Below are 144179 nucleotides of genomic sequence, written 5' to 3' on the forward strand. Positions count from 1 at the left end.
TTAGTACACCAAACAATTGTAATTTCAACGAAGGAAGATGAAAAGAGAGATTAACTTATGAGCATTAATCTTATATATAATATAAAGTTAAGCATAGATAAGGTGATGTGACACCTCTCTATGGCAATCATTCTTATTTATCAATTTTTCTCATTTTTTTGGCCTCTTAAATTCATTTTTCTGATAAAAAACTACATATATTTATGTAGTTAAACAAAATTTCAATACAAGCATAAATATTACTTATTGCAATTAAATGATCAACATGTTAAATAGAAAAACACATTAAGCAGAATATAAACAATCATAAAAAATATTACTTATTGCAGTTAAATGTTCAACATCACACGTTAATGCAAGAAAACATTTCAATAATATCTTTTGGATCTTTCATTCTCCTCATTTATGGTGGAAAAATGAAGGGCAACTTACACAAATGATTACAGTTTGGGGTTTTTTTTGACATAATTATACTTCTGCTAATTACATTTCGTAGCTACAGTAGCGTGTATTCAAATTTGGTTGTATTCTAATTCGGCCGTATTTCGCTGTATTCAATTTGATTATATTTATTCGCAATAACTTTTATATTGTATTCAACTTATTGTATCTAAATTCGATTGTATTCAAACAACATAAATGCAAAAAAACTACAGGAATATTCGATTTTGTATTCAAAATTCACTGTATTCATTTGTATACAAAAAAAAAAAAAAAAAAATCTCCTTCAAAACACAAGCGAAAAATACAGTAAGAAACACTCTATTTGACACTAAAAAAAATAACGAATGCACTGAAATACACTCAGATCTGAGATACAAGAAAAAATACACTTAGATTTGAGATGCAAGAAAAAAAATACACTAAAATTTGAGATACAAGAAATAAAATATACTCATATCTTAAAATACACCGCCGGAGATTTTTCCATCGTCAGCAACTACACCGCCATCCGGTAAGGATCCAACCAGAAACTATTTCTTTCTATATTTTCAACATAAAAACAAATACATCTCAAGCAACAACAATGACAAATACTCAGATCTGAGAAATACATCCAGATATGAGCAAATACACTCAAATCCGACAACGGCGCCGTCGTCCGGGTAGTCCGACCGTCAGCGTCGAAATCAGCCGCTGCGATCGATCCTGAGTCTTAATAGACATCTTCACAGACACCTTTTGCAATGTATATCATCCTTCAAGAAAAGGAGCATACAGGTCTATCTGTTAATTCCATGTCTTCCATGAGTAATGTTCTAGAAGAGCCCATTGGTCTCCACTACTAATTTTTGGACCAAAAACTCGAGTAAAGTGTATCTTTTTTCTGCAGAGGTTCAACGAAGGCAAAAGAAGATGAGCGGTGGCGAAAGCGGCTAGCTCCATTGGAGAAGACGACCAGCTGCGGTTGACCAACGGAGAAGAGAGAGTTAAGGGAGAAGATAGAGAGAGAGGGGGTTGAGGGAAAAGATTGATACAATGGAATAAGAGGAAATGGGTTTTGAGTTAGTTACCTTGTGTAATTGAAATACAATATTTAGCTGCTAGATGTAATTAAACTAAAGTGTAGTTACTAAATATAAATATCTCTTATATGTTCTCTACACTATGTAAAATTCCCAAAAATGAATGTATGGAGCCTCCATTTTGAGGCAATACTAAACCACGTGATGAGGCCTTTTCCTCCATTTCTCTATATATTAGTGTAGTTTGGGTTGTGCTAAGCCCGGGCCCAGACAGACGTTAAAATTCAATTTGTAGATATTTTTAATTTTTTTTATGCTCTTGCTTCTTTGTATTTGTAACATCAGTTTGACACTTTCAAATGACTTCTAAAATATTAAAGCACAAAAACATATTTGAAAGTCAAAAAAAATATTTTTCTTTATTTATATATATTTTTTTTTTAAGAAATCAACTATTGAAAGCTCTTCTAATTTCTATTTACTAAAATTAAGGTTAAAGCCTCTAATGATCCAAATCAAACTTCTATATATTAAATTAATCCCATTTGTTTCTTCGAATTGAATCATGTTGGCTAACTTATTTTTTACCAAAAGATACTACATTATCCAATTAATATCAAAATTATTTAATGCGAAAATATTATTTTATGATGATATAAATAAAATTAACTTACAAATAAATATAAATAGTTAAATACCTTGATATTGGAAGATACTTTTGTAGACGTTCCTTTCAAATTAAACCACACAAAAAATACTGAAAACTCTATAAAATTAAATTGTTTTTACTTTAGGCTTATATTTTTACTTCCAAAAGATGCCTGTTAAAAAATAACATCTTTCTCTTTATCTTAATTTAATGAACTATTTGTGAAATTTACATTGCAATAACTTACTTTTATATTAAAAAAAAAAAGAAGAACATTTTCATAATATATATAAATATAATTTTTTATAATTTCTCTTTTAATATAGTAATTTATTAGATAAATTTTATGTCAAAAGTATGCACATGTAAAATTAACTACTGTACTTCGAAATTCATATTTCGATTGAGACGGAAGGGCTATACTTTGCATTTTTGATACATTTTTAAAGTATTTAATTATGATACAAGTTATTTGTATTTATTCTTTTAATTTAAAACTTAATCCTACGTTAAGTGAAAACTTTGTTAATTTCTTATGTTTGTCAGCATGTAAGACACAAAATTACAGGAGAAAATGAAAAAAAAAACTTACATTTAACCGGACGAATAAAATTTGCAAATGATAAATAACATCAATAAATAATAAATAATCTTATAAAAATAATATTTTATTTCAATAACTAAGCCTATATTAAGATATAATTTGAATGACAGGATAATTCTTTACATGCATAATAAATTTTTAAGAAAAATATTGTTTAAAACAAATTAATATATTTTCACATAAAAGACTCAAATATGTATGAGTAAGCTTTTTGGGGCCACTATAACTTTATCCATGACATCATCATTTTAGTGGCATGAAAAAAGCCCTTAATGTTCTCAAAATTTATAAAAATGTGTGAAAATTTACAAAGTCATAAAAACTTCAATTAGGGGTAAAAAGAGAAAGAAAAAAATCATGTGAGGATTACAAAAAATGAAAATTCTCCCTTATATATAGTAGTAATATACACTAAAGGCTGGGCATAAAAAAAGTGACATGACACTCTAGTGTGCTAGGATTCCTATTTATATATTCTCACATTTTTTGAATTTTTTTCCTTAGTTTTCCCCTAAAGAATTGAAGAAAAATAAAGATAACCTCTTTATATCCTCCTTATACACGTGTCTTATTAATTTCGTACCTCATTATTTTGGCCATACCAACAGAATGTAACGTATGAGTTACACAATGTTGATTTAATTCAAAAACACTATTATTACTCTATTATAGTATCTCCATGAAATGATGTGTGCCAATTAGCCATTAATACTTGGCCCTTCAGTCTTCTCTTTGCTTTTGTGTTCTCTCTTGCTGTCTTTGTTTGAGTCTGCAATTTAAATGACACAAAAAGTGGCTGAAGGGACCAAAATAACCCAATAATTTTTTTGTTATCAAAATATCTTAGTGCCCAATGAGACTAAATTACAAATTTTGAGTTTAAGTCCTATTGCGCACTAAATTAGTGCGCAACAGGGGTTGTATTTTTTTTTTTTTAATATAATTTTAAAATTTTGAAATTTCACGTTTTTTTATACTTTGACCAAAGATTAGTCATGTTTCAAAATGTCGGACTATGAATATTTTATATAAAACCTGATATCTTTTTATGCGAACAATAATGTAGGCTCAATACATCAAGTATACGTAAACGTTTGGATTGTCGTCTTAGGGGTTGTAAAGTGCTCGAAGTAAGTTTTGTTTGTTTGGAAACTTGTTATCTTTAGGTTTAAGTGTTTTATTTTATAGCGCAGTTTTGATTGAAGCGTTATTAAAAAAAAAAAATTGTTTGAATAAGCAGTAAATTAATGTGTTATGCAAGTCCCATAATTTTTTTGTCCAGTAGATTTAAGTAGTTATAAAAATAAGATAAAATTATCAAATAATGAGAGTATGGAGAAAAAGTAGTTGTAAATTGGTGAAACTTTAAACGGTTATAACTTTGCGCTCAGACTTCCGATTTAGGCTTTTTTTTTTTTTTTTTAATTTTGTGTATTTTTTTTTTTGAGATCTAGCGGCGCAAACGGCTGCAAGGCAGTTTGACAGGCCCAGTTTTTAGAAAAACATCTTTTTTCCCATTCAATTTCAATTTTGCCCCAAATTGGTGCACAATTTTCATTTGTCTTTAGTAAAAATCTAGTGATAAAAAATATATTTGAAGATGGTAATCCCGTGGTAGTGATGTTTTGAATGTCAATTTCAAGGATCGAAATTCAATTTATGAAAACAAGTTAGATAGCATTAGTGAACATTATAAAAAATAAAAAGTGTCTACATTGTCACTTTCACCAACTTGGCTTGGTGGTTTAGCCATCTCCTTTTTATGCCAACCACCAGGGATCAAACCTAGGTGAGAGCATTGAGAAAACAACTTGGGTGCATGGTTTAAATTAAGTATATTTTTTTTTACACATCTATTTCTTAATGATAAATATTATTTTACTCTTTGTTATCGTTTATAGCTATCTCGGGCACTTAAATATATTATTTTACTCTTTGTTGCGTATCTAAACTAATTATAAAATACTTAAACCTAAATATAACAAGTTTCCAAACAAACAAAACTACTTGGACAACTTTACAACCCCTTTTGATCCAAAGCGATGATCGATATAAGTTTTTAATAAAAAGATATTTTATAAAAAATATGTCTAATCTTTGATCAAAGTATGAAAAAAACATGAAATTTCAAAACTTTAAAATTGTAAAAAAAAAAAGAAAAAGAAAGAAATACAACCCCTATTGCTCACTAATTTAGTGCGCAATAGGACTTAACTCAAAATTTGCAGTTTGGTCCTATTGTGCACTAATTTACTGCGCGCTAATTTAGTACGCAAAGATTACTTTGATAACTTTTTTTTTAATTGAGTTATTTTGATCCCTTCAGTCACTTTTTGGGTCATTTAAGTTGCGGACTCCCTTTGTTTATTAAATCTCCTTCCCAAGAAAAAAAAATGTTTCAGATTTTCATACTTGCTTTATTACACACTTCATTTTGCTTGTATTTCTTTGTAATTCTCACAGCTATACAAATTCTTCATTCGTTTTCGTTTAATTTCTTTTAATATCTTATATTTTTAGAAATAATAACATAAAAGCATGGGTGTGCCTTGATTGGTTTTGGTTTTGGTTTTGGTTTCGCTCAGCAGGTGAATTTGATTTACAGGGTCCCTTAATTCCCATGATGATAATACTCTGACACGTTTACATTTTTATGCAATTAAAGGTAAAGTTATAATATATTTTTCCAGGGTTTCTTTACTTTGTGTCATTTACGATATACGTTGCAGGAGATCCTAATTTGATCATTTTCATTGTTTATTGTGGATCTTTTAGGAAGATTTTGCGTTGGTGCTTCTATCCTGTCGTCTGCTAGGGGTATTTTTTCATACGAAAAGAAAAATAAGACTATAAATTAAATATTTTTATATCAGATGATGTGGTAAATTGTTCCTAAAAGAGAATGTGTAAATTTAAGTAGTAGAATTGCAGGCAAATGAAGTACAATAGAGAGATCAAAGTTCCAACAATTTTCTAAATAATTATGCATTTACAGTATAACAAATAATCTTTTTGAATTCTAACGAACACAACGGTTGGTACACTAAATAATATTTATATCTTTGTTCTACTTATGTACAATAATTTTGTGTATATTTCATAACCGCGCGAAACACGGATATATTCACTAGCAGCAAATTAAAACATGTTAATTATCAGTTCATAGACGGAATAGATTTTTGGAAAAAGCAAAAGATTACGACACATGCGGTACATATATGATAACCAAGAAAGTTTTAACATGATTCTACGAATAAGTGCTTTGAGTTGATATTGAACCTATAATATCAAGAATATAACTATCAACCACAGTGTTCCTTGAAAATGATAAATTTGACATTAAGAATAATTCCTTAATCAGATGACTCAAACTCTATGTTGCTCAGCCCGTCCTAAAATGTTTACACACGTCTCGGATTCTCCAAAAATGCACTACTTTTTGAGGGTCCTCCTACACACACCCGTCAGCATTTTTGAAGTGTCTAAGCAACGTAGCTTAAAAGCAATCATAAAGAGATGATTAACCTATTTATTCCCCTTGAGTAAGCCAATATCCACACTTAAACAAGAAATAATCCATCCAAAAGTATTATTTCCTATTTGTCCACAACAAAAGCATTTTTACTGATTTCTAAAATATACCCACAAAATTACCGAACAGAACTCAAGTCTGAAGCAGCATAGCAACAACACCATTTTAACCAGTTACGTTATCATAATCAATCTGGAAAGCTTAACCTACAACAAAATAACAATCAGACAAACAAAATTACATGATAATATTTCTTGTTAAGGAAAATAAACAAAATTGAAACTATTATATAACTGTGCATACATATTAAGTATCAGTTTGGCATGTTGGTGTGAATCTGAAGATCAAGAGGAAGATGAACAAAAATTGACACTTGTTATGTGAGTACTCACAAAAAGATCCCAAAATGAAATCTTTAACCAAATATAGACACCAAGATCAGCCTAAAAGCTTCTTCCCATATAACCAAACAATCAAAATTACATATTTTTCTGGGCAACATAACAAAACAACATTTACAACTATTAATTGGCATATGGGTCAGCTTCAAGATCCAAATCAGAATTTGAAGACCAAGATGAACAAAAAATTGAAACTTTGGCATGTGGGTATTAACAAAAGATGAAAAAATGCAATCTTTAACCAAATAAAGCTACCAAAATAAGCCTAAAAGCCTTTTTTCCCATATAATCAACAAAAATTTACATCAAAATTACATTTTTTTTTCTGGATAATAAAAAAAAAACTAAATCTAAAACTATTAATTGGCATGTGGGAATGAATCTTCAAGATCCAAATCAGAACCTGAACAAAAATTGCATATGGGTATTCACAAAATGATCCAAAATGCAATCTTTAACCAAATAAAGATACCAAAAATGAAATCTTTAACCAATTAAAGATACCAAAATAAGCCTAAAAGCCATTTTTTCCCATATAACAAACAGATATTTACATCAATCAAACCATCAAAATTACATTGTTTTTGTTTCTGAGCAATCAAAATAAACTAAATCTAAAACTATTAATTAACATGAGGGTGTAAATCTTCAAGATCCAAATCAGAATCTGAAGAAGAAGAAGAAGAAGATGAAAAAGAAGGAAAAGAAATATATGGATTTGGCAAAGGGAAACAAAAAAAAGACCATAAACAAACAGCAAAACGCCTTAATTGTTGACATGGAAAACAAAAAAGAAGATAAAGAACTTCATCACTGGTAAGTCTTTCTGGATTACAAGCTATGTATTGACATAAATCTGCAGATACATTAGCTACACCAACAATTATTGGACTGTTGAACACCATTTTTGTCAAGTTTTTGTGGATCTGTTTTGATCTTTTTGTTAGTAGTTGTTGTTAATGGATTGACATGAAGATGTGTGTTGTTTGTGGGGTTCTTGTTTTTAATGTTTTGGTTTGTTTGGAGACAACATTTTAAAGGTAATGGAGTATTTATTTTTTTTTATTTTACAGGGAAATGAATTGACCTTTTTGTTTATTTATTTATTTATTTGTTTTGTTTTAGGAATTAGGAAGGAAAGAAACAAGAAGGGCTAAAAATGGTAAAGTATTTGTTTTCTCATCAAATTAAATTTGTGGGTTTAAAAAGGGAAATAGATGTCATTAGTTTATTTACTTCTTTCATTTTACCAAGCAAACTAGACAAAAGAAAAGGAAATTTTGAAAAGTTTCGGCTTTAACAATGGATTTCAAATTGCTTCCCATATTAATTCGTTAAAAAAAGGATATTTTTGTAAATTTTAGAAGGAAATAATTTAATTTTTTTTAATGATAATTTTTTATAATCTTTAAATGTTATAACATGTACAAGGTCATAAGTGGTACAAGTTTGACACACTTCAGTCCGTCCCAATTTAAGTGTCTTAATTTGACTTGACGCGAAATTTAAGAAATAAAGAGATAATTTTAAATCTTATGGTCTTAAATTAAAAATGAGTAAAGTACCAACAATACTTTGAATCTTATGTTTTAAACTTGTCACATATTATGATATTTGAATTGTTAACGTACTAGATATATATAAAGAGACACTCTTTTTAAGACAGATCAAAAAAATAAAATAAAACACTTAAAATGGATTAATATATTGCAAGTTTTAAAAGTTTGTTTTTCTTTCTTTAATTACGAACTAATAAAGTTATGTTATATAAGTTGAAAGGAATAGAGACCGTCTCATCAAATTTATTCATTTGCAGCTTATCGACTAATTTTACGATAGATGTTCACAGTAATATTTAGGCTTGAATTGATAACATGATGGGTCACAGAGGATAAAAATTTATATAACTGATCTTGACTTTTTCGGAATTGAGGGATAACAATTGGGAAAATAACCCATATATACAACTCACACATCTAGTTTACAGCCATATAGTCTACTGTATCATCAGAGTATAAATAATGTATATGTAATGTATAGCTATATATAAATAGCTCAACTTTTTTGTTACTTTACATATACAACCTTATACACTATTATACATTACATATACATTCTTATACACTATATATGATGTATAAATAATGTATATGCTTTGTATAACAATATATAAACATTGTATAACTATGTATAAACAATGTATTTGGACAGTTCAGACATACCTATGTATAAACGATGAATTTGTATAACAATACTTTTAAACAATCTGGCGTATATGTAAAGTTACAAAAATTACAAAATACAGATTCATCTAATTTACGTAATACAATACCTGTTCCTCCAAATTATTAGGAACTTAATAAGGAAAACTACTAGTTTAGTGGGCTTAATAATGTCATAGTGAGCGAAAAAGGCATGGTTGGTATGCGGCCATTTGCACGATCGCCCTCCAAAGGCACTTGTCTTTAATTTTTGTCTTCGCTAAAAAAAATTTGTTTCGGATTTGAATTTCTGCTCAGTCAAAAATTAAAAAAAATTATAAAAAAAATTAGTTTTCAGACAGAGTTTCAAACTCTACCTTAAGTAGAGTTTTACTTTCAGGCAATTTTTTTTTTTTTGAATTTAGTTGAAATTTTAAAAAAAATTGCTAAAGAATAGCCTAATTTTGTATTTGCGCCTAACTTTCCCGAATAAGCCTAACTTTTCAAAGCTCTACCTTGGGGTTCGAAGATAGAGTTTTACTAAAATTAACGACAAGTGCCTTTGAATTTCCGCACAAAAAAATTTTTTTTTTGTGGATTTAGTTGAAAATTTAAGAAGGTGATAATTGGGCTAGTTTTGACAAATTAAATCACTCATGGATATTGAGCCGTAATTATTTCATAATTATTATCATAAGAGATGGACTATCTCAATCTTTGACCATGCAATTGCAATGTGATAAGCGTTGGCTGGGACTTTGAAAGCTCAAGCTTATACTTGTCAAACCAATTACGATTCAATGCATAGCCATCACATAAACACAAAATATCTCTGACAGAAGTTCATTTCCGGAAGAGAAAAGGCCATAAATAAATAGTCCCTTATCCGTCGGAAAGAGCCTAAAATGATCCCTTAATTATACACTTATCAGTTTTCCTTTAACTATCTAAAAACTTATTTTTCTCTTCTATTTTTTTATTTTCAGACAAACTCATTCGAGATTAATCGTTAAACCATTCCTAGTATATGCTTCTTTTTCCTCAAATTCATCCTTTAACCTCAACTTTTTTCCTCAAGTTCTTTTAAGGCGTCTGTTAAAACCCACCAGTCCGTCGATTTTGTTAAAAAAAAAAACAAAAAATTGACGGTCTCACGCGCTTTTTTTCAAAAATTAACAACGAGTATGCCTTTTAAAGGGTTTTACCACTAGAATCCGATATTTTTGTTCATATATTACATTGATTTAAATGGTTGGTCTGTGCCATTGCTTTTTTTATAAAAAAATAAAAAATAAAAAATCGATGGACTCCATTGGTTTATTTTAGAAAATAATTATATTTTTTCGCTCATTTTTATGCAAAAAAAAGTGCCGAACGGTCAGCTTTTCTTAAAAAAAAATATTAAAAAAATTTTGAAAAAAATAAGAATGATCGCTTTTTCCATCGATTTTTTTGGGCTAGCTTTTTTAGATTTGAGAAGAATTACAAAAAATCATTTGTCTTTTCGAATTTTAGATTGAGCCGTAATCGTTTTTTTATTTTTTATTTTTTATTTTTTTTATTTTTTTATTATCACAAGAGATGGACTATCTCGTTTGTATAAAAAAAATCTTTGACCATGCAATTGCAATGTGATTTTAGGCTATTGGCTATTTGGGACTTTGAAAGCTCAAGCTTATACTTGTCAAACCAATTACGATTAAATGCATAGCCATCACATAAACACAAAATATCTCTGACACAAGTTCATTTCCGGAACATGAATTTATATTACTCAATAGGAAATAAAAGAAAATATGAGAAAATAAATTGTAGAAAAAGTTGAGTTGTTAAATAGTAAATATCTTTTAGCCCTAGACATTCTACTCGAGCAAAAATCAGTTATTGTAACCTAAGTTTATGATGTTCGTCCTGTGACAATTATTGAGGTCTCGGGTTTAAATTTCTGAGAAAGTAAAATTACTAGATAATTTTTTCTTACTTGTTTAAGTCTTGAGACAAAATTACCATACCTGTGCTAGTAGTTGATACTCCCTCCGGTCCAATTTACTTGTTTATATCGAGTTTTCAATAAAAACCGAGTATGGTGTATTTTACCTAGCCTATGAATTCCCTTGGTTTTAATCGACATAATCCGTCGGTTTTGTGTTTCAAGACACAATTTTTTGACATTATCAAGTATGTTGATTTTTTTCTCGATTTTTCTTATAACCGACTAACGTCTATCGATTTTATCCCGGAGTATTTAGCCTTTTCTTTAGTAATATGTATCTCTAAATGTGAGTTCTCGCTAATTTTTTTTTCTTTTTTCCATAGTTCTTGTTAAATTTAACAAACAAAGTTGGATGAATATTTTGCTACAAAAAAAATATTAATTTTTAGTGAACTTAAAGGCCTAAAACTGTTAAGTTCATACTTAAAAGAACTATGTTTAACCTATCCTCATTGTTAAGAGACCATTTATGTCTTTTCTCACAAAAGAAGATACTTTTTTTCACTTAAGTTCAGATGTAACTGTCTGTTCTGTATTTTCTCTCCGTCTTCACCTGTTTGAGTTTTCAACTGGTAATTTTTCTATTTGTTTCGCTGCACTATTTTCTTTTAATTCTTATTTCTTCATCTCTTTTATGAATTTGATATCTGTATCCACTAATCTTTACCTTAATTTAATAGTGTTTGTCTCTGTATTTTTGGTTGTCATCTTTCTTGTAATTACTGCTGAATTCTACTGTTGAGTATTACAAATGAGGACCTTTTAGGTTTTATAATCACTGTCTCGTTTAATTCATTAAAATGGGGTTTAGAAAAAGTTAAGAGTTTAAATTTGCTGTCTATGTTTATCCTTAAAATGGGGTTTAGAAGAATGATTATTATCTCCTAGATATGTGGTAGCAGAGACTGAGCCAAGATTCTGTGTTTTAAATTAATGATTTTTACATATTCAATGGATTTTATAACAAGGTTTGGGTTCAAGCTACTTGGTTTGGCCGAACCTGTAAGCCATTACTGTATACTCCCTCCATCCCGATTTAAGTGTCTTAGTTTGACTAGATACGGAGTTTAAGAAATAAAGAGAGAGTTTTGAATCCTGTGGTCTTAAATTAAAGATGTTTATAATGTACTAAAATGTCCTTTGGATTTTGTGGTTATAAACTTGCCATGTAGGATGTTTGATTGTCAATTTACTATAGAAAGAGGCACTGTTTTTGAGACAGACCAAAAAGGAAAGTAAGATACTTAAATTGGGATGGAGGGAGTTGTATGTAGCTCCGCCTTGTGTGGTAGCTGAGGATTTTTGCCAAAGATGCTAATCACTTCTGTGAACCTCACAAGCATTCTTTAACACAGCCTTTTGCTAGTTGTGAGACAAAAGGTGTGTTTGGTATGAAGGAAAATGTTTTCTTGGAAAACAAGTGGGTTTCTTACTTATTTTCTAGTTTTAATTAAGTAAGCAAAAAATAGCTTATCCCTAGAGTATTTATAGGTAATCTAGCAAAAAAATTATACGGGTAGGATAGGGTGGAGAGTGGGGTTCGGGGGTGGCAGGGGGTGGTATGGTCAAGAGGTGGGGGTTGGGCGCGTTAGGTGGGTGGGGAGGAGACAATGAACTTTGAATGTCACTCATGGAACTTATTTTCCCTACTTTTTTCTGTATTTTTAAGGAAAATGTTTTCCTAGGAAAATGTTTTCCACAACATTTTGAAGAACCAAACATGGGAAAGAAAATTTTTTCCTCCATACCAAACACACCCAGAGAATGATTATATATAAAGCAATAAGATGGAAACAATTTATCCAACAAAAAGAAAAAGGAAACAATTTCGCAGGTATGGAACAAAAACGAAATGTCAAAACATATAAGCCCTTTTGTAACTTCTCAAGATGCTCACTGAAGTGTTTGTTGATTGAATCTTTTGCATTTTCAATTGCTGCAGCTAACACAAAGCTCAGAGTAGCAATGGAAGTCTAAATAAGAGCAGTTTCATAACATGCAGAGCTCTCTCTTTTTGGCTCCCACTTCCATTGATAAAGGTGGTAGCTCCAACCAGAACTTATCTTTTGGACCATGGGCATGGCCTAGCAAGCGCATAGGTACTTTTCATCCTCGTGCCCAGGTTTCAGCATCTGCTATCGGTGGTGGGCAGCAGAGCCACTATAGCATGCTTGGTGTTCCACACAATGCTTCTTCTGTTGATATAAAAAAGGCTTATCGTCTTCTTGCTCTCAAGGTACTACTATATCTTTTTGGCATATATGTTTTATAGTATAATACAAGAAGTAAGTAGACGTTTTTTAGGTGCTTTGTTTAATTGCCTTCGTTGTTTAACAATACTGATTAGTTACCGAATGAAATAATGAAAAGAAAACTAATGTAGGTGATCTGTCATTTTAGATCTACTTTTTTTTTTTTTTTTTTTTTTTTTAAGAAAGAATTGTAACTGAAATTTATGGAAGGCAACCGTGAGTAAGGATTTCGGATGAAGTGCTTCACACTTTAATTTGGTAAAGCATTGTCATTATTAGAAACTGCTGAAACAGAAATATTCTAATAAACAATGCTGAAGGCAGTGGCAGAGCCAGGATTTTAATAAGGGGAGTCAAAGTATAAAGAAGTAAACACACAAAGAAGCCAATGAGATTCAACATTAGTATATATACATAAAAAATTATCTATCTACACATATAATTCTCCAGCGACCTTGGACAAGAGTGGCCCTGCCACTGGCTGAAGGTTTCACATATAAATATATAATACATTCTCCGTTATATTTCAAGAAATTGTTGGGGAATGACAAAGAAAGTAGAATGTGTCAATTACTATCCAACCAGTCATACAATTTACAAACAATAGGTGGAGAAGAACAATATTTTACCTCAACCGATGCTCACCCTCTTCTCCTTCTTCCAAGCAGAGTTTGCCGTTGGCAAAAATTTCTAGGAGGTTATTATGCTTGTTGTCAAAATATCTTTTTTAAGAATGCGAATGTATGGGAGATTTTTGGTTCAGGGTAAAAAGGCATGGATAAAGATGTTTCATGTCCTTTGTTAATATGGTTGGATCTTACTTGAACTTCTGTTGGCATAGACAGGAAGTGCCTTCTTGTATACTTACAAGTTAATGCCTTTTTCAAGTACAATGTTCTTATCAAAAAGCCTTGAGCTATTCCTTATAAGGAAGTGTGCATGTCTTTTTCTTATCAAAAAGCTTTGACAACTATTCCTTCCTTCTTTTTTTTTTGGGAAAATTTCATAAATGACTACTATTTGGGGGTTTTTTTTTCCACATAGCTACGGTTTAGCTATTTATGACAAACATATAGCTAGCGCTTGTTTCATGTTGTATTCGTTTATTAAGTGTGACCGTATTCATGAATACAAAATTAAAATTTGCTAAATTGTATTCAATTTAAATGTATTCAAATCCAGTATTCATACAATTTACAAATTCATTTTATTATATTTAATCGATTGTATACAAAACACAATAAAAAAGTTAACAAATACCTCAAAAAATTGAATACCCGTTCATTTGTATACCTTCAAAAATTAATGTATTCATTTGTATACAAAAAATAAAATTCCTTCTACAAGAAAATAAAATACACAAAACGCTGAATTGTATGCCAAAAATTAATGCAGTGAATTGGCTAAAAATTTAATTTCTAAAAAAAATGATTTTCCAGATTATCGGAATCTTGATTGACAAAGCAAAATCTTTTTAAGTAGATCCGGCTAAGATCTAACCGGATCTGACCGTGAAAACTCAAAAGCCACCGCGTTAACAACAACAAATTTCACTATTGGATCAATGAAGCAATGAAGATCTGATTTCAGCTCAACAAATATTCTAGCTTAAACTTTACAGATACTCATATGCTTGCATCAACCATAGATTTCTCTTGTAAATCTTTTGTCTTTCCATTGAGCATAAAAGATATCCCACCGTACATGAGCCTGAGTTTGGATCTTAGTAGATGCTTTTTTGTTAACAACAACAAATTTCACTGTTGGATCAATGGTATTTTTAGTAAAACAGCAAGTTGGAGATGCATCAATTCAAATATGAGAAGGTTTATGAGAAGAAGGGACGCTTAATTAGATGAGAAGGTTGAAAATTGAAATGCCGGAAAAGAGGGTACAATGTTCTTAGCGGGGTGGGGAGGAGGGGAGAGGGGAGAAAGAGAGATGAGAAGGTTAGTTTGGAATTAAATAATGTGATATGGGGTATTCTACTTTGTATATATATGTAGCTATAAGTTGTATTTAACATATTATAATTAGCTATGAGATGTAATTATTTTAAACTATAGCTACTAAATATAAAAATGTGGTAGAGTTAGTTATGCCATGTAGTTACCCCTTTTTTTTTTTTTTTATCTTCTTTGAAAAGCTTTGTATCAGACTATTAATGCTCTGTCGGAAAGTTCACTGACTGTTATTCTATCTATTGTTTGTACTTTATAAATGCAGTATCATCCTGATGTTAGCAAGGATTCAGGAGCTGATGAGATTTTCAAGAAAATCCATCTCGCATATGATGTGAGTCACTCTTTCTTGGCTTCTGGCATATTTATCTTTTATTTACAGAACTGAGAATTCATGTCTTAAGCTGACGTATATGTTTAAAGCTGTCATTTAAACCCTCTTGAGAGAGGGAGAATGGTGGCTTTGCACCTTTGCCTGTCAGGGGCGGGGAGGGGGGACATGGTGAGTTGGAGAGGTTTTTGATTGGTTATGTAGGAAAAGAGCTGGAAATTAAATTGATCTCAAAAGTTGATTATTCTGTTAACTCTTTTTCCTAAAACGGAGTGCAAACAAATGCACCAAGTAGTCGATGAATGTGTTTGCCGAGAGTTCACCTAGTAGAAGCATCCTTTCAAGGAGGGAACTAATGTATCTGTTTTTGTCCAATGAAGTATATTCCCTGCAGCTCAACATAGCTGAAAGTAACTGCAATTCTCTCTTTTTTGAACTGTTAATATCTCTTTTTTGAACTGTTAAGGAGAAAGCAGCATAAAAGGTCTGATGAGGAACCCTTTTTCATTGGTCCTGTTTCTGTAAAATGTTCACAAACGTGTATGCTACGGAATCATTTTTTTTTTTTTTTTGGTTTCAATCCAATTAGCAAACCTGCTGGGACGACTATTACGATCCTTCGAGGCTTCTTCACTTTCTTGGGAGCTCATGTTTAATCGTTTAGTCCTTTCGTTAATAGTTGCTGCTTCTGTCCTAATTTGTCTGGCAATTCTTGATTACCGGGAGTCAATTTTAACCAATTCTAGGATAAATGATAAATCAGATTAAGTTTCCATTTCTAATTTAAAATTTAGTTATTCATAACTTGCACTTTTGCTCAACCAATAATCTAAAGGAATGATCTTAAAACAATATAAATCACGGGACAAATGAAATTAGTACTAGTGATAAAATGTTGCTTACTTTTTTGCTGCGTGTTTTGAGAATATCCCTATGAAATATTAGTTGTGAAGATACAAGTTATATGTGCTTTCCTAGATACAACTTCTTTAAGTATGGTATTTGCATCTATCCATTAAACTTAACACACTGTTTTTTTTTTTTTTCTTTTCAAATTATATGTTTTTTGAACTTTGCACTACTAGCTGTCTCAAATGTTAATACTTTGCTTTTGTATCAGGTATTATCTAATGAATCATCAAGAAATCAGTATGATCAATCTCTTCGACATCAGGATTATACTGATAAACCTTTGGGGGGAAATTGGGAGTATGACTTTGAATATTACAATGGCATAAGGACCTATAGGTGGTCTGATCTCAAACAAAAAATGCAAAGAGAGAGATATTGGGAAAACTTCTCCTCTTATTATGATGAAGAGGTGGATTCCGAAGAAGAAACTCCACAAGAAGAAAGGGGTCCGTTCTCGGAAGTGCTCAAATCTGCCTTTCTCTCATTATTCTTAATGTACACCGTAGGTATTCGTTTGTCTTTGACATTTAGTAGCCTCATGGCCTTGCTTGACCGAAAGTTGGACACTGGATACAAGATTGGTTATTTACTCGCTTGGATTTTGGGGGGCAGAGGCGGTGTTTTACTTACGTTATGCCTTTCGTTTGCAAGCTGGCTTTGTGGAAAAACCAGCAGTAGCCTAGTTGCGTTGGTGGTTGTGGCCATGTGGGTCGGGTCCAATGTTGCTCGATATGCTCCGGTCCCACAAGGTGCCATTCTTACTCTATTGTACATGTCAATCAAGTTACAAGTTGATCTTAGTTAAAGCTTCTGCAACAGAGTGACCACTTTCTTAATATGCCACTATTGAAGTCTGTAAATATGCTCCACAATAACTTTCATTTATGTTTCTTGTAGTGTAGTCAATTATGAGACAGAATAATTTAAATTCGTTATAATTTTCTGATAAGTTGGTTCTTGAATGTAAATGCATAATCAAAAGTTTAAGTATCTACAACTTGTTCATGGTCATCTTTAACTAGCAGAACTGAAAGTTACTGTTATTTCTTTTCTGATTGGCAACTGAAAGTTACTGTTGCTGTTCCGTGAGTTGCATTTTCCATTTAATTAATTCTCCAATGCAAAAACCTTAACTTTTGTCCTCATTGTACATGATGACAATGAAAAAACTTTTACCTGTATAGTGGAACTATGTTTCTCCGATTCTCCAAGAATGTTGCCGGACCACCCTTGTCGGATCCTCCAAAAATGCATTACTTGTGGAGGATTTGACACGCATCCGTTGGCATTTTTAAAGTGTCCGAGCAACATAGTCCTAGAGTGGGGAGCAGCAGAGCTCAGAAGTTGAGGAGAAAAGAATGTATGCATAGTGTCAATTAATTACACAGTTGATTACAAAACAATGACTGTAACATAGTAACAACTTCTTGTGATTGTTTACATTTCTGATCATAGTTCCTCTTTTGAATTTCCCTGTCCAAATGCTACATTGTTAGAAGCCACTTGGGAAGCTTCTCTCTTGGTTGCTTGCAGAAATATATTACACTTCAGTCCCAAACAAGTCGGTTTGGCTGCATGAAATTACATTTCTTTATTTAACACCTCCTCTTGTGTGAGCTTGCTCAAATTGACGGTTTCAAGCCCGAATAAAGAAGGACGGTTGTGGTAGGTTGATAGCCAATCTAAAGTTTATCAATTCATGATGAATCCTCAAAATACAAAAATACTGATATTACAATAACACAAAATGTGAGTATAAATCTGTTCTAGAAGTGGGGTACTATCAAATGCAAGAAACAACTAGAGTAGCAGACAATCAGTTTCCAAATACAAAGGAAAAGGAATCTTCATTCAATAATGTGCTGTGTTGTGGAATCTAATAGATTCTGAGGAGGATTTCCATCTCAAGAGTCCCTTCCCATTGGAACTCTCTTTTTCATATCTTGTCACATTCCTGACTATATCTTTATCCCTTTTTTTTTCTTTTTTTCTTTTTCTCCTGGTTGGCCAAAAACTGATGTTTTTTTACCCCCCACAGATAAATGTGCAGTAAGTCAAATACACTGTCTTCGTGTTATTAATTTTCACAGATATTTACTCATCGCACTAAAATTATTAAATTATTTTTTTTATAATTTTTTGGTAACAAAAAAATAATTTAAATTTGGTGCAATAAAATAGAAGTTAAGTGACGATCCTTGAAATTCTTCCCACTTTCTTCTCATTAGTGAGGGGTGGGGTGAGTGATTTTGTTGACTTTGCTTTCATCACGTGAAACGATGAAGGGTGATTCAATTTTTATCTTTTATTGGCATCAACTTTATGACCTTCAACAAGAAATAAATAGAAAATCACTCTCCAATTAGTAGAACCATATTCAGTTAAAGGGGCATTTCTTCATTATTGGTGTAATATGTGACCTTTGTGATTATGAACGGTGTATGTTCAGAAAGCAATGTCACGTACTATAAGTGAAAAATACACAAGTCAAACTATTCGTTTATTACTTATTTCCAAGAAGGGAGATTTTTTTCCTTTTCTGATAATTTTATGTTTTTCCTTATCGAATAAGGGCTTCCCTTATTTTCTTTAGTCTTAGTTTTAGTTATTTTCCTTGTCTTAGTTTATTATTTTCCAAGAATAGGGGCTTGATTGTTTTTTTTTTCCAACTTCATTTAATAGCTATAAATTATTGGCAGACTCATTTTTGAAAGCCCATTTTTGTATTATTATAATGCTGTTGGAAAACACGAGCTCTGGAATTAAATTACTTTCAAGGTTGAGTTCTTGACGGTAAGTTCTTCTTTTATCTTCATATCTTTGGTTTTTTTCGTTTGTCGTTCTTTTGAGACGATTAATTTTATATATCAATTGTTACCATAAACGTTTAGTATTTACTATTCTTTCTGTTGTTCAATTTATTTTGGCATTTCTATCTTACTAGCTTTATTAATCAGTTTATTGTTTAGTATTCCGCCAGCGTGCGTGTATAAGGAATCATATCAGACTTTGATCACATCCACTGTCCTTTTTGTAATATTACATAAATTTACATAGTTATATTAAATTCAACATATCATAAAAAGAGAATAAAGAATATTACAGTACTATTCTGCACTCAATTACTAAAACACGAAAGGAACTTCTATATGAACAAAGTAGCTAATATTGTGAAAAAAGTGTAATATGGGAATTGGATCGGATTCACGTAGTTGCTACGTTATTCGTGAGGACAGAAGGATATATTATTCTTTTATTTTTCTCTCTTTATGAAACAGTTTTTTGGAATTAATGGAGTATGATGATGAAACCGTAGATTCTCCTATGACTTTAATTTAGTACTGGAGATGCTGATGTTTATTGGTTTATGTAAAGAAGTATCAATACGTCACATAAAACACGAGCACATATTCATATTCATGTGAATTTAAGTTATATAAATTGATAATCAAGACGGAGTTAGTATTTGAAGTTTCTGAGTTCTGAATTTGTCATCGAACCTGTAGCTCATTTACTGAATTTGCTATTAAATATTTATACGTATTTAACAGGCTTCCTAATATAAATATATATGGTAAGCCAAATTGAGTTTGGTAGCTAGGATTGTATATAGCTCCATATTGTTTGATTAGTCAATTTTTAAGATGGGGAGTTTCTTTTGGCAATCTTAGGCATAATACTAATCGATGATTTGTCTGGATCGAAGAAACTTAGAAAAGGTTGTTATCCTCATAACCAACTTCTCGTATCAAGAAAATAGGGTATCATATTCCTATAGTTCGTGCTTTTTTTTTTTTTTTTTTCAATTCCAGTGCGTGGAATGATTTCCTGTGAATAAAGTAGTCTGGGAGAAAGATAAACTCTGCCCATTATCCTTTCGCCAAAGTAAGAGGCTCCAGACTCAAACAACAATTTATATTTACCTGATCATAACGTAAATATTTTTTTCAGTTATCAGTGTAGTTTAATTTGATAGTAAGTTAATAGCCGGAGTATTATTTTTACCAAGTTACTAATTAATGTTTATCATAATTACTTTATAAGTAACATAATTATGTACATATTTTTTGCCACTATGCGCGCATAGAACTTTATATCATATTATATTTATATAAGAACAAGATATATACAAATCAAATGTGAAGATAGAAGCCGAATTAAAGGACAATGGGTGATAATTCCACTTACTTCACTTTGCATTATACGAGTATAAATCCCAAAGCTTTGATTTATAATGTGAAGGGACGTTATTGAATCTGATTCTATGCTTCTCTTTTTCATGGTATAAATTGATAAAATTGGAACTTAAAACATAAGGAGTAATTATAATATCTAGTGCATTATTCTGTTGGCTTCACTTCTTCTGTCTAGAGGTACTACTCTAGGGTGTCTTAGAATTTTCTTCAAATTGGTTACGAAACTTGTTTGCATGATTTGAAAGTTCATAAGCCTGTTTTTTTTACTTTCCAATAATATATATGTGATGCTTAATTCCTTGATGTTGTGCTTTCTAATATTTTAATTCTAATCATGAGAGTCACTAGTAGTTCTCAATATAGAACTCATGACACTTTTGCATGTCCCATGTTAGGAAAAAATGAGCCCATAATGATGATATCTATTTACTTTCATACACTAACAATCTAAAAGATTTTTTAGATTATTTAAAAGATAATTATACACAATAATAACAACACCAACAGATCCATTATATTTTCGCAAGTGAAAAATATAACTATACACAATTATTCATGGTGGAATTGATAACTTGAAAAGTAAAGCATATTACATGCTAAAATAGGTTTAAATGCATAGATGGTAGAAAAAAATATTTTACACTATCAATATATATGACATAAATTCACGTATAATAAATTTATAAGAAAAGGGAAAAAAAGTCACAATACAAAAACCCTCATATCAAAAGGTATATATACCTTTTTCTATCTACTAATCAAATTCTTTATTTGTAGCTTTATCCTTTAATAAATGTACTTTAAATTAAAGTCACAATGACTATGGTCTCTCCATTGCCCCCTAATCATATTACTCCAGAAGTTTGAAAATGGCTTCTCTTTTATTTTAGGGTCAGATTCAGCTTCCAGTTGCACTCAAAAATTGGATAGACTCAATTGGTGGGGGCTTAATCCAGGAAAGGCATTAATCAGGATGAGTTTAAATTTGTGCACTGTTTGTGTGTAATATTTCTTGTACCCGTCAAATTAAATTTACTTAAGATAACACGTAACTTTACCTATTCACAACAAACTTAACATAATAACCCGAAAAATTAGTTAGATTTATAACTAGACAACAAAAGTTTGAGCAGAATATCGGTTAGCCTTTCTTTTTTTTTTTTTTTTCTTTTGGGTGGGTGGTGAGAATAGCTCTTCTAACATCAACATGAATAATCATAGACTGAAAATAGCCGTCATCTTTTTCCATAGTAGTCACCTAACATGAAAGGAAAGACCACTCAAAAAAGTGGAATAAAAAAATAGCCTCAAGCGCAACTTCTATATCGCTAAGGGGTCATTTGGTAGTCAGTGGCGGAACCACATAGAGCCGAGGGTATTCATCCGAACCCCCTTGGCGGAAAAAAATACTATTTTTACAAGGTTAAAATTATTTTTTATGTATATATTGTAGATGTTGAACCCCCTTAGGCTTCTTCGTATGTTTACTTTTTTATATTTTGAACCCCCTCGGCGAAAATTCTGACTCCGCCACTATTGGTAGTTGGTTAAAGTTATGCATGTATTAGTAATGAATTATTTTATACAGAGATTAGTTATGCGTGACTTAATTATTCATGTATTAGTTATTCTATTTTCTATTCTGCATAAAATAATAGATAAATTCCCTCAAAACTTATATATGTATTAGTTAAGTAGGTTTTTGAATTACAAATCAAATACTATATTAGTTGTGCTGAATTTTATACATGATAAAAAGAAATTTGCTACCAAACATACTATAACTTACGAGAATTTGATACATAAATAACTTTCGTCCTAACAAGCTACCAAACGCCCCCTAAAATTCCTTTTTCGTCTGTCTACACAATAATAATCTGTTATAGCCTATAGCAAGTAAAATTGAACACATGACTTATAAAACAAATTACATTGTCAATCGATATAATTTATATGTTTTCAACGTATATAATTTAAATCTTTAAACGATAAAGTTTAAGTTCTGTGTACTGATTTATTTGGATGATCGAGTCCTATAATAAAGAAATACCCTCATTGCAGAAAAAACGAAAAAGACAGGAAAGTGCAAATGGAAGAAGAGTCATTAGTCAATGTGCATGTTGCATGACTTTACTATTTTTAATTATGACTTGACGGTGGATACTTATTGGCTAGATAAACATGCTATGACAATTTTGTTACTATATAAATAGCTGACCTCAAATATCAATCAACCTACCAAATTTACTCTTAAAACGATACTATAAAGTTGCCTATATATGTTCATGAAATATTAATATTCTCTATGCTCATTATATTTGCTTGATCAATTTGCTGCAGCCTCTCTTTCTTGACTTTTTTTTTTTTGGTAAGAAAAAATTGTTCCAGCTCTGTATAGACTGGATAATTAATGGATAAGATTAATTGATTAAGACGTGTTGATGACACAATTGTTTGAAAATTTAGCTGTCAGTATTTTCCACATGGAAAATTTAAAAATAGTAATTATTATAAATGTCATCTGAGATCTTATTTGAAACCCAATTATAAATACTTCTTGATTCACCTTTTTTTCTTATTAAAAATCTGATTTTTGATTGATTGTGATATATTTTTTTCTTGAATTTTCTATTTTTGGATATTGAATTTTTAGGTACCCTTTTTTTGAGAAATCATGAATGCTTTAGCAGCAACAAATAGAAATTTTAAGCTGGCAGCTAGGCTTCTTGGTTTAGACTCAAAGCTGGAAAAAAGTCTGCTAATTCCCTTCAGAGAAATTAAGGTAAATTTATTTTCTTTTGCTGAATTCATCCAACAAAAAAAAAAAAGATGATCTTTTTGGGTGCAAAAAGGGGTTCTTTTTTCTGTATTTTTGGTTGCCAAATGGGGTTATTTTTATTTTTATTTTCTGTTTTTTTGGGTGTAAAAAGGGGTTCTTGAAATAGAAGATGAACCAGTTTTTCTTATTTATTTTTTTCCTGTTGATTTGGGTGCTAGGATCTTGAAATTAGTTTAAAGATTGTGTTTTTACTAGTTATGCTACATGGGGTTTCAATCTTTGATGCAAACTTGAGATTTTTGGGTCAATTTGGGAATTAAACAGAGTTTTGTTCTAGCTTTCAATGTGGTAGGAATCTTCAAAAATGTTGCTGCACCCGTGTGGATCCTCCAAATATTCGGTAATTTTGGAGGATTCGACAGGCAGCTGTTGACATTTTTGAAGAGTCCGAGCAACATAGCTGGTTAGCATACTGAGTTTGACTTAAACTTTTGAGAGTTCAATTGGTAAAAATGCTTGTGTTTTTTGAGGTGGTCATAGTATTGTGCTTACCATACTGATTTTGTGTATTTTTGTCGGTTTAATTGAAGAAAATGGACTGATTTGTGCAAATTTATAGGTGGAATGTACTCTACCGAAGGATGATGGCACGTTGGTATCTTTTGTCGGATTCAGGGTACAACACGACAATGCTCGAGGGCCTATGAAAGGCGGAATCAGATACCATCCTGAGGTTGGTTTTATTCTCAATGATGGATTATTGCTCAGTTAATGCTTATCGTAAAGACAAATAGTATTTAGATAATTATTTTGCAAGACTGAATAACTTTCTATTCAATATCGTGTTTATGATGTTATCCATTTATCGACTTTGTCTCTCGGGTCCTTCAAAAAATGCCGCCACGTGTGTCAGATCTTCCAAAAGTTACTCTTTTAACAACATTTTCAGAGGATCCGAGCAACATAGTTGATTGATATAGCATGTGTTTTATGGTCATTTATTGGTGTTTAATGTAGGTTGATCCCGATGAGGTAAATGCATTAGCACAGCTAATGACATGGAAGACGGCAGTTGCCAATATACCATATGGTGGGGCAAAAGGGGGCATAGGATGTAGTCCTAGTGACCTGAGTATCTCTGAGTTAGAACGACTTACTCGAGTATTTACTCAAAAAATACATGACCTGATTGGAATTCACACCGATGTTCCTGCACCGGATATGGGAACAAATTCACAGGTACGTGAAAATTATAACGTGGGCTTGAGATGTCATTTACATCTAATGCTTGGCTGTCTTACTGAAATTTATCTAACTGGACTGCTAAAATTGCTTTATGCAGACAATGGCATGGATTCTAGACGAGTACTCAAAATTTCATGGTTATTCACCTGCAGTGGTGACTGGAAAACCTATTGTAAGTATGCCTAAAAAAATAGAGTTTGTATTTCCAATTCATGTGTTTCTACGATCTGCAGTCAGACCTCTCTATAACAATCATCCTCCATAACAACATTTCACTATAACAACCATGTTTTCTGTGAAACCGATCTTTCATGTTATGTTATAGTTTTGTTAATAGCATTTCGGTATAGCAGCCAAAAAATTTCCGAACAAACAACACTATTATTGAGAGGTTTGACAGTATAAATCATTTTACATTATCCAATTGGTGTTGAATGTTCACTTGGTGAACCCGACTGCTAATTTTTGCGTTCATCACATCTATTGGTCCTAGTTTAGATATACACAAGCTTTGTAGCGGAAATGACTTGATTATCTGTTTTCGGATAATTATCTGTTAATTGAGCTTAAGAGAGGATTATAATAATTTATGACAGGATCTTGGTGGATCACTAGGCAGAGATGCAGCTACCGGAAGGGGTGCTCTCTTTGCTGCAGAAGCCCTGCTTAATGAGCATGGCAAGAGTATTGCTGGGCAACGTTTTGTTATACAGGTTAGCACAGTCAAAATGTACACTTTTCTTCTACGATGATTATATATCCAAGCATGGATAAAGTCCATCATGAAAGCACAGTTTGTGTCCTTTTGAGTAATAACATTTTTTGTCCCTCAGTTATAGGTAATTCTAATTTAGTCCTTGCCATATTTGACGAAGTACATTTAACCTTCAATTACTTGAAATATGCTCTTTTGATCTCTTTGCTTATGAATATTCACAAATTCTCAGAACTATTACTCGTTCTATCGTTTAATTACTCATGTGTTATGTTAAACTTGTATTAATTATTACTTCATAATGAGGGTATTATACTTCTAGAAATAGTCCAAAATATAACTTATTTCCTATGTAAATGGACCAAAAACAAACACTGTAATTACTTTAAGGTTAAATGTGTTGAGTCATATATCCCAAGGGTCAAAATTATAATTTTCTTATAACGGAGGGACCAAAGATGTTATTCTCCCTTCTTTTTTTGATAATGGTTTTATTCATCTCAGGGATTCGGGAATGTTGGTTCTTGGGCTGCAAAACTCATCAATGAGCAAGGTGGGAAAGTTGTTGCAGTAAGTGACATAACAGGTGCTATAAAGAACGAGAATGGAATCGACATAGCAAGTTTATTCAAACATGTGAAGGAAAATCGTGGAGTTAAAGGTTTCCATGGTGCAAATTCAATTGATGCCAACTCAATACTTGTAGAAGACTGTGATGTTCTTATTCCAGCTGCCCTTGGTGGAGTAATCAACAAGTATGTTCATGATGTTACATAGAATTCCTAGATCATGATTTTGCATAGAATTACTAGTTATTATGAAGCCTTTCTTGTCGTATTTGTGATACCTTTGAACTTCTCTTTGAAGGGATAATGCAAATGAAATTAAAGCCAAATATATTATTGAAGCAGCTAACCATCCAACTGATCCAGAAGCTGATGAGGTCAGTGCAATAACTCCTTCCTTTTTCTTTTTTCACAATCACTACTAAAAAAACTGGAATTAGCAACGGATAAATTTTGTAGCTAAATAGCAAAATTTGTCGCTAATGCTATGTAGCTATGGATTAACACAAATGATCATGGATTAGCGACGAAGTTCGTAGCTAACTCCAGTTTTTTCGTAGTGAAATCATTTAGAATGGGGAAGTAAAGAAAATTTAAAAACGACATATAAGTTAGTGCAATAATTACAGATCATCTTCGAGACGGCAAGAAAACTGCAGCATCTTTATTAATTCTAATTTTCTGCAGATTTTGTCAAAGAAAGGAGTTATCATTCTACCAGATATATATGCAAACTCGGGTGGTGTCACTGTGAGTTATTTTGAGTGGGTCCAGGTATGATACCTCTGCATGTTTTTTACTCTCTCGATTTGTTTGTGTTACTTTTATTTTTAATATGCTTCAAAAAGAATGCCTCTTATCCAATTTGGCAACTCTTTTCATTCCAACAGCACGCATGACATGTTTAAAATCACAAGATTAGAGGATATTTTGGTACATTATACATACATTTAGTTTAAGACCACAAGATTCAAAAGTCTTTTTTTACTTTTTTAAACTCCGTGCCCAGTCAAACTAGACAAACAAATTGAAACAAAGGGAGTAATACTTTACCACAAAGCTTCGTTCTTGTTCGCTGTTTTCTCGGTTATGCACCAAAAGGTCATGTTAAACTTCCAAGACCTCTTTTTTATTCAGTTGGCTTATCAACTTTTTTGATGATTTGTAATGCTAGAACATCCAAGGCTTTATGTGGGATGAGCAGAAAGTGAATGATGAGCTGAAGACATATATGACGAGAGGTTTCAAAGATGTCAAGGAAATGTGCAAAACTCACAACTGTGATCTCCGAATGGGCGCCTTCACCTTAGGCGTTAACCGTGTAGCTAGAGCAACCGTTCTTCGGGGATGGGAGGCTTGAGAATGAGACGTGTGGCGACTTGGTTTTTTTCGAATAAAAATGTAAAAGCATGGAGTCTACTCAGTTCTCCATAATATTAATTTCTGCACTCAGTATAATTTGGCAGAAGCTTTATCCATTTGATGTTCTGGCTTGGACCTCTATTTTCGTTTTTTGAGTTTTTTTTTCTTTTTTCGCCCTTTTAAATCTTGTGAACTGAAAGTTCTGCCAAAGGACAGAGTAGCTTCTAAATAGTACTCTTAATACAAAGCACTGAAAGAGGCACTTTGCTTAGTCTAATCTTTCATATTCTTCAGTTAAACTAGTTTTCTCGTGTACTTGTCAGTTGTCACTTGATCTATCCTTTTTGCTCTCTGAACATTATTGTGTCTGCATTTTGTGTTGGTTGGTTTTGGGTCATGGACACTGGTCATATGTAATAATACAATGAAAGACTCATCAGTACTTGGTCATTCCAAGGCTCTTCCCTCTCTTGATGGCAAATTTTGATTGGAACCGGTTCGAAGAAAGAAGAAGTATTGCATGAGATAGGCAACAACAACAAATTCAGTATGATCCCACATTTGGGTCTGGGGAGGGTATGATTAATACTCAGCGGCTTGATCAACCAAGCCTCCGCAATTTCAGGCCGGAATAGATATTTCAATTCCTTCCATTAGTATCATACTTAAGAATTTCTTACCTCATACGGCTGGTCATCCTTATATGTTCAATCATACCCTTTATCTGATTGTGGGCACAAATTACCCTCATTGATACCCATTTGGCTCATCCAGATAGTTCAATTCCTTCCGAATTTTATTTGAGAATTTCTTGCCTCATGGTTCAACAGTCAATGTTTTTGGTGTCCCATCGTTCACTGACCTTACCCCCACAAAAAGTGGGAAAGAGGTTGTTTCCACTAGACTTCCGGCTCGGGAAAGTGTTTCCAAAACAGGTTTGAAAGAAAATAAAAAAAATATAATCAGCAAAATAATAAGATAAACGAAGTAACATGTAGTAATAAAAATTGGAGGGTAAGATATTACAAGAGGACTAATAACACTACAGATAAGGAGAAAGGGAGATTAGCTCCCTACCTCTTCCCCATAAAAGCGACAACACTCGACTACCAAATTACCTTTCTACCCCCAATCCTCAACCTTCATAAATCATACCTTCCTATATAGGGGCATGTCCTCGGTAAGTTGTAGATGTGCTATATCCTGTCTAATCACCTCCTCCAATCTTCTTCAGCCTGCCTTTACTTCTTCGAAAACCTACTATAGTTAATCTCTCACACCTCCTAACTGGTGCATCCGTACACCTCCTCTTCACATGTTCAAACCACCTCAGTCTTACTTCCTCAACTTGTCCGCCACGGAAATCACTCATATCATGTCCCGTATAACTTCGTTTCTAATCATATCTATATGGCATGAGATAGGCGGCTAAATTCCAGATACGAATTACTCGATTCGATGATAGTCACCTACAATAATCAATTTATCTACGTAATATTTTATCCAATAGCAAATCACTTGACTCTATGATAGTCACCTACATGATCAATCTGCTTATGCAACATTATAGGGAGATGTTTGAGTGTTTCCATGTGTCTTCTGAACAATTCCCAAGTAGCAAAGACAAGTGAATGAAGGTACTTTTTCCACGGTGAACCCATTCCAGCCGAAATGTTTCCCTTTGTCACTATAGACAAAACTTAGCTCTCGTTTGGTCATAGATTTTGAAAGTATATATTGAAAATTTGTTTTCAAATTTTTGTTTGGCCATAAAATTTTGACAGATTTTGAAAACAAATCTTCAAATCCCAAATTCTGGTTCAAACTTATTTTTGGCCAAGATCTATGTTTTGGCCTTATAAATTTTTTTAAAAACTACCCCAAATTTTTATATTTTATAAAAAAATAAAAAAAAAGCCCCATCTATTTATGACCAAACTAATTCTATCTACCATATTTCCACAATTAAAGGAGTCTCTTCTATAAAGTGAATGAGTTAAGCAGTGCCCAAACAGTAGAAGAAGAAAACTTAGGGAAAATTGCTCTGCCAACTGCAGAATGCCACTGCGAAGATAAAAAATGAATCTTTATATTGTAATTTGAATTGTAGTAGCTAGTAAATGCTTTATTAGCAGTTGTTATAAAATATCATGTTCTGCATAATTTGGGATTACCGAATATGTATGATTGGCATTCTTGATAGTTTTTAAACTTATGGGTATAAAAAATGTTTCATGTTTTGTAAAACACATTTCCAAAACTTGAAAACTTCACCCAAATCAAGATTTTCCAAACTTTTTTTTGGATTCTATGGCCAAATGCTAGCTTACTGCACCGTAAAATCTTAGTTTTCAAAATCTTTGATCACTCTCTTCAGCTGGGGACTGATAGGTTCTTGAAACAGAGCTTCAAAATATATATGTCCTGACCCCTAACAATTTATATAGAAAAGAGAAATAGAAATGAATTTCCACAAGACAATTACTTTCAGTCAATCACTCCATCAGACCAAACAACAACAAAATGCATATACAAACCAATGCCAACTTCACTCAACAAGGGGTCTTGATAACCAAGACCAACTGGACATTGCCTATAATTAGAGTAATAGTAGGCATTTAAATCACGATGTAGTTAATCATGAAGGGTAACAAATGGACAAAACAACGTTAAATCAAAAAAAGATGGAAGATAAAGGAACTATGATAACATTCTCCCAATGGAGTTCACAGCATTCAGAATTACAAAAACTAAAATAGAGAGATCAAAAGTACATTATATTTCTTTTTAAAATCTCCCTCTACCACCCCTAAAACCGCCTCCGCGACCGCCTCGAGGCGGACCTCTACCCCCACGAAAACCACCACCGCCTCCACGTCCACCCCGAAAACCCCCACCACCTCCACGTCCGCCACGAAAACCGCCTCTTCCTCCCCCTCGTCCACCGCCTCTAGAAGCTTGTTGAGATCCCCTGAAACAGAACACAAAATTGTTTAGCATTTGCTCAAACTTCAAAAAGCAAAGAAAACATCGAAGTGCAGACTTCATACACTTTAACAATAGGATTTCAATGAATGGTTTGTTATATTCTCATCTCACACACTTTTCGTTTATAAGTTATTCTTGAACATAAACCATTGCCATTGTTACTCAATATAAGTACAAGAATATCTAGATGAACGAAAGCGTGAAGTAGAGCAAATTAAACATACTTGGGCTGTGGAAGAAATCTGGCTAGAGGCAAAAGCTTAGCTGGGTCAATGTAGAACTTATCTCCAGCTGAATATGCAGTTGCTATTATTCCCTCCATCATCTTAATCGAAAAAAGCTGCACAAATCATACCCAAATATCATCATTATCAGCATTTAGAAACAACAAATTTTGAAACCAGTGGAAGTAAGAAGGTAACACCGGAAAAGGGATTACGTAAGGACACACCAATGGGACCAAAATTCTCCAACTTTTCTTATCTAGGTGCTGCCGCAAAATGGAGCATTAAACATGATTCTATGGCACATGTTAGACACACATTAAGGCCACCACTAAGCCGGCAAACTAGTTAAGGCTCGCTATTGAGCTAAAGAGTAAAAAATTCCCTTCTTTTTTGACAAGAGTGACATTTCCATGTTTCCTCTGGAAGAATTATTTTTTTAATAAAGAAAAAAGAAATGGAAGCAAATGTGAGACCTTTCTATGGAAGCAATCAATGGAAAACAATTGTAGAGATGAAGAAAGGACTCAAAATCAGTATATGCCCGCAACGGAACTAGAGCGCCATTGTTTATAAGCTCGCTCTGTTCTCTCAAAGGCAATTATTTGTTCCATATCAATTATATGACGCTATATTTTCAAATGTTTGGAAACGTTTACCATTTCCATGTTTCCTCTTGAAGCATTATTTTTTTACAAGGAAAAAAGAAATAGAAGCAAATGTGAGACCTCTCTAAGGAAGCAATCAATGGAAAACAATTGCACAGATGAAGAAAGGACTCAAAATCAGTACATGCCCGCAACAGAACTAGAGCGCCATTGTTTAATAAGCTCGCTCTGTTCTTCTCAAAGGCAATTATTTGTTCCATATCAATTATATGACACGTTATATTTTCGAATGTTTGGAAACGTTTACCGTTCCATTTCTATACAATTGCACAACTTTCAAAGATTTCAAATTCATTAAAGGTTCAATTTTTTATTCGAAATATTACTACAACAGAATAGTAAAGCTAACATCTTTACCGAAAAAAGAAGATATAAAAGCTAAACATAGCATCAGTAAATAGTAAGCAAAATAGCAATGGGAAACAAGATTACTTACAGATTCATTAATAGGACCAAATATTTCATCAACCTTTCCAATCTGGGTCTTGTTCTGAAGGTAAATAGGCGCGTTAAAGTAAGGGATTTTTTCATTTCTTAGCTTTGTCACTGCATCTCCTTCACATGCGTGCACAAAAGAAGACACCTCTGCAAAATATTACCAATCAAATATCACATCTTCACGCTACATTACACATAGCTTATAAACACACACACACACACACACACACACAAAAACAAAAACATACACAGCCAAACCTCTCTATAACAACATTTCAATACTGCCAATCAAAATTACATCTTTACCCCTACATTACACACATATAGCTTAAACACACACACACACACACACACACACACACACATATACATATACAAAGTCAGACCTCTCTATAACAACATTTCAATATTACCAATCAAAATCACATCTTTACACATACATTACACACATATAGCTTATAAACACACACATACATATACACATACACCATTGTTATAACAACATACCAATCAAAATCAAATCTTTACCCATACAGTATACATATATAGCTTACACATACAGAGACATATATACACACAGAGTCAGACCTCTCTATAATAGTCATTCTCTATAACATCCAACTTCTATTTAGAACCAATTTTCATATTATGTTATACAGTCAGACATCTCTATAACAGCCATCCTCTATAAAAGTATTTCACTACAGCAATCAAAAACTATCAAAACAATGCTGTTATATAGAGAGGTGTGACTCTATTATATATATTCTATGTAACAATTTTTCTTATAGCAGCTAAAAAATATATCCAAACAAACATATTTAACAGTATATATATACATATAGGAAGTGCTAAATGCCTCCACACACACACACACACACACACATATAATATACATACAGCCAAAACTGTCTATAACAACATTTCAACATAACAACCAACTTTGAAACAGATTTATGTAATATTCAAACAAACATATTTAACTGCACACACACACACACACACACACACACACACATATACATATATAGATATATAAAGGGCAAAATGTGTGTATTTGCTGACCTACGACTTCGGGAGGGGGGCCTTCATCACGAGGAGCAAAGCGACCACCACCACCACGTCCACCACCGCCGCCACGAAAACCACGGCCGCCGCCATCTCTGCCGCCTCTAAATCCACCACCACCACCACGTCCTCTTGGAGGTCTCATTTTGCTTCTCAATAATACTCTCTCAACTCTGAATGAAGACTGAGCGGCCTTGAAGAAAAATGGGTGTAGGGTTTTAAGGGTTTTACCAGTGAGCTATAAGTAGACAAAACTATTTGCTCTTCCGGTTTTGACCCTACTCATCGTACGCTATTTTCTTTCTCTAATTACTTTTTAAGTGACTATGAAGTTAGGGGTCGCTTGATTGGAAACAAGTTATTCCGGGATATTATACTGGGATTAGTTATTCCGAAATTAGTTATTAATTCTCATGGAATAAATTAATCCTGGGATTAGTTATACCGTGATTTTATCCCAACCAAACATGGGATAAAATTATCTCAAATATAATCTTGGGACTATTTATCCTTATCCCTCGTGCCAAACGAGCCCTTAGAGTTATATGGCACACAAGTGAAAATATGTTTTGTGTTATTTATATACTTTATCTGTCTCAATTTATGTGTCACTTTTAAATTGGATGAACTTTATCCAACACTTTAAGATGTTTTTTTTTCTACCAAATTGATGAGAAAAGTTGCAACTTATAATACTTTTCATGTAGTTTTCAAATATATAAATTTTAATCTTAAAATATTGAGTTAATCTAATCCAATTTAGCTTTAAAATTTAGTCAAATTGACTCTCGAAAAGCGAAAAGTGTGATATAAATTGGGGTAGAGGGAGGGAGTACATGTGATGATAGATTAATTATAATTTTATCATATTATTAATTAATACTCCATTTGTCTATTTTAATTTGTCCAGTATATTAAAAATAGATGTCCACTTTAACTCGCCTAGTTTGGAGAACCAAGAAATAATTTACTTTTTCATAACTATTTTACCCTTATTATTAATTATAGGGTTAGAAACTCCAAGGAATTGTTTGTGGTTGTATAATTTTTAAAGTATATTTGATTGATTTTAATTATTTAAATGATTAATAATTAGGGGTGATATAGTAAAATTGTCATTATTGCTCTTTAAGGGCCTAAGGATGTGCTAAGTCAAATATAGACAAGTAAAAGTGGACGGAATGAGTACAATCTTAATTTAATTGTATTTTGCTGACCGTTTACCTAGTTCACTTAATTGTTAGCTGGAAAAGGAACATGTGTTGAGAAATTTAGAGTTTAAACCTTCGATGCAACAAAAGTAGAATTAAAGTATAGAAAATGATTATCCAATTGATTTGTTAATTGTTAAAGGCTTCACTTTCTCTATTCTTTTTGTTGGTTTTTTGGTTTTAAATTATACACTTGATCGCGCAAAAGAATTTTACGTTATTGAGGTGATTTCACATAAGTCATTCATCATATTTTATTGTTCCCTAATTGCTATAAAAGAAATGTACATATCATTAGCTTGATAATGTAAAAATTCTTTATGCGATGAGTATATGTTACTTGTATTTAACTCTTTTTTTTATTTTCTTTCCATTTGTTTGCCTAGAAAGAGGAGGGTCCATGTTTTTACCTTCATATTTGGTACTAAGCTTTGGCTCTTAATAATAGATATGGACTCAGATGTATAATAGTCATATCCAAAAATGTGATTGAGAATGAAAACCAAAGGGATGGAGGGTTTTGTTATCAATTTGGGCCTGATTTGGGTTTCGATCAAGTTGGGCTTCTTACTCGCTTGAAAGAAATGGGCTTTACAGTTGAAGGTACTACTGGACCTGAAATGTAGACATTGCTTAATCTGAAAATCCTCATGGGAACCATTATACATCAGCCTCATCAATAGACTGGTCCAATTACACATTCAGCCAACTATGGCCCAAAAACAAAAATAATGATAGCCCAACTCTAGTACAGCCCAAATATTTTAACACGTTAAGCGATATGTAGTTTCATTTTAATTTTTATTTGATAAGGTTAAATTGTTTGGATTTTGATATAAAAACTTGCTCAAAGGGATGTCAATGGAACTACTTCATTAGATAAGTACACTGTGTAGATAAGTAAAAAAAAATATATTTACTACTATGTTGAATCACCTTGATGTTTCGTGTCTTTAGTTTTTGCTATTTTGATTCTCTTAATGAAATCTCCGCTCTGCCAGTAAATATAGGAATAATTTGCTAAATTGATCATAATATGTTGATTTGAACTAACTCTCTATTCAAGTCATTTGTCGAATTATTTGGTTTTCATCAACTCAAGGAATAGTTAGCAATCAAATCAATGTAGAAATAAAATGCTAATTTATCATGATATGTTGATTTAAATTAACTCTCTATTCAAGTCAAATTCAAACTTTGGTTTTCTTTGTCGTCTATTTAAAAAAGATATTAGAGGGCCTAACCTTTCTTAGAAAAAACACCTCATTCATCAAATCTTAACAATTGCATTACATATGCTAATTAATTCTCTAAAATGTTCCTCTGCCTAATTAAGTTGGCTCCTTAGCTTGTACTAATTGCAATATTTGATGCATGCCTAGACAAGTAAACAAAACATCAATCTTTCACAAGATAAGGATGAGTGCATTTGAGAAAATGCTATGAATTGAATCTTTGACAAATTTCTATAAATATAATGCGATTAACGGCGAACCAAAACTTCTAATAAGGGAAACAATAATTAAATTTTATAAAGTTATTGTTCTTATTACTTAAAAATCATATGGTAGCTCGCTACTTTCTTTAAGTCTCGCCTAACCTCTCTCGTCATTCTTGAGGAAATTAACGTCTCACAGCTATTCGGTTGCTTCACTAGGAGATAGAATATATGCTAGATACAACCAGCATCCCAATTGTCTATTACCTGTTGGAAATCTCACAGAAAATACTTGATCACAAACACTTGTCTGTAATTCTTAAAACATGGAGGCATGCCAATGCACCAAGATCGTCTTTGAGGATATTTCACCTGTGAATGAGGTGTATCCTCGAGGATTCAACAAGCTCTTCTAGTATAAAATTAGGAGCCAAAATCTAAAAAAAAAATTGATATAAAGAAAATTCAGTATAAGAAGAGAGAGTATTTGCTCTATAATATTGATACTCCACACGAAAGAGAGGACATGAAAATATATATAGTAGAAGGTCAAAGACTCATCTTTGATAGCCAAAGAAGAGTTCAAAACCAAAATAAATGTTTCTTTAATGATTGTCATTCGAGGGTCTTTTAAAAGAATGAAGAGGAGTAAGAATTAGCTAATAAACAATTTGATATGTGATACTGCTAATGGTTCCAACGGTTATTTGCTTTGAACGACAATAAAGAGGATTAAAAGGCTAACCAAGAAATAAGATTTCCTTTTGAGATATATATCACATTTATTTTATTTTGGGCAATTCGCAGGGATGTCCTAATTTTGGGTGGTCTTTAATTTTTGTCTATTAAATTGGTGGTCTTTAATTTTTGCTTTTCGTTAGAAATTCTTGGTTTTTTGGGTTGAACCGCTCAAACCGAAAATGTAAAAAAATTCTCACAAGAGAGTTTGGATTATGTTAGTAGCATTTTCAAAACTCTGTCCTATCTCAGGTAATTTTACTACCTTCGTGGGGCGAGTTTGAACTCTGGCTTAGAGAGTTTTGCGCGCCGGGCATAAGGCAAAAAGTGAGGTAGAATTTTGCATTCGCACCGCCGGTAAAAGCTCTGTCTGGAATAGTTTTGCATTCAAAATTCCTGGCGAGTAAGTTTTGCGTTCCTCAAGGGACCAAACATCTTTTTTTTTTTTTTTTTTACTGAGTTGGAATTCGAACCCAGAACCTTGGGGTATAGGCGAAAGGCAAAAATTAAAGACTACTAATATGAGGGAACAAAAATTGACGACCTGTACTTTTGAAGGGCAATCCGTCCAAAAAAATGTTTTATTTTTCAACATTACCCAGTTCATGGGCTGGAACCCTATAACAAACTGAAAATCCACTTATGTGGTTGATGAATGCGTGATCCAATTGTAGCTGTGCTGAATGAACGACTGATTTGGAGCAAATTAGTTAGGAGTATTTGATATTGGCCGAATAAAAATCATTATTTTCTCTAATGTAAGTTATTGTTACTAACTGGATCAAACAATAAAATAATCAAACAGTAATTTCGATGATTGATCGAATACGACAATTTCAATCAATGTCCCTTCTTTTAAGAGTTCTCTGAGAGACCTGATTTTTTGTTTTTTGTTTTTGCATGGGTAGAGTAAAAATTTAAAAGAGAAAATTTCCCTTAGCTGTCCAACATAAAATATCAATATCTGGTACTTCCTTGCCAAATTGATGAACATGAGTACATGACCCTCTTCCTCGAATCCTCCAAATTTTAATTATTTTAATTTTTTCAATCTCATGATTTTCATGGAGTTTGATGGACATTAAACTAAAAAAAATAATGGAACCCTAGATTTGTTGAATACGTTTGATGAAAACCAACTCAGCAAAGTCAGAATAGTCCTATCCCCAACAGACATAGAGAAATAAGATGGAAAGAGGACAACACATATAACTTCAGTACGTACTGGAATATAGATAAAATTCATTATTGGATAGTTGTAATATGTTATAAACTTCTGTACCTACTGAAATGTTGATTTTTTTACACCATATATGTCCAATATACACAACTAGCTACGAATAGTGAGAAATTCATATTAAGAAGTTTTAGCGCTGGAGAAACTATTTTTACTTGTTATTTTTGTGCAATATTGAATATAGACGAACCAAAGTGGATCAATATGAATAATAGTGATAAAGTCAGGAATTTCGCTAAGGTGTTACAACTTATAAGGGTTAATATGTACAAATAGTAATTATACACTATATTATATATTGGATACTAATTTTCTAGTAAAAGATGTTCAACTACATTCCGCTGGTTGTAACTCCATCCATATGCTAATCGACAATAAGAATTCATATACACCGAATTTTGACTTATTTGGAATTGAGGCGTGTCAAATTTCCAACGGTGAATTTTTTCTCTTAATATAATGTTAGGCAATCCACAAGTAATAAATTAGCTTTTATATTGGCCCAATTTTTTATTTTTTTTTTAATAATTATAGTATTGGAACCAGATCTATCACAGTTCTTGGTTTATCCGATGTTAGCGTCATATTATGTTATCCACACTTCAGTGAGTGTCAAATTTCCAACATTGGTGGTGTATGGAAAATTTATTGATATTTTTCATATGATCTTGGACAATTCTTATATCATGAGCTAGTTTTTTGGTTGAGTTAGGTCCAATGTTCATTTTCTGATCAAGGCGTAATTAGGTAAAAACTTTCTCGCATCCGATATTTACAGCACACCAATAAATGCATTATATGTGTTTGCAACATAAACTTTTAACATGAATCATAATTAATTAACATGTGTTACGTTCTCATCTCATTAAATTACTTAACTCTATTAATTTTACATGTTGGTATAAACACCGGTGCGAATAAGTATTTATCGTGTAATTATTAGTGCAATGCACGACAGCAAACCAAAGCTTACCCAATCTGTGTTCAAAATTCTGTTGATACAGTGTCTATTAACTGTCGGTTCATATTGTTGACATGAAAATAGTCTGCCCATACTTCTTTGCAGTAATGTTTTTGACAACTACCCAAATGTACAATTTTTGCTATGACACCACGTTTTTTTCACAAGAACAATATCTTGATAATTCGTGCATGAACAGTTGTACGTTTTCCAAGAAATGCATTAAAGATTTTATTTTTTTTAAATAAAAAAAATACAATCATAAGATATGGAAGCATCAAAAGAATATGCCTTCGTGCGTGCATGATATATAACAATATAACATGAGATATTGGGATTTAATTTGTCAGGAACTCAAGATTATGTAATCTCAAAGATTTAGGATGTCTCTTGTTGCGACTCTCTTTTCTATTTAATTAAAAGTAAACATAGCAGTTTTAAGTAATTCTATTCCATAGTTTCTTTAATGGTATACACAAGATTTTTCATAAGTTATATCAGCATCTAAAAAGATAGTGGAGAGCACCTTAATATACTAGCGCGTGCTTGCAGTAATTTTAAGTCCTATTACATCTAAGACCAACTTCAATTCACCAAATTAAGATTTTCTACACTAACTTCTCTTCCATCCTGAGGCGAATCCACAAATCAAATTTTATCCATTTCTTATGTGTTTGTTGATGATGCTAGAGCGGATTTCACTTCAACGAGTACTGGTCTGGCAGAAAATTATTGTAATAACAAGCGCTGGCATTTTTTATATTTGCGATTTGATATTTTATACATTTTGCGTATTATTTATATATATTTACTAAAAAAAATTGGAAGAGTGTCTCGTAACACCGCATGAAGCAAGGTATACATGCCCCCCTGCATTTCTCAATTTAATCAATTTGTTCTTTGTTTGAACGAAGAGATTGATTTCTGAAATAATGGCAGTCTTTTGCATTAATGGTGTATCTTAATGGCCAATCAAATTTCAACAAAGTTATCTAATGCTTATGTTGACTGAAGATAGCAATATTCAGTAAAATAATTGAGACATGCCCAAGCTGACAGGAACTGTCTTTATAAAAATAAAGAAATCTTGATAGTCTTTTCACAAAGATTTTTTTTTAGTGACAGAAATTTACTTAGTGGTTAAGTACTATTATAAATATTCGATCTTGATGTGTTACTAACTATTTATTCCTGCTTGTTTTATAGTGTTTGACTAGTAAAAATAATAAGAAAACGAAAGACTTCTAACTGGTAATGATGTCAATGTGACTGCCCGTGATTTTAATGATAAAAATCATATGAAAAATACTACTGATTGTTAATTAACTGTCAATTTTTGGACTTACAAAAGATCAGGATAAACAAAAAATAATAGTCAAACAAAGCGAGAGAATTGTCAAGTCATTTTCATTTGATTGAGCCAAATATGATACAACTCATTTTTGGCGTATCTACATTTGCAAATAATTGACACTCCTTCCATTTCGCTATATGTTACCCGATCGATTCGAAGTACCAGAGTTAAACAACATAATTTTTATGTTGTAATCGGACATAAAATTTTCAATTTTTTTTGAAACAAAATTTACATAAAAATACAATAACTCACAACAATTAGTAACAATGAGAGTATTTAGAAAGTATTTGAATAAATTGAGGTCAAAGAAAAACTCCTTTAGCTCTCCCTAATAGTAACGAGGTCACATAAAGTGGACCAAAACAGAGGCGGATCCAGGATTTGAAGGTTCGGGGTGCTACACCGTTCAAATAGGGTAAACGGGTCGGTTTCTTCAAAATTGAGTTACGGTTGGGGTCATTTATCTATTTCGATTAATATAGACAAATCGAACGAATATGCGGATATCGGTTGACGATGCCTAAGCAACCCTTTTTTTTTTTTTTTTTGTAGGAGTAAGAGGCCTTATCCTCTAAAACTTTGAGAAAGATAAAGATTTTGTACGTTAAAAATCTGAACCTCCATAAACCATCTAATACCGTTATCTCAATAGATTCATACTCTATTTTCATGGTGTATTCTTGCAGATATATAGTGTAGAAAGAGTCAAAATTGTAGCTTCAACCCATTCATCTTCCATAAGCGCGAACGTTGCGGAAAGATCAAAGTAACCTTTAAATTTGAAAACTCTTAACATAATAATATTCATCATTTTAAAACTTGAATTTGTTTTAAAATTTTGAAATTTACGATTTACATATATTTTTTTTTAATATTTATGTGACATTTTAAAATTTAGTACTCATTGATATAGGATACGCACTCAATGCACGCATAAAGAGATTAATACTTAAAGAAAGAGGAAGTAAAAAGAGCCAAGAATTAATTAAAGCATAAAAGAGTTAATTTGGATTAACAAAGAATAGCAAGTTAAAAGAATTAAAGATACAAAAACTTAAAAAGTATAGAGCCAAGCGTGCACAAGGAAAAAAAAACACGTAAGAAATTGAGTGATCGACGCAGTTCGATTTTCGCCGCAAGAGTGGCAGTGTTATGCCTTTCCAGCAAGACTTTTCACTCTTTTTTTGTTCTTGGGGGTGGCAAGACTTATATATATTTTATTTCTTATACATATCCGCATATATATACCACAAGTTTCAGATGAAATGGTCCGGGGACGCAAGATCCCCATACATCCACATAAATCCGCCTCTGGACCAGAAGGAGTAAAATATTATATGCACTAGAAAATCGCCAATTTTCGTCAATCATCCGATCGAAATTGGCTCATCGGTAACGGAATTTGGAAGAAAAATCTTATTTGTCTCAAAACGTTACTGACGAGGCCAATGGATCCGTCGTTAATTAGCATTTTTTGATAGTACTATAAAGTGGTTGAATAAAATAATATGTTTATTTATAAATGAATTAATACGAGTTTATAGACAAGACTTTTTTTAAGGAAGCTAACAAGAAGATGAGATTAGTTGCACGTTAAGAAAGTACTTTTTATTAGTCACTTTAATTGTGGACACAATTAGAACACCAATTTTGAAATGCTTCATTGTCATGATTGCATTCTTGAAGAATATTAATTTGCTTTTTCTTTCTTGCTACTCTTTCATTTTAATTTCTTTTGCACCACTAAAAGATCATGTCTTTTAAGTCCTTGGTATCCCCTTGGAGTCAAAGGGATAAGATGAGGAGGAATGTTATACATATTTTATTTTATATCCCAATGTGTTAAGCCTTGTTGTTTTAGGCCTAATTATCGTTTTAAACAAGATTATGTCCTTCATTATGAGTTTGTACCCATACTTCTAAAGTTACTCAATTAGTTACGACACCTGACACATTATTCTAAGGATGTCCTAAAGTTCATCCACCGAATTGTAGTACTGAATCATCCCCATTTCAAATAATTTAGGATTAAGATGTAATTATTATTGTCATTTTCATTTTTCTTTTACTTTGCAAGCTCAAGGAGAAGAAAAATATTATTTTCTTTATATGTTGCTTAAATGTGATGGGATGGACGATATCCATTCGTCCTTAGTAGTTGGTCTTGATTTCGCGCCATGAATTTTTGGTAGAAAGCGCCACGTTGCAAATATGAATTAATCCGTTGTGTCAGTAGAGTTTGGATATCATATATGACTAAATAAAAAAAGTTGTCACCAATATTTTGTGTTAAAATTTTCAGACCCAATATCCTGGATTAAGAATTAGAATGAAGCTAAAAAATTAACATATGATATTAATTAAGAATAGTCAACAAATTGCAAGAGAAGTTGAGGTCACTATTCAATTCCCATCTAATCAACAATTTATGGTAGGACTTCTAAAATATGACTTTAGGAGAAAAGTGCATGCAAAATGCATAGTAGTTAATGATGATTTAATAGCTTCTAAGCTTTGTCAAACTTGAATTGCGGCTTTTGCTTCATCTTTCAAGTTTCATCTCCTTTTTAAAATTAATCTCCTAAATATTTCTTTTTAAAAAAAAAATCAACCTCCACCTTCTTATAATTTATAACTAAGCATTCGTATTCTAGCGATTTTTTTTTTCAATCTTAATCCTTAGGTGTCAATTTATCCAAATACAAAAAAGGAAGACAAAAGGACCTTCAATTTATTCTTTAAAAATAAATATTGTGTTTGTAGGTTGCCTTTACCGTACTATATTTAAGAAAAATAATTAAAGAAATGAAGATACATTAGTTTTTTAAAGTGCGATGTACCAAACAGGATAATATGATGGTCAGTGCGGATGTATATTTTGACACAGGTGATGACACACATTTATTATTGTGATTTACGACTCAATTTTTTTATTAATTAAAATAAGTATTTTCGGTCCTACATATAAGAAATATATTATGCTAGTAAATTTATCCGCGCTTCGTGCGGTGATGAATGAACTCCTTGAATTTAAAATTATATCACAGTTAAAGATGAAATGACAATGCAACTTGAACATATCATGTGATAATTAAATTGTGAAACGACTAATAACTAATATATTCGACTTTACCAATTGTTAAGGGACCAAAAGCATTACCTTTCTTAATTTTGTATCTCACATCATGATTGAGAACGATTTCTTCCATCATGGCATAAGTACGCAACTACTATTATAATTTATATCGTCCCAAAACTTTGCTAATTATCTTTTTCAGATTGGCTAGATTCTAGGAGTGAAGTGATTGAAAGGTTAATTTACATTGAATCTTACTCGAGTTTCCCCATAAAAATATATTTAATTTCTTTCTTATACTTCAGATATTTCGAGTTAACCTGGTGATTATATATATATATATATGGTTTGTGTACATAACAGATTTGTAATTTTGTATTTGTGTCGGCTATGAAAATGAAGAAATGGTATACCATACTCATGTCCGGCGGGTGGTGGACCTCATCCACCACTAATCAGTAATCACAAATCACGCCAACAATCAACACCCCACCCGCACCCCCATTTCTTTATGTATGTATATGTTGTATATATACTGTATACATCCTTAGACTCTGTATTTGACTTGTATATATATTCACCACACGTGTAACCAGGAGCGGATTTAGCATATATTATGGGGGTTCGTGAACCCCCATGTATTTGTGCGAATCCTATATTTGTATTGAAATTTAATAAATATATAAGAAATACGATTTGGGAATCCATTAATAAAGTGCAAAGAAGGAACTCTTAAAGCTTTGTTTCTTTTGATCAAGGGTTCGAATCCTTGGTCACCTGTAGGTTTTTGTTTTGTCTCTTTATATTTTTAATTTGAAATGAGTTGGAACCCACAAGCATTAAATCCTAGATCCGCCTCTGCGTGTAACAACATTTATGTTCTATTGTAGGAAAGTCCCATGTCGTCATCCAGGGGCGGAGCCAGAGCAGGGCATATTTATGTACAAATTTTAGGACACGTGAACCTACGGTCTATCCGCAAAACTAGATATTTTATGTAAATATTTTTTAGAGTTGACTGATGGCACTCATGCTATAAAAAGGCTTAGCGGTACACTTGGTTAAAAGCTTAGTTATTTACCAAGAGGAATAAGGATTGATTCCCACTAAATACATTTTTTTTGTCCTTTATTTAGTAGTTCACTTATGTTCTAGAAATCCTAGATTTGCTTCTGAGCTAGAGGTGCAATGGGAGTCAATAAAACAGCCGTCGTTAAAATTATACTATGTACGTAGATAGGGAAAACATGATTCTTTTTTTTTTTTTTTTTTTTTTGCATATATATAAGTTATTGAATCCCCTTAACATAAGAACTTTTTTTTTTAATTTCCTCACTTGAATTCCTAACTCCGCCACTGTTGCCACCCACTCTCATAAAACAAATTACTGGATTTTTTTTTTGACTCGGTATTCAATGTATGTTGGAGCTCCAATTGATCTAAATTGACGTTGTAAGACTCATTTAAGGGGGGAAACACTCCATGTCGAAATTTTTTCATATCATGGCTCGAACTCAAAATCACTAATTAAGCTAGAGCGAAGGATTTTATCCATCCGAACCCAGGATAACTCTTGGTAGTTAAATCATTAGATTATTATTTAGGTAGTTTCATGTTCACTAAATACGTAACAATTGTGTCCATACAGCAAGAATTAAAAATTGGAGGAGAAAAAAAAAAAAGGGTTAACAGCACTAATAAAGCAAGACTGCAAGAAGAAGATTATTCCCTTCTATCCATTAGTAATACACATCATCAGACAAAGGTGACTATTTTAGTATGATTAAAATCAAAACCGTTTTGGCCAAAAAATAAAAAAAAAATAAGATGATTAATCATCAATTTAACTAACAAACACTCATCATTAAAGTGGCAAAGACATGATTAACGAACCAATTTGTTGAGTAAAAGGGGGGTGTTAGATGTGGGCTAAATTTTTTTTTTTTTTTTTGCTTTAGTCCAGTTTTATTGTCGGAAATTTGGCATGCTGACCTTTGAATAATGGAGAGTTTGGAATTTTTTAATTTGAAAAAAAAATTAAAAAGCACCAATAAAATATTACTCTCTCTGTTCCATTTTAATATGTGATATTATTTTATATTTAGTATGTTCACATAAAAAAATACATATGAACTAACTACGAAATTCATCGCTAATATGTCGAGTAACCCGTAGCCAACATGACATTGTGGTAATCTGTAGGTAATCCGTCGTTAATTATGATAAGTAATGAACTTTATTGCTTAGCAACAGAAGTTGTCCATCACTAATTCTAGTCTTTTTCTTGTAGCTTGTTATGCAAAGACGGATACCCTCATATCTTTAAAAATAATTTAAATTTGCACTTTTTATTGTTTCTTAATGACATACTATTTTCTTATCACATAAATGTCATGACAAGTTTAACGAAAAGTGATCGTCGTTCAAGTTGCAGTATTCTAATTCGAATTATGTAGCTTCACCATTACTTATCAAATTAATTTTCCCTATCTCTATTAATTTTTTTTAAAAAATTAAAAAGTAGAGAAGAAATTCGAATGGTTGTGGTCCGACAGCAGTGTGTGGGTGACACATTTATTTATATACGATTTTGGCCATTTTTGTTCTCTCCTTTAGTCAGTCCAATCAATTGATTCGTGTATCGACTTTTTGTTTTAATTAATTTTTAAAAGGTGAATAAATAGTGTAGTGATATTAAAATGTCTTACTATAGTAGGTCTCTTAGCTCATCTGTGCCTAATTTGGCGGTGTCCCCATTTGGGACAACATAAAATATCATCTTTGATTTGCTCTCTATTTTTTATTATTATTTGTAAATGTCGATTTTGGATTTTTATGCTTTTAGTTGATTTCAATTGTGTGTAATGTATATATCGTCGGTGATCTGTAAACGAAGTCACGAGGAAATTAGCATTGAAGCTACTATATTGCTATTTCAGTAGATATATAAAGTAAAAATGTCACGCTCTTAAACAAATTCGGGTAAAATTTTCGGGACTATTTTTTAAGACTAACAAAATTGTTCTACGATGAGTCGTCATAAATTTATTAGTTTTTGGTTAGTTTTATATATTTTGGTTGTAAACCGATCACAACACTTTTCTCTTATTAAAATTTGGGCATGAGACCGGCAAGGTGAGAAATCTTTAAAAAAAAGTGAAGTCTATAGAGATGCACACATCAAGGATATTAAAATGATAGGTCGCTTGTATGATTTTGTTATATCGTACGTCAACCTCCAGATGTGTTGACTCATAAGTTTAAAATTACTGGATGAAAGCGTTAAAAAGGACGACTTAAACCTAAAATCACATAGAATTAAACTTTCTCGAAATGCCTCCAATCTCTTTACATATATGCAAATTTAGCATAAAGGCAAAAAAAGTCATAATTCTCCTAAACTGCACATTTTTCTCTGCCATTTACTTATAACCGAGGGTTGTACCTATCGGCATCTAAACCAGTCTAAAATTGATCCTATTGGGTACCTTTTGCCTATGTGGCGCAGCAATTGATTCCACTTTTTCTTGGGCGCGTGGATAGCCCTTTTATCCATAAATTTTTTTTTTTGGTTAAAATTTTACCTCTTTTAAATTAATAAAAAATTAACCCACCTGCCCAACCCCCACGCCCGCCCATCTGACCCCACCCCACCCCACCCCTCTTTCCCGTCTGTCACAACCCCTCCCCTTTCTCCACTATTACGTTCTGTTCAATTCTTCTTCTTCTTCCTTTTTTTTTCTCTTCTTCTTCTTCATTGTGTTCAGTTCTCTTCATCTTCTTCTTCCTTTTTTTTTTTTTCTCTTCTTCCTCTTCATTATAACAATTCATTTCTTTTAATTATTTATATAAAATTAATTTGTGAATTGGATGTTATTTCTTACCACCATTTTTTTTTATCCTTTTTAGATCTGAAAAGTAACATTACCATCTTGTTCACCGGAAAAAATGGAGATTCACCATTACTATAACTTTTTTTTTTTCATCTCACCTTTCATTAAAGGTTGGTGGGTCTTATAAAGACATTGATAAACCTAAATAAGAGAAGAAAAAGGAAATAAATTATTGGTGGGGTAGGGGGCAGGGGCGGACCCATGTAGAAATTTTGGGTGCTCAAAGACCATTAAACTCAATCGCGAGTGTATAATCAGTATAGAAAACATAAAGGAAACAGATATAAATAGTTAATAGAGCACCCCCGAACTCAAAATCTTGGGATAGAGCACCCCCGAACTCAAAATTCTGGGTCCGCCACTGGTAGGGGGACGGCGGTTGGGGTGGTGTGCGGCGGCGATGGTGGGAGAGAGCGGGCAAGTTGCGGTTGGGGTGGGGGGGGGGCGGGTGGGGCGAGGCTGGGGGGCGCGGGCGGGATGAAAATTAGGGGGTGATTGTATAATTTATTTTTTAATTATTATGATGGACCCCACCGCCACGTGTCGTTTTTCATTCGTTTAAAGCTCGCCACGCGCGAGATGGACAGTAATACACTTTCCTAATTTTACCGATTATGTGAGTACCAATAGGATCTAATTTGGACTGTCTAGGACTAACAGTGACAACCCTTACAGATCTCGGTATAAAAACGCAAGAAAGCTTGCGACTATCTATGACTTCACTAAAGATAAAATAATATGATACTATAGAAGAAAAGGGTATATACATATAGCCTATAGGCGACAAAACAAATGTTAGTAGAAAATATCGAGAGCTGCTAATACTTTTTATTTTTGTTTTGTATAATATTAGTCTGAGATGAATTTTGATGGAGTGACAAACAGTAAGTCAAGATTACTTCATACATAGGGGACTGAATTGCTAATAAACCATCCCATCAATATATATAGAAACTATCCCATCATCATCGATCTTTATACTATAGTAGTAATAGAAGTGCTACCTTAATTTGCAATTGGAAACGAAACTCAGAACAAAATTCTATATATCATCCTCCTTGATCTTTCTCTAAGGCAATAGGAAAGGAAGAAAAATATCTACTGCTAGAAGTACAAATGTAGTATATCTATAGATCAAAGATGACAAACAAATATTTATTTGGGGCTCACAAATCACAGTCAATGCAATCAAGAAGATAAAAGGTCACATTTTCCAGCTTGCTAATTAGTTATATTTGGTCGGTCGTCTGAGCAGTACTTTAGTTATGACCAGGGGAGGTCCCCATGCACGTACAATTTACTCCTTTCATTTCATAAGTGACTTTTTAAGCTTTTTATTTTATTTCAAAATAAGTGATACTTTAAGATTTTAAGAAGAAATTTGATCTTCTTCTTTCAAAATGACCCTTATTTACATAATCAAGAATCATTAAGTTTTTTTTTTTTAGGCATATAATTAGGGTAAGTTAGTAAAAACACTCCTAATTTTCTATGAGTGACTGAGTAAAAATACTTCTAATTTTCTAAGAGTCAAAGATTTCTTAAGCGGGTGTCATGCAAGTTCTAAAAAAGTCACGTATTATGCAATGGAGATGGAGGGAGTAGTTTACTATCTACTTGACCATCAAAGTTTAATGCATGTTTTTTTTTTTTTTACCAAACATCATATAAATAAAATATGAGAAAAGGAAATACTCTTTCCTTTCATCCGTCTCAAAATAACTAACATTATTTTTCGATACGATATCAAGTTAATATAGAAATTAATTTCCGTGGAGGTACAAATATCAGTGGTTTCTTTCCACCTACCATCTGTCAAAATCTTGGTGGAAAAAGTTATTCGATACTTGAGTTAGTGGGTGGTAGCAAATATCTCATGAAACTAGTTAAAGTGCGTGTAAATTGTAGGATGAAAGAAACTCACTACTATATGAACGATAGAGCTCTACCTTAAAAGAGCGTGATGAAATGGTAAATGGTGGATGTACGTATTCCTCCATCCGTAACCAAGTTCTATCTTGTTTTCGAGTCTTGAATGTAGATCGTTTTTATAGGGAGCGTTTAAACCTCTCACAACAAGCATTCTACATCACGAAATCAAATTAGTCGGCTTTGGGTGTCCCGGACATCGAATGATTAAAACAATTATTTATAAAAACTCCACATCAATACGATCCATCTCTTTCCAAACCAATCGAAATCAACAAAACGAGAAACCTTTAAATATAAAAACAAATTCTACAAATTCCATACGGAATGTCAAAATCAATTTTCTTTTCCTTTGAAATAGAAGTTGCTAGTGAAATAATCCCGAAGTACAATATCTGGTGGTTATAATTAATTGCAGGGGTCCTAGGGCATTTATATTCGTGGAGATGTACATTATTGTTGGGAAAATATCAAATACATTTAATGAAATAAGCTCGAATCTTGACTGATTTTACTTTACCTTAGCTAGCTGTACAACTACAGAATAAAAATAAAAAATAAAAATAAAGGTACGTATAGTACTACCAATCGACAGAATATATGTGTAGAGCAGTAATAGGGTTATAGGGATATATATATATAGATTCACCTGTCGGTACATGAACCGTACAACTAAGATCCAGACAATTTTTTATTTTAAAAAGAAGGACATAGTAAGTCTAAGTCCTAGTAAAAGATTCACTAGATAAAACTAAAAAAAAAAAAAAAAGAGAGTGACGAAGACCAAGTACTAAAAACGTTAAGTCGCCTTCAAAAGTTACAGAGGATTGATAAGTATTCCACTATTCAGAGACGAATATCCAAGATGTGAAGTGTGTGAATTTTTAGAGTTCGGAATTTTTTTAACCCAAAAAATAACGTTTGGAATCAAACTAACTCATTAAAAAAAAGAACTAAATTAGAACGCGCGCGACGTAACTCAGTGCGTGAAAGGCGTAAATAAAACCCAATTAAGCCTCCCGTTTCCAGCATACTCTTCTCTTTTCATTTCCTCTATTTTCACCCTTTCAACATACTTTTGAACTCCCAAAAACATGTCTCAAAGTTCCGAAACTTCAAAGTTTGCTATACAACCCGATATTTGTGGATGCGGTTATTACTGTAAACTAAAAACATCAAGGACCCAAGATAATCCGGATCGCTGTTTTTGGCGTTGTAAAGTGCCCGAAGTAAGTGTTTTTACATTTTTTAGTGTTTTTTTTTTTCACGCTGTCCACATATTTTACTTTAAAAAACTGATTTTCTTGTAATGTTTATAGGATATAGGCGGTTGCAAACACTTTTGGTGGGAAGATAGCATTCACGTGGATAAACGGTGGCGGTGAAATTTAAAAATTCATTTTTTGATAGAGATACCGCGACTTCACGTATCTCTAGAGATACCGCCAAGTTGGACTATCAATTTAAGCTTGTGGAAGCTGAAGAAAAAATTAAACTTTTGGAGGTCTTGCTCACTGGTTCCCAAAAAAAAAAAATTTTGCTCAAGGCTAACCTTAGAAACGCTCAACACGAGAAAATAGCTTTGAAAGAAAAACTTAAATTGTGAAAGATTATTTGTGCTAGCTTGTTGTTGTTTATTATTTAAATGTATTTTGTCTATTAAGTTTAATATTTATATGAATTATGTTTTTTACTAGTTGTACCTTTTCTCCTATAATGTAATCCGCACCCTTTATGTAATAATTTATTTGTGTTTCTTTGTTAAATTGTCAATTGTTGAACTTTTTATGTACTATAACTCTAAGGTGCTTATATAAATTAATAATAGACTTTAACAATAGAAGCAAATTAAAAACATGCCAAACTAATTCATCATAAAATAAAAATACAAATTAACAGCCTTAGTCCGAAACTTAAATGACCCATAATCTCAGACAGTGAGCCTAAATAGACCCTAATCGTCATCAGAATAGAAGTCTTCAATATCGTCCCCAGAATGATATTGGCGGTCTCTTAACACACATTTTTTTCCAGGAGATGTTAGTTCTCTGCCGGTTGAAGATGCTTGTTCTTCCACCAACTTTAGCATGTAAAATCTACAACGTCTTGCCAGCATTCGTTTGTTTTCTTTTCTAATCCTTTGTACGGCTAACTCACAAGTTTCTGGACCTACTCGAGGCATGGTTATTGAGTACCTTGTTGGGATTGGAGCGTTGAGATTTTTCAAGTCACGAACAAGACGTTCTGATTCGGCAAGCCGATGTGACCATTCTCGACGTAACCCGCAATAATATTCTTACGGATCTGAATATTTCATATTGCAGAAATCATCATTACGCTTTATAAGAAGGTGAGGATTCAATTCATCTAGTTTGAAATCACTTGAAAAACTGCTATGATTTGAACTCCCATCATCACTGCTATTTGGTTCTTTTGGAATGAGTAAAGACCAAGCTGTGTTTCTACTACTCGACATTAAATACGTTGTAGTCTAATAACAAAAGAAAGGGCTACTTATATAGTTGCAAACCCCAAGGGAGGGGGGGGGGGGGGGAGGTCTTTATGACCCTACCTGCTTACCTTATTATAAGAAGAATATTAATCTTCATCAGACATTTCACAGTCCGAATCCCACTTGGATCTAAATCTCGTGTTAGATTGTACACCATATTCTACCCTATGGTAACGTATTTGTATCCAATTGTTCTCTTCGCGAAAGCGATTAAGAGCAAAATTAAACTCTTGTGGAGTTCCACGAGGCATTGACATAACACGCTTTTTTGGGCGTTTAAGCCCTACTGAAGCTAACTTTTGCTCCAGTGCTTCAGCCTCCCTAACACGCCAATTCCATTGCTCTCTCATTGTTTTATTGTATTCTTGACTGAATCTTTTGTTAGGGTTATTTGAGTAATGAAAATCATCATCATCTAGTTCGCATGTCCTACCCATTGCTTCGAATATGCTTGTTGGGGTAAAACATGTAACAGAATCAAGATTGCCAAATTGGGTGTAGAATGTCATGATAACTTGTTTTAAAGTGAATACTAGTTGTTTGTCAATCATGTTATATATAATCGCATTTTTTTACCGTTTTATTTGAATTTAATTCATAATGCGCAACATTTCAACGCGCGCAATATAACATGATTTGACAACACATCATGGTTGAAAATTACAAAGCCTTTTTTATCACACATAAATGACCGATTTGACAACACATAATGCATGCCAATTTCAGTTTTTTTATGACACCCGTGCTTGATTTGACAATACATCATGCATGCCAATTTTAGCTTTTTTATGACATATAAAGGACAGATTTCACAATATAATCTTTGCATTATTTGACCGTTTTATTAGACATTAATTCATATTGCGCAACATTTTAATGCGCAATACAAGTGTATTTACACCCCATGCATCCCAAACTTACTTTGGAGTACTTTACAACCCCTAAAACGACGATCCAAATGTATATGTATACTTGATGTAATGAGCCGCTATTATTGTACGCTAAAAAAAATATTAAGTTCTATATAAAGTATTTATATTCCGACATTTTGAAACGTGACTAATCTTCGGTCAAAGTACAAAAAAAACTTAAAGATAACAAGTTTCCATACTTACTTCGAAGCACTTTACAACTCCTAAAACGACAATCCAAACATATATGTATACTTGATGTAATGAGCCGACATTATTTTACGCTAAAAAAAAAATTAAGTTCTATATAAAATATTTATATTCCATTGTTTTGAAACGTGACTAATCTTCGGTTAAAGTACGAAAAAAAACTTAATTTTGAGTTTGATTTCCAAAGAACAAAGATTGGGGTCGGGGAAAAGAGGATTTTCACGACGTATTCGTGCTTTAAAGGACCAAAGTGTAAATGTACACTTTTAGCCCTTTCACGCACGCATTCCGTGCGAAGCCTAGTTTTTTTTTTTTTTTTTTTTTTTTTTAAGGGTTAGTTTGGTTCCAAACGTTATTTTTTGGATTAAAAAAATTCCGGGCTCGAATTTCTATGATAGTCTCAAATTAATAGTAACTGAATTTATAGTTAAAAACTTAAAAATATATATTTAATAGATAATGTACAGGATTAACTAAAAGTTACTGAATTTATGTGAATTCGTACATTATATTCTACCTCAGTCGGTGTACTCCTGTGATTAACTAAATATTTCGGGTTCAAAGTTTGAACATAAACAATTTAACAGAATCATTTTACGCTTAAAATCAGAATTTCTAAAATATATTTGAGTTACCAAAATGCGTACGGAATATCGGGTGAAAAGCGAAAGATGGAAAATGTTTGCAGCTTGCCACGACCCACAACATCTTTACAAGTCCCTACCACTAGATTTTGCATTGACTAGTCTGTTTTTTCACCCTTCTTTTTATTTATTTACTTTTACTTTCTAGAAATTAGTAAAATTATCCAAGGTAAATTACCAGTCTTGCTAACATCTTGAATCATTTCATTTCTATTCGTCTTTTAACCTTTGACCCATTGGGATGTGAAAATTACTACTACTATATCTCTTTTCTCATTTACTTGAAAATATTAAATTTACTTTTGGTGACTCGAACAGTTTCTTTTATTACGAATTTGAAATTTTCCACATAGCTTAAGGCATGAAAATTATGATATAAACAAGCATAATACATTTTTATGCAATTTTGAAAGTTGAAATTTCATTTCATAAAATTTTAAAGAATCGATGTTTGCCTAAAATTACACCAAATATTAGTAGTGTTGACCAACGTAATGAATTCCATTATTCTTCTTAGAAAAAGTGTAATGCTTTATTTCAATTTGACTTGCAGCCAACCATTTCTTTATATCTGTGTTGTTTGAAACAAGTACGTGTAAAGTTCAAAGAAGGTTAAAATAACAAACTTGTCATTTTTTTAGATCAAAATTTAGTCAAAAAATTCCCTGCCTCCAAAACTTCACCAGACAGCAGAAGATAGAACTTTTAGAAAGTTATGATTAAAGATCTTAAAACGACGACATTTTTTTCCAATAATTATGAGTGTAATTGAAGTACATTACATTCAAACTTTCAAATTTAGGCAGAAGGTATTAACTATGAGTGTGAGTTTTGTAGAAAGCATAAATCACTCCAATTTTAGTTTAAAGTTTAAAGCTTATCCCAGCAGAATTTGTGAGTTTAGGGTGGGGTGGGGTTGCGGGAGTTTGGGGGGAGGGGGGGGGGGGAATCAAATAAGAAGACAACTTTGATATTCATTATACTTTTAAGTCTAATCTTATCCCCGTATTTAGGACAAAAAAAATAGTCTCAGTTTTGAGTTTAAAGCTTATATGATCACTCAACTTTGGGTAATTGGCCATCACAGTCACTCAACTTTGTTTTGTCTTTCAAAGATCACTCAACTTTGTTTTGTCTTTCAAAGATCATTCAACTTTGGCTAAACGACCTCTATAATCACTCAGCTTTATTTTGTCTTCCAAAAGTCACTCAACTGTGGGAAATTGACCTCTATAGTCATTTTAGCCGGAGATATAATTTCGCTTATATATTTAATAACCTTATAAAAATATAATTTTTTTCAAAAGAATATCTTAAAAAAATTAAAATTAATAATTAAATTTACTTATTTAGGACCCAATTCATCATAGTTAGTGTATATAAACTAAAGTTTAGGATATTATTCATCATTAATACATAAAAATAATGAACTAGACGATATATCTCAAGTGATACTGCAAGGCATAAATAATAATAAAAAATTATATATATATATATATATATATATTTATATTTATTTTTTTAAAAAGAAGAAACAAAATTGCATTTAATTGGATTCGATCCCGCGACCTTAAGGGGTTAAATCCAGCACTTAACTAATGCTCCACTCAATTTTGTTTGACTATGTGTTCCTTCAATTAATATTAGATATAGTTTAAGAATTATATACATAATTTACTGAGTTTAGTAGGGTGACCACGTGTTCACGTGATCCATTTTTCTTACCTAAATTCGCTCCTGCATCTTATCTTCTTCAGACTCCAGTTGTGGGACTATACAGAGTATGATGTTGTTGTTGTAGAGTCGAAGTTGAACATTTTTCCATATTATTATTCGGGTTGTGATTTGTTGATCACTATATTATTCTATCTTTATTTCACAAAAGTCCAGCAAAGAAGTTGGGAAAATTTGAATTGAAGTATGGAAAAAGTTACCGTATACCAAACCAAACGTTACACATGGTCCATACCACTACTATTATTCAAACAACACTAATATTAGTTTAAAAGTAATGGAATCAAAAAAGCCTTTCTTTAATCTCAAAACATTTCGCCGCCAAATTCCTTTTTTCACTATCTTTTCTTTCAAATTTAACCCCAAATTCCAATTTTTAATCTCCTAGCCACTACTCTCTAGGAATGTTCTTCAATACTCATAAGTACCCCTCTACACCCCGCCCCCCCGCCCGTCCCCCCAAAAAAAAAAACTCTACCCCACACACCCCCACGCTTACATTTCTCTATATCTCTATATATACACTTGTATATCTACTCTATTCCTCATTCTTCTCTTCCCAAATTTTCTCTATTCACAACAATCTTTCTAAATTTGCAAAAAAAACTTCCTCAATTTAGCTCAAAGACACAATTTTTATAACACCCATAAAAATCAAGAAATGGCAACTCCTTCAGTTAATACAATTTCAATGCTTGATTCCAACATGGAAATTGATAGACTCACATACGAAATCTTCTCAATTCTTGAAAACAAATTCCTCTTTGGTTATGATGACACAAAAAACACCGTCACCAAAAAAGAGACCAATTTATCAACTCCGTTCACTGAAAACAAAAAAGTCAACACTGGAAAAGTCAGAATTCTCTCAATTGATGCTAGTGGGTCAACTGATGGTGTCTTAGCAGCAAAATCTTTGACTCATTTGGAAACTACCCTTCGTCAAAAAACAGGAAAACCAGATGCCCATATTGCTGATTTTTTCGATGTTGTTGCCGGTTCCGGTACCGGTGGTATACTTGCCGGACTTTTATTTACACGTGGCAATGATGGGGTTCCTTTGTTTACTACAAAACAAGCTTTAGAATTTATTATTGAGAATGGTCGGAAAATTTCCCGGAGTTCCAAGACTGGTATTTTCCGACATGTTTACCGACCAGCAAAAGTGTTTAAGAAAGTGTTTGGTGATTTAACGTTAAAAGATACGTTAAAAGCTGTTTTAATACCATGTTATGATCTTAAAACGGGTGCACCATTTGTTTTTTCACGTGCTGATGCATGGGAAATGGACGGTTGTGATTTCACGATGGCGGATGTATGTGGTGCTACGATGGCTGATCGTGCGGTTGATTTGCAGTCTGTTGATGGTCGTACTAAGATCACAGCCGTTGGTGGTGGAATTGCTATGACTAATCCAACGGCTGCTGCGATTACACATGTTCTTAATAATAAACAAGAGTTTCCATTTGCTAATGGAGTTGAAGATTTATTGGTTGTTTCTTTGGGAAATGGTGACTCGGATTCCGGTACCGGAAACATGACGTCATCACCGGCGACATTTGTTAAGATTGCCGGAGATGGAACTGCCGACATGGTATGTACTCTCAGTTCATGCAAAATAATTTTTAATATGGTCCACATATTTTCTAGGATTTTTATAGTCCACTAAAAAAAATAATACACTCAAACCTCTCTATAATGGCAGCGTTTATCCAAGAATTTCAGATTGCTAAAATATAAATACTGAAAAATCGATTTCGAAGAAAATTAGACCGCTACAATGAAATGTTGTTATAACGAACGGTAATTAGAGGTTAGACCGTACTAGTATAAGAAAACAAATTAACATAATTAGAAAAAAAATTATATAGCTGACTTCAATTTGCTTAAGATTAAGGTATAATTTAAATGGTAAAAATTTTCTCCCATTAGGTGGTTTTACCAAATTAGTGGATGCATGATCGATGCGGGTAAATAGGCCGGGTAAATATATAATAAAATCACCTTGTTGTAGTATTGTATTTTAATTTGAGATTGATTGAAGGAATAGTAATAATTGATTCCTAATTAGAGTAGTTGGTACTTGGATTTAATGAGATTTATTTAATAAGAACCCTTTCTTTTTGGCATGGGACCTAATTTATTTAGTGCCATTCAAGAAAAAGTAGTACGCATTAAATGTTCCAACAAGGTCTATTTATTTTAATAGTGGTAATGAAGGTTGAGTCACCTAACTATATAGAGTATTATTATTGAACTAGGAACTTTAATTTGGAATCTTTGGATAATATTTTAATTGTTTTTTTTTGTTGACATGACATTCCATATATGGACAAAGATTAATGTCTTTTATATCCAATAAATGCAGGTTGATCAAGCTGTATCAATGGCATTTGGACAAACAAGGAACAATAACTATGTAAGAATTCAAGGAAATGGTATTGTTGGGAAAAAATACCAAATGATTAAAGAGGAAAACAAGAACAAAAGTGAAAGAACGAAGAAAATGGTGGTAATTGCTGAGGAGATGTTGGGTCAAAAGAATGTTGAATGTGTGTTATTTCAAGGGAAGAAACTGGTTGAGAATTCAAATTTGGACAAGTTGAAGATAGTTGCAAGTGAATTGATCAAAGAACAAGAAAGGAGAAAAACTAGCATTTTGCCCCCCTTGATTTTGAAACATGCATCACCATCCCCTAGGACATCATCGGCGACAACTTTGTCCTCTGTTTCGTCGTGTTAACTTAGAAGAATCAGCAAGTTTCAGGTGAAATAGTTGAGGTGTGTGCAAACTGGTCTAAAAAAGAAAAAGACTGGTAATTAGTAGGATAGGCAATCGCGAGTTGAGTTTAGTTGAGTTGAGTTCGAGTTGAGCTAAAGTAGACTTGAAATATGAGCGTGAAGCCACTCGTGATTAACTAAGGCGTGTGAGTTTGATCGAGCTGAGCTGCTAAAAAAGTCCAACAATTTTTTTTTTGTTTCTCCTCTTTGATTTTTTTTTTTTTTAATTTTTTGTTCCAATTCTTGGATTGATTTGTAGTTGCAATGTATATTTAGGAATGAATCAATGTTTATATGTATATGGTTTCAGTAATATGAATGGATTGCTCATTTGAGACATGAGATGGACTTGCTAGATCAAATTATTTCATTTATGATAATTTATACCAGATAATTGACTATGACTTTTCGATATAAATTTAAGAGGCAAACTTATATATTTTCCCTAATTTTTACTCCCTTAAAAGTTTCACATAAAAACACAGGACATCGTAGTTGATGAATTTAAAGAGAGCAAGGAGCAACATTATAATCTTCATGTCATATCTTTGAACAAAAAGTTATGACTCACTAGAGAATTATCATTAGAAAGTATACACTCAAATTAGACATCTTTGGAGCATAAGATTTTGAAGGAGGTTTGCCCAGTAATAAATTGGAGTGTGGTACTTTATTATTATTAACGTTAATTATGTCTTACTATATATAACGTTAATTATGTCTTACTATGTACCCATAAGTTTAACATGATAATGGCACTGATCATGATTAATTTAATGTCATGACACTTTTGACTAATTGTCTCATACTTCTAGGTGAAGCGGAAAGTAGAAGTAAAAAAGTAAGATTGTATTTTTTCTCCCGGACAAAATACAATTACCAAAGTATTGTAATTACCATCTATGACCAACGTCATTGTAAACAATCTCCTTCTCTCTAATAATATGTGGTTTTATTTTACATTTTAATCAAATGAAAAAAAAAAACTCAGTTAAACTCTCTCATAGAAAATAATACTAAAAAAATTAATATATTAATATAGTTGATCTTTACTTGTATTTTCTCGTAATTTGGTGCTACGAAACGCTTTAGCAAAGATTATCTAATCACAAATTGCTTCTCAGTCGGCCAAAAAAATTGCTTCTATAATACTATAAAAGTATTTTGCAGATATTTTTGTCAAATACAATAAACCGCTGATATGTGAAACTACCTTCTGTGAACTTCAGTTGACAAAAAACTTTTAAAAATAAACAAATTACTTATTTAAATAATTAGAAGTAACTTTATATTGAAAAATAAATAGACCTATTTAACTTTATATTTCATTCTCTACCAAAAGCAGAGAAAATTTAAAGGAAATTAGTTATATTCCCTCTCCTTCTCCAACTATAATTCTTTTACGTTTTGCATTTTTGGTCAAATTAAACAAGGATATAGAATTAATGTATTTCCTTTTACTTTCGTTCCGTGCAAGTTTCCAAATACAAAAAGGTTTATAAGATTGAAACTCATTCAAAAAATAATATCATAAATGAAACTAACAACCATATGAACAAAATCCAATTCCAAAACAAATTTGGAATACAAATTATTACTTTTCCAACTGAACTAAGAATACAACTTAATAATTTTCAAAACAAACTAGGAATACAATTTATTAAGTTCCCAAAACACACTAGGAATACAATTTATTAATTTCCCAAATCCACTAGAAAATATGACAGACTATCTCTATATATAAGTTCATTGTATCTAGAACTTATTATAAAGTGTTTTCTGGTACTCGTGTTCCTTTAAAGAACTCAAAGAAATCCCAATATTGTTTTTGTTTAATTTGTTCTTCAATGTAATTGATCGGTCGAAGGAACAATGAGTAGCTCGCATAGTCATTCTTCTACGGATAATTATCATGACAATTATCCATGTTTGTAACAAGCCTATCGGCGTATCCATCGAATTCCAATGGCCCCTATGATCATTCTTCTGGTAGATGACGTCACACATCAGTTGATCATCTGTCCTCTCCGGCTCGTCTACTTAATGATAAGCCCTACCTTTCAAGACATAATTACTCTACGCAATTATCAATCTGTGACGTCTACTGGTGTTATATATATATAATTAGCATGAGTGATAGTGATTCAGTGTATAGGCTCTTAAGGCCAAATGTAACAGACAATATACAAGGCCGGTCCTCTCAAAATTGGCACAATCCTCCACATTATTCTCAGTCCAAGTGAACTAAATGATGATAGTAGAATGATTGAGTTGATTTTATTAATGACTAATAAACGGTCCTCTTCGGCTTGTCAACTAGATGGTGATATTAAGTTTGATGGAATGATTGACCATCATTATCAGATTACCTCTCTAATTTTGACTCTCTGGATAATGATCAAGAGGAGCAAGAGGAGGATACTATAATGGGGTATTTTAAAACAAGAACTCATCATGTTGTTGCACCTAAAGATGGTGTAAACAATAACACAGAAACTGAAAAAGTTATAGATAGAGAATCTGCAAAGATTTGTGTCATATGTCAAGCGGAATTTGAGCATGAAGAGACCATTGGGACACTTCAGTGCGGACACGAATATCATGCAGACTGCATCAAATAGTGGTTGCTAAGGGAAAAAAATTGTCCCATGTGTCGAGCTTCAGTTTTGCCATTCACATCAACTTGATAATCATGTCATTTTAATATGTTTTTGGCTTCTACATGATTATCAAGTTGATGTGAATGGCAAAATTGAAGTTCGACACATGGGCCAATTTTTTTTCCTTAGCAACCACTGTTTGATGCAGTCTGCATGATATTCGTGTCCGCACTGAAGTGTCCCAATGGTGTCTTCATGCTCAAATTCCGCTTGACATATGGCACAAATCTCTGCAGATTCTCTATCTATAACTTTTTCAGTTTCTGTGTTATTGTTTACTCCATCTTTAGGTGCAACGACATGATGAGTTCTTGTTTTAAAATACCCCATTATAGTAACCTCCTCTTGCTCCTCTTGATCATCATCCAGAGAGTCAAATAGAGGCAGTCTTATAATGATGCTCAATATCATCATCTAGTAGACGAGCCAAAGAGGACCGATTCTCAATCATTAATCTAATCAACTCAATCATTATAATATCATCATTCAGTTCACTTAGACTGAGAATACTGTGGCGGATTGTGCCAATTTTGCGAGGACCTGCCTTGCAGATTGTCTGTTACATTTGGCCTTAAGAGCCTATCCACTAAATCACTAAGTTAATTATATATATAACACCAGTGGACGCCACAGATTGACAATTGTGTGGAGTTATTGTGCCTTGACGCTGTGAAAGGTAGGGCTCATCATTAAGTAGACGAGTCGGAGAGGACATATGATCAATTGATGTGCGGCGTCGTCTACTATAAGAATGATCATAGTGTTCCCTTGGAATTCAATGGATACGCCGATAAGCTTGTTACAAAAGTGGATAGTTGTCATGATAATTATCCGGAGAAGAATGAGTATGCGAGCTACTAATTGCTCCTTTGATCGATAATTAACGCTGAAGAACAAATTAAACAAAAACAATGTTGAGATTTCTTTGAGTTCCTTAGAGGAACACGAGCACCAGAAAATAATAAGTTCCTAATTTGTTTTGGGAAATTAATAAATTGTATGCTTAGTTTGTTTTGGGAAATTGTTAAGTTGTATTCCTAGTTCAGTTGGGAAAGTAATAAGTGGTATTCCGAGTTTGTTTGGGATCAAATCTTGTTCATATGGCCGCTAGTTCCATTTATGGTATTATTTTTTGAATGAGTTTAAATCTTATAAACCTTTTGTTTTTGGAAACTTGCGCAGAATGAAAGTAAAAGGGAATACAATAATTTTATATAATTGTTTAGTTTGACAAAAAAAAAATGTAAAAGAATTATAGTTGGTGAAGGAGCGGGAATATAATTAATTTTCCATGAAATTCTCTCCTTTTGGTAGGGAATGAAATATATTAAAAAAATAGGTCGAATTATTTTTGTAGTATTTCAATCGTACAATAACTACTAGTTTAGTAGACTTACCGTTTCTCCTTTGCGGAAGCGGATCTGCAGCAACCACGACTCGTATCACCGGTCATTGGGAATCCTAACAAGATTGATGAACTCCCTTGTTTAGTATTTCAATCGTAAAATAAACACTAGTTTAACAGACTTACGGTTTCCCTTTGCGGAAGAGGATCTGCAATAATCACAACTCGTATCACCAGTCGTTGGTCGTTGGGAATTCTAACAAGACGGATGAACTACCTTGTTTCCACAGCCTAAAACTCCTTCAATGCAGTGATCTCTTCCAAACCCTAGCCGTTCTATTATCATGGAAAAGTTACAACTTAAACACCCATAATGGTGTTTATATAAGCTAGCTTTAGGGTTTTACGTGGAGGAATAATTAATGAGATTGTGGGCCATCTAGCACCCCTTAAGAATGGACCCGACCCAATAATACTTTCCAACAATTTTTATAGTATATAAAGTTATTTCCAATTATTCAAATAAGTTATCTGTTTATTTTGAAAAATATTTTTTGTCAAATGAAGTTTCACAAAATGTACTTTCACATATTAGCAGTTTATTTTATTTGACAAAAATATTTTAAAAATACTTTTATAGTATTATAGAAGCAATTTTTGGTCGATGTATAAGAAACTTGTGGTTAACTAATCTTTGCTAAAACGTTTTGTAGCATCAAATTATGAAAAAATACAAGTAAAGATTACCTCTATAAATATAATAATTTTTTCAGAATATTTACTATGAAGAGTTTAATTGAGTTTTTTCTTTTCATTTGATTAAAATGTAAAATAAAACGACAAATTAGAGAGAAGGGGCATGTTTAGAGGACGTTGGTCATAGATGGTAATTATAAAACTTTGGTAATATTTTGTCCTGGAAAAATATAGTCTTACTTTTACACGAGGTCTTTATCTTATTTAACGGAAGTTTGGTGTTAACATGCTTGAATCCAAGATACTCCCTCAGTTCACTTTTATTTGTCTACCACGGACTTTACACAACTCTTGAGAAATAGTAAATGAAGTCTTTAATTTATCATAATACCCATATTAATTGGTGCATATTTTTAATGATCTGAAAAAATGATTTGAAATGAGTAATTAATACCATGGGTAACAAAGGGAAAAAATTGTTTTCTCTTGATATGTTAAAAGTGACAAGTAAAAGTAAAAATCTATTTTTAGAATACTGGACAAGTAAAAGTGAACGGAGGGAGTATCTCGTACTCCATCCGTCCATATTTACTTATCCACTATATTAAAAATAAATGTCCACTTTTACTTATTCAGATTGAAAAACTAAGAGACAATTTACCGTTTTATCTTATTTTACGCATATTATTAAGTAGTATAACTATTTCCAATTCATTTCCTAACATATAATAATTACGGGTAATATAGTAAAATTACCATTTTACGCATTGCTTCTTAAGGGATGTCCAATTCAAACATGTACAAGTAAACAGGAACGGAAGTAGTAATAGGATGGAAGTTGAGGTGGATATAGGATTTGAAGATTATATTGTCTTACAACGATATCGAATCAATATATAATTAATAATTCAGTTCGCAATCAAATATTTATAGATTGTTTAGTTGATTTTTTAATATAAATATATAATTTGAACAAAAGTTATTGAATAGCGTCAAGTCAGTGGCGGAGTCAGAATCTTCATTACGAGGGTTCGAAAATATAAAGATGTTAACACACAAAAAAGCCAAGGGGTTCAACATATATATATATATATATATATATATATATATATATATATATATATATATATATATATATATATAATGTATAAATTAACCTTATATATACGGTGTGAATTTTAGCCGAAGAGAGGTTCGGATGAACCCACTCGCCCCAACCGGCTCCGCCATCGACTTCAATTCATAATTTCTAGGCTAGGTCTACCCTTGTATAGAAAGTGCAAACCAGGGCCGCCGGATTTAGAATTTGAAATTTATATGTTTCTACAACAATCTCAAGTTAATATATAATAATAACTAAATTAACAATCAAATATTTATAAATATTTACCTTTTTATAAATATAAATATATATAGAAGGCCCAGACAAAAGTTATCAAATTCAGTCATGCAAATTAATATACAAGACACAAGGGAAATGTATGTGTGGACATAAGATTACAAATGTGCTGATTTGTGAAAAAGAAGATGAAGTTTGACACAGCAAAGAGAAAAAGATATATGGATCTGCTTTTATTAATATTTAAAATTGATATGTATCTCCACATGTCCGGTTTAAGTTTCTCTGTCGGTGTAAAGTAAACTTACTAGTATCACTTGCTCACTTTGGGAGGGGGCACTAGTAGATGTGATATTTTGGACGGTTTATGCATATGATCCAACAGTTCTTTTTACTAGCATTATTATTGATCTAGAGTTTAGGCTAAAAAGAGAAATGTGATAAGTTGGCAGTCAGTCATAAAACTGATCAATTTTTAATAGAAACTGTAGAGAACTAGTAATGAAAAATTGTGTTTTTATACTATTGCTGTGAAACTTGTTTAAACGTAATTATCGTTACTGGACACTTAAAATGTTAAAGTTAAATTATGTTCACTGACAATATGTAGATCCTTTGCACCATCAGGCATCAGGATATGTAGCTATATTTTTTGGACAAAGACTAGTAGAGAGAGCACACTCAAAATTAGCCCCCACACCACGCGTTGATCAAATAGCAAACAGAATACATTTTTCACAATAAATTATACCAAATGCTTTGGGACCTATGAGAAGAAGATGGCAAATTGTGAGTACAACTTTAAAAAACTCGTGTTTTATTTTCTGATCTATTGCTTCTTCATGAATCAATGAAGCATTGAATTTGAAAAATTGGCCACCATTTTTCACAGGGGACCAGTATTTGGCACTCCAAGGTTGAAGCCAACCCCCCATTTCTGGAATACGCGTGGGGAATTTGAGAGCACCATATACATACACACTTCTATATAGTGGGGTTATACAATACACATTCGAGGCGGATTCAAAATTTGAAATTTATGAGTTTTTATGACGATCTTAATTTATGGCCTATGGGTTCACATTCAAATATTTACATATATTTAGCGAATTTCTGGGCAAAAGTTATTAGATTCACGAGAACCTGTAACTTCTAAGCTAGCTCCAACCCTGTGTTTACAACTCATGACAAGATCACATTTTAGAGATGAATTAACTTACATGCATTGATAATATTAGAATGTTTATATTAGCAGTATGGTTTTACCTGCTATGATATGACATTCGTCTCTATTCGCCTATTGATGACGATTTGGCTTTGCTATGGCTCATAATTTGATATAGAGCTGTGTAGTCCATCGGTTTTACCACTAGAATGCTTATGAGATAGTTGGTCTGCCTTTTGAATGCATTCTTCCTTACTATTTTGAGCAGCCCTTTACGATTAAACTACAAGGAGTTGTTTGCCTTTGGAAGCTTAACCACTTCAAGTCCTTTTCAGAAAGTCAAAACAAAAGCGAACGACAACATGCAACACTTTGATTGTTTTTTCTGATATTAAACATCTTAATTGTAGAACTACTTTCATACTATTAAACAAGAAACCGAACTTGCAGGTCTTCATTTCTTTTAAAGATATACGTAATTGGCTTTTAAGTGATCTGACAGTCTAATTTTTTTCATACTGACAATAAATATTACTAGTCGTTAAAACTCTTTGCCGATAAATCAATTACGTGTTTGTGTAATATATGTCTTCCATAAGGCACTGTAAGTCCATTGAATTGAGAATGGGGTGGCCCCTTCTTCCATTGAAACTCCCACTTCTAATTTTTAATGACTTCCAGGCAGTATGCAGAAGTAAAACTTTTACTGCGATTGCATTTGCATCCACTAATTTTGACTTGAAAAGTATAAATGTAACAAATATATAGTTATACTTAAATAAATTGATATTTTTTTTTAGACTGGATGCAAGATCCAACAATTACGAAAAAATGAGTTTAAATGAAGAAGTGATGATTCATACAACCGACCCGATATATTGGGTTGAGGCGTTGTTGTATCAAATGAATTCAAAGAGAAACTTATTCGAACCAGATACATGCAATAAACCATGTTTTCCCATATTTAAGTGATACATTAAGGTGAAAATACATATTACTAACCATTGCTAAGTGATACCACTCACAAAAATGCTAATTACTCTCTTGTTTACCACTCCAAAAAGAAATGAAAAGGCATCCCCAAACAAAATAGCAACCTTTGGAGTTCATTATGCAGTGTCAACAAAACTTGATCCCTCTGATAGATACTTATACATGTACAGAGCAATCTCATCCTGTAACTTTAAAACAGGGATCACGATATATTAGCAAACAGGCAATGCACTTCTCCAACCACCCCTTTTTCGCGCTCTCCCTTTTTCATATATCTAAGGGACCGAATTTGACCATTACCCAATAGGTACATTTCTATATCGAAACAGAACTAGGGGAACATAACCTACGAAAGATCCCTTCAAAAAATTTAATGTGGAAGGAATTCCAGCACAAATAAAAGGCAGCGTACTTGTAATCAATTTGGTGATTGTTTGCATGTTGGACAGTACCACTTCCCTTTAAATCTTGTTTCTGGTGTGAGCCCAACACATGTATAGTGAAACCATTCACCTCCTTGGCACTGTCGTGAAAAAACCCAAGCTCAGATGCAGTAATGCAAAGGTAAGTATCATGGCAAGAAGCAACTAACTCATACAAGGCATTAACTAGCTTTGGCTTCGAGCAACCATAATCCAAAATGACAGAGGTGTACAGGGAAGAAAAGCGACATGTTGACATTAAGCAAAGATCAAAAACAATAAACACTGCGTAAAGGGGACCTACATTTTCATTGTCGCAAGCAATCATATCTCCAAAGGATACCTGAACGATCAACAAGCTAAAAGTGAGCAAAACATTTGTCTGCAATAATATAGCGAATGATAATTGTGGATCTATAATCATACATCAGCTAATTTAGAACATAAAAGCAAATTGAGCTATCAGAAATTAAGACCTGATGGCACACACAGTAGGTGGGTTCATTCGGATCAATGGGTTGATCAACATCAACAGGAGAAGCAAAATCTTTCCTATGACTGCCAGGAGGCGGCATAAGATCATAATCTCTGTCACGTTCTCGGTCCCAATCCCAGTCCCTGTATTCAAACTTCTTTGATTGAGGTGTTATATACGGTGCTTTGCGCTTCTCAGTCTTAAGGACCAAAGGTAATGGAGGAAGGATAGGAGGTTCATCTGCAGGTAGCTTTCCCTCTGCAGAAGTCCAAAAGTCAAATGAAGAACTAAAGGAAAAAAAGAAAAAAAGAAAAAAAAAAAAGTCATTGAGCCTTACATTCAATTGTTTAGAGAAGAGGGAATAATCTTGTATTGCTAGAAAAATATCAGTTATCACCAACTAAAAAATCCCAGTGCCCAATAAAGAAGATACCAAAATTACATTTACTATGTTTAAGAGAAGTTTAAGAGCATGGAAGGTAAATCCATGGTGCTGACGTGCTGTCTGACAAATCAAGAAACAAAAAAGAAGCTTTTTGCTCTAATGAAGAGTGCTTTATCACACCATCTAATTTTGATGAAACCCATAGAGAAAAATTTGATGTGTCTAAATTTTTCTTTATGAAGATTGTGCTTTATTATAATAAAAAAGCTTTGAAGACGCATCAAATTTTGATGAAACCCATCGATTACTTCCCAAGTATATTGGAGCACACGCTAAGAGTCTAGAAGCATTTAGTGCACCTTGCTTAAGATCTTCAGCAAAGTTGGTAAGATCTTCATCTAAGCGCTTTATGTGGCTATCTATCTGAAAGAAAAAACCAGAAGAAGTTAGGAGCAGCCTTACCATCAGAAAGAAAGAACTTTGGTTAAAAGAATGATCAAATTATTCAACTATTAAATTTAGCAATGAAAACTAAAACAAATGTCAATACAATCATTATAAATTTCACATTGACAAGACACTGTGACAGGAAGGGGTTATCATTAGTTTCAAGAGAGTTTGATTCTTAATTATGCTAGAGAAAGAAGAAGAAATATGGCAATTAGTCCACTTCTGACAAAAAGAATTGGTGGATTAATGTTCTAGGAAGAAGTAATGCCATACAAATCCTGTACCTGAGAGAAACTAATAAGCATAATCTGCAAAAGATTTAGTAACTTGGCAAGCAAGAGAGGAATCTGTTGTATTATGAGTCATCATGGCCAGTTGAAATGTTCTTATAACTTTTTGTTTTCCCTCACTATTCGATTCATTTATAAATTTCTTATTTCTTTCTGCATTATTTCACATTGAAGATGCAGCTTATTTCATTTCCTAGTCTAACACATCAAATTCTTCATCCTTGAGTCTTGGTCCCTTTGACAAACTTCACTATTGGCTTCTGTATTAACACATAATAGATATATCAAAGATAACCCACAAAGAATTTGTGCACCCCCGGGATTAGTCGGGGCTCAAAGAGACTCGGACACCCGGTGCTTAATCAAAAAAAAACCCACAAAGAATTTGCCCAAAAAGCCTTATCAGTTATAGGGAGGCTGGCAGCAATGGCATGTTACACTCAAATGAAAAAAAAAAAAAAAAAAAAATCTAAAATGTTACGGAAGTCCTAACCTTCAACTAAACCACTTACAATTTTTTTTATATGTCTATAAAGTGAAGATACACCTTTTTTTATAACCGTGGTGTCCCGGCCAGCTTGCACACACCTCGACTAATTCCACGGGATACCTGCTAACTCCCATCAGGACAAGTACCAGGTAACTCTGTCCACCAAGGATAGAATATATGGGAAGAAATCACCTAGTGTTTTGTCTTAGTTGGGATTTGAACCTAGGACCTCATGGTGCTCAACTCACTTCATTGACCATTAGGCCATACCCTTGGGTGTTGAAAATAGACTTGAACATGCCAAATAGCAAGAATAAATGAAAAGTTCCAAATTATGCTTGCCGGTGCTTTTAGCAAAGAATTCAAAAAGATCCATCATAAAAAAGCAAAAAGATGAACAAAATAGTTACATATTCACTATGAAGTGCAGTAAAAGGGAACGATCCAAGAAATAAGGACAATAAAACTTTGAGGAATTAAACAGATCAGTGAGAAGCCGAATAAGATAAGAAGCTTACAATATCATGAGCTTGTCGAGCAAGTAAAACCTTCTCAGTGCAAAGGCTTAAGGCATTGTCCTGGTTTGCTTCAATCTCCTTCCTCAGCTTCTCAAAAGCCTCATCATCATCATAATAATTTTTCCTTGATCCCTGACTCTGAGAAGCTATCCCTAGGCAGTAATTGGTCTGCTGCCTAGTCTGATTTATTATTCCTTCATTTTCCATTCCATATTACAGATTGAACACCCATTACATTACAAAACATAGAAACATAAAAAAACAAAAAATTGCAACTAAGAAAGCATAAAGTAAAGCCATAACGTAATCCATTAATTCCATTTTTTTCTGGGACTCTTTCTTTTGTAGTCTGTCCCAAAAAGATCGACATATTCTATATTTAGAAAAGATATACTCCCTCCGGTCCACTTTACTTGTCGTCCTTACTAAATATAGATGGTCCAAAACAGTTGTCATTTTAGAAAACCAAGATATAATTAATTATTAGTTTCCACCTTTTACCCTCCCTCAATATATGATGAGAGAGATTAATGTGGTGAAAAAGAGAGAAGTATTAAATTGAGGTCAAAGAATAAATAAGGATAATTTAGTCAATTACGCTTTTAGTTAATGTTTTCTTGAGGGGGTGAAAACCTCCCCCCCCCACCCCCACCCAAAAAAAAAAAAAGTTTCCTACAAAGGATAATTTCTTTAGCATTTTATGAATATTTAGCAGTCAAAATTTTCCTTTTGTCTTAAACTCCATGTCCATTCAAACTTCACTAAACAAATTAAGACAGTGGGTCTGTTTTGGTTTATCTTATATATTGACACCTTTATATTATCAGGTACTTGAAAAAAGCAATTACAAGTAACTGTCTCTAATATCAAGATGGTAACCAGAAAAAAAAATCAAGTAACCTGCTACTATAACGGATAAAATATAATGATTCCATAAAGAAAACAATACTCTGTGAGTGTATATATGTTTACTTTTTTTACACTCTGTTTGGATGGTTGTTACATCTTGCTTCATAATGTATCACACTATATTGTATTTTGTTGTATTGTACAATATTGTTTTAACGGGTACAAAGTTTGTATAGGTTGTATTGTATCGTACTGTATTGTTTTGACGGATACAACATTTGTATAGGTTGTATTGTTTTCTGTCGTTACATAATGTTACACATTAGTAATTTGAAGGATAAACCTACAAGAAAAGTAGGGTATGGGGTAGAGCTACTGTAAAAGGTATGGTAAGGAACAAAATAGGATTATTAGACTCCTTCCATCTATTTTACTTGTCGTGTATTGACTTTGCACACCCCTTAAGAAGCTATAAATAAAATGACAATTTTACTATATCACCTCTAATTATTACTAAGTCATCTAATAATTGAAATCAATCAAACATACATTAAAAGTTGTGTCCTGAATTTTCCAACTCAATAATTAATAGGTATAAAATGATAAATTATCTCTTGATTTTCCAAACAGAACAAGTAAAAGTGCACATCTATTTACAGTATACACATGACAAGTAAAAACAGATGGAGAGAGTAATAAGCAAAGACAAAATGAGGAGAGAAAAAAATAAGGTGACGACACAATCACTGCAACTCAGTCATTACACAAAATAAGACTTTTCATCATTACATAACCACAGATTAACCATACGATACATTAAAATTTAACAACAATCAAAACGAACATTGTATTTAAACTAACAACACAACACAATACAATAAGTAACTACCATCCAAACAGCGTGTAAAGACAAAATGAGGAGAGAAAAAAAAAATAAGGTAACGACACAATCACTGCAACTCAGTCGTTACACAAAATAAGACTTTTTGTCGTTACATAACAACAGATTAACAATACGATACAATAAAACTTAAACAACAATCAAAACAATCATTGTATTTAAACTAAACACAATCCAATACAATAGGTAACTACCATCCAAACAGAGTGTAAAGACAAAATGAGAAAAAAAAAATAAGGTAACTACACAATCACTGCAACTCAGTCGTTACTCAAAATAAGACTTTTCGTCGTTACATAACATGAATTTAACGATAACAACAATAAAATTGAAAGTAACAATCAACACAAAAATTGTATTTAAACTAACAACACAACACAATACAATAAAATAGGTAACTACCATCCAAACAGAGTATTACAACACAATTATCGAGGAAAAGGAAATACATACCTTGTGAACGTTCATCAAGTTCTCTAATGGTGTTAAGAAGCCTTTGAAGCTCAGCAGGCAATGTACTCGAATCTGTTTAACACATATTTGTTAATTAATCATGTCAAAATCAACCCTTTAACTTTTAAAATTCAAATTACAAACCTCACAAGTTTAAAGATAAAAAGAAGTAAGGATTAATTTGAAAAAGGAAACTTACATTCCAAGTAATCATCAACGAAAACTCCAGTTCTTGCAATCGCCATAATTGAATTTACGATCTAGGGTTTTGCAGAGCGCTATTTGACGACGTCGTTTATACGAAAATGTTCTTTTCAATTTATATATCTTATTTATTTTTGTTTTTCGACTTCGAGGGAAAATATGAAAAGAAGAGTATATTTAAACATATACTTAAGCGTCATTAGATAAGGAGACTAGCCTAGACAACAAAGTACCTATTCCGTCTTTATTAAAAACGGAAATAATAAAAGCAGGGGATAGGGGTACAACATTAAGCTTTCAAAAATATGTAGCTCGCATCCTTTCTTGGCTAATCGGTCCGTAACTCCATTAACTTCTCGGTAGATATGCTTCATTGTCGTCCAGTTAAGTTTTGATAGAAGCACAAGACTTGTTAGATAATATATTAATGAGTTCTTTATGGATTAGTCTCGATTACCAATGGAGTAATGGCAGTAGATCTTACACGTATTTTTTTATGGCGAATTATATTATTTCCGATACAAATGAGGTAGCGCGTAATGTCAATTTTGCGTAGGATAAGATAATCATGAAATCTTGATTGATGTATCTGGCCCGCGACTCGTGTTGTTTGTTGATCATAATTTATGAAGTCTCGTGTTTCGCGTGTCAATATCGATAATAATGAAATTTGTAGTAAGAAAAAAATCTGCCAATTTTAAAAATTTGTTAACGGTATGAATTTATGATATATTATAATTTGAATAAAAACCTATGTTTTTTAAAAAAAAAAAAATCAATCTTATAAATCATTTGTTATCCGTTTTCGATGTATATAATTAGGAAAATGTTTGTATGGACCATAAAATCTATCTCCTAATAACGTTACCTTTCCTATTTTTTTCTTTTTTTGTTGGAACAAAACAATAGTGTGATCTTCATATATATGGTTAACGTCGTCGTTTATGCAAAAAATGTGTTCTTTTTGTTTTTTCGAGAGAAATATATGAAAAGAACAGTATATTTGGACTGTGGGCCTGTGGTACAGTCAGCAACTACACACTTTATATAACATGTTAACGCCATGGATTTATGATGAGTTATTATTCGAATAAAAACTTATTTTATAAGAAAATGCATAGTTTCATTTCTCGATCTTATTATCATTTGTTATCAATTTCCGATAAAAAGTATCATATAATTAGAAAAATATATCAAATAATAGTATTATGGTTCGAGAGAAAGTAATATTATCTACTCGGACACTACAGTAAAAGCGTGTTGAATCAAGAACATATAGTAAACGCCTCTATTATGAACGCTTTATTCTGTCTCCACTTATGAAGGGTCAAGCCGACACAATAAGCATTGCGATGCGAAGAGCTTTACTTGGAGAAATTGAAGGAACATGTATCACACGTGTAAAATCTGAGAAAGTCTCACATGAATATTCTACCATAACGGGCATTCAAGAATTGTACATGAAGTTTTAATGAATTTGAAAAATTGAGAAGTAATGTATTTGGAACTTCTGACGCGTCTATTTTTGTCAAGGGTCCTGAATATATAACTGCTCAAGATATTAGCTTACCGCCTTACGTAGAAATCGTTGATAATACACAACATATAACTGGTTTAACGGAGCTAATTTATTTGTACTTAACGATAACATCTATCTCCTAACAACCTCATCTCTCCTTTCTTTTACCTTTTTGTTGGAATAAAACGTGCTATGGTGTGATCTTCATGTAGACAAGTATGATTGCTTTACTTATCTATATTTTATGAAAGAACATTATATTAATTCTTTTATTCGATGAGCTTACGTGATTTGTATATGGTTGGGTTTAATTGATAGGTTGAATGGGAAATGGAGGGAAAAGAAGTGGAGGGAAAATGAGTTGTTCCCTCTTGCTTTATGAAATAAGCATTTGTCCCTCATAGGTGGTGGAAAGAAAAGTTCTCCTACTTAAAAGTAGAAGCACTCCTTCTTGTTGCTAAAGGGTCAAGAAGAGGGTCTCTCCTCGCGCCGCCGTCATCGCTCGGCTCGGCTTCAACTTCGGCTTTTGATTGATAATCTTTTTGGACCAAATTTCCTTTAATTTTAATTACTTAATTAATTATTATTTATTTAATTAATTAATTAAAGATCCTGACCCGCGACCCGACCCGTTTCTTTCCTGGATTAATTTAAAAAAATTCCCTTTGCAAACCTTTTCCCAAACAGGCTATATATTTCTGTTGATCCTCAGAATTTTTACTTACGAAATTTTCTGATATTCTTCTTTCTTTCTCTCTGCACTTCTTAAAACTTTCGTGTGATATACTACCTTCGAGTGGTTCGTAGTCATCAATTTGTTGTACATTATTTTGGTGAGTAAATCGTTCTATCCAGGAGGGAAAGATTCCAATACCTCGGGTACATTGAGGGGAATAATTTCCTTAAGGACACACTGTGAATTCAATGGGCTCGATTTGATTTTTCCATATAATTTAACATACTGTTCATAGTATTTGTCAGTTTCTGCTAATTTCGTTTTTAGGCTAGAATCTTGTCGTTTTTTTTTACATTCTTGTTTCAAAGTTTTTTTTTTTTTTTTTTTGCAATACAGATTTAATAACATATATCTACTACCTAAACGATGATCTAGACCAAAAGAAAATGAATAAAACTAAATACTGCAAACTTTATTTTCTTACTCAATTGTAACTTTTCTTTCCTCTTTCCTCACTACAAGAAAGTATAGAAATTGCAACAGCTTTTTTGACAACAAAAATAATATAGTTGACAAAAGTCAATATTTGGCAACAATTTGATTTTATTGTTGGCATATATGATGAATTTTTTAAAAATGAACTTTTTTTTGTTGTCATATAGTGTTGACTATTATTGCAAAAAGTACTTTTGGCAACTAAAAAAAAAAAGTTGTTGCAATAACAGCCGTTGGGAAAAATTTATGCAACAAAAAATTATTGTTGCCAAAAGTACTTTTTACAACAATAACATATTTATGACAACAACAAAAAAATTATTGCCAAATGTCTTCTCTCTTGCAGTGCCTTTTGTAAATTTGAAATAATTTTCACTTTTATTTTATGTATCGTTTTGCATATGTCTATTAGTATTAGAAGAGCTGAATGGATTATATAGTAGAAGTAGATTAATGATTCTTATGAGTCCACCTTGCTATGTAAATATATAATCATCATATTATATTAAAAGTAAGAAAGTTGTAAGTCCATAGTTGAATTACGAAAATGCCCATTAAAAATTAATGGATCATTTTACTCTTCACAAAATTTTCTTCTACTACTGAATAATTAAAGCTCCAATGAAATACCGGGTAAGTGGAAACAATTGTTTCATCTTCCATTCATTATGATAGGCGGTTGTAAGGCTTGCCTTAGGCGAATCCCACATCGGTTGGGGAGAAGAACGAAGAGTGCTTTATAAGTGCTTGGATACTTCTCCCTTGTAGACACGTTTTAAAACCGTGAGGGGCGAAAACCCTTAAGCGGACAATTTCTACAAGCGGTAACCTGAGCTGTTACAGTTGGTATCAGAGCCGGTACCGGGCTGGTGGTGGAGCAAACCTCAGCGAGGACGCTGAGTCCCAAAGGGGGGGGGGGTCAGTCTAAGGCAGGCGAATCGCACATCGGTTTAGCCGAATCCCACATCGGTTGAAGAGGAGAACGAAGAGTGCTTTATAATTGCTTGGATCTTATCTCCTTTGTAGACACGTTTTAAAACCGTGAGGGGCGAAGGTCCCAAAGCGGACAATTTCTACAAGTGGTGACCTGAGCTGTTACAGCGGTTGTGCAAAATGTTTTTAAATTTTAAAATATCTCCTTTTCATATTTCTTTCATTTATTTGATCTTTTGAGCTTCCACCGTTAAAATTGTATATGCGTGTAGAGTCTTTTAATATTCTTGGTTATACTATATAAAAGTAGAGTCAAATCATTGTTATTCTTTTATTCTTTCTGGAAAAAAAATTCTTTTCCATGAAAACCTTCTATTGATCCTCTCTTAGCATGTATTCATGTACAGGTAATTAAATTTTTTCGTTTCGTGTTATACAAATTCAATTTTTGCTTACTGCCAACTATTATAGTTGCTTGTATATTCTGGAATAACATGTAAATGTAATACTTACAATATAATTTAAAAATAATTAATTCCATCATACGCTAGCTTGTTTGTTATTTTTACTATACACGATAAATATGGTGTTTCTTGCAAGTCTCAAGTTTTAGTTGAGTGTATGTACAAGTTTAAAAAGTATGCTTGATTGATATGGAACGCACTATAATATCGCGCGTGTCCGTAAAAACAAGTAAAAATAAAGCATAAAGAATCACTTCTAGAAATTTTTACCTGCAACTAACGTTTATACCAGACGAATGAATATATGATATTGGAATTGATATAGATGTTGATCACCTAATTATGATTACATGACATATATAATTACTTTAATTTATACCTCTTAAGCTTAAATTGCTTGATTTCATGTAAACACCAAATATGATATTTCAATACTATCTAGTTTGATCTTTCGCATCTATATATGTATTAACTAATGTGAAAAAGAATAGTTGTACAACAAGGTTCTTGTAACACATAATTATAAATCCATCATTCTCTTGCGTCGATAAAAAAAATTCAATTTTGCCACATATTACACTACCAAGACAAAAGTGGCATGCCATGTGAAAAACTTGTGAGTTTCTTTCAAATCGTATGTTCGTCAATGGAGAGGGGTACTTTTGAACCCTTAAGTAACTTTAGAGGCTTTTTTTCCCGATGGTACAATGGAGGACGAAATTGCGCCTTTTTAAATAGTAGAGTCGCAAGTTTGACCTTTTTCCTATTAAATTAACTAGATGGCCTATGCCGTCTTTGTGACATATTCGGATTATAGTGTATACATGTAGTTGTATATATATATATATTATATATATATATATATATATATTTATATATATATATATATATATATATATATACACACACACATACTATGTTCAAAATACGATTAATATAATATTGTAGTTTGTATCCCGTATCTAAGACTTTATTTTATTCGTGTTTGCTACGAAAATTTATTAATACTTTTTTAAAGAGAAGATTTGTTTAAAAGAAAACTATTTTCTTCTCTTTGAGATAAAATAATAGCAATATTTAAGCATCAGTTGATACTTTCAATTTTAATTCGATTAATTTAAAAGTGTAAAATACTTATTATTTTTTATCAAATTTTGATTTGGATAATTCTAATTCAAATTATTAAATTAATTTTACATGTTTGAAACGAAACAAAGTAGAAATTAATTTTTTATTTAAACGAAGAAATGCTATTTTTTAATTTTTTGTAAATATTCTCGGTTTAACTCATTTTACTTGTCATGTTGTCTTTTGCATGGCTTTTTAGGAAACGCGCAATTAGAATTATAATTTGACTAATTTATCTTATTCATTATTTGATCTTCATTTGATATTAATCTCTTTTCACATTTATTAGAGTAAGAATAAAAATAAAAATAAGTAATTAAATTGTATGTTATTTTTTAAATATATATATTTTAAGTATATTTATTTTAGTAAACATAATAAATATAATAAAGCATTTCTATCTACTTTTTAGAAGAGTTGGTAATATAAAGGATTTTTTTACTCTTAAGTAAAAAAATAGGACCGAATACGGATGGCGATGTTGCCTCTATATTGGCTCTTCTATACGGTAGTAATAGTAAAGTAATACATATAATTTTTTTTATCAAAATTTTATTTGGATAATTCTAATTCAAATTATTATATTAATTTTATATGTTTAAGATGAAATAAAGTAGAAATTTGATTTTCTATTTAAATGAAGAATTTCTATTTTTTATTTTTTAGTAAATATTTTTTGTTTAACTCATTTTACTTGTCATGTTGTTTTTTACATGTTTTTTAAGGAAACGTCAATTAGAATTAGAATTTCACTAATTTACCTTATTAATTATTTGATCTCTATTTAATATTATTTTTTCTTTTATGACATTAATCTCTTTTCACATTTATTAGAGTAAGGAAAAATGAAAAAGTAATTAAATTCTATCTTATTTTAATATATAAGTATTTTAAGTATGTTCTTTGTCTGATAATTTATGTGCTTCCACTTAATGGGTTGATACGCATGTGTGCAATGAATCCATCATTATTGATTTAATTGTTTGATTTTCTAAGCACTTTTTTTTTAACATTGTTTGTTTTTCAATATTTATTTTTTTTTTTTTTTAATATTAGTTGTTGTTTAATATATATGAGGCCCACATTTTTTTTCGAAGAGTTTGGATGTGGTGGGTTCCACTTTTTTTTTTTTTTAATACTGGTTGGTGTTTAATATGGGGCCATGAAGAACTTCTATTTTTAAATTTTTAGTAAATATTTTCGTTAACTCATTTTATTGTCTCGTATCTAAAACTTTATTATATTAGTGTTTCTAAGAATACAAAGTCTGAACTTTTTTTGACATTGTTTATTTTTTTTAATATGAGATTAACTCTTTTTTTATATATATATATTGCTTGATTTTGTCAATATGGGATACTATGTTCAAAGCACGATTAATATAACATTTGTAGTTTGTGCTCGTATTTAAAACTTTATTATATTAGTGTTTACTCTTGATACGCATAGTGTTTAATATGAGGCCACAATTTTTTTTAACATTGTTTATTTTTTTAATACGGGATTCATTTTTTTTTTTTAGTAAATATTTTTCGTTTAACTCATTTTATTGTCTCCGTATCTAAAACTTTATTATATTAGTGTTTTTAAGAATACAAAGTCCGAACTTTTTTTTTGACATTGTTTATTTTTTAATATGAGATTAACTCTTTTTTATATATATATATTGCTTGATTTTGTCAATATGGGATCTTATGTTCAAAGCACGATTAATATAACATTGTAGTTTATGCTCCGTATTTAAACTTTATTATATTAGTGTTTTCTTGATACGCATGGTGTTTAATATGAGGCCCACAATTTTTTTTTTAACATTGTTTATTTTTTTTTAATACGGGATTCTAATATTGCTTGATTTTGTTAATATGGGGTCTAATTTTTTTTCCCGTGAGTTTGGATGTGATGGGTTTCACTCTTTAGGGGGGACCCAAATTTTTTTTTTTTTTTACAATTTTTTATTTTTTATTTTTGTGGGCCTATTTAATATTTGGGGGGGGGGGAATTTTTTTTTTAATTTATGGGGGTGTTTATGGGTGTGGGGGGCCAAAATTTTTTATTTATGGGGAGGGGCCACGACGGACGACGAAGAGTGAGTAAAACTCACTCTTCTATATAGTAGAAAAATATAAACTGCATGGAGTTCAGTCACAAAAGAATCTGAGAATTGGAACAAAAAACACAAATCCTATGAACTTTTATTGAAGGGTAAGATACCCCATAGTCTTGAATACAAACCCCATAGTCTTGAATACAATCTCTATTTATCAAAAACAACACATTTGTAAATTTATCTACACACACATATATCTACAATAAAAGAAATGTGAAACCACTTAATAATACAACAATCCCTGGCAAAACCTTGTGAGAAAAAGAGTAAATACCTGTCTGAATAATAAAATTACAAGTCCCTTGAGATAAATCCTTGTCAGTCACCATAGCAAGTCCTTGAAAATCACAGCTCACATTCAATTGATTCTGAACTTGATAATACATATTAAATGCATATGATGCATTTCCATTAGCATCCAAATTATTGCAAGAAGAACCATATCCTAATGCTGTACAATCTGAGTGTGTACAAGCATAATCAATGTTATCAGCAAGTTTGCTCATATTATAATCTTTTGCATTTGGATTGAACATGCACCATCTTTTGGGTAGATATTGCACATTTTTTGCAGCAATAAGATGTCTTTCTTGCCCTTGTCCTGAAATGTCCATAGGAAACTTTGGTTGTCCATCGTATCGAAATATTCCCCAGTGTCGCTCGAAATTACCAGGAGCACTACTTTTAGCATCCTCATCAATTAGTCCAAATAAGTAAACTTCAATGTATCCAGGCCTAAGGGGTGTTCCTGTTAAGATCAAAATAATCAGGTGTCATGCGGAAGCTAACAAAACAAACCTCGAAAGACGATAAATCAGACAAGATGTGTTGCATAAGTGTCACTAGTTACTCAAATTCCCGACACTTCTAAATGTCAATAAGCTAGAAACTCATTATTCTGTCATTTTATAAAAGTCGTAAATAAATGTCACTATTTATTTACCGACAGTATACTAAATCACAAAATTAAACGTGACATTTCAAAAAAGTTGTAAATCATTTACCGACACTAATATAAATGTCGGAAAATTCCCGACACTGAAATTTACGACAATTGCACCAAGTGTAAGATAAATGTCACTAAGTGATTTTGCGACACTTACGAAACTTAATACGACATTTAAAAACTGTCGCCATAGCCTCACTTTCTGCTAGTGATCCACAAACGGAGATGAGAAATCCACTATATAAAAGAGAGTACAAAATATTGAGAGAAATAACCTTTGTTGGATGCAAGTTTCATGAATAGTCCTCTGTAGAACCGATACGCGTTGTTTAAGTTAGCGTTCTTGTCACCATCCGTAGGCCAACCAACTTCTCCAACTAGAATGGGCATGTTCCCATAACCAACTGCTTTTAAGGCCGAATACAGGGTGTCAAAATTGGCATCAAATACGTTCGTGTACTCGACCCCGTTATCGTTAACAGGGGTGTTACCACCATCAAAGAAAGCAAAGTCAATTGGGAAATGTTCATTGGCATAAAGACTTAGAAAGGGGTAAATGTTTACTGTAAAAGGTGCTTGATTCTTGCTCATAAATTGAACAATCTGTGTCATTAGTTCAGCAATGTCGGGCCGGAATCTACCAGCAGAAGGCACAGGATTAGATTCTGGTGAAAAATAGACATCGGCGTTTAGTGGTACGGTTGCTTTTATGGAGTCTCCGACTCCAGCTTGGTTTAGTGCATTTTGAATGTTTTGCAGTGCTGGGAAAGTTGAGTTCAGAAAGGAGTTGTTGTAGGCTGTTAAGAAAGGCTCATTACCTACAGCCACATATCTGCAAACATAGTAAAATAGACGAGACTAAGTAGGCATTACGACAATAGTTGATTGGAGTTGGAAAAATGAGTATTTGGATATGAATTTCACGTTTAAAAAAATTGAATGGAAACTATTGTTTTACTCGAAATACCTCATCAAATAACATTTTTTGACATTTGATGAGTACAATTTTGAATCCGGTAGTTCAGCGTATACAAATAATGATGGGCAAACTTCAACTTGCAAATAATGATTGAGCTTCTTTAATAGATTTTGCTAACTGAAAGTATGGCATATAATTAAGGCAAATTGGATCATTGGTATCATAAAGAGCTGGACCAACTAAAAAAGACTCCAACTCAATGCACAGATCCAAATATCTTGCATTTACTACTTTGAACACTACGCAAGCAGGAACAGCACATGGAAATAGTACCATAGAATGAAAAAAGAAGTTAGAATTGAAATTTATAATAAGATCACATTCATTATGAACATAAAATGTCAGCGTAGAGCACATGAAAGTAGCGTAGATCAAGAACAGAGTTTCATTATCAAAATAAACTGAACGCAAACAGAAGTTGCTAGCTTACTGATAAATCACTCAATAACCAAATAGCTCATAAACATATGACTAAAAGAATTACAAGCTCAAACTATGAGGTAATTTGACTAGAAGGATATATAATTGCAATCATGCAAGCAAAAATGAATATTAAAATGTAATTTAGGGGTGTAACCTTCTCCCTCCATCCCAATCTATGTGGCGATATTTTGGGATCGAGTTTTAAGAAATAAGGAAAGACTTAAAACCCGCGATTAAAATAAGTCATAGACATTTGTATAACTATAATCACGTTAATCAGAAGTATGATATTCTTTTTGGAACAGACTAAAAAGAGAAGTATGATCACGTGAGAGCAGAGTTCAATCTCAATTAGAAATAAAAGACGCTACGTGATATCTTCCTATCTGCTTAAGTTTTGGTGGACATAGGAGATAAAAAGTGTTTGATGAAATAGTCGACATGTGGCGCAAGCTAATCCGGAGACCATCTATATTGAAAAGATAAAAAAGAGATGGAGAAGATGACACATATTAGATTGAAAAACCATATGAAAAAACCATAAATGCAGAAAAAAGCAATCCACACACAAGAATGGAAAATGAAAGGATGAAAAAAAAGATGTAATCTTACTTGATGTTGACACCATTTTTGAAATTGTAACGACTGATATTGTGTCTGACCCAATCTTTAGCTCGATCATAATCAGTCATAGTAAGAAGCAGATCATTAGGAATTGCAACCATAACTTCAATATCCGTACCTGCAGAGGCGAAACCAGAATTTTTAGTTCATGCGTTCTGGATTAAATGACTTTTTAAACACATCTACAGAATCTGGGTCAAAGCTACTAAGTTCTGCTAAACTCGTAGAGAGACTTATAGCTCCGCTCCAAGTACCTCTAAGTGCATTCATGATGGATTTATCTGCATCAAAGAGCTTCACTTTCTTAATACCGTTGTCCTTTAACATTTGCACCACTATTTTAGGCTCCAATGAATGTGTTGCTATAGTTCCCCAGTTTACTCCTAAGCCTTCAACACATATATTATGATCACCCAAATACCCCACAAAACATAATACTACTAAAACACCAAGTTTCAACATGTTTCTCCAGAAGATAAACAGGGGAACACAAAAGCTGAAATACCCAATATTCTCACAAGAAAAAGTTTCAATCTTTTCACTAAAAGAAAGATTTTTATTGAAAAGCTGATGAATTTGGCTGATGGGTAAGCAGAATCTTGGAACTTATTGTAGCAAAAATGGTATCTTGAACAAAAAAAAAAAAAAAAGAAGAAGAAGAGGGATTTTGACAAAGGAATTGAGATGCTGATAAATTGAAAAGGCTATAAGAATCAATAAAAAAGGAGAATATATGTAGAAAAAGAAATTGAGAGAGGAATGTGAGTGAAAGTGAAACAGGGTGGAAACAGAATCTCCTACCATAAGGGGCTGTTGCTGTGTTAGACAGAATAGACTTTGTCTGACACTGTACCATTTAGTGGTGGTCAATAATTCAGACAAACCCATGAGTATGTAAATATTTATACGTTTATAAGTATAATTTAACTAGTTATAACAAGTATTCATTATATTATCTATTATCAGATCATGCTTGATTTGAAAGGGTACTTAATATTAGAAGACGACATTTGATGCGTGAAGCATTTTGCTTTATGCAAGGTCGGCCAAAAGGGTCACACTAGGAAAATGTGATGTAGACCATCTATTTTGACGCAAATATCAGTTATAGTTTCAGTATTCGAATCAGTGCCGTGTAGGTTAAACAGAGACAACTTTATTATTACTTCAAGACTCCACTTCACGATTTACCTATTATATTAACTCAATTTCTGCTGATAATGTCAAACGTCAGCTTAGTACACAAAATATTCTGCGTTCACATATGATTCAGCGAAAGGTGTGATGTAAAGAACCTACTCTGAGACAGTCATTGATGATTAAGGGTGTGTTCGGTATGTCGGAAAATGTGTTATTGAAAAATAAATAAATTTCTTACTTATTTTCTAATGTTCGGTTGGTTAGTAGAAAATATTTTTCGGAAAATACCCGCTCAAGCCCCACCAACCCCACCTGCTTTCGCCCCACCCCCACGCACCCCCTCTGAATTTTTTTATTTTATTTACTTTTATAATTTTTTATAAAAAATAGGAAATTTTTTCTTACCCTCACCCCGCCCCCCTTGCCCCCCCTCCCCGATCACCAAATACCCCACACCAAATTTAACCACCCAAAATTCTCATTTTTATGAAAATAAAATAAAATATATGAAATAGAAAATTCAGGAGGGGGTAGGGGGTATGGGGGAGGGGTGGTGTAGAAAACTAAAAAAAAAATTAGAACTTTTTAAAAAAATTATATATTTTTTTGGAAGGTGGTGGGGGTGGGGGTGGGGGTGTATAAAGACAACAAAAAAAAGAATTTAAAACTTTTAAAAAATTTCTTTTCTTGGAGGGGTGAGTGGTGCGTAGGGGTGGGGTGATGAGAGTGGTTGGCGTTTAATGGGGTGGTTGATTGGGGGTGGGTTGAGTGGTTGGAGGGTGGGTTAAGTGGTGGTGGGGTGGTTGGTGGAATGCCATTCGTGAAACTTGTTTTACCTGCGGAAATTATTTTACACAATTTTAGGAAACTTGATTTCTTAAAGAAAATATTTTTTAAATTTTTTTATCAAACGAATATGAAAAACTTAAAAAACATTTTCCAAAAAACTGAATACACCCTAATCAGCTCAGACCCGTAATCAATTGGTGACACATACATATATAGGTCAAACATTATTTAAGCAAGCAAATTAATCTCTTTGGTAATGATTCTTTTGAGATAGATGAAAGAACACGTTTTGTGCAATCAATGACTTAAAATATCTTAAAGTAGAGCAGTGGCGGACCTAGAATTTTTATCAAGTGGGTTCAATATATAAGAAATATATAAATAACACTGTATATACATATATATTTTTTAAAATCAGATTAAATATACATGTATATACAGTGTTATTTTTTAACGAAGTGGGTTCATATGAACCCACTTAAACCACAGGACCGCCCCTGAAGTAGAGTCAAAAGGCAGTAGGGATGATGAAGAGTAAACGAGTTTAAAGGCGCCCATAATGGATCACATCACCTGAACAGATAGTGCAATGTTATGGGGACTTGCACGTCGGTAGCCGACTCACGATATATATATATATATAACATTATATTAAGCTTAAAGGTATTTAATTTCATTTAAATATTTCGTTCATCTCGTTTTGCTTGACATGTTAATGAAAAGTAAATGTGTGATTTGACTCGATTTTTACTTTAGAGAAAATTAAATCGAATCATTTTTTAATTTTATAACCAAGTCAAATTAATATAATATATACTTTGGGGGTAACTATATAAGTATAGTGATAGGAATGGATATAGACTCGGAGAAAATGAATGAGAGGAACAAACATTCTTGATGAAATTACACGGTTTGCCCTTCAAATGGGCTGGTCTTTAATTGTTGTCCTTCAAAGTTCAAATGGACTGGTCTTTAATTTTTATCCTTCAATATAGAACTTATGTCTAGCGGGTCATAATTTTTTTAAGAATACAGGGCATAACTTGTGAAATATTATGATACAAAAATTTAAACTTATGCTTCGAAAAAAGTTGTTTGTTTTGAGGGCCAAAGACCAACACAAAATAGGGATAAAAGTGCAAAGGACCCGACATTCTTTAACAATTCGCATAACTCAAGTTGCTCCAGCACTATTTATCACCCTGAATTCCAAACATAGCCACCTAAAATGGTGTTGGCCTGCTTTTGCATAAGGCTCGTATGCAATTTTTATTTTTTATTTTTTTTGCCTGGATTGCCCTTCAAAGGCACTGGTCTTTAATTTTTGGCCCTCAAATTGTTGGTCTTCAATTTTTATCCTTCGACTTAGAAATCCATGAGTTCTGGGTTCGAACCCCCGCTCAGTCAAAATTTTAAAAATAAAAAATTACAAGACAAAGTTTTGAATTCAAACTCTTAAGGTAGAGTTTGTCTTATGCCTGAAGACAAACTTTGCCTTATAAAGGAGAGTTTGCTACCTTAAGGCAAACTCTATGTTATAAGGTAGCAAACTCTGCCTTAAGGTAGAGTTTTGCAGGCAAATTCTATCTTGCGAATTCAAACTCTATTTCGAGATTTTTATTTTCATTTTTGACTATGCGAGGTTTGAACCCGAAACCCATGAATTTTTAGTTGAAGGACAAAAATTAGAGACCAGCAACTTGAGGAGTAAAAATTAAAGACCATTCCCGAATAAGGACAGTCGTGCAAATTGGCCTATGCAGTTTGTCCAGTGGCCCATATGTTAAATACTGATTTGGGCCCAGTCATAAAACATTCCTCTAAATATACATTTCCGAGTAAGGAAACCATTGTTTTGAAACAATCCTATGGATAACATTAAATAAAAACTTGGCCAGGTGATTATTTCTGAGAGTTGTTGCTGTTTTGAACCCAAAAATGGGATCTGTAGATCATATCTTCTCTGAAGAGAAATGTAGCTCTTTTCTTAATGCCTGGTCGAAGGTCTAGTACAGTCGCGAATAGCAAGCGTACATGTTACATCGAGGTACTGCAATAAAAGAACAAATAAAAGGTCCCCTCTCGGTCATTTCACACACTGCATGCTCTCTCATCTCTTCCTTTTTCTGAGCTCTATGGTGAGATGAAAAGGAAATTCAAGAAGTCAATTTTCATAACTTTTCATGATACGACGACCTTATACTAATGAGAACATTTTACTCTCGGATCGACAAGTACTTTCTTCATAAAAGTAAACACCAACTGATCGAAGATCATATTTTGATGAATTCATTTGAAGATCATATTTTGATGAATTCATTCTGCAACCTCAATTCAATTGTTCTTTCTTACACTTCATTTAATTTGTTGGCAGATATGAAAGATGGAACAAACCTGTGGGTGATACTCTGAAGATTATATAAGAAGGAGCCGATCATTAAAGTATTAAACAAACTATGAGAAATATTGTTATAGATGTTGGAAATATTAACAATATTAATCAAGAAACGAACAGAATGATAGAATCAATGTTGGAAATATTAACAATATTAATCAAGAAAACGAAGCGAGCGTAATGATAATCAACTTATCGGATCATCACATTGTGGCAATCTTTCGCCGGCGATTTATGCGCGCAAACGTCGTTTAGTACGTCATCCTAAGATTCCTTCCAAATACTTGCATTAGATATGAGAAGTTTGGAGTTTCAGACAAACAAAATTGCTTTAAATTGGAAGGAAAAGAAAACTTTCAAGAAAAAGAAGAGATGATTTTTTTGTTTTGTAATTCACCAAGAAGGATGATTAATATAGGCTGAAAATATGAAGGGGTCAAAGAGAATTAATGAGTCATTAACTCGACTATTAAAAAGATCTTAATGAGCCATTAACATGGCTATTCAAATAAACATTAAATCAGCCTTAAAATAAAAATTGAATATGAGAGGGGATAATTTATTTGTTCTTTGCATTACACGAGGTTATTTGCAAAGATAGATATTTAGCCCAAGTTTGTCTAGCTATTCGACGTTATTTGGCCATCCTTTGGCTGTGAGGTGTTCTTGCACGACCCTCTAATGATTGCTCGAGGCCAAAAATGACAAGTTGACGTACACATATAAATTAATATACAATATATTAAATCATCTCATCACGTTCTAATTCCATTTATTTTAAATGTTAGGTAATTTGTAGAATAAGTTAGTCATTCAATTTGAGGTAGATTCAAAGTTTGAAGTTTATGAGATTTTACAACTATGTCAAAGTAATATACACTAATAATAGATTTTATAATCAAAATCTATAAATATTTAATGAATTTTTTAACATATATGCTATACAACGATCGAAAGCTACTGGATTTACGTAAACACATAAGTTATAAGCTAATCCCGTATTTTTATTAATAAGCTATATTCATAATTTCATTACTAGCCACGTTTTTGTCATTACTAATATTTAAACATTTCGGCGCCGAGAAATGGAGAAGAATGAAAAACCTAATGGACAGGTGCTATTTTAGAAAGGCATGTTGCACATGGGATGCATTTAAAATTTTAAACAATTTGCAAATATAATAGACTGTATTTTCTGGTCATAAAAAACAGATTAGAACCGTAGAACTTATAGAAATAATAAAAAAGGAAGAACACGTAAACCCCATAAAATAGAAACCATATGATGAATTGTCATGTAGAATTTTTATACAAGAAATTTAAATATTTAATTTTAAATATATAAAATAATATTTGTATCTTTTTGTTTTTGTATACTGAAAAAAATAAGTAAAAGTTTAAATCATTAGTAGGTCTGGCTCAAATTTGTCACAAGAAAAAACTTTATTTCCTTGAATGACCCTAATTTACCTCCTTTCAGATATATTTAACAGTATTAATTTTGTTGACTTCCCAAATATTTACAATCTTTTACAGTAGCTCGAATAGCGTGATATGTATATCCTTCTCTTTGATAGCAATAAAACTCTTTTTTGGTATGCTAAAAAAATTAAAATTCTGAAAAATGTTTCATTAGTTACAAAATTTCTTCATATTTGTAGGCTTCATTTCCTTTAGCGCATTTTTCAAATTAAGAATTCTTTCTTCATATCAATATTCTTTATTTACCAAGAAATCTATATCTTCATTGGCTCCTTCCAGACATGTATAATATTGATATACCACAACCAATATGAGATGAGAATTGTGGTGGAATGATAAATATTTCATCCTTAATATTTTTTCTGGATCAAAATGAGTGTCCACTTAATTTTTATTTTCTAGTCTGATTAAAAAAGAGTGTTCACTTACCAAATCAAGAAAGAATTAACTTTATCTTTTCAGATTTATTTTTATAAAGTGTTAAGTGGTTAAATCTCAATGCCTATTTAATTAATAACATTTTAGTTAAATTATTTATTTTTTTCAGGAGTTAATATTTTCTTAAGGAGTGTACAAACGACTAAATGAACACTCTTTGAGGGAACAAGAGATTTTGGGTCCGTCTCCTGAATTCAAAGTCGATTGCCTTTTGCTAGGGAATGCGTTACTCCTAAGAGCCATTTGGACATGATTTGAAACCATGAGATGAAATCATGTTTGAACATGTAATTTGGATTTCTTAAGTTGAATTTTTTCTATAAACGTAAAAACCCCACAAGTTGTGAAAACTATCAAAACTTTCCCAATTCTTATACAATCATACCAAATGAGCGAGTCATAGCTCATAACAAAATTAATACGCTACTAGAAGGCCTTTCTAAAAAATACAATATCAATTGATCAAACTTTAGTTCAATAAAAATGAAAATTTAACAAGAATTATAATGTAACTACTCTTTAATATAATCCTCCCACATGGTACCAACATAAATAACGGCTGGTAGACGTTAATGAGGTTGGTAAATGATTGGTGGGAGTAATTGTTAAAAATATCTACCAACTTACGATTTTTTTTTTATAACATATAAACTTATGGTTCAAATTTTACGGCAAAGGCTCAAATATGCCCCTAACCTTTGCGAAATTTTACACATTTGCCCGTCGTTAAAAGGTTGGTACAAAGATGCCCCTAACGTTTTTTTTTTTTGGCCGTACATGCCCTTGAGTTAACGGAAAATATTGGAGGGCATATTTGTTCAGTTTCGCAAACGTTAGGGGCATATTTGAGCCTTTGAAATTCCTGAATATTATGGCACAAAATATCATTGCATTCCAAAACATAAAAAAACATTTGTAATTACAATCCATCCACCATTGTATTACATCAAAATTATACAACTAAAAGAGCAGATGCAATTACAAACATCTTTTAAAGACTGTTTTCACACAAGAGCATCATTTTCCCTTTTCAAAAGATTTTTTTTACTAATGATAATACCATTTTTATTTTTCAATTTGTTGTTCTTTCTGGATATTTTTTGACTTCTCAGTTCCAATATCTACACAATAATGGATGCAACAATTACCGCAATAAAACATAAACATAAAAAAGGAGATAACTTATATTAGACTTATGACACATGAAAAAATGTCTCCCGCGGTGCTCAAAATTTCGATAATAATAATAGAAAGAGTATCACATTTTAAGTATTTATACAGTTTCTTACATAACATTCAATGTGGTTTGGCTCTTTCGTGAATTTCACGCATAACTGAAAGTTAGTAGAGTTATTTGAAGTCCATAAGTGAGATGAGTGCGTAACTCCACGTCCACAATAGTCCCTTCCACAACTCCACATCCACAAACCCTTCCACAACCTATTTGAAGAACTCGGCCTTCCGACATTTCATAAAACAAGTGAAAGAATAAGAGAAAAAGTGAAGGGTTGTACGATAAGTGTGGAGTTGCAAAATGCGATTCTGATAAATTATTGGCTAGCATAAAGTGCACTACAAAAAAATCGAGAACTATTCTCGCCGTAATATTCAGGAATTTCAAAGGCTCAAATATGCCCCTAATGTTTGTGAAACTGAACAAATATGCCCTCCAATATTTTCCGTTAACTCAAGGGCATGTATGGCAAAAAAAAAAAATGTTAGGGGCATCTTTGCACCAACCTTTTAACGACGGGCAAATGTGTACAATTTCGCAAAGGTTAGGGGCATATTTGGACTTTAACCGCAAATTTTATATTTAAATTTTTTTGAAATCATGATTTGAAATCTCAACTCATGCATTTTGAATGATTTAGAATTTCATCTCATGAATCGTATATCCAAACGCTGATTTCATCTTATAATTTGAAATCATGATATGAATTCGCGCGGCCAAACTCCTACCTACTGTGGATTTTTCGACGTGTACTGAACTTAATTGGGTCCCATAAAAATACCAAACACGAGGTAAGAACAATAAAAGACACTCCTATATCACAGGGAGACTCTAGCTAGGGGACAAATCATGATTATAAAAGTAAACACAATTCAGCCAAAATGGTGTTAAGTGTGCTAAAATTACTTACTAAACAACCATAACAATCCCAATTTCCTACCAAATTTACTTCTAAATTCTAACAATCTCCATTTCTCTAATATATACTCTATAGTTCAATACCAAGTTCATCATTTCAGTAACTAACACACACAATTCATTCACAAACTCCAATGGGTGTTGTAAAAGCATCAATAGCTGATTTTACTATGACATTTATTGTTATATTTTGTACTTCAACAATTGGGATTTTCACTTACTTAATTTCATCTACTTTTGGAATTGCACAAGGAATTGCTTCTTTGTTTGTTACTACTGTGCTTGTTTTCGTGTTGTTCTTAATGTTTGGGATTATTGCTGATGCTTTGGGTGGTGCTGCTTTTAATCCTGCTGGAACGGCGGCGTTTTATGCTGCTGGTGTTGGAAAGGATACGCTATTCTCTGTTGCCACTCGATTTCCTGCTCAGGTATTTGATTTTTGAGTTATAATGAAAGTAGAGTTTTAAGGGCCTGTTTGGCCATGGATAATTTTCACTTTTTTTTTTTTTGAAATTGTTTGGATATAGAATTGTTACTATAATTTCCTGAAAGTTGAATTTCGGGAATCTGAAAAACTCCAAATACTTGTTTTCACATTTTTTTCATTTCAAATTACTCACAAAAATTTAAACATTTTTTCAAGTTGTATTCATGTCCAAACAAGATTTCAAAATGGTCCCTTTTGTTTGAGGATAGGTTCAAAATAGTCCCTTAAGTATGCATTCAGTAGTTTTAGTTATTTAAAGTTGTTAAAAGTTAACATTTTAGTCTCCGTTAAATATTGACTAAACTCTTGCCTGTTAGATTTGACAAACAATAGGAAAATAAAAGATTGTGCTATAAGCACCAAGAAAGTTCTATCAAATCATAAAATATGCAACACAAAAAATTACACTAGACACTAAAAATAATTTTTTAAAAATAGCAAAAATTAAACCTCAAGTAGTTGCACTAGACTCTAGAATTAAATTTAAAATATCAAAACTACAAAAATTATGCCTCTAAATGTGAGTTTCCGCTATTTTTTCCCCCAGTTTCCTTCAAATATAACATTTAAGTGTTAACATTTGAAAGCTTAAAAGACCAAAACTGTTAATGCATACTTAAGGAACTATTTTGAACAAACCCTCAAACATAAGTGACCGTTTTTGTCATTGTCTCGAGTTTTTAGTTTCTTTTTGGAATTATCCTCAATTTAAAGGTGAGGTTCTCTTCGCGATTTTACTTGGAAAAAAAAAAAAAGCTTAAGAACACGAATACATTAAGATCAATGACGGAACTAGAATTTTTACTAAGGGATCAAAATATAAATAAGTAAATATACGAAGAAATTAAGAGGGTTCAACACATAGTATGTATATATAATTTTTTTTTTGTGTATTTATATAGTATGATTTTTCGGAGAAGTGCCCTTGGATGCATGTAACTCCCCGTTTCAAGATTGTGTATATTTTGTTCGTAAGATACACACTGATCACGTGAATAAAATGTTGTGTGTTAAATATATCTTGAAAACGGTTAGATATGTAAAAAGTTCCTCACGAAGAAGAAGTGTGTAAATAGAATATGACTACACAATTTATTAAGCCAAGTCCCACCAAGAATCCAAGATGGTAAGATGGTTCATGCCGTCAAGTCAAGGAATTTAATGAAACATTACTACCAAACAAAATAGGATTCAAATAATATGAAACAACTAAAACCATCCAATCCCATGCTGATGTCCTAATCCTTATTAAAATACTCATCAATATTGGTTTTACATAGTTAGGAATCTTCACTATATCAAAATTAAATTAAACATCTAAACCCCATACAATAGGAATCTATAATAAATGAGGAAAGGCCCAAAGTTGTGTATTTACCGTTTGAAATTGTTCAATTTTATCTTCCGTTATATTGATTTATTTATACTCTTGTCATAAGTAAATCATGTTGTGTTTGCCTTTGTCGTTTAAGGAAGTTTCAACGTAAAATTAGTGGACTCTACTTATCCTAATTCTTCAAGATTTTTTTTTTGAAAAAAAAAAAATTACCTCTCAACTTTTATTATGATCCGAAATGAGATTCTTAACGACCGGTTGATGTGAGATTAAAATCTTAATGGGGGACAAAATTGCTTAATTTCGGATAAAACATGGGCAAATTCCACCCTTTTTCATAATAAATTATCACGTAGAATATCAAAAGTTTGAGTGTTTGATTTTAAAATATAAATAAAAAATAACTAAATCATATTTATGGTAGCGAAACTCTAGGGGACAAATCATTATGGGAAACAACAAGATAACCCAAAATAGAATAAGAATATAAAATTAAGTAATTAATAATAATCCATATTCTTCTAATCCAACAAGATAACGGGTGGCAAATTAAGCCATTAACAATCCCAAATATACTTCTAATCAATCTCTATTTCTCTTTCAAATATATATTAGGTTGATCATCACCATATCATTCTTCTTCTCTTTAATATAACAATTCACAAAAGTTCCAAAGATTGTTGTATTTTCAATCTTGAAAAAAAATGGGTGCTGTAAAAGCAGCTTTGGGTGATTTTGTGTTAACATTGATGTGGGTATTTTGTTCATCAACCCTTGGGGTTTGCACTTTCCTTATTGCTTCTGCTTTTGGGATTGCACAAGGAATGGCTTCATTGTTTATTACTACTGTGCTTCTTTTTGTGTTGTTTTTTGTGTTTGGTATAATTGGTGATGCTTTGGGTGGTGCTGCTTTTAATCCTGCTGGTACTGCAGCTTTTTATGCTGCTGGTGTTGGAAAAGATTCTCTCTTCTCTGTTGCCACCAGATTTCCTGCTCAGGTTCTTGTTTTTCTTTCAAAGTTTCTGTTTTTAAAGTGAATTTTATGAATCCTTTTAGGGGTCTAGTTGTTATCTATTTATATGGTTGATTTTGTTGAGCTTAAATGGAAAAACATGGTTAGTGAGGATTCGTATAGCGACTGAGGATTCATATAGCCGACCCCAACTTGTTTGTTTGGGACGCTGTTGTTTATTTCTTGCTCAGGTTCTTGTTTTTGTTTTGAAGATTCTGCTTTTTAAATGAATTTTATGAATCCTTTTAGGGGTCTAGTTATTATGTATTTATATGGTTGATTTTCATTGAATTTTGAGTTAGAGCTTAAATGGAAAAACATTGTCTGTGAAGATTCGTATAGCTACGGAGGATTCATATAGCGGACCCCGACTTGTTTGTTTGGGACGCTGTTGTTTATTTCCTGCTCAGGTTCTTGTTTTTGTTTCAAAGTTTTTTTTTTTTTTTTTTTTTTTTTTTTGGAGTGAATCTTTTGTGGGTCCAGTTGTTATGTGTTAATATGGTTGATTTTGATTGAATTTTGAGTTAGAGCTTAATGGAGAAACATGTTTAGTGAGGATTCATATACCCGATTTGCTGCTCAGGTTCTTGTTTTTGTTTCATTGTTTCTACCTTTTTTAAGTGAATCTTTTGTGGGTCCAGTTGTGATGTGTTTATATGGTTGATTTTGCTTGAATTTTGAGTTGGAGCTTAAAAAGGATTCATATACCCGATTTGCTGCTCAGGTTCTTGTTTTTGTTTCATACTTTTCAATGATTTGTGCTTTCCACTTTTAAAGTGAATTTTTTTGAACCCTTTTCTGGGTCCAGTTGCTACGTAGGTCTTTAATTTTTGCCCTTCAGCAATTTTCGCGCAGTATAAGTATAGATTTCACTCGGCATAGTTTAGATTATATCACCCAAGTAATGCCGGACCCAACAAAACTTTCGAACTCCACGTCAAATTCCATAAAAGCCTGACTTATGCTGAGGGAACTTAATTCCTACTGAATTTATGCTGAGCGAAGCAAAAGTTCAGTTTCCTAAAATAAAAATATTACAGAACTTATACCGAGCGTAGCAGGGGAAAAAATTAAAGACCATAGATATGAGGAGCAAAAATTAAAGACCAGTGCGTTTGAAGGGAAATCCCTGCAAAAACTTCTGTTGATATATCATTTTTTGCTTGAATTTTGAGTTGAGCTTAAAGAGAGAAACATGGTCAGTGAGGATTCGTGTAACTGACCCTAACTTCTTTGTTTGGGTTGCTGTTGTTTATTTTGCTTGATTTTTCTGAATGCTTTTTTTGGGTCCAGTTATGTATTTACATGGTTGATTTTGATTGAATTTTGAGTTGACCTTAAATGGAGAAACATGGTTAATAAGTATTCATATACGCAATCCAACTTGTTTGGGACAGAGGCCTAGCTGTTGTTTATTTTGCTTGAATTTTTGAGTAATAATGGAATTAGAGTTTTAATTTTCTGGAAAATCAACCGCTCCCGAAGTCCGAAACTAGTTGGATTTGTCTATATGAAGCTGTAAAAGACATGCTTCTCTCTTTTCTAACATAGGTTGAATCCTTCTTTTTGGCAAGTGTTTAGAGGTTGAGTCCATTTTTTTTTTTTTGACAGATAGGCAAATAGGGAATATGCAAATTTGCCTCGGACTACTACATTCTGGTTATCCCCAATAACTTGCCAGACCTTATAGAGTGAGAGCTTCCTTTTTGAAGAGAGGAGAATATCAGCAAAAATAACTCCTGTCAAAACTGATATAGGATAGGCTAAGCTAGGTGTAGCCCGCTGTCTATACGGTTTTGCTTAAATTTGTCATGGTGGGGTGACTATTATAGTGGCAGGGTGCTATCGTACATTTGTACTAATAGATGGTGCTGAGAAATCTGTTTGATATAGAAAGGTCATCATGTCTAATGATTTTAAGTTGCCCGTTAACCTAACCCTTCCCTCCTTAACCTAACCTTCCCTCTTTTATCCAGGCATCAAGATCACCTATACGAAGCTCAGATTACCAGTGTTTGGTTTTCCATTAGAACACACAATATTATTTGTAAAATCCAAGATAGAGCACCTAAAGTTCAATTTTCATGGCACGCCTTACACCGTTTCTGTGATTATCAAAAAAGTCTTACAGTATTTCATTAAAAGTTGGAGAGTTCTCCACAATAACTGCTAAAACTTCAAATTCAAGAATCCATCCATGTCTGATATCTTGAAAATATTTATATATCGTCTTTGAACTGTCACAGGCTGCTGGCGCAGTTGCTGGTGCACTAGCAATATTGGAGGTTATTCCTACGCAGTACAAGCACATGCTAGGTGGGCCTTCCTTGAAAGTTGACTTGCACAATGGAGCCATTGCTGAGGGAATCTTGACTTTCGGAATGACCTTTCTGGTCTTTCTCATTGTCCTGAAGGGTCCTAAAAATGCACTTCTAAAGAATTGGTTACTTGCAATGTCAACTGTTACCATGGTAGTTGCAGGTTCAAAATACACCGGACCTTCTATGAATCCAGCCAATGTAAGTACTAGCTCTTTTTGCTGTTCTTAGATCTTGGAGCTTATTATATTGCTTAATGTATGAACTTCTTATCTGCTCTAGGCCTTTTTACTACTGTTTGTTTGACCTTAATGTATAAAGAGAATTTGTAACTTTTCTCGTGCATTTGTGTTTGGCTGTCTTTATAGCCTATTTGGTCGAACTCGCTAGCTAGATTGGATGGTTGCATTTACTTTTGACATTAGCGAGCCTGAATTAGTTCCAGCCATATGAGGTCAAAATGGTGGCTTGACTTGCAATAGAAAGGGGAAAACTTAGATACAATTACTTAAAATCAAGATATGCCTAAGCATAGACTTTGTTAATTTATAACAATTGTTTCAATACCCGTAAGATATAATCTAACTTCTTCTTGAAGCAAGGCCCTTTCCAACTCTCAAAATACCTGCCCTTGGAATCCAGAGTTATGATAGATCTTCACTCGCATCTTAAATTTCTTTAACCTGCCCCCAAACTTTGCCTTGGTTTGGACCTATTTCATTTGACCGGAAAAGGACCACTTAAATTAAGTCATTTTTTGGTGATCTTTCCATTTTAACCCAGGTTTTTTATTTGCCTGTTATTGATTTTATTTTTTGTGACAAAAAAAATGGGATGCTTTTATGGAGATGTACTCCACTGGATTTAGTAATGGTTTGTTTGGTTGGAGTGTGATGCAAGATTCTCCGAAATTGATTTTTTGCATAGACCATGTGCAAGCAATGAAGGAGCTTTCTTTCCTCTTCAGGTGTATCTGTCCTTATTTGGTTGAATAACCTTCAACTAGAGCAGAAAGTTTGTCTTTAAGATGCAATCTTTTTAACTTAGCTATAATGTAACTTGCTCTTTTCATTATACTCATTATTCTTAATTGCAGTAATTCTTAGTCTTACGAAAGAGTCTTAAGCTGGTCAGTTACATGAAAAAATAAATCCTTTTACATTGACAAGAATGGATTCCCTGGTTGTAGTCCCAAACTACAACATATTAGGAGCCTATTTGGATGGGCTTAAAAAAAGCAGCTTATAAGCTGAAAACAAGAAAAATAAAAAAAAAATTGGGGTAGCCCAACTTACTAACCCAACTTTTTTTTTTTTTTTTTGGCTTATAAGCTGTTATAAGCTGCTTTTTTAAGGTAAGCCAAACGGGCCAACTTATTTTTTTGGGTTTATTTTAAGTACAAAATAGCTTATAAGCTGGCCAACCAAACAATCAAAAAAGCTGAAAACAGCTTATAAGCTTATAAGCTGTTTTCAGCAACTTATAAGCTAAGCCAAATGGGCTCTAGGACTATATGCCTTCCAATCTGAACTATTTTAATTTTTGGAACATTACCTATTTGAACCCTGATATTTGTCCTCATTCTAATGGAATTAGATGACGACAGAAAATGGATTTAGACAAACAATACATACCATCTGTCATTTAGTCTGAACTATGCCATCTGTCAATCTGTGCAAATCATATTTCTTGGCATTTACTTGTAAAAAAAATAAAAATAAAAAAAAAATCATATTTCTTGGTTGTACCTGGGCAGTGATTTGCTGTTGCCTTTTATAGGTAGCTGTGTCACACGACGTAAATCTCTATTTGCAGTAACTTTAATTAACTGTTAGTTTCCTTATTGGTTACTTTTGCCTTGCCTTCAACCTAAAATAGTTCTCCTTGCATGTGAACTTATGTAGCTTGACCACTAGTTTTAGGTCATTGCATTAAGTAAAGATTGGCTTTCTCAAGGAATGAGGTTTTTCTTTTCATCAACATTAATTTTATATGCAAGCAAACTTAAAAAACATCCTTTGTTGTACTGATTTTGGTACAACAACAACAACAACAACAACATACCCAGTGTAATCCTACAGTTTTGGTACTCTAAAACGATAATAATTGGTGACCGTTAGATGAGATATTGTCACTTGTCGACACTTTTAAATAAACGGAATGCTATCCATATTCATAGTAAATTTAGAACCACAAACACCCCCCAACTCTGAAACTTTTTGGGTAAGTATATATCAAATGAAATTTTGAATTCTGCAAGGAATTCAAAGTGTATCAAATATTTTGTAGTATCCCAAAATGGAGACTATTTCTTGTCGAGAAGTGATATTTTCTAATTGAATACATACTATTATATGTATAGAAACTGCTGTAGCAATTTATTTGTTTTTCTTTTTGCCTGCATGAGTTCTTAACGAGTTCATAAGAGAGCTGATTATCTGCTATACATTTGCAGGCATTTGGTTGGGCGTACATAAATAACATGCACAACACATGGGAGCAGTTTTACGTCTACTGGATCTGTCCCTTCGTAGGAGCAATAATGGCTGCATGGACTTTCCGTGCTGTCTTTCCACCTCCTCCAGTAAAGCAGAGGCCTCAGAAGAAAAAGCGAAATTGAGATAGAATGTTCTGCTTCAATTGCTTCATTAATGTAGGTTGTGCTGTGGTTGAAGTATGCCACCGTTAAAGTTGAAAGCCGTTCTTAACTTCTAATGTGGAATCATAATGTATTCCTTTTGGATTTGTTCGAATTGTTAATAAACCCCGTATTTCACATTGATCCTAATTCAAGCAACTATTAGTGCAAAAACTTAGTTGTCCAAAGTTGGATGCCCTTGAATATGTTCTTTTATGCTTTCTTTAGATGCCTCTTTTTTGCTGTTTGAATGGTGCTTTGTGAATTAAATTGGGTGATTCTTTCGATAGTACTTGCATATTTTATCAAGTTTAACAAGGATCACATCTGGGCCTTTTGCCCTTTAACTAAGTTCAGTCAGGTGAAAGTTGGAATAATCTTTTAAAAAGTACCAGTAAGGTATGGTCAATTATACGTATCATGAAGGTCATGGATGCATACTCAATTGCTTTAACAAATGATGTTAAGTCAGAATTTGGTCATAGCTGAGAGATTCTGCCGGTAAATGGTTTTTCTTTTACTTTAATTTTTCAGAGCTCAAATTTTTCAGAGCTCAACTTTAGCTCACGGAGGACATGAACTTTGATAGGAGGATGTGTAGGTGAATTACCTGTTGTCTCTTTAGCCTCGGTTATCTTATTATCTTGTTATTGTCTCTTCTTGTTGCTACTGCATCTTTTTCATCGTTCTTTGAGCCAAGGGTCTTATCAGAAACAACCTCTCTATCTTCTCAAAGTAGGGATAAAGTTTGCATACACACTACTTTCCTCAAACCCCACTTGTGAGATTCCACTGGGTTTGTTGTTGTATATGCATCACCATTCTCAAGGTCATCCAAACAAAGCCAATATCCACTCGTAAGTAACAAACCTATTGAATATAAAAATGACGTATCGTTAGATCTGCATGGTTTGTGACCACTCGTTAATTCATATTGTTAATTTGAAAAGGTGGTAAGTAACTTGTTACAAAAGATCAATACAACATTGACGGTTGAACCTGGAAAATGGATATGCTTTTGAATGCAAGCATATTACACTTTAGTTTGAGGTGATCCACAGTAGCTAAAACAATTTAAAGGAATTCTGCAACAAGAGGAAGCTCTCGTATTAGATTTAGCCCCCGTTTGGCCATAAGAATTATTCACTTTATTCCGGAATTTTTTTTTTACTTTTTTCTGGAATCAGCGTTTGGCCATGAGAATTCCGAATACAACTTGAAGTTGTATTCCGGAATACCAAAAACTCAAAAAACTTGTTTTTCAAAAAAATTTCACTTTTCACTTTTTTTACAACTATATTTCACCAAAAACTACAATTTCAAAAATTATGGCCAAACACAACTCCAACTCCAAAATTCCAAAAAAAAAAGTGATTTTTTTTTTCATATCTATGGACAAACGGGGCCTTAGACAGGCCTGATAGCGCTTGTTTACTGCTTTCTTGTGTTACATCAAAGTGAAATTTGTTACCACAGCTCAATGGTTCAAACAATAGGTATACAAGTTATATAAATTGCTTTATCCATTCTTTTTTTCTGAAGGGATCCATGTATATAGTAGCAAGATGCATCTGCTACATATGGCGTTGATACCAATGTAAAATTCTGAGAACAATCAACTCTTTTAAATTTAATTGGTATTCTCCATTGAACCTTCAAGAATTAGGAAAATTACATGTATTGATAGTGCAAGTCTAGCTAGCAGAGAAGTACAAGACTAATGCCAAATGCCTAGAATAACAGATATGGTTAAAAGTAGTAGTAGAACACCATCTCCTCCTGGGAGGATCCCTAACCTGTCAAAAATTAACACCAGATAAAATGTTAGCAGAATTTCATGCTATTGTTTTTGCGGTGTCTTAGACAACATATAATGAGTTGAAATAATAATTGTTTCTAATTTCTATAGTATGGTGCATTATTTTTCTTTTTTCATACTCTTTTTTAGTGGTACTACGGTCAGACCTCTCCACAACAGCCATGTTTTTAGTGGAACATCTTTCATGTTATGTTACTATTATATGTTCTCTATAACAACATTTCAGTATAGCAGCCAAACTATATCGGGACAAACGATGTTGGGATAGAGAGGTTTGACTGTACTATTGGCATACCTGAGTTTTCTCCTGTACTGATAAATGTATGTCATCACCGGGGGAAGGATGCCAAACAGAAAGCAGTTCGCGTAAATCCCAGCAAAATCAAGAGCTCTTGAAAATGTTGAAGGAAAGAAAGAACCAATGAGAACTGGTAAAGCTAGTACAAAAGGCATCACAATGCTTTGCAAAGATTTGAAACCATATTCCTTTCTAACTTCTGAAGCATCATAAGAGACTTTCCCTGCATTTCCAAGATTTTGCCTCAACCTGAAACTGGCTGAACCAACTTTTCCTACTCTAGATGGACTAGAATTAGTAAAGATCAAATCCAAGGTATCGATAACCTGCTTCGGGAAGCTAACAGCATATCCTATCAAGCTAGTGGCCAATGCTGAAAATGCAAAACCTTGAACTGCTGGTAGAGCAGAGGAATTAACAGACAGCAAGAGCGATATCGGATCACTCGACACAAATGAACCATTGTTCCCAGAAAGTCCCAAAACAATCAAATTCCATGATACAACCATAACTAAAGGAATAACCCCACCTAGAATTATTGCTTTTCTAGCATCATGAACAGTGTTTCCAGCAATTTTACAAATGAATGGTGTAATTACATGGAACCCCATTGTAAGTACAGCCACAGGAATAGCAGGCAAGACTGAGGAAAATCTCCAAGAAGCAAATCCAAAGGAATCAAGAATACTCATTCTCCCAACAAATAGTCCAATTACTACTAATGCTGTAATGGAGAAAAGCATTATAATGCATAGGCACCTGTTTGTCACATCAATAACCTTAAAAGGTAACAAACATAGAACTATCCCAACTAGTGATGGAAATATCCCATTTGCAAGAATAGGATTGATTTTAGGAAACCACTGAGAAATTATTGAACCAATGCCAGAAACACAAGCTACCAACAAAGCAAAAGTTAGTGAAGCATAAACCAAAGCAACAAAAGATCCAATTTTGCTGCCTAATGCCTTAGTTGCAAGACTAGTGAAGCTAACTTCATCAACCCCATCTTCTTCCATTGCTGCAAAACTAAGCTCAGCTACAAGAATAATAGAGGAAATGACATAAACCCAAGTCAATAAAAGGGATATAGTTGATGGAAGTGGACCAGATTTTACAGTTAATGCAGGTAATCCCAACATTCCTGGCCCTACAGCTGTACCAATAACCAAACTTACAGCACCCCAAAAGCTTTTTTCTTTAGCCACTTCAATTTTTTTTTCAAGATTGCAACTTTCTTGAGCCACTTCAAATTTTTGTTCAAGATTGCAACTTTCACTAGCTGCATCTAAAGAGACAGCTAAAGATTTGTGCTTTACACACCTAAATGTATGTAGACATAGATTTTTATCTATATTTATGCCCTTAGTGGGCTTATAGAGTAGTTGCTTAAAGCTTGGAACTTTTAAGCTTTTCCCATGAGCTATATACTCAGTATGAGAACTATGGTGTCTCAAAAATTGAATCTTGAAATGCTGTGAAAGAAGCATTGTCAGATTCCCAACTTTTTTTTTTTCAAGAATCCTTCAAGACTCCACCTTTGATTTAGCTCCTAGTCCTTTGCATTGGGTTAAAAAAGAACAATCCTATCCCTTATTTATCAGTGTAAAAATGAGTTTCTTAGATTGCAGTTGACAAGTAACATAGAAAAAAAAGTTTTTTCAATGGATTTTTTTTTATCAGTAGTAATAAAATACAAGAAATGGGGTTGTGAGGAAAAAGGGAAAAGATTGAAAAAGTAAATGAAAAGGTGTTTGAAATGAGTTCTGACTGATTCCTGCTTCCAGAAGAAGGGCCCCTTAGAGCTGAATATTCAGGCGGCGGTATGACAAATACTAGTATGTGAGGGTTTCATTTTTTGCCTAAGCACGTGTAGGGGTGTTCATGGTTCGGTTTGGGTCGGTTATAAATCATAACCAAACCAATTTAATCGGTTTTTAAATGTCTAAAACCATAACCAAACCAAGTAAAATAATAACCACCTGGTTTTGGTTATTGTCGGTTTGTCTTTGCTTTTTCAATTTACGACTACCGCGACAATTCAAATATCTCTCTACATTCTTCAAATTTCTTATGAAGCTCTTTTTTCTCACTACTACTGCGGCGAACTTTTGTCGCATATTGAGGGAAAACATACGTGCAAGAACGTAAAATGAAAAGAGATAATAGGGTTTTTACTTTTTACCCTTATGCTTACGACTTATTAGAGTTGGCTGGATTGTTGGACTTGGACATATTCTTTTAAGACATACGCCTTAAAAATAAGTAGACCAAAATTAAATTAATAATTAAAAGGTATAAAATATCTTTAATTATTTATGAAAAGTTAATATTATACATATAAATAATTATAAATTTTATGTATATAATTATCGGTTTGGTTCGGTTATTTATTCGGTTATTTTTTATTATAACCATAACCAAACCAAATATTATCGGTTTTTCAAATTTAAAACCAAACCAAACCATACCAAACCAAATGTCGGTTTTTTTATTCGGTTTGGTTAAATTTTCGGTTTGGTTTTGATTTTAACCAAAACTGTGAACAGCCCTAAGCACGTGGGTAGCAAGAATCAGTTTTATTGTACTTAGTTTTTTTTTTTTTCTCTTAAGGAGAATCTTGCATGATTCCTAGACCCTACCAAAAAGAATGCTTCAATTAAGGCTAAATAACTCATTGTGTGGCCAAACTTCTAGTTCTCCAATTGAGGCAAAGCAGCCGTTTGTTCATGAAAACCATTTTTTTTTTTTTTAGAATTTTGAAGTTAGAGTTAAAGATGGAGATATGTTAGGTTATAATTTTTGCAAAGAATTGACTGTTTAAATGTACAAAGTGAAAAAGGTGAAAAGAAAGTGAAAACAGGGTTTTAGTTGTATTTGGAATTTTCATGATCAACCACTGTTTTTTAAACAAAGTGAAAAAAATTTCCGGAAAAAGTGAAAAATTCTCATGGCCAAACTAGTCCTAAATAACTCATTATTTGGCCAAACTTCTAAAATTTAACTGTTTTCAAATTATTATTTTTTCAAAATGGATTTTTTTTAAAAGGGTGCTTGGAAGAATAGCTGTAGTGTTTGGGCTAATTTATCCAAACAACACAGGAATTTTTATCTTTTTTTTTTGGTATGGCTAATCTTTACAAAAAATGGTCGAGTCTGACTTTACACGTGTTAATATATCATTCCAATACTCAATCATTTGGAGTTCTCTAATCCTTTTATCTACCAAAAAAGACAAATCTTTTAGCAGGAGCAAAAGGACCTTCTACCGGACAAGAATTTAATATAAGTACACCAACATTAAGCCATAATTCCAACTAGCTGGATAACCCCAATATGGATCATGTGCTTCCTTTGTATTCTATGTTTTGCGAATGAGAGATTATATGTCTTATGAGATTTCCTCAACGTAAATTTAAATTTACCTCGTCTTGTGTTTACATATTCAATGATCATGGTTTTACATTTATAGAGCGGTGCACTTGGAGGTTTACGTAAACATGAAAAAGACCATCTCAAGCAAACTTTTCTCATTTCATCCTTTATGAATGCTAATTAAACCATTTGGCGGATGTAATTATTACCCATCTTTTCATAGAGCTTCTATATTTATTTCAACAACCTATTTTAATTCTATGTATTACATCACCTATCATACTATTTTCAGAAATATTGAGTGAAGATACACCAATTGTTTGCATTTAGGCACAGCAATAATAGCAACAAGACTAAAGCTGTTGGAGTAATGCACCTGCTAACAGATATACAAACACTGATATTTAAGTGTGTTCACATCAGTTATTTCTCTCCTTTTCTTGGTTCAACACACACAGAATGTATTCTGGGAACATGTAAATCAACCTACGCTGCAGGCCTGTTTTCCCCTAATGTTATACTATATCTTTTGCTCAACAGCAATGTTAAACTACTAAGAAGAACAAGAAGAGAGGTAAAGGCAAGTGAAATCTCAACAGTGCTATGGCCACTTCTAAAGCTGTACAACCTCAGTTTTCACAAAACAAAAACAGAAATCTTTGACTAATGATCCTAATAGAGCTGCAAAAATTGGTTGCTCTGTGGAGCCGGGAAGGGGACGGAGGAGGAGTAGCAGGGACCCGCTGTTTCTCGGCTTGCAGCATGACACTAGGTGAGCATATAATTTCCAAGATTCCTCAGATGGGGGTAATAGACACCGGAGTTCTGAAATCTTTGCTTCAAAATCAGCTCGAGTTCTCAAAAATAACCTGCATAGTGAATGGTGTGTTTAGATCCCATCTAAATACATGACAATGGAAAAGCCATTTTACTAAGAAGAAGGACAAGAGATGCAAAAAACACGTGCAAGCATCTACTTGCCTTGGATATTAAGGGTTTAGCGTTTGCTTCCCACTCTGTTGCCCAATTAACAGAAGATCTGCTTGCCAATACTCCTTGTTTCAGCGACTTCAACTCATCACATTCACCTGGGAAGCCCTTAAACAGCATCTGCCCAGGTTTTCACAGTTCAGCAAATAAGATAGTATATTCTCAGGAAAGTAAGCTCACAGGTTGTCTAGGAATTGCTAATGCAAGTAGGAAGCATAAAGCATTCGAGGGGATTAATACTTGATATGTTTATTGTGGCAATATCTAGTGAACTACTTAATCTAATTAAATCTACAATGTAAAACAAACATAGAAGAACAAAGAAAGAGGAGATTGAAGGTCCATTTTTGTCAATTTAGGAGATTACCATAAATTGATCTGCCAGTTCCGATGATGAAGAGAAGAGTAGGCCATTCTTGTCAACTTCGACCAGCTCGTTGATGCTTGTTAAAGGACAATGAAGAAGGGTCAACATGCAACTTCTCAAAGTATGTAATTTTTAAAGACTTCCAAATGTGGAGGCCATGGGAAATGAAAATGAAAAGGGGGAATACATGCATCTTACCAAGAGTAGGAAACAGCACAGACCGGTAATCCACAGCCAAACATATCCACAACCTAAAAGGAAATTACAAGAATGAAGCCTACTAAGAGGTTTTAAGCATAGACAGAGAAAAAATTGACTTGTGCTCTTAAAGAATGTAGAAACAAAACCTTCATTGGAAGATCCAACCCTGAAGAGGAAGTATGCAAGCAAACACCAAGATCTGCTGATCCTATACAAGGGAACAAAGGATTTGAGACAATTTTAAGGTGAAGACAAGAAGATGACTATAGATTGGTAGCTCATACCAAGAAGCAATGGGTAATCCTCTGGCTCCAACCACATAGTACGAAATGCTACACGTTTAAGGTTGAGTTTTGCTATCTTCTGTTCATATTTTTCCTTTTCAGGCCCTTTGCCTTCAAAAGAACCCAAAGTAAGAAAAACATGTCTGCCAAAGTTAACCAACAAAATAAGAAGTACCCTCTTTGACTCATGAGCAGCAGTTACCTGTAATTATAAATAATAACCTAGGGTATTGCTTCCCACCCTTGATTTCCTGCCAGAAAACATCCTCCCTCTTCAAGTCATCCTCGTTCAGTAATGCAGAAACCCTTCTATCATACATTAGTGCTGCTTCTAAGAGAATGCTAAAATCTTCGTCTGGAGTCCTAAAAACCAGTAATATAATGTCATGTAGCTGTCACCGAAGCCAAAACTGTTTTACCATCTTTGCATTTTGAAATCGGAGCATGAACACATGGTTCAAATAAGAAACAGAACTTTTCCAGCACGTGGTGCAAATAAGAGACAGAACTCTTCCATTGTCCGTTTGATTTTTGTTTAGTCCTTGTTTAGTCCAATCATCTTTCGTCAATAATATCTTGATATTCAGAAGCAGTGAACCGATAGTGATTAAGTTTAAAGTACTTAAAGAAATGAACCTTGGGCCTAACTCAACCCCAATGTTAGCTCATGAGGCGAGGATAAAATGTGTGATTAAAACAAATGCAAGGTTCACTGTGCCGGAACACCATAGGATGTTAAATTAAGTTTACAAACAACTCACCAGCTTGTACTGCTTACAATGAGTGCTGGTCTGTTCCACTTCAAGGAAATATCTGTGTGCGTCTGAGTTGTAAATAGAGTTACATTAGGATTGTCATCGTCTGTTGTTAGAACCTCTGCAAATATGTCATATTCATTTCAATTCTTCATCTGAAACAATACATCACATGGAAATTCACATTATAGTACCATTGCTAAGACAGTCTTGAAGGCTGTAAGGCGTTCTCAGACTCTTATCAATCCCACAAAACAACTGCAATTGAAACTTGAAGGTTAAAATTGTAAAGTATGTATATCTTAGGGAAGCTCTGTTGTGGACTTAGATAATTCACCTTGTGCTTCTCCTCGAGGGAAGCGGGTCGAAAAAATTCAGGAGGCTGATCATATAGAACAGTGGCACTGAGAATCCAGAAAGTATAAAGGATGAAGCACAAGTCGGTAAATAAAGAAAACCAGAAAGTTTAGATATTCCAAGTAGCTCAATGGCCTACCTAATTCCCCAGTTTTGAGCCAATTCATGTTGCATTGCCCTTGTCACGCACAAGGAACCATTTGCCATTTTCCCAAATTGCTTTTCGATCCTGTCCAGATATCCAAATTTTGTTTTACTTGCATAGTTCACAAACCAGATGCTAAACCCAAATGGAGGTTTATAACTTACGAGGATGAACAAATTACCAATGATACAAAGCCACAAACCGACTATTTCTCCCTAGAGACAATGCTAGAAGAGTATATCCGAAGTTATGCCAATCTATAACGAATGCAGAACGTCTAATCCAGCTGGCTAATTTTACAGCAACCAGTGTAGGAACAGATGGTGGATTCTGCCAAAGGAGAAATGCTGTCATTAGTTGATATAATTAAGCTCAAGCATGCCAAATCAAGTGATCTAAACATCTCATTGAACATAACGGTGATGAAGACTTTAGTTTTGTGCCTGCGGAATCCACTAATTGGACATGCCTTAAGCACTTGGGTGGATCATAATAAAAATCCAAGTTCAGCACCCACCAGATAGAGCATGTTAGAAAAACATGGAAGAACCAGCAGTTCAAGCTCCAATGACAAAAGAACCTCAGTGTTGACAAGGGTTCTAGTTAATTTTGAGGGCAAAAGCAGGCCTTCATCTTAATGCACGGCTCTCAAAATACAACAACAACAACATACCCAGTGAAATCCCACAGTGTGGGGTCTGGGGAGGGTAAAATGTACGCAGACCTTACCTCCATCTCGGAAGATAGAGAGGCTGTTTCCGGAAGACCCTCGGCTCAAGAGAAAACATGATGAGAAAAGGTCAGATAAGCAGAAACAGTTCAAAGCAATACGAAAATGAAACTAACAAAAGCAAAAAAGCCATGATAAAGCAGTATGAGAAAACAGAAACAGTAGCTACCACAGATAAATACGATAATTGTGGTACACGGACCAACATATAGTTGCACGAATCAAAGGACAAGAAAATGAAGATCAAAACTGCGACTACTAGTACGACGGGATACGTGGGACTACCTACTAGCCTTCTACCCTAATCTGAGTCCTCCATAGCCTCCTATCTAAGGTCATGTCCTCGGTAAGCTGGAACTGCGCCATGTCCTGTCTAAGCACCTCTCCCCAATACTTCTTCGGCCTACCTCTACCTCTTCTGAAACCGTCCATAGCCAACCTTTCACACCTCCGCACTGGGGCATCTGTGTCTCTCCTCCTCACATGCCCAAACCATCTCAAAATACCAATTACTTAAATATTTTGAAAAAAAAAAAAAAAGAAGTAGAAAGACTTACTCAATTGCAGAATGTAGTATGAAGAATTTGAAATTAATAACTGAATACTGAAATGAACAAAGATAATACATGCATAGAATTATGGAAACTGACTTGTTAACTGGTAATTTTACTTCAAAACCCTGAAGCACCCTAGTGGATCAAAAATAGATTCTTTCAAAAACTGTATGCACCAAGGTTGGTAAGAGGAGATTGTTTCTAATCCACTATTTTCTCCAAGGACACGTGCATACATGCACATAGAACTCTCCGAGTGATAGCAACAATATGTAACTCCAACCCCTTCATGTTTCTGTTTAATCTTTTCTTGGTTTTTCTTCGTTTTTTGTTTTTTTAAACATAAAAGACACTAGACGTAATATACACCACATCGCCAGCAATTATCATAAAGACCTACATATTTCATAGTTGTAGCAGATATAAAGACAAGTAGCTAACTACAGCTTCATAACTCACCTGAACTATGAAAACATCAGGTGCCGGAATTTTAACACACAGATACCATAGAAGCATAACAAACTGAACCAATGGCTTAAATATGAGCAATAAAGGACGGAGTATCTTTGGCAAGCTTTTAGGGTTTGACGGCCACTGTGTCTGCATGATAGAAAAATAGTTGAAGTCAAATAACACACACACAGCCGAAAAGATGTCTTTCATGAGATTTCATTCCAGAAAGACAGCTAGACAATTCAGCGCTTACCATTTCATGGATGTGAATAGATTTATGCTCTTTTACAGCAGAATGAGGGTCCGAACCTACTCAAGATTAAAAAACGAAAATCAGAAAGACCAGGCAGAATAAAGTCAAAAAAAATTGTAAGATTTAGCCTGGTTAATTAATCCAAGCACTTATGCCAAGTAGTACAAAATTATGCACAATGACTGGAATTTGGTTTCACGTCTTTTCAAACTGTTCTGAGATGCCACTGACAGAAGAACAGTAATCTGAAGAAAAATTGAACAAGTAGAGCCAGTGATGTAACAATATTTTCTAGGACAAAGTCATATGAAAGAAAATGAACACAAAATTAAGAAAATGAACATAAAATTCGTTCATCTTCTCTAGAAAATCCTATAATAGTGCTTCTTTACCTTCTTTCACTTCATTATTCTAAAATTTTCTCCTATTGTTCTTATTCCCCCCCCCCCCCCCTTTTTTTAGCTTTTTATCGTGCTATTTTTGTAGCCATATTTCTCTTGATACCATGCTTTTTATCTTGATATTTGTTGTCACATCACTGTCTTTTCTTTCGAGCGAAGGGTCTATCGGAAACAGCCTCTCTACCCCATAAAGGTAGGGGTAAGGTCTGCGTACATCTTACCCCCCCCCCCGACCCCACTTGTAGGACCACACTGGGTATGTTGTTGTTCTTATTCCCTTTTTCGTGGCTTTTCTTGAAAATCTTTTGACTTGGGGATGTGTTTGTCCCGGCAGGAGGGTTAGCCAATTATGGGATCTCACATAAAGGTTTTAAACCAAATAGTGTATGAATCAAATACTCAACCACTCCTACCCAAGGCGTGCCTCCGTCCACTTCCATGCTTAAGCCCTTAATAAATGCCACCAACCTCTGCCTCCATTCTACCCCCACTGTTTTGCCTACAAACTCCCAACCCTTGTCTTTTCTCCCTCTCACAGCCATTTCCCTAAAACCTACCAGAGTCTATCGTTGTCCTCATGCTCACCCCTTTTCCCCAACCCTGAAGTGCCTGAGTCGTATTTCCTTCAACCTTCATTGTCAGCTTATTCTGCTTCATTCAACCTTTGTCTCACAAACAGAATTATACCCAAGTTAACTTCTTTCAACTTTGTTGATAAAAAAATTCTGTATCTAAAAATTGACACCAAATTTTTGTATCATGCTCTTTTATTTAGTTTTTAAAATTGAAACGTAAACAGGAACATATGTTGTTTTCTTCCCAAGATAGAGATGAGATATGGTTTTGCTACTATACAATCAATTTATGTTCTCAATGCCTATCAATAATTCAAACATACCTACATATGCAACTATTTTAACTGGGTTGTTACACTACTTACCTCCATATGCAACAATGTCGACCTCTAGATGAGCCTGCAAAAGGTATAAGTGAAAACATAAGAATATAAAGGGCCCTGGATCAATGAGGTGTATCAACCACTAATTCTGAAACATAAGGCGGTTTCCTCATCATCACCTGCATATATTCAACCACTAATTCTAAAACATAAGGCGGTTTCCTCATCATCACTTGCATATATAATCACTTATTAATACAGACAAGATATTTTACTATTCTCTCTTGCAACAACAAATATGCATCCATCATACTACATAACATTAGTAACGGTAACATACACGACAGCACATTTGAAGTCTTCAAATAAATAAGATGAGAGTCTGAGACCCAAAAAAGAACCAGTAAACACATAGAAGATTTCTACAACTCTCGCTAATGACTGTTTTAGAGTATGTCAAAGATAGAGTATTTTGGATCAAGACAAAACCGATAAATATAAAGATGGAGTCTTTTTAAAACTAAAAAGGAATTGATCGAAAGAAAAAAAAAAAAAAAAGCTTAAATAAATAAAGAAATTCACATCTTTACACTCTTCTTCTGTTCCACTTCCATGTTTAACCACCTAATCAGAGTCATCAAACAGATAGCAATGTGTGTTGAGCGTCGAAAAGGATAGCACTCAAAGTGAAGTTACAACTGCAGAGAGTTTGACAAATTTTCTTTAATCTGAAAATGTTGTTCCTAATGGAAGCAGCATGAACTAATCAAAAGTAAATAGCATAATTCATAGCTAACAGTCACTATTCCAGCTAACTAAACCTCGAACCTAGCAACCAGCCAGAAACGACTAAAATCATGTTCAGAGAATTAATGCTAAAACGTATACCCAGATAATTCATAACAGAACCTCACAAATGTGCAAAAACCAGATCATCAGCATAATTCATAGCTAAAAGTCATTATTCTAGCTAATTAAACCATGAACTTAGCAATCAGCCAGAAAAACAATTAAATTCAGGTTCAGAGATTAATGCTTTAACTTATACCCAAATAATTCATAACAGAACCTCAAAAATGTGCAAAAAAGCCAGGTTTAATCTTGTGGTCTTAAACATGCCATGTGAAAAGTTAGAATTAAAGAGTTGCTAAAAAATGGAAAGAAGCATTCTTTTTTTTAACGGACTAAAAAGGAAAGGAAGACAAAAAAATCGAAACAGATGGAGTAGCATAATTCATAAGAGAACCTCAGAAATGTGCAAAAAAAAAAAAAAAAAAAAGCACTAATTAGGATGGATCATCAGCATCACTATTTCAAATTCAGACTATACATATATATTACACTTAAAGACAGAAGTAAGTACATCCTACCTACGCAGACCACAAGTCTCAGACCCCACTTGTGGGACCACCCACCACCCCCACCACCACCCACTACCCCTCACCACCACCCAACCCCAACCCACAACCACTCACCCCCACCCTCATCCACAACCACCCAACTCCACCACCCCCACCCATCACCTACTTATTTTTTAAAGTTGCTATTTTATCCTATACCTGAGTTTCATTTATATATATATATAAACTAATTTCTAATTAAGAGTTAAGGGTATTTTAGTAAACTTACAAGTTATTATACAGTACCATACAGTCAAACCAAACAATACAAATGTTATTAAACCACAACAAACGATACAGTCTATCCAAACATTGTGTTCATTAATACAGTACAATGCAACACCATACCGTACCATACCATACTATACATATATATTACACTTAAAAGACAGAAGTAACGTCTGCGTACATCCTACCTCCCTAGACCACATGTCCCAGACCCACCACTTATGGGATCACACTGGGTACGTTGTTGTTGTTACACTGAAAATAATAATAAGTAATAAAAAGGTTAAGGTTACGTTTAATTAATAGATTAGTGTGGTACCTGACGAGCAAGGGAAAGAGCATGATATTGCATACGAGGGCTACGTCCAATATCTCCTAGAACCACTACTGCTGCCCTACCACTTGCCCGAATCCCAGTTTCATTTTCACCTAAATTCATCGGTTTCCAGTGTTAATTATCATAATCATAAAAATGTAATTGAATTGAATATGGTACGTACCTGACATGCTTGCAAATCAAAATTAAACTTTCGAAATAGAATTGAATTTAGAAAGCAGTTAACCAAATAGTTAGGTAATAAATCATTCCACTGATAGTGGAGCACTAGAAGGAGATCCAATGAGACAGGTGAAGAAATTAGGGGCTTGTTTGGTAGTTGTTCAATTTGTGGAAAATAAACTGTTTCTTTTTCTTCATCAAAAAATAGGGGTTTGGAGGTCATTATGCTTAAATCTAAATTTTATATCACTTAGATTCAATTAACACTTAAATAATAATAATAATAATAAATTTTGATATGAAATATCTAATTGAAACAGTCCTAATTTGTTAATCTTATATTAATATTATATACTTCTTCAGTTTCGAATTTCAATTAATGTGAACCCATTAATTTGAGTAGGCACGGAATTTAAAAAAGAAGAAGGACTTTTAAATTTGTAATGTTAAATGAATCACGTATATTTCGTGGGGCTGGAAAGCATTGCAAAATGGTAAACTGTTTTTAAATATGGTAAATTGATTTTAAATATGGTCATTTTTTTTTCAACGAACTAATAGAAAAAAAAGATTCGCATAAATTGAAACAGAGGGAGAATATCTTTTTTGAAAAATCATTTTCACTTATTAACAGAAAATAGGAGAACTTTTTCCAAGAAAATAGCTTTGTAACAAACACACGATATAATATGAAACAAAACATTATGTCAGGGATAAAAAATAAAAATAAAAAGACAACAGTTTATTTTAGAATCTAAAATCTCAATCTAATCGTTTGAACATTGTTTTTAGTTCACTTTTTGCTCTTCCTTTTACCAAATCAAATATCATCCTATAATTTTTATAGTCAAACTTTTGAAGAAAACATGCCTTTCTCTTCAAGGTGAAGAAAATGTAGCGTATAATATTCATTCCATGGATGGAATATTTTGCTTACACATACTAGGAAATTACAAGCACCATCAAAACATATTCATGAACCATACGAAATTCATCAAAGGTTGTGGCGGAAGGTAGTAACTCTTCATCCCTAATCAATGGTCTCGGGATTGTGCTTTAAGAATGGAGTCGCCTTTGGCAGGGAGCGTTTTACCTCCAATTTGACACTTTCCGCCACGAATCTGGAATAGTGGGGCCCAAAGTGAGTACCGAACATCAACGGAAAAAAACCATACTACCCCTGAAGAATTAAGGAGCTTAAATGAATTAGTACATGGAATCTTTGGTAAATTCAAATTAATTCTACATTAGAATTCATCCTTCCCTGCAAATACCTTGAAACAACAATTTTCATATATGTAAGTAATGCAACTTATAAGTCACATTTGTGTTGCTTCTGTTACAACTTTTTCTATACAATAGTAACTCATCCTGAATTTTGTGTATACCTATAGTAAAATAAGAGATTTTTAAGATAAGAAAATGCAGTGAAGGAAGAGTATATATATGTTCTTCACTTCTTCTAAGCTTCAACTGCAAATAATCTCCAAAAACAGTAAACAGATATCACTCAGTCCTATACTAGCTTGAAGCCCTCTCATTTGTAGGCATTAATTTCATGTTAATTGTCTTCTATAAAAACTTTGAATATGTAATCGCGAAAACGCCTTGAATATGCCTTTGGATCGACTGCTGATATCGAGTTTGGATCACATTGCATAGACTTGTATGCGTGCTCGAGCTTTTTTGTAATGTCATAGTCTTGAAGTATGTCTATGACACTGAAAAACAGTATCACATCATACAACTCTCCTGTTGGTTCTCCGATTAGCTGAATTATCTCCGCTTCAGTAGGTTTCCTCTCTGTCCTTTCAACTCTTGCAGGCATGTTTATTCCTAATTTTATGCTAGCCCACCTGCAATTTTCGACCAAAGATCAAGAAACAACAAATAGGAGTTACAAATAATTAGTTTAGTGACTTTACTGTTACAAAAAGAGTTTTTTGACTTTAGTGTGACAAAAAATAGTTTAGTGACTTTGCCATTACAACTGTTACATTAAGTATGACAATTGATTATGACCAAAGTTTCTAAGTTTCTGAATAGATGTGTTTAGCTATCTTGTTTGCAGTATGGTTCATATAACTAGATGATTTATAAGGGGAATGAAAACTTACCCTGCCTGATCAAGAAGCAATTGATCCATATCAGCTCGAGAAAGACGAGGAACTGTTTCATTTTCCGAGTCTCCATTATCTGCAACAAAGACAAGTGATTCATGTTTGATTCATCTGAAACTGGTCATGTACAATTTTGAGGAAAATTGACAGCGAACGGAACAAAAAAGACGCGAATGTTGCCAAACAAAAGGTGAAAAATTCAAGTGTTGATTAAATTAGCACCAACCAATTGGTGTTCTAGAACCAGAAGGTGTCTGATCTTCAGTACTATCTGCTTCTCTAAAATGAATACCAACTAAAAGGCTGTAGTCCATAACTCCCTCTTGTTCCAAGAACTCACAATCCCTATCAACTTGCCTGCAGAATAAAATAATCCTCAGTTTTTCCTTGAAATACACAGACATAAATGTCGCGAAATCATTTACTGATATTGATTTTACACTTGAATGAGACGTCAAGAGTTTCAAATTTTTTACCTTCGGAATTCCTGAAACCATGTTTTTTGTAACCTGAAGATGAAGTTGAGATCAAGGTCTTTAAGGGTTGTGGTTGCCTCAATCTCTGATTCTGGCTTATCTGTCATTCTTCCAAATGTTGACCCTTTCAAGTCGAATCGTCTATGAATTGAGTAATTCGTGCAAAAGAGGTTTCCCATGATAACGAACCGTACCTAAAACCATTGATGAATATATTGGAAGTGTTCATATTGAACTACTACAATCAGACCTCTCTATAACAACATTTCACTATAACGGTCAAGTTTTCTTTAAGACCGATTTTCATATTATGTTATATTATATGTTTTCTATAACAGCATCTAGCTATAGCAGCTAAAAAATATCCGGACAAACAACGCCATTATAGAGAGATTTGACTGTATTAGACTTTTGTTATGGTACTTTATGTCTAATACCTTCTTCTGTGCTGGTCCACTTAGCTTCACACAATGCAGGCCATAGTACTTAGTCACAAGGGTGCTTTCAAAAGCTTTAACATGATTGAAATACGCGCTAAGCATCCTTAATAGCACCTAAAATATCCAAATTGGCAAGTAAAATCAGAAGGGGAAGTATTGATCTTTGCAGAAAAAATGCTGATTTATTTAGAGACGAACTTTTGTTTCTGCCTTCTTCATTGTCTTGATCATATATCGATCATCATTTGTCAAGTAGAAAAAACTTCCACTTTTTCCGGGGGAACAAAGCTCCCGGAGGGCATCATTACCACAAATTGATATCATATAATCAGCTGCATCAACTTTGAATAACATCCGTAATGCCCTGGGAAACATTATAATCGATAATCACTAATTTCAATGTGTCTAAAATCATCATTTTCAACAAGTAAGCAGAATGAGGCCTTACCTGAAAACTTTTGGACAATAATCTTTCCATCTGAATTCACAAGAAGGATGAGGGGGCGTGATCTTGGATCCTTCCGGTGGAAACCTTGTCCAATACTTCTCTCGAGGATCAAATGCTGACGGTTTGAGATCTAGTGATGGAGGAGGACCAGGCCGTCCTACTGAAACTCTATCGACAATTTCATCACAAGTAAAAGTCAGACAAGAAAAAACACAAATTCGAGCCTAGAAAATGAACAACAAACACAAAGAAACTTGCATATTTTTTGTGAAATACATTCAGATCTCTCTATAACAACCACGTTCTCTATGGAACCGATCATGTTACGTTATGTTATATTATATGTTCTCTATAACAACATTTCTCTATACCAGCCAAAAAAAATCGTGACAAACGATGCTGTTATATAGAAGTTTGATTGTAGACAGATAACATCTCTCAGTTTGCAGATAATTCCTTGAAATTAGACAAAAAAGACAAGTTAAATTTGCTACCTGATTCCCAACTGCAAATTAAGCATAAGCTCATAATTCTTATGCCCTTTGGAAATAGTTTGGCCTTGTCTCTTTACAACTTTAGGAATCCTAATAGGACTTCCTCTTAATAAATATCCATCAGCATCCTGCAAGCCAACCACGGAATCATCCGAATTATAAGAAGTACTAGCAGAAGTTCCAGCAACATCCGATAAACGAATTCTACCAAATTCCCTATCGACAGGTGGTGCGTCTATTCTCCCATCCAGTGACATTCTCCTCGGCCTAATGTTATTATCCACTGCCTTAGATGACCTCCATAACGCAAGTTTTTTCTGTGAAGGCAAAATCGGAACTTTCTCTGGTGGACAAATAGTACATTCTATCAAATCGACGTTGAAAACTTGTTGAGGATCCCATTCAAGATTTCCACCTTCTAACAATGATCCAGATGGATAAAATGTACCATTTTGTTCATTTGGATCTTTACTCCAATTTCCCACATAAAAACTCCCATCAGTCCATCTAAATGTTCCATTTCCTTTAGGAAATCCATCTTCCCAATTCCCTTCATAAACATTTCCATTAGTCCAATACATTTTACCCTTACCAAAAATTGTCCCATTTTTCCATTCACCAACATAGTAATTCCCATTCTTCCATGTATACCTACCATGTCCTTCTTGTAATCCCCTACACCATTCCCCATCATAACAATCCCCGTTCGCGTACTCCTTAACGCCATGTCCATGTTTCAAATTCATCACCCAACAACCCCTATACGTATCGCCATTAGGCCCCGTGTAGGTTCCATCTCCATCCATAAATCCGGACTTGAAATTCCCCTCGTACATTGCACCTGAGGGCCAACTAAACGTCCCTTTCCCCATCGTTTTGCCACGAAACCAATCTCCAACGTACATACACCCGTCTGTCCACCAATACTTACCTTGTCCATGAGGGAAATTGTCAAGCCAATAGCCACTATAGTAATCACCATTTGGGAGAAACCTCTCTGCATGGAAAATTTCTCCATTCGCGTGATCTTCAATGTCCTCGCGCTGTTCTTGATCATTTTCTTCCTCTGTTTGTGATGGAACTTGTGTACCGAAAATCGTGTTGGCACGTTTCCTTGTTGCAGCTTGTGTTATCCTTATTGTTGCCTCCCACGCCTTCATGATAAATTAAAATCTCCCTTTCAATTTCTTCTTGATCTTGACATGGATTTCGACATTTTTTTTGGTATATGTTGATCAGAAACTAGTGAAAAAGTTGATGGATTTGATCTGTTTTTTCATTGACAAAATGTAATGTTGATCATGATCATGCATGGACATGCAAATTAGATAAAAAAATTAATCTCTCTTTTTCTCTTTCTCTCTATTTGCTCCTATTTGTTAGCTCTCTCTCTTTTCCTTTTTTTTTTTTTTTTTTCCTACTTTCTGATGTAATGAAGGAGACAACAAAAGAAACCAAGTACATTCACATTCTTTGTCTATATTTTGACCATTTTTCCCAAACAAAAGAAATGTATTTTTAAATCCTTTTTGTCTTCCTTTTTTATTTTTTTGGAGTTTAAAATATGATGGGATATCTAGAAAATCTATTTTGTGGGATAATAAGGACTTAAACATGTGAAGTGCTGGTCAAAATGGGGCCTAGTATAGTCTAATTAATCAGAAAATAATATTGTGTAATTGGAAGGACAATCAACTAGTGGATGGACCATTTTATTGAAAAAATTATTAGAATAAGAATAAGTTGTGCATCATATGTATGTATGAGCATTTTTTTTTTTGTACAGATTTTGGGTCAAGCAAGTTGTTTCTTTTTTCTTTTCATTTTTTATGTTATTTGGATGGTTCAAAGGTAAGACTTGTTCAGCTAAAATTATCGTTAAAACAGCTAAGAAATTGAAGGCTTTATGACATTTGGAGGGATGAGAGAGTTTAGTGTTATCTAGTTTTTCCATATTTGGAGATCAACTTCTCTTGAAACTGCCTAATTAATGATGATATAATCGTATAAAACATTTTTACACTTACAATATATCTAACTAAAGAATGGAAAGAAATAACACATTCATCAATCTTCAAAGCGTTTGTAGGTACCAATAATTAAACAAAAGCAGAATTTTTTCAATTTTTCTAAAAAGTACTCTCGATGAATACCAGCTTAAACATTTACCAAATACGATACACATATACGGCTGCAGGTCTTTGACATGCATATTATCATTTGTTAACCGAATTAAGTTACATACCAGTATAAAGAATCTTTACATCATTAATTTAACTGATTATAACAGGTTCTCACTCTATATTCCAAACTAACGTTTCAGGAGACCCTTTATGTAACGAAATAAGCGAACAAGGTTGGGATTTAGAAGTTTAACCATTTTTTATGTAACTAGTCACAGAGATTTACCTGGAATTACAGCATAGGCTACTGGAATGTCTAAACGTATTTTACACTGTTATTGGATAAAACTTAAGTACATAATCATTGCAATTCAAGAAATAAATTACTTTCACGAATTAATTCTTAGATCCTATTGAATTTAGAAAGAACAAGTACAGTAGCAGAAGTAACACCAGGAATAAAAACATTATCAGAAATTGCTTGTGGCTTTATTCTTTGCTTGATGAGTAATGCTGTGGCTGGTACTCCAAATAAATAAAATAATGTGTCTGTTACTCCCAAACCAGTAATTCCAGTTTCATGAGTGAGTTCACGTATAATTTGTTGAACTTTCTCCTTTGTCAATTCTGTTCTTTCATTAATTTTAAGCTTCTGCGAAAGAAAAAGAAAAAAAAAAAAGGAATCAGCAAATGGATTTAGTTTTAATCAAGTAAAGTTCATGCATTATTTTGAGTAATGATGTAGGGTAATTAAATTTCCCGTATGATCATTGAATTTTACTCACTGTAATAATTAAGTAGAGAACTATTTTTGTCACATTTAAAATAAATGAGCTTTATTTACAACGAACAAACTTAGCATAAGAAGAGCTTTTGCAACAACAAAAAAAAAAAAAAAGGCATTTTCAAAATTATAATTAATTAAGATTTAGTATTTGCATTATTTTGAGTAATGATTCAGCATTCAGTTTTTTATTTTAAATATATATTAGTTAACATATTTAACTTTTAATTAATTAAAATGTGGGTTTTTAATTCCTTCATGTAGAAAAAATGTTATATTTGACTATTATATAATTACATTACCATCAAATAGGAAGTAACGGTATAAATCTAATATAAGACGTGATGGAGTGGTTAATACTTAAGGTAAAGTTGTGAACATTCACAAGCAATAGAATCAAAAGTGCACAATTCAATCAATGGAAAGCTTAGTGTGCTTAGTTAGATATTATAGAGATTAAAATCAGGATTTACCAATAACTGAGTGACCAAAAGTGTTATTAACCCTTGAAACTATCTTTTGTCACATTTCAAAGCCGAATTTTATCCACTATAAGAATAAAGCAACCAAATAATTTTTGATATATTAAAATAACAAAATCGTACTCGCTATAACTATAAAACCTCAAAATATTACCCACTATAACAACAAAATCACAAAAAGAGATAAAATGAACCGGACCAAATTATGTTATGAAATTTCTAGACAGGGATAAAATGAAACCAACAAAATAATGAAGAAAAAAAAATAGAGAAGATATTCTAAAATATAAAATTACGCACTTTGTATATTCGCTCTATTACTGTAGTGCTTGGAATCCTGAACTGCGTCCTCCCCTGCCTTCTATTAATTTCTCTACAGATGGAAAAAAGAAACTGTAAGAAATTAGAGTATAATACATCACATTATAATAAATTTAAGTAATATGGATAACTATCTTACTCGACTGTTTGGCAAATTGCCTGGTAAAAATCAGCCACCGACTCTCTAAAATACTTGTTATAGCATAGTTCTAGAAGTTCACCATCAACCATCTCCTCTCTTCCTGCAAAATAAATTACAAAACACAATGAAAAAGAATACAAAAAAAAAAAAAAAAAAAAAAAAAATCTTTAAAATATATGATTAAACTCTTAGTAGGGAGCGTTTTTTCCTCTAATGGATCCTATATGATGTATTTGGATTAATTGGATCAGTAAATGCAAATACCGAATGACTATATACCAAAGAATTAAAGGAAAAAAAAAATCAGACCGAGGAAAATTGTCGAGATGGCTTCACCAATTTTTTTGAAGACCATATTTGGAGATTAAGAAAAATATAAGCTGACAATGGGGGGTGTGTGTATATATATACACACACACACTTTGCAAAAGTTCTATTTGGATGTGAAATGAGACTTGGAAGGTAGGAAGGGTATATAGATATATTCCTTAAGTCATGGGCAAAACTTCTCATGAAGTTTCTAAATAACTTTGAAAATGTATATCTATTGAGATTTTTTGTTTTATATGACCATGCATTATTCTATGTACCAAGTTTTTTCTTATAGCTGCATGATTAAGTTAATAAACTTAACAAAATTTCAAATACTTAACATAATCAACGAAAAAATAATTTTGAAAAACTTAAACGAATGTTAAAAGTATAAACCACAAAAGGGATATCAAACTAAAACAAGTAGAAATAGACATCTTTCTTTTTTATGACAAGGGAACTGCATCACTATCTTTCGGGTGTCGAACTTAAGACATCCGTTATGGAAATTCCGTGCTCAACTAACTGAGTTACTCTTGCTGATAAGTAGAAATAGACATCTAATTATCTATTTTATTAGATTGAGCCAAGCAGCAGGGCATGATCCATCTTAATAGGCGGGAAATTGCATTCGCTAATAGAGCTTCCTACAATTGCATCCTCTTAGAAAAATAATTTTTCTACTGTTTAGTACTCCCTCCGAATAAAAAAAAGAGTCCACTTAACCATTTGCACACCTCTTAAGAACATACTAACTGCTAGACAAAAATAGGTAATTGGACTAAACTACCCCTAATTAAATAGGCATTGGAATTTAATCATATAACACTTAATAGGGACAAATATGAAAAAATAAGATTAATTCTTTCTTGATTTGCTAAGTGTACTCTTTTTTTAATCCAAGAAAAAAAAGCCAAGTGGACTCTTTTTTTGATCCGGAGGGAGAATTATAACATGCACCTAACGTGAGTAAAATTTTCCAGCCATTATCAGAGAATTATCTGGATGATCCCTAAAGGAATGAATGATTAATTAATAGTCAAAAAAATATTAGAGAAACAACAAAATTCATGCAAATTTGGACTCACTTGACTTTCTTTTATTAGCATAAGAACTGTTTTAAATTTGGAATTAAACAATGAAAATACTTGCCTTCAATGCAAAGAAAATCAGTTCGATATTTTATTATTCTAACAAGAAAGAATATGATTTCTTGCAGTACCAACACTACATTAGATTCTAAATTTTTTCTATACAGATGCCAAACTTAGTTGATATTCCAACTTGCTAAAATGCATTGCCATTGAGAATAATTAAAAAATATGCTAGTAAGTTTTTGCAATGTCACAATTTAGGTGATTCAAAGGCTAGTAAATTTTATATGCATCTATTATCCAAAATAAAGTCAAGATAAAACTGCTTAACAGATGTTCAGATCCACCATTAAAGGATGCCATTTCTTGATCTTGGCAATGGAAAAAAAAAATGACATTGACTCACTAAAGAAATAGCAATTAAGATAACATCCATGATCTACCAAAACCTACACAAATTACAACATCCAGAGGAAACTTCACGGACAAGTTGAGAAAGGCCAGTTACACAATAAAAACGGCCAGGATAACTAAGGCCGATCACTCGTATGCTCGATCTTAAGCTCCCTCCCCGAGAGTCCTCTTCGATGTGCTGATGTAAAGCACTGCAAGCAGAGAAATTTTTTAATATTACCTTCTGATATTTGGAGGCACAAGTACACTAATCAAAGGTTGGTAACTAGTTTTTTTTGCTTACCGTTATTTCCTCGTATAAAGGCATCACCATATTTGTTCTTCAATTGTCCATTAACATATTCTTCTGTTTGCTCCATTGCTATATTCATGTATCCATCTAAACAGGCAAGGATACCTGCACCGTGCAATAACAACCTTAGAATGTAATTGAACTAAGTTTGTCCTCCTGCATTTTGAAGAACTACCACCTGAAGAAAATGATAAGCGATTTGCAAAGAAACTGAAGGCTAGCAGAGAGGTTTTAGGTAGAGTGTATTTATTTTCTCAAGAAAAACATCCACCTAAAGATGCACACATGCAGCGCTTTCTCGGGCTAAGCCTAAAGACGCAAGAAGTTGGAGTGGTTGGCGAGTAGATATTACAGGAGTGGTGGATTAGATAAATAGGTGGATAAGTTTCAAACTATACATGCACTGGTATCAGGGCAACAAGCCCTTGCATAGCTCTTTTGGTTTCCCAAGAAAAGCGATAGCTGGGGCACAAAGCCAGCTTTTTTTGTTACGAGAATGAGAGGGAATGGCAGATGAAGAAACACTTCAGAATGAGAGGGAATGTCAGATGAAGAAACACTTTCCCTTAATTTCGCTGCCAGAGCGTATGTTACAGATACAACATCAAGAACAGCTTTTCAGAAAATTTACAACAATTTGTTACTACAAAGCAGAAACCATTACAACATCTACCACTAAGATGTTTATTACACATATAAATTGGTTGAGTGCTTAGTTTAGTCTATAAATGTGGTGAGTTACATAACACAAACTGAGCTGTAATTATTTGAAATGACAGGATACTACAATTAATAGGCGTTTAAACACAAATTTGGTTGAAACTTGAAAATAAGAGTTTTTAAAGTTGAAGTTGTATTTGGACATGCATTTAACCTGAGAAAAAGTTGAAGTTTCCCCAGGGGGTTCGCTCATATTCAACAATTAACCAAAAATCCATTCCAATGTATAACCAAACAATACTTTGAAAAAAGCAAAAACCAAAAAAAAAAAAAAAAATCATGTCCAAAAAAAAAAATATCATGTCCAAACAAGCCCTTACAATTAATTTCACAACAATCAAACTTCCTTTATATGTCAAAAATTAAATCTAAAGTACTATTTCAGCTGCTGCTCTGTTAGTAAATTATTTAGATGTCCAAAAACAAAGCCTGAGGTGAGAATAGGCAATGATCAGTACATTTGTCACTCTTATACATGACACTAGAGTTTCATCATGTTATTGAGTACAGAAGTATATACAAACAAAATGCATAAGCAAGAGAACAGTAAGTGCAAAAGAAAAAACAGAAGCAAATCAGAGTGACTAACCTCGATAGTCAACACCAGAGTTCAATTTAACAACAACAGGTCGTCCACGAATAGACTTCAGAAAATCTGCCGGAGTCTTAGTGGTCGTTGATCCTTTCTCTCCTGCTCCACTCATTTTCACTTACTTATTCTGTACATATCAAAAGCAGCAAATTATCAGGTTTGGTCTTAAAAAACCAGGTATACAACCATACTACGCAAGCAACGGTAAAGTAGTTTGACACAAGGGACCGCAGTTAACAGTATAAACATTGTAAAGAAATTTGACGCATCAGAATGCAGCAACCACCTACCACTAGGTTTTCCCCTGCAAGAATTTTAAAGGGATAGGTCGTCAAAAAAATTTTTTAAAGGGATAATTGCATTTTCTGATTTAAAATCAGGCTCTCAAAACTGAAATGTGATTGTAACCAACTGTGACATACGGTTTCCTAGAGTCTCCAACTAACATTTGTTTTGCAGTTTATAGGTGTCCTAATTCAACCATTAGATGATTATATTTCAGAGTTTTTCTATGGTCCTGCCATCGAGTATAAATGGGCTTCTAAAGCACATTACTGGAGAAGGTATCCTTTTAAATTTGAGTGGTATAAGGACCAGAAGCTATCATACACAAAATCTGCCCTCACGAGAGTTGAAAGAACTCAACATGCGGAGCCTGGTGAATATTTTGTTCAGTAAATAGAGCATAAAACCAATTTACTGCCTACGTCCTTGCCAGGCATGTACACCATGCTCCACATGTGGAGTTGTTCAACTTTAGCAAGAAGGGATTCAAGCGCTGGTTTTTCCTGGACCCTGATACCCTGCGAGCTCACCTTTTTGGTTTTTAATATTTTCAAGACCTATTCGGAGACAGCCTCCCTAGGGGTAAGGTCTGCGTACACCAAACCTTTCCCCCCCCCCCCCCCAAAAAAAAAAACAGACCCCAAATTGTGGGATTTCACTGGGCATGTTGTTATTGTATCATCTATGAACCAACTACAAATACCGTAGAAGAAGATCAAGACTTGCATGAGCTTGCATTTTTCTGATATACACCTCACTAAGAGGGAACTCTAGAGCATAGCTAATGACTTAAAGCAGTAGATAAATGTAACCTGGCTGTAAGAGATTACAAGGAACTAAAAAACTATTCTAATGGATCATGAAGTATAGAAAGAACATTTTTATATGATATAGCTAAATGAGCTCATTACAAAGAAGCGAAATATCTCTTTATATAGGTAAAGGCTCCAGACTTCAAACGACTTTACAAACTAAAGTTAATTTAAAAATGGATCTTATCTTTCACCAGTGAATCAAAGCGACTTAAAGGAGAGACCTAAATGCATACACTATATTGGAGGTGGACATCTCACAATACAAAGACTTCCAGTTACCAGGTTTTGACTTTTCAGGTAGATACCAACTCAATCAACATTGAAGGGAGATGAATTATAGGAAAGTCATTTCATGAAATCCTAACATCTTAAATCCACACTAAGGCTCAAAGTAGCCTAAAATAGTCTAGGACATACAGAGTACTTTATATGATGACATCAGCCTAAAACCAGAACATAATCCAGGTGTGTAAACCAAAGGATAATCTTCTAGAAAGAGTCTTAACATAAACTCAACACCGAGTAGGTATAAAAAGCTGTTGCCATCAGTGAAAGGCACACCCACCACCCTTAACGTACTGCTCTATTTTGTGAACTACATACTTGCAGCACAAGATTAAAAAACACTAGGTACGCGAGTTTGAACCACCAGAACTACATGAAAATTCAAACCATATTCAACTCATATGAACTCCAACCTACTTGTCCAAAGAAAAAAGAAAGTTACAAAAATAGCACAATAGGAGCTGACTTAAAAAGAAGTCTTTAATAATTGCTTGTGCACTTCCTCAGCTCATGTGTCTCTAGATTCAAATTTGTTGTCCTCCCATCAGTCACAAATTAACACTTTTAACCAGAACTTTTCCTCAATTAAAAGAGAAACTTCCTTTAACTGAGACAAATGCTTGTATTACAAGGCGGGATTGGCAACGGCAATTTCAAGATTTAGCACTTTTGCGTAAAAGTCGGTTCTTTTTCTAAGGTTATTCAACTTCTTTACATTACAATCAGCTCCAAGAAAAAAAAAATACAAAACCAAAAAAGGAGTAAAACTAGAATACCCTATAGAAAAAAAATTAAAAAATAGAGCAAAACCTGGGTAATCAACCCTCTAATTCTGTTAAAGTAACAACTTCTCAAAATTAATAAAGAAAAGAACCAATGAGCGGTGAATCGTTGTGTATTGTCAGTAAAAGAAGTGGAACACAAGAAACCCAAATTCTGAAACACAAAAAATTAACCCTCTAATTCTTAAAAATTTTAAAAAGCTTCATTCCTTTTTTTTTTTTTTTTTTTTTTTTTTTTTTTAATGAACAAAGAATTATTGTGTTTCGTCCAAAGTAAAAAATATGGAACACGAATCCCATATCAGAAACACAGAATGAAACATGGGTTTTTTATATGGATCATATTCTATTTATAGCAAAACCAGCACAATTAACCCTCATTCTATATATATATATATTATAAGGATTTCTTTTATGTTTGAAAAGTCTCAAAAAATTAACAAAGCTTCATTCTTTTTTTAAAAAAAAAAAAAAAAAAAAAAAAAACAATGAACAAAGAACAAAGAACTGTTTTGTTTTGTCCTAAGTAAAAAAAGTGGAACTTAAAACCCAAATCAGAAACACATAATGCAACATGAGTTTTGTATTATGGAGCATATTCTATAAAAATAAAGTATAACAAGAGCAAATTAACCCTCTAATTCTTGAAAAACTAACAAAGCTTCATTCTTTAAAAAAAAAAAAAAAAAAGAGCAATAAACAATGAATTATTGAGTTTTGTCCTAAGTAAAAAATGTGAAACAAGAAACCCAAATCAGAAACACATAATGCAACATGGGCTTTGTATATTAAAGCATATAGTAGCGATTTAAAGAGAACAAGTACAGAAAACCATAGCAATTGGGTAAAGTTAAGAGAAAAAAGAAACAAAATTTACATATTATTACACATCAGAAAATTAAAGCAAATCATATAGAAAAATACCTCAAAGAAATGAATCTTTAGCAAAGTTGAAAAATTAAAGAAGAAAGAAACTTTGAAGAGCTAGGGTTTTGAATTCTTGATTTCGTTGAATAATGATTTGTTATTTGGGTTTATAGGATGGGACTCTTTACAGTCCAAAAGATGTCACTTGTATATTTGACCCCCTGAAGTTTTGGTTATTGTTGTGAAATATGAGTTAAGTTAATGTGACAAATATTTTAATGCGTTACTAAATACAGTCAAACAATAACTACGATTCAATCCCAAGTTAGTTTGGTATTGACGGTATGAATCCTCAATGTCTAAACAATTTATAATGTTACTCAACGGAAAATATACTTCATGTATTTCAAAGTTTTGACCCCTAAAGTTTTGGTTATCGTTGTAAAAGCATGAAATAAAGTCAAACGATAACTAATAAAGTCAAATGATAACTATGATTCAATCCCAAGTTAATTTGATATCAACTGTATAAATCCTCAATATCTAAACACTCTATAATATTACTCGGTAAATATATTTCATATTTTTGAACGTCCATCACTTAGAATATTCTCTATATTATGAAAATTTTATACAATTATTAGTTTGAATAACATTTTGAGCGGAGGGTCTACTGAAAATACTCTCTCTACCTCACATAGGTAGGATTAAGGTATGTATACATGCTACTCTCCCCAGGCCCCCACTTGTGAGATTACATTTGGTATGTTGTTATTGTATTAATCTGAATAACATATGTTTTCATTTTTCACGCATGTTAAGTGTTTCTATCTGAAAAACAATAGGCATATATGTAGGATTTTCATAATCTAAAGGGCATAAGTGTTTGATTTTGAAATATAAAAAATATATTTGCATTAAGTGATCTTATAATAGCATTTACCATAATGTGCCTTGAAAAATTGCTCCAAGACTCCCACAACTTATTGGTCATATGTAATTACTACTTAAAATGAAATTTTTTATAATTATCAGATAAAATTGTCATTCTTTTTAGGACATATTAAAGTAGAAATACCGTCAAATAAATTAGGACGGATTACAAATTTAAGTTTTTATATACGGAAGAAAATGATTTGTGGCACATCCAAGATTATGATCAGTACTTCAACTACATTAGCTTGTGATATTTCATTTGAAGGAATTTTATGAAAGGTCTTACGATAATTTAAAAATTCGATCACTTTTTCACTATCACTCAAAAAATAAATCAGATTCTACGTACCGTAAGGTATACATTCCCTGCTTTATCATAGTAAGAACTAATTAAGAAGGGGTAAATATGTCTCGAACTAGTCCGTGAACCAATTATTAAGACTTGCTTTAATTTGGATGAATATCACATAGACGTAAAACAATATTTTCCATCTTATGGTTGATGATTTATGCCTGTTAAATTCTGCAGCAAAAAGAGCCTTATTACAGTGGCTTTGACATACTGTTAATGTACACATTAATTAATGTTGAGATATCGGCACACATGAATCAGTAATGTGGCAAGTTCTGTCACGCACGTGATTTACCTGACTATCAAAATTCAAAAATTATGGTGAAATAGTAAAGTGTTGGTGATAATACAATAATATTACAATTACAATTGAAAAATAAAATGAAGAAATAAAAATATCTTATTGAGGGGCGCGGATATCTCACTTTCTTAACGAGAGATTCAAGCATGCAAAGCAAATCTATTGATCCAGTAGATAATCTTTCGATTTGTCCCCCTCCGGATACAACATCTCGTCAGTCGTATAACTCAACAAATCTACAGAAGATGTTGAAGCTTCAAAGCCCACCAAAAAAAAGTTAACAACACCTTCCTTCAACTAATAAACTCTCTTTATTTTCCTCACTTTTCAAGAACTCTCCAAAAATATATATTTTTCTCTATATCCACAAAATAAAGATGACAAACTATTTATAGTTGAAAAATTCATTCTTGCATTGAATTGGATGAAAGAGTGGAATAATGGGTATTAAGATGGTGTAAATATGGAGAATATGGGAGAATTATGAGTAGGAGGTTACAAAAGAAAATAAGACCACATTCATCCATAACTCATATGAATAATGAGATAATAAAAAACAAAAGTAATGGCCAATTAAAGGCACAAAAACGTAAGGAGAAGAAAGACCACTTCTGCCAACTTTATGGCCACAACGTACAGATGAAAGCAACATAAATTTGCATTGAATTGATGAACTTTAACACATATTATTTAATATTAAAAATGCATTAAAAGTCCATCAATCCCCCACTCATTTTAATATTAATATAAGAGAGTATATCAGTTGAAGGTAGATTATTATGTATAATGAAGGTGTGCCCTGCATTGAACCTTCACTTAGTAAAACAATAATCTTTACTCCGGCAGCCGTAAGTGGTCTCGACTTGAACTATGATCGCTTTAGGAAATAAAGAATTATTGCTTACACATAATAATCAAGGTATTGACATGATCTTTAATAGCCAAAGACATTACGGCCTTGTGCTATCCTAAGTTCATGAGTGCTTTTGAGAACGAGCCCAATTCTCATAAGAAACGGCCTACTTCCACACTCACATAAGTGAAATCTGTCAAGGGTGTTTCTGTAACTTAACACCCCACTCATACGAGCTACAGAATTTCATTAAGAGTTTATAAACTCAACCTCCACAATTCTGAGAATAATGCACCCACACCATAGGGAGGGAATAAATAAAATGGTGCATTATCTCAAAAAGTCATCATATGATTCGTTTTTCCCATTGAACCTAGTTATAGGATCTCTAGTCCCCAGGTTGAATTTCCTCATATACGACTCATGAATTTATGGGCTTCAACCCCATCCCCCTCGATGTGCTCCGGACTTTTCTCTGCCAAGGCCTTGGTCGGTGGATCGCAAGATTATCACAAGATTTGACATAATCAACGTTAATGGTACCACTTGTCAAATATGATCTCACGATCGTATTTTCTCCTTATAGTACGGATTTACCGTTATAATAACGGTTTTGAACTCTACCAATCGCAGCAGTGCTGTCACAATGAATTAAAATTGGAGGAATTGATTTTTCAAAATAAGGTATTTGAAATAATAAATCTCTCAACCAATTCGCTTCTTCACTAGTTGAAGCTAAAGCAATTAGTTCAGCCTCCATGGTAGAGTTAGCAATAATAGTTTGTTTTTTTGATTTCCAACAGATAGCACCACCCGCCAACGTAAAAATACAACCGGTGGTAGAACAGAATCACCGATAAAGTGTTCCAATCGCATCGAAAAGCCTTCAAGTAAATGATATTTTTTATAAAACAAGCCATAGGTTTTTGTACCAACTAAATATTTCATAACTCTCGTTATGGCATGCCAATGTTCATTACCCGGCTTGCTTGTAAACCTCGCTAAGTACTCTAACCGCATACGCAATATCGTGCCTAGTGCAATCGATCACATGTCTCAAACTTCCAATTAAGCTAGCATATTCCTTTTGATTTATCATTTCATTTTCACTTTGAACAGGAAACAAGTGAATACTTGAATCAAAAGGAGTTACAACATGCTTGCAATCAAGAAAGTTATATTTTTTCAAAATTTTCTCAACATAATGTGATTGATCAAGGAAAATTCCATCACATGTTTTAGTAATTTTTATTCCAAGAATAAAATTTGCCTCACCAAGATCTTTCATGTCAAAATGGCTTCTAAGAATATTTTTAGTTTCACCAATAACATTCATGTTAGAGCCAAATATCAATAAATCATCAACAGAGGCAAACAATAACATGTGAATTATTCCAAGACTTATGATAGATGCACTTATCACACTCATTTGTTTTAAAACCATTTTCAATCATGCGGCAGAATCAAATTTCTCATGCCATTGCTTTGGTGCCTGCTTTAAGCCATATAGGGATTTAGTAAGTTTACACACTTTGCTTTTTGGCCTCGCTTCAATAAAACCTTCGGGTTGTTCCATATAAATTTCCTCATTTAGGTCCCCATTTAAAAAAGCGCTTTTACATCCTTTTGGTGAATATGCAAATCAAAAATTGCAAAGAATAGCAATTAAAAGCCTTATGGATGTAATTCTAGTTATGAGAAAAAGTATCAAAAAATTCTAGGCCTTCTAGTTGTTTAAAACCTTTAGCAACTAGTCTAGCCTTATATTTATCAACAGAGCCATCCGGTTTTAACTTTTTTCTAAGGACCCATTTACACCCAATTATTTTACAACCCGGTGGTAAATCAACTAACTTCCAAGTTTTATTGGAAATAAGTGATTCCATTTCATCATTTACAGCCTCTTTCCAAAAAATAGCATCATGTGAAGATAAAGCTTCTTGTAAATTGAGAGGGTCATTTCCAATATTAAAAACATAAAACTCAGGACCAAAATCTTTTTCTACTCTAGCTCTTTTACTTCTTCTTAACTCAAAATCATCACTTTCTTTATTTTTCAAAATGCAGTAGAAGAATTAGGTAGTGACAAAATATTTTCGTTAGTCCTATGACCCCCACTATTTTTAGAATCAAATGGAAATTTATTTTCATGAAAAATAGGATCTCCTGATTCTATTATTATATTATCTTCAAGACTAAAAAATCTAAAGGTACGTACTATTTGAAGCATAACCAAGAAAAGCACAAGTAGTAACTTTTTTACCTAATTTACTTATTTTGGGATCCATTAGCCTTACATAAGCTAGACAACCCCAAACTCTTAGATATCCCAAATTTGGCTTGTGACCTTTCCACAACTCAAATGGTGTTAATTTAGTCTTTTTATGAGGCACACGATTCAACACATAACAAGCAGTTAAAATAGCTTCACCCCAAAAATTTAGAGGTGCACTAGACTCAATAAGCATGGCATTTGTCAACTCAACTAAAGTTCTATTTTTTCTCTCCGCTACACCATTAGACGCAGGGAGAATAAGGTGGAGTAGTTTCATGAATTATTCTCAATGATCTAACAAAAGAATTAAACTCATTAGACTCATATTCACGGCCTCTATCACTTCTAATTCTTTTTATTTTTCTATCAAACTGATTTTCAACTTCATGGAGATAAATTTTAAAATTTTCAAAAGCATCACTTTTATTTTTCATCAAGAAAACATATGTATACTTAGAAAAATCATCAATAAAAGTAATAAAATATCTATTTCCTCCACGAGTTAAAATTCCTCCAAGTTCACAAATATCGAGTATGAATTAACTCTAACAATTCGCTTTTTCTTTCAACTTGAAAATGAGGCCTTTTTGTGATTTTGGCTTTACTACAAGCCTCACATTTTTCAAAATCCTTTTTAATCATTGGGATTAATCCTAGACTACTCATGATTCCCACATAACGATTATTAATATGACACAAACGAGCATGCCAAAAATTAGTAGAAGAAAGCATGTAAACAGAATTAGTAACTTTATTCATCTCAACATTCAACTTGAACATCCCATCACAAGCATACCCCTTTCCCACAAAAATACCTTTTTTCACTATTACATATTGATCAGACTCGATAATTTATTTGAAGCCTGCTTTATTAAGAAGAAAACTCGACATCAAATTTTTTCTCATGGAAGGAGTAAAAAGTACATCTTTTAAAGTTAACGCCTTCCGAGGTAAAGCTCAACTCGACATCTCCTTTCCAAGCACTTGAGTAGTGTGAGAATCACCAAGCATGATGGTTTTGGGCTCCTCAAATGGAGTATACACTTTGAACCAATCTTTGTCATAGCAGACATGACGGTTTGCAGAATGTACCCCACCATCCATCAACATTTTCAACCATATGTATGTTCTGTTATCAACGCCACAAGTGGCTCTTCGGTAACGTTCGCCTGAGGTGTAGGACCACATTTCCGAAACTTGCAAAATCGAGCGATGCCCACTCTTGCCACAGACAAAGCATGGTCCTCCATTTTGTGCTTGTTGATTTTGTACTTGGTTGTTACCACCATTATTTTTCTTGGGAGGTCTACCATTGTTTTTCTTGAATATTTTCTTCTTAGGCTTCATAGAGGTATTTTTGTTAGCATTAGGAGCAAGATTATTTGAAGTAATTAAATTTACCTTATTTGTGACGGGTTGTAAGTTGCTCTCTTCCGTTTGCAAAAGTGCATCTTGGCCCCTTGCCTCTTCTTCCATGCGGATTCGCATAATCAACGTCTCAAGAGAGGTTTCCTTTTATTTGTGGCGCATAGTTTTTTGAAATTCCTTCCACGAAGGTGGAAGTTTATCTATTATGCCACAAACAACAAGGTTATCTCCAATTTTGATCTTCTCGGACCTAAGCTCTCCAACAATCATTATAAAGTCTTGACTTGATCTACCACTGATTTGTTGTCCACCATTTGGAAACGAAAAAATCTACTAGCAGCATATTTTTTCGCTCCAGCCTCCTCGGTATCATATTTACTCTGCAACGCTTTCCAAATTTTCTTTGCAGTAGAGTAAGTTCTATCATAATAATCATAAAAATTATCTGATAGACAATTAAGTAAATAATACCAAGCATTTGTATGAATCTTCGTCATACTTTTCAATTTTTTCTTGAAGAGAAATAAGTTCTTCATCATTCATGGAAAAGTTGTCTACTTTATTTGGATTCTTTCTCGCTAACACATAAGAAACATTGAGAAGACTTAAGTAGAAAAGTACTTTACCCTTCCATCTCTTAAAATAGTACCGTTGAAAACCGAAATGGCTTGTTAAGATCTCCACTTTGACATCCGCGGATTTTTCAATTGTAGCCATGAATCTCCTTTAAAATTGTTGGTGATAATACAATAATATTACAATTACAATTGAAAAATAAAATGAAGAAATAAAAATATCTTCTACTTCGAGGCGCGGATATCTCGCTTTCTTTAAGGAGATTCAAGCCAGCTGCCAAAGCAAATCTACCGGTAAAGAAGAATCTTTCGACTTGTCCCCTCCAGATACAACGGCCGATCACGTCGTATAACTCAACAAACTCGGACAAGATGTTGAGTCCAAAGCTCCACTAAAAAAAGAACACCTTCCTTGACTAATAAACTCTCTTTATTTTCCTCACTTTTCAAGAACTCTCCAAAAATATATATTTTTCTCTATATCCACAAAATAAAGATGACAAACTATTTATAGTTGAAAAATTCATCCTTGAATGAATTGGATGAAAGAGTGGAATAATGGGGTATTAAGATGGTGTAAATATGGAGAATATGGGAGAATTATGAGTAGGAGATTACAAAAGAAAATAAGACCACATTCATCCATAACTCATATGAATAATGAAATAATAAAAAACAAAAGTAATGGCCAATTAAAGGCACAAAAACTTAAGGAGAAGAAAGACCACTTCTGCCAACTTTATGGCCACAACGGACAGATGAAAGCAACATAAATTTGCATTGAATTGATGAACTTTAACACATATTATTTAATATTAAAAATGCATTAAAAGTCCATCATAAAGTTTCCTCTATCTTTAACATGTCGGGTTCAAAATTCTTGAAATGAAATAGTCTTCGGTAGAAAGGCCAAAACACCTTAAGATTCTTTCTACTACATGAATTTGGATTAATAGAGTCATTGAGTATTTGTGTTTCACCTCAATTTGTATAAAGAGAGCTGGTGGTGGAAAACTCAGATGGAATGAGATCTTTTACCTTCTTACAATTTGAATAGAAGAAAATGATCTTTTCAGATCTCTTATGTATAAAAATGAAAATCTCTTGTAAAAAAGATGTAAAACTAAAAATATTTTGTAAGTGACCTACAGCAATTTGAGTTATATTACGAACATTGTCACTCCATTTGGCGTCGGCAATGTGAATTACTATTAATATCCCTCAATCTAAATTTGTTTGATCCAATAGGTTAAAAATGAATCTTTAACACCGCAAAATCTTTATATGCATATCCATCTCATAACAAGATTAAAAGACTCATAATTAAGGATCTTGATGGCAAGAGTAAGAAGCATGAGAGTTATGAGACCAAAGGTTATATTTTTCAGAGAATATAAAATAGAACTAGTACATTTATAATGCTATATATTATGCAATACCAACTATAGTGATGAACAACTACCCTCCAAATGCATTTATGCAAATCAATAAGTTGATTTGAAAGATCTGAGTCGAGGACCCTCCACATTCAAAGCTCTCAACACCATTATTGGAAAAAAAACATTTTTGTTGAGATCTCCTTACCATCAACAGTCCACAACAACATACCCACTGTAATCCCATAAAAGTGGGGTCTGAAAAGGGTATGGTGTACGCTGATATTGACTCTACCTTGTGAGGTAGAGATGTTATTTCCGGTACACCCTCGACACAAAGAGAAGTAATTTAAAACAGTATGAAAAAGGAAATAACGAAAGCAAAAAAATCATGATAGTCCTACCGCCAACCATGATAAGAAATATTCATAGTATATATAGCTATATGAACCCTTAACCTTAAATAGAACACCTTTTTAACATTTTCCTCACAAATTGTTGGGATCGAAATAATCAGGGCGTCGTGCGGAAGCTAATAATTGTAAACCTTCAACGACGATAAATCAAACGACAAAGAAAACTATAAAAAAGACTTTATTATATGATATCATGAGTTTGGTCAATTGACTTGCACATGATAATAATAATATAAAAAAATATTCTAAAACTATTTAGAGAATAAATCTCCCCTTAAGCAAAACTATCTAAAGAACTACATAGTGAATACTTTTCTATGTTCTAGTTGTGGGAAGGATGTCCAAAAATTTTCCCCCAATACAAGGAATAACCAAATGTGGAAGAGAATTATATTTTCCTTCAGAAAAAGTAAAAGCAATTATAGTAATATTTTGACTTTCCTTCAAAAGAAAAGTAAAACTTAAATATGGCAAGAAAATAAGGGCAAAAACCCTAACATTAATGTGTAATTTCTCACACGATTATTATATTTTAACATGTTATGGCATATAATGTATCTTGTTTTTTTATATTCATAATGTCAGTTTTATAGAAAGGGCATATGTAGTTAAGTGCATATGATATTGTGAACACTTTTTATACTCAGTGTGTTGAAATTAACTCTTTAAATATACCCAGTTAATAAAAAGAGGCTTGGGAGGGGTGGGGGGTGGCTTACAAATGAAAGAGATTAAATGCATTTTAATTTGTCCACTCATTATCAAAGAATTCACCACTAATGAGTGGGGTGTTCATGATTCAATTTGGGTCGGTTATTATTTAAAAGATGACCAAATCATTTAAGTTGGTTTTTTAAATACAAGAATCAAATCAAACCAATTAAATCGATTTTTTATTGAGTTGGTTTATATCAGTTTTTTCGTTTCTAACGGTTTTTATTTTTTAAAAACAAAATCTTAACCATATGCTCAAAATAGTTCACATAGAATTGTAGTTTTACCTTTCAGGAACGTAACTAATTAGAGTTGAAAGAGTCGCTTCAAAAAGGAGAAAGAGCAATGAAACTAGGTCTTCTAATTCCTCTATTTGGATACTGCAATTGCAAAGTTGCAAATTGCAATGCCTGCCTGTAGTAATTCGTGGGCTATGGACCATTTTCCTTTGCAAACTTTTGTACTTAGGCCCAAAGGAAAAAAAAAAAATGCAATGCAATGTATACTACGGTATAAAATTTCAAATATATATATGTAAAATTTTAACTTTTAATATTATTCGTATAATCGGTTTGATTCGGGTTTTTTCAGTTATTTTTTACTTAAAATCAAAATTAAATCATATTTTGTCTGTTTTTAATATTAAAAATCAAATCAAACCTAAAAATATCAGTCATTTTTTGCGATTTAATTCGATTTATTGGTTTTTCCGTGAACATCCCTACTAATGAGTATAGTGGGATGGATGAGACTTCTTCACTGTTAATCAAAAATCTGGGCCTCGAGATATTAAAATGAAAAAAGATCTTATGCTTCCCACTTAAATAGGTCTGATGTAGAACAAATCTGAATTAGTCGAGCCAATAAATCATCAACAGTGCCAAATGATTAAATAAAAAAAATAAAAAAGAAAAATCACCTGTACGTGAGCATACACGTTATTGCCCTAGTTAACTACTTAACCATTGCATTTTTCATTGTCATCATAGCCTTGGAAAATATTTTATATGAAAAATAAATTAAGAGACAGATGTGATCAAAAGATGGGACCCCATTTATCTTTTCCCAATTGGGTAAAGCTTTAGCCATCAGATTTCTTCTCATGATCATAAATGACAAAACCCTAGAAAATAAACCCTGAAACTAATACTTTCTCTATTTCAATTTATGCGAACCTATTTTCTTTTTAATTCGTATAAAAAATAAATGACCTCTTTCTTAATTTGAAAACAAATTCACTTTATGAAATAATTTACAACCACACAAATATTCAAGACTTATTTTAACTATAAGTTTCAAAAAGTTTTCACTTTTTAAATATCGTGCAGACAAATAAATAGAAGTTACATAAATGAAATGGGGGAGTAGTAAATAATAGTAGTAATAACATTATTATTATTATTATTATTATTATTATAACAATAACAATCATAAAAATATTAAATGAAAGAAAGGACATGTCCAAAAACTTATCTTCTCGATCGGCTTATCCAATTAACAAGTGGGCAACTATACTGGTGAACATCAGATAGCTACTTGAACCAAACGTGTGTACCACTTTTGATTTTGACACACTAGTACGAAACTATATATGCAATCTCATTGGTTCACTTATTAGTTACGTTGGGTTTTAATGATTGGTTGAATGAAAAATGAAGGAAGAAAATATGGAGGAAAAATAAAAAATTTGAATTGTTTCTTTATTGCTTTCGGGATAAAGAATATCTATCACATTGGTAGTGGAAAGGAAAGCTTCGCGCTTTTATATATGTATAAACACATCTTCTAAATTTCATAAAGAAAAGCAGTGACCTCCTCGTCGTCGCCGCTCTATTTCATTGATTGATAATCTTTTTTTGACCAAATTTATGTAGTTTTAATTATTTAATTAATTATTCAAATCCTGACCCAGTTAGTGATCCGGATCCACGTGTCTGACCCATTTTCTTTCCCGGATTATTTTAAATTTCCTGCTCGTTATTACATGGCCTTTCTGAAAGGTTGCAAACCTTTTCAAAACCAGTGCTTCAATGGCTATATATTTCTATTTTCGTCGGATTTTTTCCTTACGAAATTTCTGTCTTCTTCTTCTGCACTTCATAAAATTGTCGTGTGATTTCACAGCCTTCAAGTGGTTCGTTGTCACCAAAGTTTGCAGTACCGCTACTACGATGAGTAAATCATTCTATCTTGGGAGGATATATTCCACAACCTCGGATACATTTTAATAATTTCCTGATACACATGTGCATTCAATGGCTCGATTTAATTCCTACACATATTTTTCCAGATTCTGTTTACGTTTCTGAAGTTTTTTTCTGTTTCTGGTTTAGTATATTTTTTGGATACAAATTATTAACAAGTTATGCGAAAATGATGATACATAAATTATTATTTATGCAATAATTAATAATGAAAGTATTATTACGTGATATTTAATTATGAGGAGATCGTTATACACATGAGCATTTTATTTACTAAATATATTATAAAAGAGAATTTTTACCGTTAAATGGTCCTATTCTCGCATGGCTATATTAGATATTCTTATTCCACTATCTTGCCTAAGAGAACATCGCATTATTTAGTGTCGGCATTATTTAATTAACCCGCCAAACAAATGTTGCACTTGTTATTTGAGTCTTTTTTTTTTCTTTTTTTTTTTTTAAATCTTATGCACCCAAACACTACAGTCTTAGAAAGTATGGTATATTTTATGCTGGTTCTAATTATTCTAAACCATCAATACAAAACGATCCCTTAATGTTTTATCTATTAATGTTAAGAAAAGTACACCAACTACTAATCTTTGTGTGATTTTTGAATGGTGTAAAGCCTGCAAAATTATTTATAATCCTCCTAGCTTAGTCTAATGTTAATAACATAATCACAATTTAATTGCTCATTTTTATTTTAAAATGAATGATTACATGATGCTTGTGGTTTTCATGTCTGAAATGAAACTGAAAAAACAAATCTTTATATCTTAATAGCCACAACTAGTTCATGTACTTGGTTTATATAAAACCAAAAGCTAATAACTAATGACAAGTAGGGGTGTACAAAGCAAACCGACAAACCGCACCAAACCGATAAACCGAGTCAAACCGAGAAAAAAACCCGACTAGTGGTTTGGTTTGACTTGGTTTGGTGTTTAAAAAAAAACCCGACCATAATTGGTTTGGTTTGGTTTTAACTAAAAAAAGTCGAACCGAACCAAACCAACCCGACATTACATGTATTCAATTTTTAAAATATTTTATACATAAAAATATTTATTTGTAAAGTATTATAAATATTTCTTAAATTTTTTCGTAATTTTTTATCTATTATCATATTATTCAAGATTGAACTTAGAATTTTGAATGTCAATGTTTTTATATCCTATGAATGTTAGTAACTCAAATAAAGTCCAAACCAAAGCTAACTCAACACTAATCCTAACAAAAGAAATTCAATTTGCCACTAGAAATAAACAATAATGTTGAATATCTATTCTTTAGTTTTGCATAATTGATTTAGAGAGTAAAAATACATAACTTAAGTTTTTTTTTCTTTGTCATATAATTAATACTTATTTTAGCATGACTTAGTATTTTTAGATTATGGTCATTTTCTTTTATGGCTTGTTAATTAGCAATATTTATTTTAACAGATTATATTAGCTTTTGTTGAATATTTTAATACAATGTCATCACTCTTCTCACATTTTGTGTTATTTTCTTAAGAAACACCTTAATTATATAATTGTATCTTACTAGGACTAAAAAAATATTTAAAGTAAAAGTTATATGTTTTGTATCAAGACTATTCCGAAAAAAAAACCGAAAAATCCGAGAAAATCGAACAACCCGAGAAAACCCAAGGTTGAAGAACCCGAATTTTATTGGTTTGGTTTGGTGTATAAATTTTAAAACCTGACGCAATTGGTTTGGTTTGGTGTTTAAAAAATCCGAACCAACCCGGTCCATGTACACCCCTAATGACAAGTCGACTAAACTGACAATGAGTACTAAACTAGCTAGCTAGTTGTTTGGCCAAACTTTGCAATTCGTGGCAGAGCAACGAATACATATAGGGAATTCAAAAAAATACTACTCCATAGGATATTATACCTAATTAGATTTATCTATATGATCTAAAATAACTCTTGAATAATCTTTACCATTACAATAAAAGTTTCGAAAATTTAGTTTATATATCACCTATATGCAATTCGTCATTTCTGTCGCACTGATTTTCCATGGCTACGTTGCAGCCTCTGAATAAGATTAAAAAAAAAAAAAAAAGGGCAGCCCGGTGCACTAAGCTCCCGCTATGCGCGGGGTCCGAAAGGGCCGACCACAAAGTGTCTATCAGTATGCAGCCTTACCTTACATTTCTGAAATTTGTTTCCACTAATGACTGAATAAGATTATAGCACAATATTAGGTGTAAAAATATAGTAACTCTTTATGTTTTTCTTCTTATCTCTCTACGCGAGTCAATAATTTCATTATATAGTCATGCCTTCTTTATTTAGATTGGGATTGAACTCTACAATCCCGCTCTTAGTAAAATAACTAATCATAAGTTATGTAAATATTTAAATACTAATCTAAGCTAACTAGGCTTTACTACCATATCCCCCTCAAGCTGAACGTTGGCAATGATACAACTCCAAGCTTGCTCCAGAGTCTATGTAACGGACCTTGTGTTTTCTCGAGTTTGAAAAGTCATAGCTTGATCAATATTATCCTTCTCGTTATCTTGTCCTCTCATATGATATTCTCTTCACTGAGTGCATTAACAAACTGAGTGAAGATTGGACATGGAGCCTTGTCTAACAATCCTCAAGGTTTCGTATTTGTTTCCAAAACCTTTAGCAATTTATAACCCCCCTATCTTCATCTAATGGTTTGCTTATAGTAGCGAGACTATCACAAATTCTTTAATGTATTCATCTACAAATTTTGATCTCATCATAATACTCTACATTTGTTGTTTTATTTGAAATTTCTTATCTTGATAGCTTGTAGGTAATTATCCTCAAGACTCTCCCACAATTGTTTGGTCGAAGTGCTGCCACTAGTAAGGAATAGTGACTCTTCAATCATGGTTCCATTTAGCCAACTTCTCACCACGATCCCTTTTTCTTTCTCATTTTATAAACTTAGGGTTAATGTTTTCTTCATCATCATTTTTGTTTACCAAAACCTTAGATGACAATTCCTTCACAATAATATCACCAATCTTCAAGATCTAAATCAACTGGCTTATTTTCGTTCTCCAAACAAGATAGTTTGAGGATTTCAATTTTTGGGACTTATAACTATGAATTGATGAAGAGACCCTGGTGAAAGGGAGAGAGTGAGGAAGATGAATTTGCCCTTGAAGAACGTGAAACAGGGTTTAGGATACAGAATAACTTGGGTTAGGATAAAAGCTCTGGTGCCATTAAGAAAATTATAGAACAATATTGTGTAAAAATACAACTCTTTTATGTTTTCCTTCTTACCTCTCTACGTGAGGCAACTACTTCATTATATAGCTATGTCTTCTCTATTTAGACTGGGATTGAACTCCACAATCTCCATCTTAGTAATATAACTAATCATTAGCTATGTCAATGTTTAAATACTAATTCTAAGTTTATGAAGCTTTACTAGACGTTCTGTCTATCAGCCTCTGGTTCAAGTTAATTTATCTTGCTTAAGTTAATTTATCTTGCTTAAGATCATAAACAAATAGTAACGGTACTAGTTATAGCAAAAATTATGACAAGTCGACAACAATAATAACAGTAATTGTTATTCTTTTTAAAGTTGTAACAATGGACATGACCTTAAGAGTTCTAAGTGCTATATTCTGAAATATAATTACAGACTAAACCCTACTCTAATTAACCTAGCATTAGTTATACTGAGACTTTCCGCAGGTTTATCAACTTGCGAATAACCTGCCAAAATTAGTAGTACCAAGCTAGCTGTTAACTTGGGTGCATGAACATGATTGCAAGTTGCAGTGACAAAGCTGTAAATGGATGTCTCTTTCTGCCTTCTTTACAATCTATAACTACACGTAGCATCAACAGGGGCGGATCCGCCCTTTACAATAGGGGTGGCATGGCACCCCCTCAATTAATCAATTTTTTATATACTTATGTTGTAATTTGCTTAAATTAGGTTAAATATTTGATCCTCGCCACCCCCAAATGTAAATTAGATAAAAGTGTCACTACCTGACGAGACACAAGTTTGAATTTATCTTGAACATTTTTCGACTCGTTTTCCTTTGCAATTTATACTTTTTGTACCAAGTAAATTTTTCGCCCTCCCAATTTTCTATTTATCTTTTTATTATTTATATTGATTTTCCCCTTTTCTATTATTTTATCCGTAATCTCTAGCGAGAAGCCGAGAACACACAAATAGAAACTTCAAAATCCCTTAAATTAAGTATTTTTTTTTTTAACCTCAAATCTGTGAGTATTTAAATAAAAAAACTTGGATCTCAATGGGAATTGTGGATTGAGATCAAAATTCAATTTTTTTTTTTTATATAATTTCTTTTATTTATTACTCCCTCCGTCCATGTTTACTTGTCTACATTTGACCAGGGACACTCTTAATAAGAATAAATAAAATGAGAAATGAATTGGAGTACTTAATAATAAGGGTAAAATAGGTATAAAATGGTAAATTATGTCTTCGTTTTCCAAACTATATAAACTTACAAGTAAAAGTGGACATATATTTTTAGTATAATGGACAAATAAAAATGGTTTTAGAGTGAGTGTATCATAAAAATTTATGTTATTCTATAATTGTTAAATTCAATTTAAATCACTTTACTACTTAAATTGTGATGGAAATTTCATAAGCATTGGTTAGAAAAAACATGAAATTTATGATTTATTTTTGAGAACTTTGTAGTTTATCTAATTCTACATTTACTTATTGAAGTATTCACCTATTGAAGAGTTTTTCTATTATTTTTCTTATTTTGATTGGTGCAATTCCCTTATTGAAGATGTTATTTTACTTGTGCAAATTCATTTTCTAATATATATAAGAGATGCAAGTCCCTTGGTGAAAATGTTGATTTTACTTCTATTGTTAATGAGTGTGATTCCTTATTTAAGATGTCAATTATGTTCGTTTCTTGATTTTTGGGATGTAATTTTCATATTTGCAAATTAAAACAAAAGCCTATTAAGTTGACCCAAATAAATTAAAACGAAATGGACCCGACCCAAATATACATTCCTAACAAGATGTATATTGAAGAAAATTGTGGCACCCGCAACCTTCAAATCCTAGATCCGCCTCTGAGCATCAATGTTAAATTTCATTCTAATGTTATGTTTTATTCTTTCAATTTAAGAAAACGTCGCTTTGAAATCTTATACTAGAACAAAGAGTGAATTTTTGTGCACTACATATCTATTTATTTATGCTATACTCTAAGGTAACTAAGGTTACTTATAGCAGCAGGCCTCTGATAAGCTTAATTTGGTAACCCAGAAATTAAAGTATAACTTGTCATAGCATATGAAAATATATTAATAGTGTAAAAAATATTTATATTGTCAATGAGTATAACTTATGTTCTAGATTATAGGACGGCAACAGAACTTAGAAAGCTATAGCAATTCACATGTCTATTTATTTGCTACATCCCACAAACACAGATGTCGGGTAATTACTCTGATCAAGGCTTAAGCAGATGCAAAAAATTCACCTAAATGTTTTCCGTCTACACTGTGTAGGTGTTTGGCCATAAGAATTATTCACTTTATTCCGGAATTTTTTTTCCACCTTTTTCACTTTTCAGCGTTTGGCCATAAGAATTTCAAATACAACTTGAAGTTGTATTCCGGAATTCCAAAAACTTATTTTTCAAAAAATTTCACTTTTTTCACTTTTTTACAACTACAATTTCAAAAACTATGGCCAAACACAATTCCAACTCCAACTCCAACTCCAACTCCAAAATTCCAAAAAAAGTGATTTTTTTTTTTTGTTTCTATGGACAAACGGGCCCTAAGATTTAAACTTGAAAGCTCGTGGTTCTTTGCCTACTTCATTTGATCACTATTTTATACCCTCGTGGGTGCAAACATTAGTTTGTTTTCTTCTTCCATGGCCATGAAAATACACAATTTCGGCGCTTTAACACAAATGTTTTAGACCTCAAATCCTTATAGCACACCTTTGCTGAAAATTGAAAATCTACCCCCACTTTAAAGCACCACTTGCCTACTTTTATCAACTTGTAGATATTTCCTTTAGTAGTCAGAAAATTGATATGAAGGATTTACTCACAATTTTATATATTCAATATAAGATGCATCTTGAGGAAATCACATGCATCATATTGAAGACTAGCTCAGAATATTGTTGCATGCAAGTAATATTAATTAAGCTAAAGGGTAAAAACAAATTTGAACCGTAAGTCCTGTTGTATAATAAAGATTCAAGATGTTATTAGAAGTTAGTAATGCATGACAAACAGTAGGGTTGATTTAGCTTCTATTAATATCAAAGCGGAAAAGATAAATATTCAGTTCAAGCTTTCTGACTCAAGAAATCATTTTATTTGTTCAATTACCATTTCAATTTTCGATTGATATTGATTACTAAATCAGTGTTAGTTTTAATCAATGACATGACGGCATGGAGATTAATCTTCACCAAGAAGTCATCAACTACTATATATACAATATACCTTGAGAAAATAACTTGACCTAATATATATATATATATATATATATATATATATATAATGTGATTTCTGGGGCGAAGAGAATTTGCATGAATCCCCTTTTTCGCTCCCCTCTAGTTTAAGACCTGGACACATTTTTCTTCACTATAGCTGTTACTAAGAAGCAATGAAGCAAAAGAATATAAAGCACATGGATACAAGTTATGCTTTGGAATGAAATGTAATTCCTAATCCGCTTTGTCTACAAACAAGGAAGCTATAAGAATACAACTATATATGAAACTCATGGAGAGGAAAGGACCTAGAACATAGAAGAGGGACGATAGGAAGTTAGAAGCAATTCCTATTTATTCTTTCCCAGAAACCACCAGATGAGGGGGCTCTCTCTTACTGCGTGTTAAGCCGTCTTCGGCTCTTTTTTTTCTTAGCTTAACACCTTCAATTTTTGGGCAAAATTCCCAAATAATCTTCAGAGTTTAATTCTGATAGTCGCAGACTAAGAAGCCTCTTGTAATATAATGCTAAGCCCAAAAAAGATCATTCGTTTGTTCTCCTGAAACAATTAAATTACATTTCACTGTCTTAAAATGTTGATTTTATTAGTAGTACGTAAATACATAGTCCTTTTTTGCTAACTCAAAGTAGATCTCGAATGAATAGTTAGTACAAGATCAATTATTTCTATCTCCAAGTTGCAGCAACTAGCCACT

The 144179-nt window shown here is 32.8% G+C and overlaps 12 protein-coding genes and 1 long non-coding RNA gene across 19 annotated transcripts in view; 4 read left to right on the plus strand and 9 right to left on the minus strand.

Annotated features, from left to right (window-relative positions):
* Positions 1 to 11297: 11297 nt before the first annotated feature.
* LOC132041650 (uncharacterized) lies at positions 11298 to 17313 on the plus strand. Its single transcript, XM_059432356.1, has 4 exons — positions 11298 to 11418; positions 12789 to 13082; positions 15325 to 15393; positions 16511 to 17313. The coding sequence occupies exons 2-4, from the start codon at positions 12843 to 12845 to the stop codon at positions 17105 to 17107; spliced, it is 906 nt and encodes a 301-aa protein (XP_059288339.1). The 5' UTR covers positions 11298 to 11418; positions 12789 to 12842; the 3' UTR covers positions 17108 to 17313.
* Positions 17314 to 20559: 3246 nt separating this feature from the next.
* Positions 20560 to 27436, plus strand: LOC132041632 (glutamate dehydrogenase). 3 transcript variants are annotated; one of them, XM_059432332.1, is made up of 10 exons: positions 20560 to 20675; positions 23152 to 23280; positions 23897 to 24010; positions 24295 to 24516; positions 24620 to 24694; positions 25119 to 25235; positions 25742 to 25992; positions 26105 to 26180; positions 26491 to 26577; positions 26978 to 27436. In XM_059432332.1, the coding sequence occupies exons 2-10, from the start codon at positions 23173 to 23175 to the stop codon at positions 27161 to 27163; spliced, it is 1236 nt and encodes a 411-aa protein (XP_059288315.1). In that variant the 5' UTR covers positions 20560 to 20675; positions 23152 to 23172; the 3' UTR covers positions 27164 to 27436. The 3 variants fall into 3 exon arrangements, with proteins under 3 accessions (XP_059288315.1, XP_059288314.1, XP_059288313.1); XM_059432331.1 differs by lacking the exon at positions 20560 to 20675 and adding an exon at positions 22716 to 22863 and having other exon boundaries at positions 23151 to 23280; XM_059432330.1 differs by lacking the exon at positions 20560 to 20675 and adding an exon at positions 22720 to 22866.
* Positions 27437 to 29632: 2196 nt separating this feature from the next.
* LOC132041654 (putative H/ACA ribonucleoprotein complex subunit 1-like protein 1) lies at positions 29633 to 32797 on the minus strand. Its single transcript, XM_059432361.1, has 4 exons — positions 32549 to 32797; positions 31482 to 31630; positions 30378 to 30493; positions 29633 to 30136 (listed from the first exon to the last, which is right to left on the minus strand). The coding sequence occupies exons 1-4, from the start codon at positions 32694 to 32696 to the stop codon at positions 29953 to 29955; spliced, it is 597 nt and encodes a 198-aa protein (XP_059288344.1). The 5' UTR covers positions 32697 to 32797; the 3' UTR covers positions 29633 to 29952.
* Positions 32798 to 54935: 22138 nt separating this feature from the next.
* LOC132041638 (patatin-like protein 3) lies at positions 54936 to 57522 on the plus strand. The gene is made up of 2 exons (XM_059432340.1): positions 54936 to 55996; positions 56771 to 57522. Exons 1-2 carry the CDS (start codon positions 55064 to 55066, stop codon positions 57143 to 57145), a joined length of 1308 nt encoding a protein of 435 aa, XP_059288323.1. The 5' UTR covers positions 54936 to 55063; the 3' UTR covers positions 57146 to 57522.
* Positions 57523 to 65327: 7805 nt separating this feature from the next.
* On the minus strand, positions 65328 to 70972 carry LOC132041646 (PHD finger protein ING2). The gene is made up of 7 exons (XM_059432351.1): positions 70814 to 70972; positions 70615 to 70686; positions 68412 to 68605; positions 67023 to 67086; positions 66280 to 66536; positions 66108 to 66146; positions 65328 to 65904 (listed from the first exon to the last, which is right to left on the minus strand). Exons 1-7 carry the CDS (start codon positions 70857 to 70859, stop codon positions 65800 to 65802), a joined length of 777 nt encoding a protein of 258 aa, XP_059288334.1. The 5' UTR covers positions 70860 to 70972; the 3' UTR covers positions 65328 to 65799.
* A 7225-nt stretch (positions 70973 to 78197) lies between these two features.
* On the minus strand, positions 78198 to 81940 carry LOC132041641 (glucan endo-1,3-beta-glucosidase 8-like). Of its 2 annotated transcripts, none has more exons than XM_059432344.1 (4): positions 81370 to 81940; positions 81104 to 81233; positions 79365 to 79921; positions 78198 to 78891 (listed from the first exon to the last, which is right to left on the minus strand). In XM_059432344.1, exons 1-4 carry the CDS (start codon positions 81575 to 81577, stop codon positions 78341 to 78343), a joined length of 1446 nt encoding a protein of 481 aa, XP_059288327.1. In that variant the 5' UTR covers positions 81578 to 81940; the 3' UTR covers positions 78198 to 78340. The 2 variants fall into 2 exon arrangements, with proteins under 2 accessions (XP_059288327.1, XP_059288326.1); XM_059432343.1 differs by having other exon boundaries at positions 81349 to 81940.
* A 7521-nt stretch (positions 81941 to 89461) lies between these two features.
* LOC132041639 (aquaporin SIP1-2-like) lies at positions 89462 to 97611 on the plus strand. Of its 2 annotated transcripts, none has more exons than XM_059432342.1 (3): positions 89462 to 89939; positions 94593 to 94865; positions 97120 to 97611. In XM_059432342.1, exons 1-3 carry the CDS (start codon positions 89646 to 89648, stop codon positions 97282 to 97284), a joined length of 732 nt encoding a protein of 243 aa, XP_059288325.1. In that variant the 5' UTR covers positions 89462 to 89645; the 3' UTR covers positions 97285 to 97611. The 2 variants fall into 2 exon arrangements, with proteins under 2 accessions (XP_059288325.1, XP_059288324.1); XM_059432341.1 differs by lacking the exon at positions 89462 to 89939 and adding an exon at positions 91842 to 92332.
* LOC132041640 (uncharacterized) lies at positions 92589 to 93725 on the minus strand. The gene is made up of 3 exons (XR_009411179.1): positions 93683 to 93725; positions 92914 to 93034; positions 92589 to 92688 (listed from the first exon to the last, which is right to left on the minus strand). It is a non-coding gene; the product is annotated as an uncharacterized LOC132041640 (long non-coding RNA).
* Positions 97612 to 98949: 1338 nt separating the features above from the next.
* Positions 98950 to 101279, minus strand: LOC132041637 (uncharacterized). Its single transcript, XM_059432339.1, has 2 exons — positions 99417 to 101279; positions 98950 to 99098 (listed from the first exon to the last, which is right to left on the minus strand). Exons 1-2 carry the CDS (start codon positions 100907 to 100909, stop codon positions 99020 to 99022), a joined length of 1572 nt encoding a protein of 523 aa, XP_059288322.1. The 5' UTR covers positions 100910 to 101279; the 3' UTR covers positions 98950 to 99019.
* Positions 101280 to 103156: 1877 nt separating this feature from the next.
* Positions 103157 to 111483, minus strand: LOC132041629 (UDP-glycosyltransferase TURAN). Of its 3 annotated transcripts, none has more exons than XM_059432327.1 (17): positions 111311 to 111483; positions 111130 to 111239; positions 109225 to 109258; positions 107884 to 107939; positions 107637 to 107777; positions 106075 to 106223; positions 105888 to 105977; positions 105729 to 105795; positions 105586 to 105649; positions 105398 to 105497; positions 104839 to 104999; positions 104637 to 104747; positions 104499 to 104560; positions 104350 to 104402; positions 104152 to 104227; positions 103776 to 103904; positions 103157 to 103663 (listed from the first exon to the last, which is right to left on the minus strand). In XM_059432327.1, the coding sequence occupies exons 1-17, from the start codon at positions 111315 to 111317 to the stop codon at positions 103640 to 103642; spliced, it is 1434 nt and encodes a 477-aa protein (XP_059288310.1). In that variant the 5' UTR covers positions 111318 to 111483; the 3' UTR covers positions 103157 to 103639. The 3 variants fall into 3 exon arrangements, with proteins under 3 accessions (XP_059288310.1, XP_059288309.1, XP_059288311.1); XM_059432326.1 differs by having other exon boundaries at positions 105398 to 105512; XM_059432328.1 differs by lacking the exons at positions 111130 to 111239; positions 111311 to 111483 and adding an exon at positions 109765 to 110518 and having other exon boundaries at positions 105398 to 105512.
* Positions 111484 to 112568: 1085 nt separating this feature from the next.
* LOC132041665 (phosphatidylinositol 4-phosphate 5-kinase 6-like) lies at positions 112569 to 120309 on the minus strand. Its single transcript, XM_059432376.1, has 11 exons — positions 119449 to 120309; positions 119137 to 119239; positions 118977 to 119049; positions 115288 to 118062; positions 114794 to 114961; positions 114544 to 114709; positions 114343 to 114459; positions 113906 to 114099; positions 113656 to 113786; positions 113427 to 113505; positions 112569 to 113165 (listed from the first exon to the last, which is right to left on the minus strand). The coding sequence occupies exons 4-11, from the start codon at positions 116445 to 116447 to the stop codon at positions 112871 to 112873; spliced, it is 2310 nt and encodes a 769-aa protein (XP_059288359.1). The 5' UTR covers positions 116448 to 118062; positions 118977 to 119049; positions 119137 to 119239; positions 119449 to 120309; the 3' UTR covers positions 112569 to 112870.
* A 498-nt stretch (positions 120310 to 120807) lies between these two features.
* Positions 120808 to 125812, minus strand: LOC132041660 (sm-like protein LSM36B). The gene is made up of 4 exons (XM_059432369.1): positions 125655 to 125812; positions 122561 to 122690; positions 121243 to 121356; positions 120808 to 121150 (listed from the first exon to the last, which is right to left on the minus strand). The coding sequence occupies exons 2-4, from the start codon at positions 122673 to 122675 to the stop codon at positions 121104 to 121106; spliced, it is 276 nt and encodes a 91-aa protein (XP_059288352.1). The 5' UTR covers positions 122676 to 122690; positions 125655 to 125812; the 3' UTR covers positions 120808 to 121103.
* An 18237-nt stretch (positions 125813 to 144049) lies between these two features.
* The window catches only part of LOC132041649 (uncharacterized), a 1025-nt gene continuing 895 nt past the window's right edge, over positions 144050 to 144179 (minus strand). The window contains exon 1 of the mRNA XM_059432355.1: positions 144050 to 144179. This exon is cut by the window's right edge and continues 895 nt beyond it. The gene's annotated coding sequence lies outside the window, so the exon portion shown is untranslated.

Source organism: Lycium ferocissimum, unplaced genomic scaffold (assembly GCF_029784015.1).
Source record: "Lycium ferocissimum isolate CSIRO_LF1 unplaced genomic scaffold, AGI_CSIRO_Lferr_CH_V1 ctg11, whole genome shotgun sequence".
Lineage (NCBI taxonomy): Eukaryota > Viridiplantae > Streptophyta > Magnoliopsida > Solanales > Solanaceae > Lycium > Lycium ferocissimum.

Excerpts from the sequence above, each read along its gene's own strand:
- LOC132041654 (XM_059432361.1), bottom strand. The coding sequence starts at position 32,696 with ATGAGACCTCCAAGAGGACGTGGTGGTGGTGGTGGATTTAGAGGCGGC. Across the intron at positions 31,631-32,548 it reads CCCCCCTCCCGAAGTCGTAG|AGGTGTCTTCTTTTGTGCAC; the intron begins GTCAGCAAATAC and ends AATATTTTGCAG. Across the intron at positions 30,137-30,377 it reads AGATTTCTTCCACAGCCCAA|GGGATCTCAACAAGCTTCTA; the intron begins GTATGTTTAATT and ends GTTCTGTTTCAG.
- LOC132041638 (XM_059432340.1), top strand. The coding sequence starts at position 55,064 with ATGGCAACTCCTTCAGTTAATACAATTTCAATGCTTGATTCCAACATG. Across the intron at positions 55,997-56,770 it reads GAGATGGAACTGCCGACATG|GTTGATCAAGCTGTATCAAT; the intron begins GTATGTACTCTC and ends CAATAAATGCAG.
- LOC132041650 (XM_059432356.1), top strand. The coding sequence starts at position 12,843 with ATGCAGAGCTCTCTCTTTTTGGCTCCCACTTCCATTGATAAAGGTGGT. Across the intron at positions 13,083-15,324 it reads ATCGTCTTCTTGCTCTCAAG|TATCATCCTGATGTTAGCAA; the intron begins GTACTACTATAT and ends TTATAAATGCAG. Across the intron at positions 15,394-16,510 it reads AAATCCATCTCGCATATGAT|GTATTATCTAATGAATCATC; the intron begins GTGAGTCACTCT and ends CTTTTGTATCAG.
- LOC132041641 (XM_059432343.1), bottom strand. The coding sequence starts at position 81,577 with ATGTTGAAACTTGGTGTTTTAGTAGTATTATGTTTTGTGGGGTATTTG. Across the intron at positions 81,234-81,348 it reads TACTTGGAGCGGAGCTATAA|GTACGGATATTGAAGTTATG; the intron begins GTCTCTCTACGA and ends TCGCCTCTGCAG. Across the intron at positions 78,892-79,364 it reads GAAACTTGCATCCAACAAAG|GAACACCCCTTAGGCCTGGA; the intron begins GTTATTTCTCTC and ends TGATCTTAACAG.
- LOC132041646 (XM_059432351.1), bottom strand. The coding sequence starts at position 70,859 with ATGGCGATTGCAAGAACTGGAGTTTTCGTTGATGATTACTTGGAAT. Across the intron at positions 67,087-68,411 it reads CTCGACAAGCTCATGATATT|ATAGATAGCCACATAAAGCG; the intron begins GTAAGCTTCTTA and ends TTTTTCTTTCAG. Across the intron at positions 66,537-67,022 it reads TGCTGAAGATCTTAAGCAAG|AGGGAAAGCTACCTGCAGAT; the intron begins GTGCACTAAATG and ends GGACTTCTGCAG.
- LOC132041629 (XM_059432326.1), bottom strand. Across the intron at positions 107,940-109,224 it reads CGACATTGTTGCATATGGAG|GTTCGGACCCTCATTCTGCT; the intron begins GTAAGTAGTGTA and ends AATCTTGAGTAG. Across the intron at positions 105,513-105,585 it reads TCAAGACTGTCTTAGCAATG|AGGTTCTAACAACAGACGAT; the intron begins GTACTATAATGT and ends ACATATTTGCAG.
- LOC132041637 (XM_059432339.1), bottom strand. The coding sequence starts at position 100,909 with ATGCTTCTTTCACAGCATTTCAAGATTCAATTTTTGAGACACCATAGT. Across the intron at positions 99,099-99,416 it reads CAGTACAGGAGAAAACTCAG|GTTAGGGATCCTCCCAGGAG; the intron begins GTATGCCAATAG and ends AATTTTTGACAG.
- LOC132041632 (XM_059432332.1), top strand. The coding sequence starts at position 23,173 with ATGAATGCTTTAGCAGCAACAAATAGAAATTTTAAGCTGGCAGCTAGG. Across the intron at positions 23,281-23,896 it reads TTCCCTTCAGAGAAATTAAG|GTGGAATGTACTCTACCGAA; the intron begins GTAAATTTATTT and ends GCAAATTTATAG. Across the intron at positions 25,236-25,741 it reads GGCAACGTTTTGTTATACAG|GGATTCGGGAATGTTGGTTC; the intron begins GTTAGCACAGTC and ends TATTCATCTCAG.
- LOC132041665 (XM_059432376.1), bottom strand. The coding sequence starts at position 116,447 with ATGAAGGCGTGGGAGGCAACAATAAGGATAACACAAGCTGCAACAAGG. Across the intron at positions 114,962-115,287 it reads AATTTGCAGTTGGGAATCAG|AGTTTCAGTAGGACGGCCTG; the intron begins GTAGCAAATTTA and ends AATTGTCGATAG. Across the intron at positions 114,100-114,342 it reads GTGGACCAGCACAGAAGAAG|GTACGGTTCGTTATCATGGG; the intron begins GTATTAGACATA and ends CAATGGTTTTAG.
- LOC132041660 (XM_059432369.1), bottom strand. The coding sequence starts at position 122,675 with ATGAGTGGAGCAGGAGAGAAAGGATCAACGACCACTAAGACTCCGGCA. Across the intron at positions 121,357-122,560 it reads CTCTGGTGTTGACTATCGAG|GTATCCTTGCCTGTTTAGAT; the intron begins GTTAGTCACTCT and ends TGCACGGTGCAG. Across the intron at positions 121,151-121,242 it reads CTTTATACGAGGAAATAACG|TGCTTTACATCAGCACATCG; the intron begins GTAAGCAAAAAA and ends CTCTGCTTGCAG.
- LOC132041639 (XM_059432342.1), top strand. The coding sequence starts at position 89,646 with ATGGGTGTTGTAAAAGCATCAATAGCTGATTTTACTATGACATTTATT. Across the intron at positions 89,940-94,592 it reads CCACTCGATTTCCTGCTCAG|GCTGCTGGCGCAGTTGCTGG; the intron begins GTATTTGATTTT and ends GAACTGTCACAG. Across the intron at positions 94,866-97,119 it reads CTTCTATGAATCCAGCCAAT|GCATTTGGTTGGGCGTACAT; the intron begins GTAAGTACTAGC and ends ATACATTTGCAG.